General features: G+C 41.9%; 3 protein-coding genes across 9 annotated transcripts in view; 1 reads left to right on the plus strand and 2 right to left on the minus strand.

Annotated features, from left to right (window-relative positions):
• Positions 1–19,539: 19,539 nt before the first annotated feature.
• KIAA0586 (KIAA0586 ortholog) lies at positions 19,540–89,723 on the minus strand. Of its 6 annotated transcripts, XM_054286675.1 has the most exons (32): positions 88,818–88,908; positions 87,747–87,823; positions 87,104–87,173; positions 85,942–86,008; positions 85,500–85,677; positions 84,879–85,112; positions 84,118–84,286; positions 83,142–83,321; positions 82,237–82,357; positions 81,155–81,287; positions 79,753–79,794; positions 78,200–78,426; positions 77,219–77,291; positions 76,582–76,839; positions 76,234–76,408; positions 70,124–70,312; positions 69,061–69,248; positions 67,816–67,920; positions 66,627–66,713; positions 62,255–62,451; positions 61,932–62,053; positions 61,174–61,355; positions 58,251–58,410; positions 57,420–57,696; positions 56,618–56,859; positions 56,135–56,211; positions 54,398–54,532; positions 52,610–52,790; positions 49,090–49,229; positions 45,452–45,539; positions 20,095–20,284; positions 19,540–19,717 (listed from the first exon to the last, which is right to left on the minus strand). In XM_054286675.1, exons 2-31 carry the CDS (start codon positions 87,762–87,764, stop codon positions 20,142–20,144), a joined length of 4,458 nt encoding a protein of 1,485 aa, XP_054142650.1. In that variant the 5' UTR covers positions 87,765–87,823; positions 88,818–88,908; the 3' UTR covers positions 19,540–19,717; positions 20,095–20,141. The 6 variants fall into 6 exon arrangements, with proteins under 6 accessions (XP_054142650.1, XP_054142649.1, XP_054142651.1 ...); XM_054286674.1 differs by lacking the exons at positions 19,540–19,717; positions 88,818–88,908 and adding an exon at positions 89,705–89,723 and having other exon boundaries at positions 19,949–20,284; XM_054286676.1 differs by lacking the exon at positions 19,540–19,717 and having other exon boundaries at positions 19,949–20,284; positions 49,090–49,226.
• A 122-nt stretch (positions 89,724–89,845) lies between these two features.
• Positions 89,846–97,113, plus strand: TIMM9 (translocase of inner mitochondrial membrane 9). Of its 2 annotated transcripts, none has more exons than XM_054286763.1 (4): positions 89,846–89,909; positions 93,790–93,853; positions 94,173–94,268; positions 96,475–97,113. In XM_054286763.1, the coding sequence occupies exons 2-4, from the start codon at positions 93,815–93,817 to the stop codon at positions 96,607–96,609; spliced, it is 270 nt and encodes an 89-aa protein (XP_054142738.1). In that variant the 5' UTR covers positions 89,846–89,909; positions 93,790–93,814; the 3' UTR covers positions 96,610–97,113. The 2 variants fall into 2 exon arrangements, with proteins under 2 accessions (XP_054142738.1, XP_054142739.1); XM_054286764.1 differs by lacking the exon at positions 89,846–89,909 and adding an exon at positions 93,446–93,469.
• Positions 97,114–103,168: 6,055 nt separating this feature from the next.
• ARID4A (AT-rich interaction domain 4A) overlaps positions 103,169–144,179 on the minus strand; it is a 48,319-nt gene continuing 7,308 nt past the window's right edge. The window contains exons 6-25 of the mRNA XM_054286756.1: positions 136,690–136,769; positions 136,493–136,587; positions 135,797–135,929; positions 134,351–134,430; positions 132,592–132,668; positions 130,958–131,124; positions 121,478–121,550; positions 119,103–119,197; positions 118,687–118,784; positions 117,107–117,335; positions 115,259–115,509; positions 113,770–113,967; positions 112,613–112,697; positions 112,355–112,487; positions 111,739–111,801; positions 109,608–110,738; positions 108,591–108,695; positions 106,891–107,106; positions 106,520–106,666; positions 103,169–106,067 (exon numbers count right to left, since the gene is read on the minus strand). Of these exons, the coding sequence (XP_054142731.1) occupies positions 105,964–106,067; positions 106,520–106,666; positions 106,891–107,106; positions 108,591–108,695; positions 109,608–110,738; positions 111,739–111,801; positions 112,355–112,487; positions 112,613–112,697; positions 113,770–113,967; positions 115,259–115,509; positions 117,107–117,335; positions 118,687–118,784; positions 119,103–119,197; positions 121,478–121,550; positions 130,958–131,124; positions 132,592–132,668; positions 134,351–134,430; positions 135,797–135,929; positions 136,493–136,587; positions 136,690–136,769 (3,560 nt within the window). The 3' untranslated portion in view covers positions 103,169–105,963. The remainder of the gene's footprint in view (positions 106,068–106,519; positions 106,667–106,890; positions 107,107–108,590; positions 108,696–109,607; positions 110,739–111,738; positions 111,802–112,354; positions 112,488–112,612; positions 112,698–113,769; positions 113,968–115,258; positions 115,510–117,106; positions 117,336–118,686; positions 118,785–119,102; positions 119,198–121,477; positions 121,551–130,957; positions 131,125–132,591; positions 132,669–134,350; positions 134,431–135,796; positions 135,930–136,492; positions 136,588–136,689; positions 136,770–144,179) is intronic.

The following is a 144,179-nucleotide window of genomic DNA, read 5'->3' on the forward strand; positions in this document are numbered from 1 at the left end:
GCAGCAAGAGAAAGAAGAGGTGCCATGGACCAGGTGACAGCAGCTCTGCCACAAACCAGAGCCCCCCAGAGTGGCCCAGGGTGTCACAGCAAGCTGCAGCCATGCCTGGTCCCAGCTGGGGACACAGAGCCCAGCAGCAGCTGGGCTGGAGGAGGATCTGCACCCAGAGGAGCATCTGCACCCCCAAACCCAAGTGCAGCACCTGGCAGGGAGGGAGCAGGGCCTGGCCTCAGGGGATGGAGCAATGGTGGTGGGGCAGGAGCTGCTCACAGGGACAGACACACTGAGCAGGGTCTGGCCTCAGGGGATGGAGCAATGGTGGCCCAGGAGCTGCTCACAGGGACAAACATACAGATGGAGCAATGGTGGTGGGGCAGGAGCTGCTCACACACACCCTGAGTAGGGTCTGGCCTCAGAGGATGGAGAAATGGTGGCCCAGGAGCTGCTCACAGGCACACACACACAGATGGAGCAATGGTGGTGGGGAAGGAGCTGCTCACAGGGACACACACACAGAGAGCAGGTCCTGTCCTCAGGGGATGGAGCAATGGTGGTGACCCAGGAGCTGCCCACAGGGACACACACACTGAGCAGGGCCTCTGGGGAAAAGCAACCTTGGGGAGGGGGGGTTTAAGGAAAGCTTTCAGCAATTTGGGACCTGGAGAGGCCAGGGGTGCTGCAGAGGCACCAGCTCATCTGGGGATGGCTGAAGCTGAGCTGATTTTTGTCATTTTGGTGTGAAAGAACTGGGGGTGAGCACGGTCAGGGCCCAGCCCTCACCTCCAGGGTGTAAATCAGGACTGCACTCAGAGACTCCATGTGCAGGGCAGGGTTTGCCCAGAGATGATGGGAAGCAGGGAAGGTGCTGTTCTGTGTGTGCTGGTTTGACAAACACGGTGTTGTGGTTAAGGAGACATCCAGGAGGGGAAGGAGGGAACCCGCAGGATTTCCCGTTTATCAGCCACAGGCACCTCCTCCATCTCTGCTGTCAGACAAGAAAGGCTTTGCAGGAAGGCCCTGAGGTCTGGGCAGGAAGGGGATTTCGTCCCTATCACCCCACACCACGGCACATGTGATGCTTTCCCTGCATCAGAGGTGCTCTCCCCGGATCAGGTTTGCAGCTGTGTGCATTTATCCAGTGCTCACCAGCTGGAAATCAAACCTGGGGTCAAAACCAAAACCCCACAAACCCAGAGCCACGCTCCAGCCTGGCTCTGCTTCCCAGCTCAATTTGCTCCTCCAGAGGCAAAAGACAAACTCTTTGGCCATTTACTACCCAGAAATAAGATCAGGACCTAAAAGTAGCCATTAACCCCCCTCCAAAAAGTCCCCATGGATTCCTTTTTGTTGCTAGATATCCTCTCCCTGCTCCCCCTTCCTCCTGGTATCCTGTTGCATGGAGAGCTTGAGAACAAAAAAATGCACAGCTGAAAATAAAGCAACCCCCTGAGAAAACCAGGAAACCAACCCAGGAGTGAACCCTTCCCTGTTCCCTGTGCTAAACCCATTGGAGATGAGCAGCTCAGACCCAGATACCCCAGGACTTCCCATTCCCTCTCTCTTTTATGATTACCCCACTACAAGCAGGCAAAAAAATCCTGCAGCCACATCAACAAAATTAGATCAATTCCATGGCTTCACTTCCTCTTTAAACCTTATCAAATTACTCCTCATCCTGAGGATCCTGGGGAATAGCTCTTTACAGGGAGAGCACAAAAATCAAATTAAAGATTCATTCAAATTAAAAGGTTCAACTTTGAAAGAGGCAGGGCCAGGCCAGAAGGAGCTGAGGAAAGTATTTTTTAATGAGCGCAGTGGCAGGAGTATCTTTAATAATAGATCTGATGGGGAGACCCTGGAACCTGGCAGCACATGAGGCCTTTCCCTCCACACTGGGATAAATCAAAGGCACAGGTGTCCCCACACTCTGGTGTTAATGGTCTCTCTGAGCCCCAGATTAAATTTTGGTGGCCTGAAGAAGAATGTGGCATTGGTCTTGTGGATTGGCTGAGCACAAGGGAGAAAGCAACTGAGAGAAAAAGGCAAGGTAAGAGTTGTGAAAGAAAATTCATTCTCTGGTAGGATGAGACCTCTGGTAACTTGGCTGTGATCCTTCCTGGTTCTGGTGTGAAAAGAAACTCAGCAAGAAAACAGAGAATCACAGAATGGTTGGGGTTGGAAGGGACCTTAAATCCCATCTAGTTTCAATCCCCTGCAGGGACACCTTCCACCATCCCAGGTTGTTCCAAGCCCTGTCCAGACTGGTCTGGAACACTGCCAGGGATCGAGGGGCAGCCACAGCTTCTCTGGGCACCCTGTGCCAAGGCCTCACACCCTCACAGTCAAGAATTTCTTTCTAATACCCAATCTAAACCTACACTCTTTGAGTTTAAAATAATTTCTCCTTGTCCAGTCACTCCATGCCCTTGTTCAAAATCCCTCTCCAGCTCTCCTGGAGCCCCTTCAAGCACTGCAAGAGGCTCTGAGGTCTCCCCAGAACCTTCTGTTCTCCAGGCTGAACAACTCCAACCTTCAGCCTGTCTCTGAAGCAGAGGCTCCCCAGCCCTCTGGTCACATCTTTGCTCCATCAGGTCCTTCTGATGTTTGAGACCCCAGAGTTGGATGCAGCACTCAAAGCATTTTCTTATCTCAAATCACATCCATGGCAGAGCTTCCCCATTCCCAGGACAGAGATGGCTTCAATTTTCCTGCTGTTCAAAGGTAATGTTGAAACTCCACTGCTGCAGGTCAGGGCTCTTCCCAAATGCTGCCTGTCCATCCATGGGCTGTCACATTTTCCACTGTAAAATTCTTGGGCCAGAGTCTGGGTGAGCAGAGCTTGTGAATGCCAGGACTGCAGTGCTGGAATATCTATGGAGATAATAATCCATGATTCCAGCAGCAGGGAGGTTTTCCAAGGCAGTGCAGAAATTGAAGACCTTCAAGCCCACTTTGAAACACCTTCCAGTTTGGGGTGAGGGAGGGAGAAGTTTGGGGGGGGTTGGTGATGTGGGACTGTGCCCTTGGATGGGCTCAGAGAGTTACACCTATATATAGATGTGCATATAAATACACCTATAAATATGCATGTGTGGCACACTGCAATCAGTCTGGCTGCAGCTGCTGACAGGGGCAGCCCAGTCCTTCCCCAGGAGGGAAAAATCAGCTGGACTCTGCTGACAAAAGGGAGGAGGATGCAGAAGTCATCCCAGAAAATTAAAGTGAAAAACAAGGACTGACTGACTCTGCAGCTTGAGGTTTTGGGGCACAGTTTGCTTTTCTCTTTGTTTTTCTCCTCTTTCCCCACTTGCCTCTGTGCTGCCTGAGCTCTTGCCCCTTCCTGCAGCCAGTTTGCTTTCCTTTGCAATTGTCAGAGGCTCCTGGAAAGCCTCTGCATGGCTGGGGCTCTCTGGTGATGCCCACAAAGCAGCACCACCAGGGAGGGAGCCATGGATGGAAGAAAAACCATTTGCAGATTTTTCTTAAGCCCCGAATCCCTCCCTCTCCTCCCTCCCACAAGAGTTCCTGGCTCACAGAGAGTGCCTGTCTCCTCTGGCTGCCCCCTCCTCACTCCCCCACCAGCCCAGAAGATGGGATGAAGCTCATCCCTGTCAGGATGGAATATTGGATGGTAAATTTTGATGCAATTGACTGAAAAAAAAGCCTGGAGAGCTGGAAGAAAAGCCAGAAAAAAGCCTGGAGAGAAAGGCTCCAAAGTGCTTCCAAACCCCTGCTCCCTGCAGGGGTTAGAAACAGGTTTTTTTGATAATTTTCTTTTCCTCAGGGGCTGTTTCCCTGCCTTGCCTTGCCCTGGGGTGAGGTGTGGCTGCTGTCAGAGCTGAGGGGTTTGAGGGGGGCTCAGAGCTGGCAGAGGGGCTGTGAGGCTGCTGGGATGTTCACTCCTGACATGGGGCAGGGAGAGGAGTCACCCACCCAGCCCTGGCTGTCAGGAATTTAAACAAAATTCTTTATTCACAATTTGTGTTTTGCTTGCCATGGAAGCACTTCTACTTTAAAGAAAAAAAAATAAAGACAGAAGGGCATATAGTGATAGGACAACGGGTAATGGCTCTAAACTAATCCAGAATCCCTTGGGATTTCTGGGTCTCAGAAGTGCCAATATCTGACCAGAGCATCAAGGGAACAACTTTCCCTGCTGATGATTCAGTTTTTCAGCATGGCTATCCACTAAATCCTTGAGCTAAGGGGGATTTTTGTACTTGCTTAAGACATTTTTGTCCTCAGCAAAGCACTGCTCAGGGCCCTCAAATGGGGAATAGTCAAATCCCCTGAGCTGGAATAGCCTGTTCCCTTGTGCTGAAATTGCTGCACTCTAAAACACATTTTTAAATGTTTCTCCTGGCACATGGCAAATGCCCTCAATCCCCACTTGGAGTAGGTCCCTTGGAAAGCAATTTATGATGAGTTCTGTTTCTTAATTAGAATGTGGCTGCATGGAAAGTTATAAAGAGGCCGCTGAGGTTTTTTTTTTTTAACTTTTTACAGCAGCTCCTTGGGGAAAAAGGCATTGCTTTAAACCATGAGAAGGAATCCAGAGGGCTCTGTCACTCTCCTGATGAACTCAGGGAAGCTGATCCTGGGGGAAATGGCCAAACAGGCACCTCAGGTCCATCACTCTTGCCTTCACCCACCCCAAAATCCCCACCATCCCCCCTGCAAAGGACCAGCTGCAGGTTGACTTCCACTCAAGGATGGTTTCAAAAGGTTCAATTTAGTAACAGATGTAGGAGCACCATCAGTGGTGGCATCACCTCCAGTCACACCATCAACACTGCCCCTCTCTCTCTCCAGCTGCTTTGGCCAAGAGTAAATTGAAGAATTTGAATGAAAAAAAAAAACCAGAAATGGTTTGTTTCCATTTTACATGGGATCTGGAGGGGTTCAGGGATTTCCATGATGGTGCAGCACTGCCATTAAAACCGGGCTGGTTGAAGACAGGAGTCAAAAACAGCTCCAGGAGAGCAGCCCAGGTGCATTTCGCCATTGCTGCTCACAGAAGTGTCATTGAAGGGCCTGCAAAATTTCTCCCAGCATTTTGATTTTCTCTTTTTATAGCCTCATAACCACTTAAAAGCACTTCTTCTGGAGGAGCAGGGGGCCTCCAAAACAGGGAAGATAATAGTTATGAAAGGAAATAATAGTTATGAAAGGAAATAATTCTACAGTAGGATGGGACCCCCAGTACTCGGCTGTGCTCCTGCCTAGGCTGGATCTGAAAACAACCTCAGAAGGAGATTGATGGAATCACAGAATGGTTTGTGTTGGAAGGGACCTTCAAGAACATCCAGTTCCACCCCCTGCCATGGGCAGGGACACCTTTCACTATCCCAGGTTGCTCCAAGCCCCATCCAAGCTGGCCTTGGACACTGCCAGGGATGGAGCAGCCACAGCTTCTCTGGGCAATCTGTGCCAGGGCCTCTCCACCCTCACAGGGAAGGATTTCTTCCTTAAATCTAATCTGAACCCACCCTGTTTTATCTTAAGGCCATTCCCATTGTGAAAATGCCTGGATCTACAGATGATGGAGGCAGAAGTCTTTCCTTGCTGGAATTTCTTCCCTTTGCAGAAATGCACACAGCAAATACAATCTGCACAGCAGCTCCCATGCTAAACAAAAGGCAGGCACAGTTCAGCAGTTTCTCTGCTCCTGAAGGTGGGAAATCTGTTTGGCTGCACTCAGCCACTCCTCGAGTTGCTGGCATATCCCAAGGAGAGCATGATATCCCCGTGTTTCACAGGAGCAGCACAACAAACCAGACAGAGCAAGAAATCCAGGAGCAGCACAAAAGCCATAAATACCAACCACAGCGCTGAGCCAATTAGTGAAACAAGAGAAATCCAATTCAGCCTTGGGTTTTCACTCAGAGGCAGGAATGTCTCTGCTGCAGCCTGGGAAGTTCAATGTGCTGGCAGCTCTGAGAATTCACCTCGTGTAAACTCAGCAGAGATGAAAAATACTCTGCTGCTCCAGGCAAAGCTGCTGAGGAGCTGCAAAGTGGCTGAAAGGAAGTGGAAAGATTAATTTGGGGATCAATGGAGTAGCCAGAGCAGCCAAAGGAGCTCAGCTGGACTCGTGAGAGGGTCAGTGGGGCTCTGTGAGCAGTGGCCAGTTAATGAGAGCCAAGGGCTGCCTGGGCCCCTCTTGGGTTTCTGTGGTTGAGATGACTTTTGAGGTATTGGAAAGTCTTTTTATTCTCAGCTTCATGACTGAAGAAGAAGTTGAGATTAGCAGGTTTTGCTTTTCAAGGTTATTTTTTTTAATCTATTACATTCTTTCTCTGACCTGCTGAGATCTGTCCAGCAGGTCGGGTTGTGGCACAGTGACTGCCCTTGGGGTGGTGTTAGGTGTTAGGTTTTTATACTACAAACTATGTGTACATTATTTACAATAATTTTCCAATACCTATCACTTATATTAAACAGTTTGTCTCTACTCTAAACCAATCAAAAAGTGTCACCATCGCAGCAGAAGATGGAGGAGAAGGAGAAGGAGAAGGAGAAGGAGAAGGAGAAGGAGAAGGAGGACAGGAGACACCCAGATTCCTCCTTCTTACTTCTTGAACCCCCATTCTAAAACCCAAAATTCTACTTTTTCACCCTGTAACAAATTCACTATCATTCTACTCAAACTCTTGTGGCTTGTAAATCTTCACACAAAGTTGGTCATTGTTTCCATGGGCTAAAATGGAAGGCACAGGTGGTTTTGACTCTGTGCCAAGGTCTCTGAGCCCCCTGCCAGGGTCTCAAACCACCCAGGGCAGCCAGAGGAATGTCCTGGGTCCCCACAGGTCACGATCAGCACTTGGGAAATAAGGCTGGAACCAAGGGTGATCTCATCTCCTCTCTGAGTGAGGAGTAACCCCACACAAAAATTACAGCAACCACACTGCTGTGGTACTTGAATGGCAGAGAGCACAGGGAGCACCAAAATATCCTGGAAAAGACACACACAAAAGCAGGGGCAGAGTGATTTGTGGCAGTAGCCCTCACCCCTGATAGAGAGATGTCTTCCAAGCTGGGATTTAAATTCAGCTCCTACTGGTTTAAAGTCAATGTGTAAAGCCCCAAGCAGCAGAGCTGTTTTGCCTTTATTAACCTGTAACCAGATAAAAGGTTTAAATCAGCTCTTCCACAAAGTTCCTGTATCACTGTCACTGCTTTTTGGCTGCAGGAACCCTGGCTTTCTGAAATTCTCTTTACAAACAGAAGGCACCAGGAACAGGCTCTGCTATTTTAGTTCATACAGACATTTTGGCATCGCAGCCAGATGTAACACTGGTGACTTCAGTGCTGAAGAGCAGGCTTTGAAACTCCTCAAAACGCTGCTGTTTGAATGCTCATCACCCTCAAAAATGGGGATATTTGGGATTTAGAGGAGGTGAGATGTGAAGTGCAGTCTGCAGAGGACAGAGCAGCCCAGCCCAGCCCAGCCCAGCTGAGGGGATGCAGGAGCACAGACCTGAGGCAGGGTGGGGTCTGAGCCCCCCAAGGCTGGCTGAATCACCCAGGGAGCCCCAGCACAGGAGGGCAGGGGCAGTGGAAAGCAGCAGTGAAACAGGCTGAGCTGGGCACCTCACCCATGGCCTTGCAAGAGCCAAACCCACCACCAAACCGTGTCCCCAAGGGCCACATCTAGGGGAGGCCTTTTACACCCCTCCAGGGATGGTGATTCCCCCACATTCCTGGGCAGCCTGTTCCAGTGCTTGGCAAGCCATTCCATGAAGAAATTTCCCCTGATATCCAATCTAAACTTCCCCAGGTGCAGCTTGAGGTTGTTTCCTGTGGTCCTTTGCTTGTTACCTGGGAGAGGAGACCGACCCCATCACCCCAACCTCCTTTCAGGGAGCTGTAGATGGAGGGTTTGCTCCCTCCCTTAGCACAAACCCAGGGATTTTCAGTCAATTCCTGCTACCTATGGTGATGCCTGAAGGATGCAGGGAAGGGCTGGATGATGCTGGCAGGGAGACAGGAGCAGCAGGTCCTTCTGCAGCCCCATCTCAGCTCAGCTGGAGCAGAGGGTGGTGGGGTCTGGCACATTGATCCTGTGAGAGGTGCACAGGGGACAGAGCACACCTCCCTCCTCACCCACCACCCTCAACAAATCCCTCAGCAGGGACAGGAACAGAGGACAGGGAGCAGCAAGGGAAATTATTTTATTTAATCTTCACTGCAAGCATCAGGAACCTGTGTGTAAGCTGGCTTTGCAGCACCAGCGTCTCCAAAGCAGCATTTCCTGGATGAGTGAGAAAGCTCTCTGTTAAAGAATAAACTTAACAAAAGAGATTAAAAACTGTCTGTATCTTACTGAAAAACCCAGATTCCTAATTTCTGCATGCTCTGGCTGTCCTGAGGCACAGCATGTAAATCCACACACACCAGCACAGTCTGAGCTGAAATCCTACACCCACCAGTTTGCCTGAGGGAGGAAAAGTTATCAGATTAAAGATCAGCAAGATTTAAGGACTGCTAGAGCATTTATCACAGTGGTTTTTTGCACTCATCTGCTTTATGTACTCAAGCAAGATTTACTTGGAGTTGTCACTATTTGGGCTCTGAGGAGGAAACATGCTGACTCCTTCTCCTTTCTCATCCAATGAGACATCTGAGCCTGTGCCTAAATTTACCCAAGAGAAGGGGCTCATCGAAGCTGGTACAAATATTCTTATATTTAAATGTAGGGATGTGTTTTAAATATCTTGTGGAATTGAAGCTTGGGCACAGTAACCCAAAATACTTCCATGTTTCTAAGCTTGTCCCCAGCTCTGCTCCTTTCAGAGCTCCTTTCACATTACTAAAAATGTTTGCACACTTAAGTTTTCCATTGGGGGTGGATAAATTTTCCATTTGGTGTCAGTTTTACCAGCAGCAACAGCCACCCAAACAATTCAAATACTCTCAGGGACATGGAAAACCAGTATTTGATCAGGTGCTTGGGTTGCATCAGAAATTTATGTATTACTTTTATCTAACCTTAAACTATGCAATATCCAAGCACTGTTTTCTTCAGCTCATAGAACCTTGGAATATTCTGAGTTGGAAGGGACCCACAAGGATCATCCAGTCCAGCTCCTGGGTCTGCACAGGACAACCCCAATAATCCCACCCCATGTCTGTCAAATGTTCCTTGAGCTCTGTCAGGTTTGGTGCTGTGACACTGCCCTGGGGAGCCTGTTCAGTGCCCAAACACCCTCTGAGTGAGAAACTTTTTCCTCATATTCAATCCAAACCTTTCCCTAAAATCCAAAAATCTTTATCTTACTATGCAGATGTTTCATTTGCCATGTGAAAATTAATTATCACAACTCAATTCCCATTACATCAAACACCTGTTGGAAAAAAACATAATCCAAGATGGCCTTTCTCTTAACAAAGACACCCAGCAGGCTGCAGAAATAGCTGTAAAAATAACAGAAGCAGCACAACTATCCTGCATCCATCCAAGTTTGTGCCATGTTTCGGGTGGTGGCCACAGCACAGAGAAAATCCAACATGTGACAACTGCCTTGCATTTCCTGAAAACAACATGAATTCCCAGCTAACTTCTTCATGTGAGCACTGCCTTTCCAAGCCATCTCAGAGCATCTCAAAATGTTCTCACAGAGAAAAATGATCAAGGAACTTTTTAAAGGCTTTGCAAGAGGACCAGCCCTGGAAACCCAGATTGGTTCTTCTCTGCTTCTGTTTAGGAGCAGCATTCCCAGGCTGCATTTCCAAGAGGTTTTTGGTTTTACAGCTGTCATGACAGCAATTTTCTCAGCTTTGCAAGGTTCCCTCATATCCTGTTTGAGCTGGCTTATCTCTGTTTAGAAGCCATGTTCCTACATGGCGTTTTTCAGGAACAGATGTTCCAGCTGATCCCACATTGCAGCACTCAACGTATTTCACAGCCCCATTTTGAAACAATTAGCCTGTCACTGCTGAAAGAAACCTAATGCTTGGCTACTTGTTCACTCTGGAAATAAAAAATACTAAAAAAAATAAAAAGGAAAAAAATCAGGAGTAACCTATGATTTATACTTTTCCCAAATATGCCAAGATGCTCTAAATTTACAGCTCGTTAAAATGGCAGCGTGTCGTGGTTCAGCTGCTAGTCTCAAGATTTGTTATCTGGAGAAAAATATCTGTGGGCAGAGCAGCTGGCAGAGAGATCTCCCAGCCCCAAAAGTGACAAAAAAAAAAAAAAAAAAAAAAAGAAAGAAAGAAAAAAAGAAGTACGGAGAATCTTTATTTACACAAATTAAAAGCTAATGGTTAGTGAGGAGTGTTCAGAGCAGTGGCATCTGCAGGTTTTGGACCACAGGCTGTTGTCAACACATCCAATTTACTGTGCAATACAAGGCAGCCTAATTAATAAGTCCTTAATGGAATCGTAGAATCCTAGCATGGTGGGGTTGGAAGAGACCTTAAAGCTCATCCAGTTCCAACCCTCTGCCATGGGCAGGGACACCTTCCAGTGTCCCAGGGTGCTCCAAGCCCCATCCAACCTGGCCTTGGACACTGCCAGGGATCCAGGGGCAGCCACAGCTTCCCTGGGCAGATGCTCTCGATTGCAAACACCCAGCAGAGCACCTTGGACCCATGGCTGGGATTCCAGCCATCCTCAGGCCTGGGAATCATCCAGGCATAGACCCAGTGAATAAAAAGGTGCAGGAAATGCCTTTGGTGCCACAAAAGCCAAAGGAGCCACAGGCAGATTTACATCACGGAAGAATTTGATCCCCAACATTAATACCCAGAAAAAAAGGAACTTGCAGGCTGCTGTAATAAAATTATTTCCTTTTAATCTCATTGAGATTCCTCCAGCCTATTTCTACTTGGAGGAAGAGATCTCATGGTCATTCAGATCCAGACCCAAAGGAGGGAGCACGCAGCACAGAGCCCATCTGCCACCAACACACACCCCCTGCTTGTCCCTACCTGCTTGGCACCTTCTGGTGCCATTTCTAACCTTGTGTACCTCTGTAACCTGCTCTGGTCAACTCCTTTTCTTCCCTTGGAGCAACCTGGTCTAGTGGAAGGTGTCCCTGCCCCTGGCAGGGGGTTGGAATGAGATGATCTTTAGGGTCACTTCCAACCCAAGCCATTCCATGATTCCTTCTGTTCACCTTTCCCTTCAGAGGGATGAGGGGGGCTGAGCCAAGCCCGAGCTGGCAGCCCATGGCTGACATTTCCTGGCCAGCACAGGGTGCAGTAACAAGGAAAACGACAGCAACCGAGCTGCCAGCATGGAGCAGTTGCCAGGCCACGTGTCCCTGCTGACACACAGCCTGGCAGGGACAGGTCCAGCATGCCAGGAGCAGGCTGAGCAGGAAGAGCATCTCCAGGAGCAGGCTGAGAGCCCAGGCAGGAAGAGCATCTCCGGTGACAGCTCGCGAGCGGCAGACAGAGATAGGAGACCAGACAAGGGTCAGGAGAGGCACTGCTACAACCACCAGCTCCAATTAACTGAAAACAGCAGAGGCTGCCTGAAAAAAAAGCTCTTTCTCATATCAGCTGACACTCAAGGCAACTGCATTTTTGATCATCAAAGCAAAACCAAAAAGCTTTTGCTCTCTGCGATTGCTCCCAGACCTTGGCTGGGAAGGCCACTCACAAGTTTGGGGGAGAAATGCTTTCTCAGGCTCCTGGAAGGATCTCACAGCCCAGGCATGGCAGAGCCATTCCCTGGTATTATTTATGTGTATCAGATGCAAAACTCATTGCCTAAGTGTATTTTACTCTCAAGCAAGGAGTAGCTGAACTAAGGACAAGAGTGGAGCAGTAATTCTTGCATGGAGCCCTCTGGTCACTGCTAATTCCAAAACCAGATTTAGCAGCCAGCACTCCTCAAAGAAAGGTTGGAAGATGAGGTTTGCTCACGTAGAGGCTCTCAGAACAATGGTCCTAGTGGAAAATGACCATTGGGGTGGGCTCAGCCCTGATCCCAACCATCCAGGGATGTGGGGAATGAACAGAAAAACTCAGCCCAAAGGAGGAGTCTCCAAGAGCAGAGGGGCTCACATCCTAGATAGTCTGTTCCAAAAACCATTAGGAGGTGCAGAGGGATGGCAGAGGTGTGGACACCTTCACTGCCCACCAAACAGAATCCCACTCTCAGCAGAGTCACAGCAACAGGACCCTTGTCTGGCCTTACCTGTTACACACAGAAAAACAGTGGCTCTGCACTGAGAGGCAAAGCATGGATCCAATATTCCCCAAGGAATATTTCTACAGCATTCATCACTGATTAAAGTGAATTTGGGTGCCACCCACCACCCCCTCCAGACTGGCCTTTCTGCCTCTGGGTTCTTGCACATGGCTGGGGGTGCAGCAGGCAGGGACTGAATTACCAGGGTTATAATTCTTGGCTGGGTACTCCTAACTCTGGTGAGGCACTGGCAGAGCTCAGCTCACTAATTCACCTCCATGTAAACATGATTATTTTAAATGAACTCCAGACGAGGCTTAACTGTAAAAACATCTCCAGTTTTTGTAGCATTTTTAAGTGTTCAGCTCCGAGTTGTTTTCATTACAGCAAGAACTTACCCTTTCTTCAGCTTACAAAGAATATTTTCAGAATTAATGATGCCCAACACCCCCCAACTATAACCTGAAAAGTCACAAGTCTGAAAATTAAGCTGCAGCAGGATTTTCACGGTCAGGATTTTCCCTTTCTTAGCCAACCACTCCTTTCCTCACAAACAGGAATGCTTTCAGCTTTCAGAGCCAAGCTGAAGAGAAGTGAAAACAGTAAGAGGTATTCACTTGGCTGCATTTCTTTGAGTGTTTCTGGTGCAGGGTTCCCATTACAGCTTGTGAGGAGAAGTGGCAGGAAAACACTGTGTGTACATGGGGAGGGTTGTATTTTCTTTGAACAGACACGTTTCCAGGAGGCAGCAGATGAAAGAACTGCTGGTACTTCAGACAGGGGAAAATAACATCTTGCCAGTTGTGTTTATTTGTAGGGCCCTGTGATTTATGCCTTCCCATTTGTAGAGGGCTCGAGAGAGATGGATCACGTGGGCTCTGTTTAGATAATCCCCCAGGAAATTCGGAGTACATCAAGCAGGGAGAGAGATGGGGTTTGTTCTCCTACATGAGAGGGGCTGGGAAGTGGCAGGGAGATGTGAGATTTCCTCAAGATCCTGGAATGAAGTTCAAGGCTCTGATTTTCTGAGAAGATTGAGTGTGGGTTGTGAGAACGAAGCAATTAAGATAAGAACACAAGCAGTTCAGGGTAGGCAGGGATGAACACTTCTTTGCTGTTATTTACTGGCCCAGTGCAGAGAAAAACAAGGAGTTACTCCCTCAAAGAGCTTTACCTGTCAAACAGTACAAGGAGAAGATGCAGAAAGCAGAATCTGTCACACTCTGACTCACACTCCTGCTCTTTTTATTATCCATAAGAATGCCTCTTTGTGGTGTGGTCCCCATCTCAACCCTTTGGAGCCTCCTGGATTTAGGAGGACTTGCAGAAATCAGCCACCATTGTCTGTGTAAAGAACCTACACTGGCATTTCACACCCTGGAAAACATCCTTATCACAGTTAGAGAATGCAACTGCTTTTAAAAAGAAAACATTTATGGCAAAGATGAGTTTAGTTAATTGAGCTGGGGAAATAAAACAAAGCCAAAGGCCAGGCTGCATGGGGCTTGCAGCAATCTGGGCTTGTGCAAGGAGTCCCAAAATTGGAGCTGGATGGTCTTTAAGGTCCCTTTGAATTCTGTGACTCAAAATCAGCTGTACAAAGAGGCAACAGCTCAGCAGCCCAGCACAGGAAACCCCCCTCAGCCTTGAGCTGCAGAGCTTAAGGGCCAGAGGAATCCCTGAGTCTCCATCCCCTGGCACAGTGCTGGGAACTGCTCTGAACACCCAGCATGAGCAGCCCTGAGTGCTCCTGCAGCAGTTCCTGGGTGTCACTGAGCCCCATGGCTCAGTGCCTGCTGCTGTGCCAGAGGTGCTGATGAAGGAGCACAGCAGGAAGCAGAGAGGGAGGATGTGATTCTGGTGTTTGTGTGACATGCAGGATGCTGAATGCCCTTGGCCAAGGGCACATCACACTGCAGCAGTGATTTCCCAGACTGTCAGGATAAAAGGAAGGGAGGAAAAAAAGAAAATGACAGGATGCCACTCACCCAGCCAAATCCCCCATCACTGCAAGAAGCAACTCCCAGAACCCATTAAAAATAAGCTCTAAGTCCTCATTTCAGTGGCAAGATTTTTCCATGGTGATCAAACACTCAGCTCTCTAGGTGATAACAGGCTGCAGGAAAGTACAACTGCACCTGCTTTAAGGCACAGGCACCAACCAGGGGAGCTTTTTCATCTGACAGTGACAAATTAGAGTGCTGAGACCTCTAGAAGACCCCAGTGCATCCCTGCCTGCAGCCAGGTCAAGGCAATAGGAAGTGTTAGCAACCCTAATTTGCAGGGCTGGGCACCCCTGCCAGGAGAGAACAGAGCTGAGAGTGTTCTGAAGAGCCCAAGCTGCTGCCTTGTCTGCCCTGCCTGGCAGGATGAAGGCTGGCACTGCTGGGAGTTCACTGCCTTCCTCCCAAACCTCCCTGCTGGAGGCTGGTGATGATTCCAGCTCATCAGCAGAGTAGCAGCATTGCTGCTTCCCAGCTGGTTTTAGATTTCTGGGTTTTAGTAAAGTTCTTTGCTCAGTGCCTGCTCAGCTCTTCATGTGAGTGATTTTTGTATCTCTTCTTCCCAACTTTTTTTTTTAGGAGCTGCCCTAGACCATGGGCAAGAGCTCCACTGGCTTTTAGTTCAAGAACTTTCAGGGGCTTCACATCCCCCTTCAAGATCCTCCACAGCTTTGGTGCAGGATCTGCCAGCCTGGGCGCCTGGGGCCTTTGGGATGAAGTCTGACCAGAAGGACAATGATTCTCTGCCCCAAGGAAATCCTACAGAGAGGGTGAAAAAGCACCTTTTCCCCAAATGGCCCTTTCTTGCACTGGAAATATATGAGAATTACCTCCCCCATGATCAAGGCACCTCACAGGCTTCTGATTCCACTTCATACTTTTTCACACTTTTCTCTCGTTTCTTTATTTTAACCTAAATATGAAGTAATGTATAAAGAACAAAATGACCCCTGAACTTTAAGAATCCCCTTTCTGTACTCACCTCTCAAGGCAGAAAATGAGAGCAAAATACAAAACCAGACCTCCCCTTCTACCCAAAATACAACAAAAGCTGCAGACATGGCTACAGGACTGTGGGTTTGTGTTTTTGCCATCACAGGAACAAAGCCCAGCCCTTATTCTGGCCTCTGCTCAGCTGGCCACATCACCACACTGAGATTTCCATAATTTTATTTGGGATTTCTGGAAAAACCTTTTGTTGCAGTTCCCTGACCTGGCTCAAGGATGCCACAACATTGAGATTTGGATAAAGGATCTGGCCACATTCACAAGAGCAAAAATCCAAAATCCCATCCAAGTCCTGGAGGGTTGGGGGAGGCATCAACACACAAAATAACGAATATTTTGAGGTGACTTATGAAAGACATGCATCTAAATCAGGAGTGCAACAGAAAAAGGGGAATAAAAAAGACATCTCCATAGGAACAATCCTGCCAGGCAGGCAAATATCTCAATGCTTATGCAGAAGCTTTCAGTTCCACACACAAACCAGCACTGGGACACCTCTGGGAAGGATGGATGGATTTCCCCTGTTGTAACAATCCCACAGGATGCAATCCTGCCCCCAGTGCTTGTGCCAAGTGTTCACAGGGAGCTGTTAAACAGTTCCAGGGTTCCAGCTCTTCTGTGGCTGCATTTCAGACTGGAATCCAGCAGAATTTTTGCACATGTGTCATTTTACACATCTGAGTGCTTAATCCACTGGGAGGAGGTTGGCACACACATCTTTCCTCCATCAGGACAGAAATGTTATCCTGCAGCAATTCAGAAAGCACCTGGGAAGGGCAGCTCATGTTTTTAGCAGCTAATTTTGACAACTTCCATCTCTGAGCTATGAACAGGAAAAACAAAAACCTCACTTTTATCCAGTTTCCCACAATTCAGATAAGATGGAAGTGTGCACATGAAATTTTCTGCTTCTGATATTGAAAACCCTGATAAGCTGAGCAGGGAGGGGTGACACCAGCTGGAGTCCTGTCCCAGAGCCAGGGCTGGCTCCCCCTGTGCCAGCAATCTCATGTCCCACCACTGTCACCACACAGCACCTCCCTTTTATCTTCAGAAAGGGGAGAAAAGGGGGAAAAAGCCATGGATTCTTGAGCACCTCACTTCCAAAATGTCAGATTTTCCTCATCAAAGTCAGAAAAAGATTCTCTGCAAATATAAAAGCTTCTGACATTTCAGTTTCGTGCTTTCCCAGCACTGCCAGTCCAATCATGAGCAAACAGCCTCGTTCCAGAGCTTTCCCAATGTAAGGCATGAGCAAACTTCACCAGGAATTCAATCAAACCAAAAAAAAGCGCCAGGGTTTGGTTTCCACGCTACAACCCTGAAATCCAATAACACCCTTGCTACCCCCTCACCTCTCTGCTGCTGAGATTTAACTGAAAAATAGAGCTGTACAGAGGTGTTTTTTTAATACTTTTCCTGGATGGAATCCTATTTGATGCTGTTAAGCTTTGATGACATACCCCAATGAGTGGCTTGGAAGAAATCCATTTAGCAAGCTTGCAAATCACGCTGTTTCAGTTCCGTGAGTGCCCATGAGAAATGTGCATTTTCAATCATAAAAGCTGTAGAAACAAAATGGAACTTGGAGATGCAGACAGAAAAATTCCTTATCAAGGCTTGGCTGTGCTCACAGAACATGTGCTTACCATTTCCAACTCCGGAAAACTACTTACAGGAACCTGAAATACAAGATTGAGTCCAAAAGTAAGAAATAGATAAATTTCTAGAAGATACATTTAGGGTTTTTTTTTCCCATTTCAAAGTCAAAATGGAGACTCAGATAAAAACTAAAGCAACCCTCCCTTCTCCCCCTGACTTTTCCTAGGAATATAAATAATTGTAATATGATCCATGCATGGAGTGCCAGATTTACAGAGGTTCTCTTATGTTTATGTGGCAGGACACATTGTTTTGGGGAAGCCTGGAGGATGGAAAAGCCAAGAGTTTGCACTTTTTTCACCTCTCCAAAATGCTGTTTGAATAGGAACAGCAGAGGTTGCAGTGGGGATGAAGGATTAGCAGATCCCAGTGCCATCCATGGTGTAATCCCCAGCAGCAGCACATCTTTGAAGCTCAGTGCCAGGAACCCAGAAGCTTCCAAAAAGATCAGTCAGTCACGACAAGCTGGGAAAGAACACAGCCCTGTGGGGAATTTTAAAAACTGACTGAAAATGGTATTCACTGGGCATTTCCTGACATATTTTCCTCAATGTTTTTCCACAATTCTGTCAATGACAATGACAACACCTTTGATTAATTGCAAGAGAAGATAATTGGAACAAAATGTGAGATACTCAGCACTGCAGACAATAAAACCCCATGCAATAACTTTCCTGGGATTATGAGCTGATGGCCTCTCCCACTGGTTGGGCTGCCTCATCCTTTCCTAAACAGTCTCCTTGCCTGTGTATCCATCTGCTGCCTCCATCCCATCCCCATCCCTCATTGACAGCTCTCTGCATGCTCTCAATTCAGTTACTGCACTTTGTTTAGCAGAGCACAGTCCTGACCCAGCCTTGCAGCCCTGGGCACAGCAACAGCTCAGCTGCTCTTTACCTGCAACAAAGGGAACCTGAATTGCACATCAGCACCCTGAGCCATGCAGGGACTGACAGAGCCCCTGCAACACAGCTCCAGCAAGGATTGCTCTTGCAGGAAAGATTTAAGTTTAAGAAGCTCTTTTCCCTCTCTGTTATGGTGTTCACAAGGGTTTTAGGATGAGGGAAGAGACGAGGATCTGACTCCATGTTTCAGAAGGCTGATTTATTATTTTAGGATATATATTATATTAAAACTATACTAAAAGAATAGAAGAAAGGATTTCATCAGAAGGCTGGCTAAGAATAGAAAAGGAATGATATCAAAGGCTTGTGACTGACTAGACAGTCTGAGCCAGCTGACTGTGATTGGCCATTAATTAGAAACAACCAACATGAAACCAATCACAGATGTACCTGTTGCATTCCACAGCAGCAGATAATCATTGTTTGTATTTTGTTCCTGAGGCCTCCCAGCTTCTCAGGAGGAAAAGTCCTAAGGAAAGGATTTTTCATAAAACGTGTCTGTGACACCCTCTCCACTGCATTTCCTTATCCTCTCACCTGTTTTAGTGCAATCACTTCTCATAGCAACTTCTACTGCAGAGTAAAAGAACATTCCCATCCTCCCAGAGAAGCTGTTGTTTATAGAAAGCATTGATTGGGTCAATAGTGGGATTTAAAGTGCAGTTCCACAGAGAGCAGCAATGAGCAGAGCTGTGCAGATCCCCATCACAGCAGCAGAACTTTGGGAAGCAGCTCCCTGCTGGTGCCAGGGGTTGTGGCATCATGTGCTGGAAGCCAGCTCCCAGAGATGCCATCCCATAGACTGCATCTTAGGATTAAATTCTTGCTGTGAGGGTGGTGAGGCCCTGGCACAGGGTGCCCAGAGCAGCTGTGGCTGCCCCTGGATCCCTGGCAGTGCCCAAGGCCAGCCTGGATGGGGCTTGGAGCAGCCTGGGATAGTGAGAGGTGTCCCTGCCCATGGCAGGGGATGGAACCGGATGAGCTTTAAGGTTCCTTCCAGCCTAAACCATTCCATGGTTCTGTAGTTCTCATTTTTGCTTTTCCTTTTTTTTTAAAGTGGTTGCATTTTAAAGTGATGCTGCATTTTCCTTTTTTTTAAAGTGACACTCTTTTACCCCCACCCAAATCTGCTATTTATGTGTCTCTCACAGACAAGAGCACAACTCTGCAAGGTGCTTAAGAGACACCCTTGAAAGCTGAATCCTGGGGATGTCACTGACCTTGCAGGCTGAAGCTCTCTCTCCTTTTCCATTTAGCCTTGCAGATGCTGCAGCAAATTAACTGAACCTTGTGGTCAATGAGATCAACATAAAGCCAAAAGGAACTTCTGATATTTCTCTGTTAAGGAGAGAGGAAATCAGTGCAGGCTCCAGAAAATAAGAGTAATGGGAACTGCTCACAGTTATGAGTATCTGCAACAACTAAATGCCTCTCATAAGTGATGAGGAACAGAGCAAAAGCTTTGTTTGCCTTGCTTAGAAAACAGCCTCTTTCCCAGTTTTTCTACTGGAACACATTTGAATTCCTTTTTCATTGTGCTTGGACGCTGTTTGGGACAGGTGATCCCACCTTCCCCCTGGATCAACCCCCTTGTCCTGATCGAGTCTCCACAAGTTGGAGCAGTCCCTGGGAGGGTGGCACTGTGTCCATGCACTCTTGCTGTTCACCATTACTGTGGCATTCCCAACTGAGATTGCCATGGTTCTGAAGGGCTGAGACTGCAGGAATTAATTCTGTCCCATGAGAAGAGAAAAAAAAAAATACATTAAAAGTGTAAAGAAATAGCCTTACTTACACAGTCTCGCATTCACAGGCATCAAGATGGGAAAAAATCTTTAGGGAAATAAACATGAAATGTTGAGAAATTCTTGTAAGTCTAAAAAAATAAATTCTTCCTAATAATACAAATTCTAGAGGTCTTTTTCACACACAGTTTTGAATTACTGGCTTGCCACAGTGGTCTTCTAAGGATGAACAACCTCTGATGATACCTAGAAAGAGAAATTTCTCTTCCAGACTTTGGCTCCAAATATATTTCCCTGTGGCTCAACATTCTGACAGTACTGATGTGATATTGAGCCAAGAGGTTTTCCATAAGTGAGACACACTTTTGCAGTGGATTTTAATACCAACCACTTCCACATTCTCCCATAATAATAAATATTTAAAAGGTCTTTATTGACTTCAACTCACAACAATTCTGGAAAAAACTGAAATTTATTTGCTTAAAAATAATTGATATATTCACAGGCAGAATCATTTAAAATAATAACAAAATTGTAAGAAAAAATAGTAGAAAATAAGCAGTACTGAAAGGCTGTTATTTTGATGGAACAGCCAGACTATCACACTAGACAGACAAACGTACCAGTGACAACATCTTCAGACAGAGACTGCCAGAAACAGCCCTAAGCTTTAAAATGTGTCTGTGCCTGAAGAATCTGAATCTCCACGTGCACTGCTCAGACTCTGAGTTTCATTCTCTGTGCTCATGCCAGGCAGCTGCACTGACACCCCTGCTGCAGAAAGATGTGGATTCAGGTGAGGGGCAGCATCTCCTAAAAAAACAAAAGGAAAGAGTAAGTAAAAAGGAAAACTAAAGTCATTATTTGCTGTCTGTGAACTGTGCTGAAGTCATCCCAATTTTCCATGGGAATGCAGGTACACAGACAGCCCTGCTGCCCACAGTTCTGAGGCACTTCAGAGGGTGCTGCTGTGGCCAGCAGAACTCTCCTTACCAGGTAACAAAGGGATGGATTTCTGTGCACATCATTAAATCACAGAAGGGTCTTCAAGACCATCTCATTCCAAGCCCCTGCCATGGCAGGGACACCTTCCACTATCCCAGGTTGCTCCAAGCCCCATCCAAGATGGCCTGGAACACTGCCAGGGATCCAGGGGCAGCCAGAGCTCCTCTGTGCCAGGGCCTCACCACCCTCACAGAGAAGAATTTCTTCCTAATCTCCAATTTAACCTTACTCTCTGTTAGTTTCAAGCCATTCCCCTTTGTCCTGTCAGTCCATGCCCTTGTACAAAGTCCCTTTCCAGATTTATGGATGCCCTTTAAGTATTGGAAGCACCTGAGTTCTATAAATACACTGGGTTGTATTTACATACACCCACCACACACACACACACACACACACACATATCTATAACCTTCAGCAGGCCCAGAATAATTGAAAATATGCATACTGGTGATTCTGGTGTTTTCCACAGCATTGGAAAAGCCATGGGCAAAAATTAATGTATTTAGCCAAAGGAAGGAGACCAGATGAATCAATTCATGGAGCAGGGAAAGGAAGTCATGGATCAGGGTAGAAACAAAGAACAAAGGAACTCAGGAGAAATGGCACTGGCACTCAACTGCAGCAAGAGCATTTTGAGATTTCAGTTGTCCTGGGGGCATTTAAGTGCAGCAGCTACAAGCAAAACAAACATATCTGAGTCCATGTACAACAGCAAAGTCTTGGAGCTTGTTCTTATTCCAATAAGCTGTAACAATTCTCCCTTCCTCTGTGATAGACTAGGTAATTAAAACACTGCTTTCCCAATAAAACAAAAAAGTTAGGCTTTCTTTCAGCCCAGTTAATTATCTATTGTGTCACTGAAGCAGTCATCTGCATTCATCTGACTGGCAGCAAAGCACGCTTCAAATGGCTAATTAAAACAAAACCCCACTGCTAAAATAAAATTCCACTGCTGTTTTCCTGCTGGAACAGCAGCCAACAGCCTGGGAAATCAAATATCAGTGAGGCCCAAGACAGTAAAGGCAGGACAGGCAGTGACCTGAGCCAGCACAGCCTCTTGCTATTCAGGAAGGCAGCAGGAGCACCAAGAGCATTTTCTGTGTCCTCAGGGAATCAGCACATCACCTGGAGAGGAGAAGGATTTGGGGAGATGCCAGAGCAGCCTTCCCGTGGCCTAAGTGGAAGAGAGCTGGAAAGGGATTTTCCACAAGGGTGTGGAGTGATGGAACAAGGGGAATGGATTTAAACTAACAAAGAGCAGAGTTAGATGGGATATTGGGAAGAAGGTGTTGGTTATGAGGGTGGTGAGGCCCTGGCACAGGTGCCCAGAGAAGCTGTGGCTGCCCCTGGATCCCTGGAAATGTTCCAGGCCAGGTTGGATGGGGCTTGGAGCAACCTGGGATAGTGGAAGGTGTCCCTGCCATGGCAGGGATTTGGAATGAGATGAGCTTTAAGGTCCCTTCCAACCCAAACCATCCCGGGATTTTGGGATTGCAGTCTGTGGCTGTGTTTGTGTGATACAAAAAGGCTGCTGGGTTTGTTTGGTCAGGCATGAAAATGACACAGAGAAGACCTGACTGAGCAATGCCCAAGGAAACCTGGCAAATCATCCTCTACTAAAGCCCCTCTCCAACCCTAGATGTAGTTTGATGCTGTCAAAGCTTGACTTTCTTAATAATTTCCACAGTCATGTCACATTCCATGATGTCATTGTTTCAACAGCTGTTTTCAGGTTTGTTAAAAAAGGGGGGAAAAAATGAAAAAAGAAAAAATGAAAGGAAAAAAGAAAGTAATATTCCCTTCTCCCAAGGCTCTGTCAGAACCTCTCAAGTCTTTGATTCTGGGAGTGCTAAAAGAAAGTATCATATTAGTCTGCATTCCTCTAACACATACTCTAATATATTTTACAGATATACCGGAGCCCAATTTTACAATAGTTATAAAGTGCTAAAAGACAGAAAAAATAAAAATAGTACTTCCATCTACTTGCTCAAGAGAAAATTTACCAGTTCCTGAGCTATCAAAATATCTTTAATTTAAAAATACCCAAAGTCAACACTGCCCTTTTTTAAAGGCAGAAATCTGAAGTCTCTGACTTTGGTAAATGCACACAGAAAATACAGAACGTGGATTTTCAGCATTTTAACTGTGAAAAAACTGTGGATATCACATTTCAGCTAAATGGGAGATTCTGCTCCATGCCTGTAACTTCCCAGGATAAAAAGCTGCTAGTCCTGAAACTCTACATTGGCCCCAAAAATACAACTACCAAGTTACTCTCACATGTGTTTTCTCATTATTACCTTTTGCTGAGTGTAACCTCGTGCACACCCAGTGCATAAAACACTTTATACACACATCCAGGGAGGGGTTTGGGGATAAAGACACAAACAGAGGCAGACTCGTTTAAATCCTTGTATAGCCCCTGCTCTGCTCCTTCTTTAATAATGTGATATTCCATTTTATGTCTTCCCCTCATCAGAGAGCAGCTCATAACCAATATTAAGATGGTTTCCTCTTTAACACTGAGTTCCTTACCAGAACGGTTAAAATCTTTTGATATACCATAAAAATTGAAATGAATTTTTTTTCCTTTACAAAGCACAAAAGGGCAAGCAGTCAGGTAATCTTCATGGCTTCCCTCCTCCCTCCTTTTTTAGAGGCTCTGGGAGTACTCAGTACAATTTTGTAATCATGTAGTTAGGTGTATTTATAAAAATTTTCCTTGTTAAAATCCAATAAATGGAGCATGTGACCTTAAGTGACCTCCAGTTTTCCAAATTCATTATTCTAATAGAATAAATTCCTATGAGCTGTGAAAACTGACACTCTTGGTAAGAGAGTCCTTGGCTGCTAGAAACTCATCAGTGACTGAAAACATCTTGGTGACCTGCTGATGGAAAAGGTCACAATTCAGATCAGAGATTTTTCCTGTTCTTGGCACTCTCTAACAAATTCATGTACAGTATTTAATTTCCAGACCTTTGTTTAACAGAAGCATAAAAATTAATGGTGTGTCAACCATCCAGTGACCTGTGAAGGGAGTTTTTCTCTAAGAGGCACTGTCACACTCAGAATATGCCACATACAAAGGGTGTCATGAATGTGTGCCAAAGGAAAAAGGAATAAACCACACTGAAGGAAGTTTGGTTACTCACTCCATATAGCAACAGTAAGAACAAAGAAAAATGTTTAAAATCTTTCTTTTTGAATTTTCTATTTGGCAAAATAAAAAGACTAAACAAGTCTGACTCCTAAGCCAAATGAAAACCATGTGCTTTAACTCCTCTGACTGGGTGTCCATATATGAAATAAAACTATTTTAAATCTATCTGGGGATGAAAGAGAGCCATATCTTGTAAGTGAAACTGTAATCATGGAATCAGAAAATGGTTTGGGTTGGAAGAGACCCTACAGACAATCCAGTTCCAACCCCTGCCAAGAGCAGGGACACCTTCCACCATCCCAGGTTGCTCCAAACCTCAATGTCCAACCTGGCCTGGAGCACTCCCAGGGATCCTGGGGCAGCCACAGCTGCTCTGGGCACCTGTGCCAGTGTCCCACCACCCTCACAGTCCAGAATTTTTTTCCAATATCAAATCTAAACCTGCTTTCTTTCATTTTGAAGCCATTCTCCCTTGCCCTGTCAGTCCATGCTCTTGTAAATCACCCCTCCCCACCAAGACAATAAATAAGGAGGGTTTGAAGGATCAGGACCCAGGTTATTTTTCAGTATATAAAACCAGAACCATAATTATTGTAATTACCTACCTATTGCTTCCTAAAATTTCAAAACAATCCTCCCTCTATTCCCCAACTGAAGCAGCTCTCTTCAAGAGCAAGAATAAACTCCCAAGACTGTAAAAACAACTCCAGTGCAGAGCTCTCATTCCTTTAATAGCAGGGGCTGATAGGAATGACTTGTTTCTTCCTCTGCCAGATTCCAGCTGCTTTTTCTTTGTTTATTCCTGACTTCAAAGTTTCAAACACTGTCCTGTCCCAACAAATAACTTCCTCCAGATGGCATTAGCTCAAGTGCTCTGAGCACTGGGGTAGCACAGCACCTGCAGATCCAACTCAGCATCTTAAAATCTTCACTGAAGGTGCTTTTTTTTATCTCCTGTCATTTCCCCATTTTGCTTTTTCCCTACATAAAAAGATTTACATCTGGCATACAGTTGCAAAGACCATTAGAAGGGAGAGTTGTCAGAAGTTCTTTAGAGAAGTAAAGAAGTTCTAAAGCAAAGTAGAAGAACAAATGTCTACAGGCTCAAAGGTAACAGAACCACGGGCTGTAGGAACATTTTATAGAGCCACAGAATGGTTTGGGTTGGAAGGGACCTTCAAGATAATCCAGTCCCACCCCTGCCAGGGGCAGGGACACCTTCCACTATCCCAGGTTGCTCCAAGCTCCATTCAGCCTGGCCTGGAACATTTGCATGGATGGGGCAGCCACAGCTTCTCTGGGCAACCTGTGCCAGGGCTTCACAGGGAAGAATTTTTTTTTAAGATCTCACCTAACCCTGCCCTCTGTCAGTCTGAAGCCATTCCCCTTGTCCTGTCACTCCATCCCTTGTCCAAAGTCCCTCCCCAGCTCCCCTGGAGCCCCTTTAGACACTGGCAGGGCCTTTAAGGTGTCCCTGGAGCCTTCTCCAGGCTGAACATCCCCAGCTCTCAGCCGGGCAGCCTCTCTTATCTGCATCTCCATTCTCTTATCTGTTCCTCTCTTTTCTCCTCTCTTTTCTCCTCTCTGGAGGATAGGACAGCTTGGAGCAACCTGGGAGAGTGGGAGTTCCCTGCCCATGGCAGGGGTGGAACTGGATGCTCTTGAAGGTCTCCTTGTACCTGTAAGCAAACCTGTGAGTTCCATTTTGCACCAATATGTGTCCAGGCCATGTCTCCATGGGTTTGTGTGGGACCACACTGAAATTCACTCACTTTCATACATAATTGTACAGGTGAGTTACCAAGCACAGCAACCCAAGAAGTGGCATTTCTGGCAAAATCAAAATTATTCCAGGCTTGCTGGGCTAACACATTCTTGGATAAGAAACATCCATATTTTGATGTAAGTAATTCTGAAGGCTGAGCTGAAAAAAGAAATTACACTGCAATGTCAATCATGCTACTAATTATAATGATATTTAGCATTTCCAGTTCAGAATCACATTTAGCTGCATTGTGCACACTGGCTATTCAATGTTTCTGGATTCAATGGCTTATAAAATTGAAAGTGGATAGGTTATAGAACTAATGAATACAATCTTTTCAGGAATAAGCAGGACCATCAACAGGTACTCAAATAATCCAAAATTTTGGACAAATTATTCTCCATTTATTAGAAATGAGAGTTCCTCCTCCAGAGCTTTTCTTGCTTTTGTCACCTCGAATCCATGGGCTTGTTTAGGTTATTGTGGAGAACTTGGGCTTTTTCAGCTCTGCCAAAATGTGCTTTTTAGGGCAGGGGCTCTCTTGCTGTTGTGCGAATGCTTTGCCAAACATTCACCTGGCAGCAGGTGAGAGCTCTGCCTTCCAGTGGGACAGAAGCACAGAAAACAAGAACAAGGTGTCCTGCAAATGCCTGCAGCTCTTTTTTAACCCCAACCCACACTGCCCCAACTTGGCTGTTCCATGACAAACAGAAAAGACTTGAGGCAAAACAAGGCCAGATTTCTAGGCCTGAGCTCCATGCAAGGGGTGCATTTACAATTAAAACACTTGAGCTGTTTTACAGAAATGGACAGACATCTGGGGGAACTGAGCCAAAAATGTCTGGATTTAAAAGCACGAGTCTACTGCTGGAGCTGAAAAAGCATGGTTTCATTCTCAAAGGCTGCAGCCAACTCATAAACTTCCATAAGTGGGCCACAGACACCCGTGGAGACAGAAAACTATATAATGTGAGTTCAGTTCAAGTTCTGACCTAAACTTGGCAAATTCCACCTTCCCCTTGGTGTCATGTACTTACAGAAACCCTGCACACAAGCACACAGAAAATAAACACGTGTATACACACACACTGTGCTTTTGCTGTTTGTTTGTGTAACCCCCAATGTATAGCCCAGCTATAAATATTTCCAAAAAGAAAATAAATGCAGATCTCCAGCCAGTAAAGGAGGGTGGGGCCAGGCTCAGCAGCTAACAAGTATTTCAAAGCAGAATATTTGAAAATGGTTTTCTCCTCCTCTCAAGTTGGAGTTCAAGGTTCAGTGGTTTTTCCAAAACACTCTATATTCCCACCAACAGCAACACTAAACAGAACAAAAACTAGAAATACATTAAATAAACTAGAACCAGATTTTTCAAAATCCTAACACAGAGACCAGCAGGGAAGGGCAGACAGAAAGCAGCTCCAAAAACATCTAGAAACGAGATTGCAGAGTTTACTAAATAAATATTTCCTTTTGGTGCCTAAAATCTCCTCTGCTCCTTTAGATCTGGCATCTTTTGCTCTGTAGAACCTCTCACTGCTTGACAAATTTGTTCCCTGGCCACATCTTTTGCTGCTGTTTCCCACCAAATCCCTTCCAAAACATGTGTAATGATCTTTCCAAATAAATGCAACAATTATTAGTACTAAGAAGAAATATTAAAAGTGAATTTGATTTTTCCATACAGATGGCTGTGATTTCTGGATGTGCAATTGGCTCAGAACAAATAATTTAACATTCAAGCACTGCTCTCTCTAGGCTGCAACCAATTTTCCTGAGGAAAACTTAGCATAAATAAAAGCTGCAACTTTTATTTTAAAATAAGAAAAAGAGAAGGAGTTGGTTCCTTACTGGTCCAGAGTCTTTGAAAAACCACCAGGAAAATGTGTGTCTTGTGCAAGGGCCAGGGGGAGGAGTAATCCCTAAATCCACAAGAGATAACCTGGGTAAACAGCTGGGGGAATCAGGAGAATCTGACAAGTGATAATTAAAAATCTGCAGATCTAATGGTGTAATTAATATTTTACTTATTCAGTAAAACTAAATATCACCTATATATAATTAAAAAAAAAATGCAAAATTTAACCAGAAAGTGGACAGAAAGGTGATTTCAAAAGCATATTTCTAGAATATATCGGGCTCTGTTATTCATGTTTGGGGGTCCATACATTTTAATGCCTTATCTGAAACAAAATAAAGCAACAAACAAAAAAAAAAAAGGAACTTGAATGATCAATTATGGGAATTCACACTTAATTCTAAGATAAAGTTCTGCTGAATTCCCTTGGGATGTCAGTGCAAAGCCAGCAGTAGCGCTGGCTCCACTGAGACCTCACATCTTAATGATATTAATTGCAGCAATACTGCCTCCAGCTTATCTGCATCGTGCCACAGTGCCACACATAGCAGCATTCACAGCCTTCTTGGGGAGTGGCAAGGAAAAGAAATAAAAATCAAAGCATCTTTTCAATTCTTAGAAGTTGCATGGCCTCCCTTTATTGAACAACAATTTAAAAATATTTTTACAGGAATAATTAAAGTTGAGCGACCAAAGTCAAGTGATGTTTCACCATCAATTAAGATCTGAAAATTAATTAAAATCTTCCCAGTTCAGAGCTAAAATGCAGGTGGGGTGTCCCTGTGAGGCTGTGGATGCTCCATCCTCTGAAGTGCCCAAGGCCAGGTTGGATTTTGGGAGGACAGGGGAAGGTGTCCCTGCCCATGAAAAAGGGATAGAACTGGACAATTCCAGCCCTGCCAGATTCCAGACACCAAATATCCAAAATATCCTGAGGAATCTCAGAGGACAAGTTTCATTGAACCCCTGCAAGAAGTCACAAGTCACTTTTCACCATTAAAAAGTTCAGTGAGAGACCTCAATGAGCTCTCCCTCAAACAGGCAAGAGGTTTTATCCCATGGCTGCAATCTGCACCCAGATTTGACTGAAAGTCAGGGAATGGGTATCAGAAAGAAAAGAGAAAACTTTCTGCCTGAAGGGCAGTGCTGCAGGGCAGAATTTTCTCATTTCAAGTCACTCCTCACATATAATGGAGTCACTAAATTCATTCTTATAATAAAAAATTAAATAAGGTACACTCAGTGTAAAGAACTTCAAATAAAAAGTGTTTTTCTAGACGACCACAAGCAAACTAGCTTTATTTCTCTACTCTGAATACTTAAATATTCACATGATCCTGTGATTTGTTTTGATGATTTTCACTAACAAAGTCATGGGATTCCCCATCTGGAAACAGTTTGCCAAGACTCCCTTTACTGTACTACCATTACCAGGATCTGGAATATTAAAAATGCTTCTACCTACAGCACAATTACCCCAAATTTTTGTAATTACACCTTTTCAAAAGAAAATTATGAGCATTTTCCCCAGGAACAAAACAAAGCAAGACAGAACAAAAGCCCAAACATAGAGTTTGCATTTTCCAATGGTCAGTCTAATAAATTCCAGAACATCTCCATGCGCATTTCTAGCACATGAACAAACAAACTTATAAAAATTACATTTTTTCCAGCCTTTGGTTTAGCAGCAGAGGGTGGCCACTACAGGTTTTACCATTTGTGGATATCAATGACCTTTGAAAATGGGTAGGAATAAGCATTTCTAGGAAGCTTAGAGAGGCAAACAACTTTTCTGTTAGCTCAGAAAGAGGACTGAATAAATGAGCACATGTTCAAACAAGGAAAACATTAAATGTCTTTACTGGAAGATCTGGGAACTCACTGTTATAGAAACATGAAATTATTTAGGTTAGAAAACACTTCAAATATCATCAAGTCCAACCATTAAGCCTCACCACCATGTTCACCCCTAAACCATGGTCCCAAGTACCACATCCAACACATTTTTTCAACATTTTCAGGATGGTGATTCCAACTCTCCCAGGGCAGCCTGTTCCAATGTCTGGCCACCCTTTCAGTGCAGAAATTTTTCTTAATATCCAACCTAAACCTTCCTTGGTGCAACGTGAGACCATTTCCTCTGGTCCTGCCTGTGACCAGACCCTATTTTGACCTGTTCTTGAAATGAGCCCTCAGTGTGATGACAAGCAGCTCTGCCTTCACAATCCTGTGACCAGAAACTTGGAAAGGTCTGGGAGTAAATATATGATTTTATCTTGTGCTATTTTAAAGTTTGTTAAAATCTAAAATGATTAAACTTTGTGCAGTACAGATAAGCATTCCTCCTTATAAAAAACAAAACAAAAAAAAACCCCCAAAACAAAAAAAAAACCCTACAACAACCCCCCCAAACACAACAAAACAAAACAAAAATACCCCAAAAACCCAAAAAGACCCCACCAAACCAAAAAAAACCTCCCAAAACCAACAACAACAACAACAATAACAACAGCAACAACAACAAATCAAACAAATAAAAGAACCCAACCCAAACCAAATCAAACCAAAACAAAAAATCCCCCCTGGCTCGTTACATGGGAAAGAGTAAAACCAAAATTCCTTTGCAATACTTGGGTGAATCTGAGCTCTAAAGCAGTAGAATAAATGAGCTGCAGAAATGTATTTCTCTACATTAATGTTGCACATTAAGCACAGTGCAGCACCTTCTCTACTCTCTCTCAGACACATCAGTGATTTTAATATCATCCCCCTCCATCTGTGCTAAGTGGCACAAAACAACAAAACACAGGAGGAACTGCAGGCAGCTCCCAGCAGCACCTGAGAAACCAACAGCTCTTGTCAGGAGCTGCTCTGCACAAGCCTTGGAGCTGCTGTCAGGCAGGGCCTTGAACAGACCCTTTTCCATCAGGTTCTCATTTGGGCCGATGCTCTTTGCCTCTGAAGCTGCAGCCACACACACACAAATTGAAATGTGGGATGCTGGCTGCACCAATTGCCTTCAGGAAGTTCTGCAGCTCTGACTCTTCCAGCTCAAGGTGTTGGTGCCAAACCTGGAGAGCACCCAGATCATCCCTCAGTGCTTTGGGCCATTGTGGAAACCCAGGGAATATTTCCCTGTCTGCTCTGAGACCCTCATTCATGGAGAAAGTTTCCCAGACTTCAAGATAAACTAGAATCCACAGAAGTGTGAAATGGATTATAGAGAGCAGTGTACGTGTGTCACTTGGTGAGAAATTGAGGTTTTGGGATTTTTGGTGTGCTGTGGATGGAAGCAAGATGGAGGGCACAGGGCGTTGTCCTGGGTTTCTTCTTCATGCTGCTGCTTCTTTCTTCTCCATGGGTTTGGGTGGCATTGTGTAATTGGGCAGGAAAGTCCCCACTGGGGGCTCTTTGGGATCAGTTATTGGGTTAAAAGAGAAAATAATCTGGGTGTCAGTTCTTCATTGGACAGTTTAGTCTTAAAAGACCTTGTAACAAGAGATTGTTGCCCATTTTGTGCCTTCTAATGAAAAGCTACTGAACTCACAGCAGTGAGACTGTTTTACTGATAAGAAATAACAAACACCTGAGTCCAAACATGAATTACTGTCTCAAGAGCCTCCAATCCAGACCCAGAGAAACCAACAGGCCATGAGAAGGATTAACAGAGCTTGTTGGCATCTGAGGGAAAATAATTTATCAGTTCTCTGGGTTTAAATATGCCTGGCCAAAATACAGGGAGATCTGCACTGCAAAGGATCATGCATGCAAATCCAGTCTGAAGGTGTGAGAGCAGAGTTGGGCTCTGCCTGATGATGGACACAACTTGGAATTATCCAACCACTGAGGCTGGAAAAGTCCTCTGAGGTGAAGGGCACAGACACTGTGCATCATTCCAGAGCACACACCTGAATTCAGGAGCTGTTACAGGAACAGCAATTACACAAAGCTCCTCAGCAAAGTGGCTTTTGCAAACCCTCCACACAGCTGACAATGGCACAGACTCAATTATTCAGCACAATCCTGATGTGACATGATGACACCCAGTGTGTGCCAGCAGGAAAAGCACAATGGCAAAGGAAGCCTTATCTTGTGTGCCTCATGGAATTTAATGGCTCCCAATATGTCACCTGAAGCAAATTCACTCACATTATACACACAACAGACTCTGAAATTCAGCAATACTTTCTCTGCAAGTATCAGATAAAGCAATCTGTTTTCTGGCAATTTCCCTCACATGCTACAATAAGATCAGGATTTTAAGAAACATTATCCATTATTTTCTTTCTTTCTGCCTCTTAAATATCAGGGAAGAACTGAGTCTGGAATATACTTAAAATTCAATACATCTCCAAGTTGGGGAATATGTTTTCCCTTGTCATTACTCTGTCACTGAGCATTATGCTGCCTACACAAGAGCAGGAGAGAACAAAGGCTTAAAGATCATCTTTCTTTAAACACAACAGGTAAGTGTCACTGTTATTTAATGCAATATTGGGGTTTTTTCAAATCTTGTAGGCAGAGAAGACACGTGTTGCAAAATCTCTTGCAAGAGGACTGTCTCCTACATTGCTGGAAGCTGTAAAGGGTCTGGATCATGCCTGGAGCTTCTCTCACAAATTCTGCAATGCAAACTGCAATGCAGTTTTAACTCTGCTATTACAGGTTTACAATCATTCCCTGTTCCTTCAGATGAGAAGTAAACAGGTTAATGCAGACTCACTGTGCATTGCTCTGGATTTTTAGAGAGCCAATTGGAAAGGGAGCAGTGCAGTATCCAAGGTGCAGCTTTATTCACACAACCTACATTCATCATGCACAGAAAGTTTCCTGGAAACCTATTCTAAAATCTGATAAGAAAAAATCCTCATTAAGAATCATTTGCTTGTTTAATTTTCACTTATTGAGCTTTAATGTACCATAAAAGTAATAACAACAGTGCCTTAACTAAGTACTGCTTTTCTTGTGTTCATTAATTTCAGAAGAACACAAAACTGCCTGTAGATACAGGAAGCTGCTGGAAAATAAAAAGGAACTGATTGCATAAACTCAAAGCAGAAAAAAAAATAAAATAAAAAATTCTTTTTTTTTTTTTTTGTGGAACACTGAGTTCAACAAAAATGCATTCTGTTCACTGTACACACGACACCAATGGGAATAAGAGCCAGTTCAAGTTCTAAGTTACCATTACTTGGGTAATGGCTTCAAGCTGCAAGGCACAGCTGTATGGGCCCAGCCAGACAGGCTATCACAGCAATGCTTTGATAGCATGGGGCCCTTAAGTGTCAGGATATAGAAAAGGCAGCAGTTGTTGGCTGTGAAAACAGTCTGATACAAACCAGATGGGGACTCACTTCATGGGCAACACAAAGGAAAACAATTGGCTCATTCAACAAAGTCAGGCCACTGCCCCAGAGAATTAACAGAAGACAATAACAGTCAACCAGAGTTGATGCAAACAAGAAACAGCCATGTGGTTAGGGTTTAAGGAATTGTTTCTCCTCAGACTAAACATAAAGTTTTGATTTCTAATTCTCATATTCATTAATTTCAGTCTCGTTTACAAGCCCCTTCTTCCTCCAAAGTCTTCCGTGTAATTCATTTATGTAGCACCGGCCTTCACACACCTACTTAAACAAGAAAAAAATCTATGACAAAGGCAGCTATATTAATCTAATGTTTCCTGAGGAATGCCAAGACCACAGACAACTTTCTGAACCGTGGCAGAACAACATTACAGATACACAGAGGGCTATTAGACATATTTGCATGCATATGGCAATATATTTACTGATTCTTTTTGATTTGAAATGCATAAAGCCCAACAGGTCACATGCTGGGTTACCAGAGTACAGATGTCCTTCAGTTTTGTGAAGAGTTCTTCTGGTTTCTTACTTAGGTTTTTTTTTAGCAAACTTCAGATCAATTATGTTGCCACATAAGAGTTTTGTCAGGCAACAGTTAAAAAAAATCTATTGAAATAGCTATTACCAAACCTTTTTTGAAGCAATCAAAAATTTAAAAACTGCCTATTTCAGCCCTAACTCAAAAAATCCCCAGCCCACTCATTTTTAGAAGCTTGTAGAAGATTATGGTCCAAAATCTTAATTGCTCTTGCTGTTTTATTACAGGAAATATGAAAGTGACATGTGCAAAGGTATTTTGATTACAAATTACTTACAGAGATTGCACAATAACTCAGACCTCTAAGGGCCTTCTGCAATTTCACTCTCAGACTGAAAACATCTGAACTTTCTTTTCATGAGCTTCAGACTATTCCCTGTGGCAGACCCTGCACTGTGGAGCTCCACACGAGTGTGAGAGCCTGGATGGCACCAAGGAAACCAAACCTGGAAACCCAAGCAAGGACCTGGACATGGAGATGTCCTGGACTGGGAGATGTCCTGGATACCTTGTGAAATCAGTGTCCCACACATCATGAAATCACAGAATGGTTTGGGGTGGAAGAAACCTAAAAAAATCTTGTTCCAAGCCCCTGCCACGGGCAGGGACACCTTCCACTATCCCAGGTTGCTCCAAGCCCCATCCAGCCTGGCCTTGGACAGTTCCAGGGATGGAGCAGCCACAGCTTCTCTGGGCACCCTGTGCCAGGGCCTGAGCACCCTCAGAGTGAAGATTTTTTTCCTAATTTCTAATCTGAACCCACTCTGAATGTATGGCTCTCATTTAAGAGGGTGACTCTGAAATGAGAGAGAGAGAGAGAGAGAGAGAGATTTTGTCTCAGAGTGAAGATTTTTTCCCCTAATTTCTAATCTGAACCCACTCTGAATGCATGGCTCTCATTTAACAGGCTGACTCTGCAATGACAGAGGGAGTTTGTCTTTTAAGAAAGTGAAAAAAATAAAACCCTCCCTGAATTAATGAATCAGAGATTTAGAGGCCCTAATCATCCCTTTAAGTGGCTCTAGCCTTCAGCTGCTGTGGCTCCCCAGCCTTTGAGCATGGCTTCACTTCAAAAAAAGGCCAAAAAAACCAAACCACCACATATTACAGGTAGAAAAAACAGGTTTTACTTCAGTGTCCTGCCATAAGCACAGAGCCAACAAAGCCATTGTGTGCTGTGCTCTCTCTGAGCTAAAACATCTCCCCAGCAGAACCACAGGGCTCATTTCCAAAAGTGCAGCCAAATTCTTGAACCCTCTGCAGCGGGGTTGGGCTGTCACATCATAGCAAGAGAAGACTTTGCCTGCAGTGCTGCTATTATTCATTTTTCACATCATATATATCGAGGTCAGACCACATTTTCTACGTGCAGCTGAAATTTTGGGTTGAGTCCCTGTGTTAGGTCGTTACCAGAAAATGCTGAAGCTTAGGAACAGAACAGAACAGCCTTTATTTATCAAGCCTTAAAACCTCAGAGATACTGGCACTGGTAGTCCTGCATTAAAAGCAGATGAGAGGGGAGCAAAAAGCCCTTTAAACCCCAGGTCTGCCTGCAGAGGCAAACCCCAATTGCTGTTATAAAAAGGGGTTTGGACATGGTTTGTCAGAGAGCTCCTGCACACAAAGGGCAGCTGGAGCAGGGGGAGGCACGGCTCCCTCAAAGCGAGGATTCCAACAGGAAACTGCACCCCCCTTTCTCTATTTTTTTTTTCTTTTTAATCAGGAAGGAAGCTTCATCTTCAGCAACAAGCATTGCCTGTGTAATCTCCCTGCCTGCCTGGGTGTAGGACAGGGTCCAATTACTGAAAAAAGCAATGTGTGCTTCTGAGAAGTCACTCGTGCATTTCCACTGTAACTCCAACTTGTAAATATTTCCCATTTATAACTCTGATTTACGTAACAGGGCACAGTGGCAGCTGTTAAGTAAATTAAACAATTTTCTCAAGATCTGTAATTATGGTTTCAGGATAATAAAAACACACTAAAAGAAAAAAGTCAGAAATTAGGCAACTTGCAACAAATTCCGTGCTTTTTATTTCTCCTGAAGATACAATGGCCTGACAAGGACAGACTCTGCAGCTGTTTTAATGTCTTTAAACAAACACAGCTTTGCCTAACTCTTGCAATGTGCACAGTGCCTAAAACAAGGTCATGATATGCAACGCTGAGATTATTACTGTACTCTAACAACCTGAGGTAGGATGGAGAGCAGCAGATAACCCAATAAGTCTAAACCACCTTGACTGGCTAATTTTGAGCCAAAATATAAACACAACTCTACCAGACCTAGAAAAGGTGAGATCCGTTTTCATTGCTCACATCTGGCTGATGATTTATTAATTTGTATTAAAAATACATGCCTGTATGACATTAAAAAAGAAAGAGTTAACTGGAAGGCAAAGTCATGCTGTACACAAAGAGACACAGTTACTTCCCTGCAGCCAAAGCACTGGGGGGAAAAATGAATTTCACAGACCTGCTCCATATTTTGTGCCACGCTCAACAACTTTCACTCAGGTTGTTTAGAACTGTGCTCAAAACCAGCTCTTCCTTCTTTAAAAGCTAAACAGAAGTTTTGGATTAGAGCAGAACGACAGGACACACAAAGGTTCTAAATTTAAATTAAGTTTTTCTAGGTGTAGGGTGGTTTTTTTTCTCCTCTCAATGACAGCACTATGATAAAAACCAGAGCACAGTAGTCCACAGACAAAGTTAAACCCATCTCCATCATTTACTACTGTTCCTTGCAAAGGCAGTCACCAAAAGCACATTTGCAAGAGGTATTTCAGAGACGAGGATTTGCTGTACTTCACTTACAGAATCAGTTGCATGGACGATGAAGAGGGTTTCACTCCAGCTTTATGTTAGGAAATGTTATTCCACAGAGTTACAAAACACAGCCCCATGTGCAGCCTCAGCACTGAGCAACAGGTCATGCATGACAACTTTAATCTTCACTCACCAGCCCTTACCCCATTTTTTACCAAGAATGCTACTTTGGCAGCCTGCATTTCTCAAAATCAGCATGTTATCAAAGAGCAGCATTACCAGTATTTACACAGTGTTCTTCATTTGGAAGATATCCTAGATAACATTTACTCCATGCTGTTGCCTTATTTGAAAATTTCATGGGCTCCTATTCTTAAGAAATTAATCCTGTGGGCTTGGGAACCCTGTATTTATATTTAATTCTAAGCAGCCTTTGTAGCACTGTATTGAGAAGGTGGAGCTGGACAAACATGGCTTCTCTTTGGTGCATGAATTTGAAGCTCTGTTTACTCCCAAGCATGTAGAAAAACAAGAAATAAAATACCTAGAAACAACACTGGCCACAAGCATGAAAACTGCCTGTAATCAAGCCTTTCACAATCTAATAAGCAGTAGAATTTAAAAAATATTATTTGATTGTGAACACAAATTGTCTAAATATCCATCTTTATTGGCCACTTTGGTTCTCATCATAACTTTACAGCAGTGCCAAAAATTTACAAAGCATTAAAAAAGAAAAAGAAAAAGAAGTTTATTGTCTGAGAATGAAAGCTTCTGTCTGCTTTGTAGAAGAGGTCTGGGGGCAGCCAGTCAGAATTTGTGAGTTATTCATCACTCACCTCATACACACTCATGTCCCAGGGATTTCTCTCCTACTCACCCCCCACACTAACAGCTGGCTCCTTCCAGCTTTTATGTAGTGCTTCAAAAAGCTGAATTGAGAGCAATTTAAGAACAGGTAAAGCTGAAGGGAGTCCAGCTGCCTCTGCCCAGGGCTCAGCAAAGCCAGCACAGTGGGGAGAGCAGAAGCTGCTCCTTCTGTTGTGCTGCACCAGCCACTGAATTATAAAAGGCAACATCTGCCTTCCCTACCAAGCAGAAAAATGTAACCAACTCAGCACATGCTGAAGACATAAAGCCTGCATTTCTCCTATCACAGTGCTATAAATGTTTCTCCAAGTTGAAATATGTGTTTGTAATACTCCTTGTCTTCACCTGTCACCAAACAGTATCCAGGCAATGTGTTGCCAGCACCCAAAAGCATCAAGACTTCCTGCTCTGATACTGATGCCTTTTATAAAAATAAAAAAGGGAGATAAGAGACCTGCTTAAATGACTGTTAATCCAAGTAAGGATGGTCATCCTAGGAGATCCTGTGGTGTGTGTGCCAAGGCAGCCAGCAGCAGGTCTGCCTGAGACCTGGAATGGCTCCTGACTCAGCTTGGCTGGTGTGGATGCATCAGGCTGTACACAGAGAGTGACTGAGAAGTGGAAATGGATCTTATTCAGAAATCTGCCTTTGTAGGCTGGAGTCTGGGTGAGAAGCTGCAGCAGAATTCTGGATGCAGTAACTCCAACCAAGTGCCCTGCTGCAAAGGAAATGCTGTTTCCCTGAATTATGGAATCACAAAATGGTTTGGGTTGGAAGGGACTTTAAAGATCACCCAGTTCCAACCCCTGCCATAGGCAGGGGCACCATCCACCATCCCAGGTTGCTCCAAGCCCCATCCAAGCTGGCCTGGAACAGTTCCAGGGATGGGGCAGCCACAGCTCCTGTGGGCACCCTGTGCCAGGGCATCACCCTCACAGCAAAAAATTTATTCTTCATGTCAAATCTACACCTGACTCTTTCAAGTTTTAAACCATTGCCCCATATCTTGTCACTCTCTATCTATAAAAAGTCCATCTCCCTCTTTTTTATGAGCCCTTTAAGGTACTGGAAGGCCAAAGTGAGGTGTCCCTGGAGTTCTCCTCTCCAGGCTGAACAATCCCAGCTCTCCCAGCCTGTCTCCACAGCAGAGGTGCTCTGGTCACATCTTGTTGCAGTGACACACTGAGGCACATCCTTCAGAACAACCAGGAATTCCAATTTACATTCTTTTAACATCACTGCTAACAAATAGGCACGTGAATTAAACTAGTACAAGACCACAAAAATCAAATGCTCTTCACAACATTATGACAGCAGATGATTTGCAAAGGGACTTCAAACTCAATTATTTGTCCACAAATGAGCAACAGGTTCAGGAGAGACTGTTCTGATTCTCTTGCAGACCCACCACAACACACAGGCCACAGAACAGCTAAACATGCTTACTTTCTAGCTGCACATCAGTTCTTTCTTGTTAAACCATGGGCTCAGAGCTGTGGAACCACTAATTTGTGAGAAACTTCTCCCTCCAGAGAAGAACTAACTGGAAGCAGCCCTGGGGCTGATGTAAGCATTAAGTACATGGGGAGTCTCTGTCCTTAGGTGGCTTGCCCAAGCCCATTAATTTTTTGTGTGTGTCCCCCATTTATATAAGCAATGTTTGCATGAAAGGGGAAAGCAGGTCAGCCCAGCCAGCCTGCCACCATCTGCTTTTATTCAGAGTTGCTCAAGATCAGTGCCAGTGGGATCAGTGCCCATTAAAGGGGTTTATTGTGTGTGTTTATTTTTTGCTCTTTACAATGAAGGCAACAGCAATTACTGTAAGTTTGTAAAAGTGCATACAAATCATAATCCTCAATACAAAGCTGCCTCAGTCAGATCCCAGCATGTTTACAAATCCTAGACAGGCTGTGAGAAAAGCTGTCCTGGCACAACCATTTCCACAGGCTGGGGAGGAGTGTGCTAGTGTCCAGGAGATCAGAGACTTGTATTTAATAGTTGTTATCAATTCCATCCCCTGTTTGCAACTCCAGCTGATTCACCACCACCATGAGAGGCTCTGACAAAAGCAAAAGCCTCACATTGGAGCTTCACCCCCAGACAGGCTGACAAGAGATGGATTTATACAACTAAAACTGGAACTGGTGAGAGATCAAAGGTAGGCTGCCAAATGGAAATTGCAATTTAGAGCTTTCAGCTAGTACATTCCAACTCCTGAGAGTGGATATGCAGCAGCAAGAGGAACCCTTCCTTTAGGGAGAATTCTACCTAGGATATGCCTGGTCACTAGAGACACAAACTACTAAAACTTCTGAAATGAAATAAAATATCAAAAACCCCCAAACAATTAAACAATTGTAAAAAACCCCATCCTGAATGGCAAAAAGATGGGGGAAAAAAGGGAAAATACAGAGAATTGCAGTGATAGAACCGTGCTGCTTTGGTTCCAGGTCATCAAAGTGTTTGAAAAGTAAATGCAATTATGAATCTTTTGTTAAAAAATAAATTCCAATTAATTTGAATGTGAAATCCTTTACATTTTTACAATATACTTCAGAACAGAAGATCCTCTGAACCTTCTGGTGGTCTGGCTGATGTGATGTAAGCAGTTCAGCAAGCACTTGGACTGGGCACCACATGGTATTTTGAGGTAAAAAGGGGATAAAAAAGTGATAAGAAAAGGGTGAATGGCCTTAAGCTGAAGGAGGGGAGATTTAAGTTAGATATTGGGATGAAACTCTTTTTATTATATGGGTGGTGAGGCCCTGGCACAGATTTCCCAGAGGAGCTGGGGCGACCCCTGAATCCCTGGAATTGTCCAAGGATGGGGCTTGGAGCAGCCTGGGATGGTGGAGGTGTCCCTGCCATGGCAGGGACAGACCTGGATGAGCTTTGAGGTCCTTTCCAACCCAGACCTGGCTGTGATTCCATGAAAAAGTTCAAACTCCAAATGTCCATTGGGTGCTTTGAGCAGCAGTGCCAAAAGTTTTCAGCTTATCTGCATGAAAAAGAGACTGGAACCTCAATATTTTCACATTACAGTCCCTCATATATGACTGAAATAGCAATTTAACAGAAGTTTAATTTGTGATATATAAAACATACTGAGAGGGATGCCACAGGTCACTGGATTAGATCACCTGGAATCTTTCATCTTTAGATCACCTTTAAAATCCAGGCTTAAAGAGGGAATCAAATGAGTTTTTGCAATATTTACTTTTGAGCCCCAGAAAATCTGGATAAAGACAAGCAAAAAAATCTAAATATTTGACAGTCTCCATAGGAAGTAATGCTTTCAGTAGTGATTACATCACTTTGAAGAAGTTTTTCTTTCCCTTTCTGCACAAAAAATCCCATCTGGTGCTGGAATTTCACTGAAAATCCCTGCTGCTGTGTTCAGACCAGAGCAGGGGCTTGGTACAGGAACACACCCTGAAATTCAGCAAAATAAATGTATTTAAACACAAAGATCTTCTCAAAAGGGAGGATTTATTCTTTTTTACTGTATGAAAAGTGCAAAATAGTTCCCTCCAGAGATCACCCAGACACACACCCAGCAGGGTGGGATGGAGGAGGGAGGTGTGAGGACGCAGAAAAGCAGATGTCATGATGGATTCATAATACAGGATACAGAAAAGCTGTGCAGGTTTCATGATGGGTGTAAAGCACCATCTCACAGGCACCAAGGGAAGGCAGAAAGGGAAATTTCCTGCCTTTGCATGTGGCAAAAGCCTCAGCACAAGGTCACAGCAATGCCACTGCAGCAGGGAGAGCGGGGACACTGAAGGCTGCAGGAACACGAGAACAAACTCTCAGGGTTGTAGAAGCTGAAGGAAATTGCCAAGGAGGGAAAGATGGGCAATGCATGGTGTAGAGAATCCTCCTCCCTGAGCACAGCCCCCAGCAGCAAAGCCTCAGACTGCAGGGCAGTATGGCACTGCTGGTGCAGTTTTCTTCAAGTATAAACTGTGTTCTCTTGTGTTTTTTTAAATTCTCCATTTCAATTCATTTAGGTGCCTCAAAAAATCGAATTGCATTCTAGGAATCCAAAAATCAAACTAGAGTTGTGCTTCACCTGCTTGTAGTTACAATTCTTCACACCTTTAGGGCAAGTAAGTGAGGGGAAAAAATGACAACTGTGTGAGACCAGAGGAGCATTTCCCTGGAAGGATTTTTTGGGAATGGCTACAAAGGTGTGCACAGTCCCATGGAATTCCAGCAATTGCTGCTGTTTGGTTCCCCATGACTCAAAGCTGAAGCAGCAGAACATCATCATCCACAGTGACAAATTCACACAAGATTTTGCCTTAAGCTATGAAAATCCAACTTCTGGTTAAACATTTTGTCTGAAAAAGTACTGAATTAACTCAGTGGGAAAAGAAGCAGCCACGGATATAAATGACACTTGTTAATAGATAAATAATATTTACAAAAGCCAAGGAATTAAAAGCTGCTGTTCCAAATTTATTATAACACAGCTAAATATTTACTTAGAGGAGTTCACAGTAGAAACCCTCATGTGTGGCTACCGAGGATTTTATGTGGGATATTATTCAGAATGCACACTTTATCACTAACATACATGTTTTCTACTGCATGGGCTATTGTGCAGCTCCTATGGACACATGCAGAATAAACAAAACCTCCCTGAGAACTGGCATTCTAAACCACTTGGAGCACCTAAAAGCTAATGACTACTTACAGAAAAGCCAGAGCCTCTGTGGGAAATGCAGCCCTGCCTTTCCTGAGTTGCCCAAATGTAAAATACATTAAGTGAGTGATGTCAATGAGCCACCTGATAGCACAGAGAGGTAACTGGAGAGGAAAACCAGAGGAAAAATAGATCAGAAACATCCCTGGAAGAGTTCAAGGCCAGGCTGGAGCAACCTGGTCTGGTGGAAGTGTCCCTGCCCATGGCAAGGGGTGGAACTTAATGATCCTTGAGGTCCTTTACACCCCACACCATCCTGTGAGTCTGTGACAAAAATTCTGAAGAAACCCTGAAAAAAACTTCCATTAAACACTTGCCTGAAAAATGCCTTAATTACAGCCAAGTGATTTCATTCCTCTAATTTCCAAGATCTTCTCAGAAATTAAGCAAATTCAAGGAGCAGCACAGGCTGCACAAACTATTTCAGCCTCTCAGGCTGTGGTGGTTCTCCCTGCCCTGTGCAAGGAGAGCTCTGCTTTGCTTCACTGGCTGCTACATCCAGGCTGCTGTGGAGAATCTTCAGCAAAAGCCTTCAGTGAAATTCAGGCCAAAAAAAGAAACAGCAGGATGTGAAGGGAAAAGTAAGCTTTCAGTAGAATAGTCATTGAGTTTGACCAAAACAGTTCCAGTTCTAAGAAAAACAGAAAGACCTTTAGCCTTATCCTAATCTTCTTCCTTCCTTGAAGCATCTGTTACACATTTGCCTCACTCCACAATAGTTTGAAGAAAAAATAACCCAAAACCTAACTCAGAGCAATTCCTGGCTGCAGAAGAAAGACAAAGAAGTATTTAGTTATAGCCATATTTTCAGCATTACAGCTTTCAATGCAGCCTAATGTCAATGTTAACACAGAAGCAGCCCATTTTCAATACTCAGCAAGGACTATGGAATTTTTGTTTTTTATACAGATTGTTTTAAGGGCTTCTTGTCATCTTACTCATTTATTGCACAGATCATCTCCTCCCACAAGCAGTTGTGCAATTTCTCTGTGGCAACAAAGCCAATTGCTCAGTGTCCCAATATTCCTTCCCCATGTATTTACACTGCCTGAACATAATTCACTAGCTGGAGATAAAAAGGAATTACTAGCATCAAGTTGTGCTCTCTAGGTCACATTTTGAGAGTCTGTGCTGTAGGAAAATAATTAAGTGAAGATACAGCTACCTCTGAGCTGCTCATATTAAAGTTTAAAATTGCTCTGCACTCAAGCATTGCCACCTGGTCTTTCATTTTCATTTAAAAAATTCTGAATCCCTTTATTGTAAGCCTGAAAATGTTTAAATCCTGGAAATATGAGCATTCACCAACCACAACAATTACTCTCCTATTAAATTCATGAAGATATATGAAAGAATGGCACAAAGATTAAAGGGTATTATAAAGCCAAAAATATATATGCATGTATATTATGTACTACAACTCTGTGTTTTCAAACCACTGTCTCCACTGTGTCTAGAGAAGGCACACATTTCAATTAATAATACATCCAGCCTTGATTTTCAGTTGTAACTTTTCAGGAGACTTTTACCCTTTCAGGCATGATATTGTAGCAGTCCTAAAATTCAACTTTCATTAGAAGCCATCAATCAAGTTTCTTTCAGTAAAAACACATGTTCACTGCAGACCACAGACATTTTTAAACAACAAAAGAAAGCTCTAATGTGTATATATGTGTTTATGGCCACCAAAAGATGAATCAAATCTTGTCATGTACTTATCAATTATATCAAAATGGCTTTTCAACATCCAGCTTGAAGCCCAAAACAATTTTCCTTTTTTCCCAACACTGTGAATTCACACTTCATCTCAGGGCTTTGGATCTCCTAAACTCTAATACCAAGCCAACCACTTACCCTTTAAACTCTGAAAAAGCACCTAAATGCTCCTGCCTCCAGAATGCTTCTCCACTTCCAGGCATTCCCTGTCCCTTCTACCCCAGGGAAGGCAACCATCTGACATGAAGCTTTTATAAACAAGGTGCTTTGAACTTACACTAACAGATGTGCTTCATTTTAAAATGTTGTGTTTACTTAAACCCACGTACACTTATCATGTTGCAAGCTTTCCTTTTTCTTTCAAATGCTTCTTATTAATTTTTACCCTCAACTTTTGGCCTGATTAAGGTCTCTGTGGTGAAGCTTAGAGAGAGGAGACATTCTGGTTAAAAGTGACAGACAGTTGTTTCCATTCTCTAATCCTTGAGATTTTTATTGGCTTATTAAATATGTATACTTCGAATGAGATTTCAATTATCCTGGTATATAAATCATCCTTTTTTTTCTTTTTTTTTCCCCTCTCAAAGCAAATTGACTACTGCCATCTCCTGGTCACACATTTTCAGCTCAGACACAACTGGACCATGCCCAAATTCCTCGTGTTACAGCACAGATAAATGCAGAGGTAAAAACAGGTAAACACAGACCTGCACTAAGTTGAGCCACTTCAGCTCTGGAAGCTTTTCCACTAATTATCCATAGATAATTTTTACATTATTCATAACTTTCTTCATATGCAAACCACGGTTTTGAAATCAGGTTCCAAGTCCCACGACCAATAACAATGGCCTGGGGCTTTTCTTACCACTTATAAATATTTGAAGCAGAATAATTCCCTCAGAATTCGATGGGATGTTTTTAAAAAAATTAAATGGAAGAAGTTCAAAGAATTATTTTTTAAAAGGGCTTGAAGGAAGAATTTCTCAGTGCTAGGGTGGAGCAATTATAATTGCATATATTGTAGACAGGCAGGTTTTTAGATTCTTGTTCTTAGAATGTAAGATTAAAACTGCTACACATCTCACTGCAGCACCTCCACAAACTTCTTATCTGCTAAAACAATTACCCATGGCAGTCATGTGCACAGTTTATGCTATTCCCACACTGACTTGAACTACAGTAAACAAAAGATATTCTCTCCCTCTCTTTCATCATCCTGAACACCTTTACAAACACTGTTAAGCAACCTCCAAAAATAGCAGAGATAATACTTAGTGTCCTTCAGAACAGAAAATCTTTATCTGTTACACACCAGCTTGCAGTCCCTCTCAAACCAGGTCATTTTAACATTGAAAATATCTTTTTTTTCCACATTTACATGATCTTAACTTCACATTATCTTTCAGTTCTCCTGCAGCACTCCTGTGTTCTCTCAAGCATATGAGCCACTCCCTTTATCACAACATCATGAACATCTCCTTTGCTGAACAGCACTCTATAAAGCAATTAAGATTCAGTTGACTACAGAAAATGCACGTTGCAATGCTCTTGGCAAATCCAAATTTCAATAAATACTTAATTGCCAAGATTCTCATGACTTCCATACAGATACATTTCATAGAATCATAGAATGCATTGGGTTGGAAGGGAAATTAAAGCTCATCCAGTTCCACCCCTGCCATGGCAGGTACACTTCCCATTATCCCAGGTTGCTCCAAGCCCCATCCAGGCTGGCCTTGGACATTTCCAGGGATGGGGCAGACACAGCTGCTCTGGGCACCCTGTGCCAGGGCCTCAGCACCCTCACAGGGGAGAATTTCTTCCCAATATTTCACCTGACCCTGCCCTCTGTCAGTGTGAAGCCACTGCCCACTGTCCTGCCACTCCATCCCTTGTCCAAAGTCCCTCTCCAGATCTCCTGGAGCCCATTTAAGCACTGGAAGGGACCCTAAGGTCTCCCTGGAGCCTTCTTCAGGATGAATTTCCAATCCTTTCAGTGCACCCCAACAACATAACTGTGTACACACACAGCCATCACTTTGTATACACATTTATACACATAACGTGTATAACTCTGCATACAGAAATGTCTGGACATGTTGTAGAGCAATGAAAACCAAATTTTAAAAAAATCAGCACTGTTATGTCAGTATACAAAAATATTTAGAAGTGATGTGCTTAACTGAGAGAACTCTGCACATTGACACTGATTTACCTTCTTGCTGCATCTCCTCAGATTTCCTTCTCACAAAGATAACTCTGGGTCTCACAATCTGAACGTGTGCAGCTCCTTGGCTTTCCTCCTAGGTATCATGCATTAAAATCACATTACAAATCTCACTTTTGATGGCAAAGCACAGCAAGATTACATTCAGCTTCAAGAAACATCCAAAGAAGTTTTTAAAGATTCAGTAAACATGTGCACTTGTTCTCCCTACATCTGACTTCAAGAGAATTCAGCTCTGAATTAGCCTATTACAGCTATTCCCTCTAGACAAACATCCTGGGAGCAGCAGGAATGGATGCAAAAGTGCCATTTTAGACCTCAAGACACAAGAGACTCTCAATTTTTACTCAAAGCATGTAGTGGAAAGAACATAAAATTTCCCTGGCTTTCTTCAATACCCAGGATATCTCCCTAGGTATTACCCTCCTGATGAGTAAGAGAAAGATGAAACAGAAAAGAAATATAAAAATTTCAGCACACAGGTTGGAAAACCCAAGCCAAATCTATTTATTTATTTTCTTGGCCATGTTTTTAGAACTGGTTGCTCCAAGCCCCATCCTGGCTGATCTTGGACACTTCCAGGGATGGGACAGCCACAGCTTCTGTGGGCACCCTGTGCCAGGGCCTGCCCACCCTCACAGGGAAGAATTCCTTCCTTATCTGTTATCTAAGCCTGCCCTGGGCCGTTTAAAATCACTGCCCCTTGTCCTATCACTAGGTGCCTATCTGTAAGACTTAAACTTTCTCTTAAGACAGACAAATTTAAAGCAGACAAGATGAGAAAGAGTTGAGATTATTTTCTGAGAGCAAGAAAGTCTCATGGACACATGACAGAAGGACATCAATATATTAAATTAATATTAAATATCAGCAGCATAAGAGTTCTCATGGGTCCATCTGAAGTGGTTTTTTTCTATTGGATTTGTAATACAGCAAAACACAGTTTAAACTGAACCAAGCTGCAAACAGAAGTTTAGAGATAACACAGATTCATAACCTACAATTCTGCATTCCTGAAGATTAAAAAACCATGTCTTTTGAAATATAAAAAAATGAAAGCTAACGAGAATACCAAAGTGACAATCCCACTTGAAAAATGCAGATTGTATAAAAACATCCATACTTATAAAGGAATATTATGAAAATATTTTGCAACCAAGTGATTTTCTAAGATTTTAACAATGCATTTGGGACTTGAAATTATTTAGATTTACCATCTCTGGAATGTGTAGCCATGCAAATATGACTTCAATGTTCCTGTCCCTCCCATCATCAAAATGATTTATTTAGAATAGGAAGAGCTCAGCTTCCTCCAAGTCATTCTCTTGCTTCTTAGAGTAAGACCATGGGGGCAAAATGGCCACAAATAACAGTCAATTCCTGTATTGTTGCACCAGAATGGACAGGAGGGGTCAAAGTAAAGATGTATTTAGTCTGGCTTTCTGTCTAACAGTGGCTAAAAGCATATATAAATCTCAAAAAAAAAAAAAAAATCTAATGCCAGGAATGGAGGAGCAGCCAAGGAATTTGGGTAGATAAGAAAATTCCTGACTAAAATGACTTAAGCCATTTGTTTTGGACTGAGTGACCACACAGACTTCACTGTTCATGACTAAAAGGCATTTGCTCCTGCCCTGTGTGTGAAAACCCAGGGCTCTTTCTGTGACCTACACACCAGTGCCAGGGAGCAAACAAATCTGGCAGCTCCACATCCCTGCCAAGCCTCCCTGGCACGAGGATCCTGCTCACTCAGGCTGCAGAACCACCCAGGCTGTGCCATCACCTCCCAGGGCCAAGGACCAGCAGGACACCACCTGAAATCCCGCATTTTCTCAGCTCTCTCAGCAAACTTTGCTCCTGAATAGATTTGTCTTCTGCCTTTGTATGTAGGTGATACAGTTTGATTTCAGAGAAGGCAAGCACTGTCTGGAGATGAAGAACAAGATGTGAGAGTCAGTGACTAACTTGTGAGGAAATCCTTCAAGAAGTCTGAAGTGATTGTTGCCTTAAACATTGCACAGAATGAATGAATGAATCATCCTGAAAGGCTCAGCAGCTCCTGCTCTCTTTGCTGGTGTAATGTTACCAGAAATTCTGTTCCTGCAGGCAGGTGACAAGGCAGATCCAATGGCAGAGCTGAGCACAGATGCCAGCCTTAATTAAAGCAGGGGAAAGGTTCATCCTTGTCACAGGGTAGATAAATGCTGTCATAACAAGATTTCAAATCACCTGGTACAGGGGTTATTTTTTAATTTCACAGAAGGATGTAAAGATATAGCAGAGGATCTCACAGAATGCCTTAACCACAGTAAACATCTCTCCTGCATGGGGCAATCACTTATAGTATGATCACTTCATAAAAAGTTCTCCTGTGAGAAAGTGATGTACAGTTAAATCAGGAATAACCACACTCAGGAACAAACCCAACCCAACAAAACCACACCAAGTTCTGGGGTTTGGCTGTGTGGTTTGAAGGGAGGGTGAGTTTTACATGCCAGCAGGCAAAAAAAAAAAAGCCACACTAAGGGTTCAGATGCAAGAAGTTTCTAAAGATAAGATAATGTATAACTACCTAGAGATAAAGGATAAGATAATATATTATTATCTGTATATCTTCTGTGAAAGGCACATGTGTTACCCTCTCTGTCCCTATTACTTCTGGCCAGAATCCACTTTTGCCTGTGAACAGTAATTCCAAGAAAGTCTGTTCTGGTGAGCTCAAAGTAAAGGAGATGTAACATTAAAAATCTTCTTTGAAGATGCAACACATCACTTCAGGTGACAAATTTAAGAACTGCTCAGACACCAATGGCACACTACACATCAAGGCTCAAAAACATAAACCCAAAGGAAGTTTAATGCAAGATACTTTAGATTTTTAAAAATACAGATAAAACATCAAATATAAAAAAACTTCAGGGAAGGACAGAATTTATCCATGAATACAGCAAGTATATAATGCTCTCAAACACACTGTGCAGCCTCACATATTAGAGAGCAGTCTGCCACCTCATTTTTAGCTTTTGCCACTTGTTATTTGAATTAGTTAGCAAGTAAACCATCATCTCTAGGTAACAGCACATACTAATAAAGTAGCAAAAAATTAACTGTCTAGGCTTGAAGCAGAGATCAATAGGATGTTCCTCTACTTTAAGTGCTCTGGGGTTCATCATCCTCACTGCCTTTCCAGCCATGCCCCTACCTAGTAGGACAAATGAAGTTTCTGGAATGCTGAGGGGGTTACAACCCCTGAGGCCAAATTTCTGTATTTCTGTGCTCACCTCCTCAGGCACATATCCAGGATTTATCCTGCATTTGAAGGACTGTGCCCCTAAAACATGGGAATGCCCTAATGAATGCTGTATAGGAATGGATCCTGTGAGACCCCTGAAGATGTGAGGAAGTGCAGAAAAGCTAAAAAAAGGTCTGAGCTTTAAAGAAGGGATTTTGTAAGGATTTGTCACAGGAAACACAGTCACCTTTACAGCACACTCTTCTCAGCTGAATGTGTCATTTTATGCACCAGCTCTGTGATGTCAGGCATGATAGTGAAACAGGAAAATTTGCTTTCCCAGGTTTCAGTTTGCTCTTTCTGACTAGGCACAGGAAAAATGCTTTCAGCTCACCTGGGACAGATCCTCTGGGAGTGGTGTCATTCTGCAGCTTGGCTGGGCTGCTGGCAGAGCAGGGTTTGAACCTGGCTGTGACTCCAGTTCAACCAAAAGCATTGGAATAGGACTTGGATCTGCATCTCCAAGAATTTCTGCTGAGAGAGAAAATTTCCTTCATGAGCTGGAGCCACAATCTCCTGGTCAACTCATGTGACAGAATGTGCAGCCTTTGAAACTTCCAACAGGGGGACATGCAATGTTAAAGAGAATGATTTCCTCCTTACATGGCTCATTGTATACCCCTTAAATTGCTCTTGTGGGGATAAAAATGAAATAAGAAATACATGTCTGTGGAAATTGAAAGAATAAATCAGCTTTATCATCTGTAGTTTTGTAATGTGGCAGCATCTGAGAAAGCTTCAGAGCTGTACACTTCATCATACCATTATATGCTTAATGAGCTTTATCACACTTACTGCAAAGAAATTGGAAAAGCTTCTTCATTAAATGTTTCACTCCTGTATGAACTAAAAGAAACCTGTATATAGTCTCTCTTAAAGGGATAATTTGCTCTCTAATCCAACATTTATCATGGTTTTGCAGCCTGCAAGTGTGTAAAACATCTTTATGAAAAATGTACTGACAGCTCATGAACTAACTTTAGCCTTCTGCTATCATACAGAGCCAAAGAATGAATTTTAAGCCTAATTAACTATAATCATTGCTTAATTAACTGTAATTATTGTTCACTTTAAGACTGCATGTGCCACATTTCATTTGCATGTTAGTTTTTATATCCCTGACTTTTAGCATTGAAAACAAGGATTTATAAATGACTGATCATCAAGATGCTGTTATGAACCCACATGAGCAACACCTTCTCCATCCTACAAATGGACACTGTGTTCCCATCATACAAATAAAATCTGGTCACAAACCTGAAAACAACCCACAAGACACAGAATCCCCAAAATTCCTACAGACACCTCTGTGGGTGACTCATTCTGCCAGAGGAATTGAGGATCCACACAACACACAATCCCCAAAATTCCTACAGACACCTCTGTGGGAGACTCATTTTGCCAGAGGAAGTGAGTATCCACTGCAAGGTTTCATGTGAAAGATGCACACCCTGAAATATGTGATGTCTGACACCCATGGTTTAACTATTATTTAGTATTTGCCCTGGAAATAATTACCAAATAAAATGATGGCCCTGCATTGTAGCTGTTGTGGCTGTCAGGAAATGTTTGACTTGCACTGAAGGCCAGGCAATCACATCCCAGTGCAGAGAGAAAAACGGTTTGGAAGGAAAATGGAAACAATCACAGATCATCCTTTCCACCCTTGACCTGACCCTCCCTCCAAAACCAGATTGTTTTCTATTCAGTGTTGACTTCAGTAACAAAAGGACTTAGAAACAAGGATTTCTGTTTCTCCTTGATATGAAAACAACTCCTGTCTTGAAAGCAGATCCAAGCTTTTATACAATGTTGTTTCCTTAGCAATGCAACAAATGACTGTGCTGTGTTGGGAGGTGGGGAGGGAGGGAAGCTAAATTAAAAATCATCAGAATGCAACAGAACTCAGGCTGGGATTATAAAGATTATGTGAAAGCACAGGGCATTGCCCTGTGGTAGTTAGTACCTCCTCTCAAAAATATGCTGCAATAAAGACTAAAAACAACACTACAAGATTTAGAGATAAATATAAAAATCAGTAGAGAAATACACTGCTGGTGGATTATCATCACATGCAGAAGCTGGTCTGAAAAGTGTTAAGATATTTACAGGACAGACAAAGGGCACCCTAAATTGAATTAAATAAATTTAAAAAATTATTTTTAAAGACACAAAGAGATACAACCCTGTTGTGCCAGATACATCCATGGATAGTGTAGGTAAGGACAGACAGACATAGGGACAGGTTCTGCCATTAACAGACATCTTCCAACTCCATGATCCTGAGCACTACTACAGACTTACAGAACCAGAGAAATCCCAGAATCCCAGAATGGTTTGAGGTGGAAGGGACCTTAAACCCCATCCTGTTCACCCCCCTGCCATGGCAGGGACTGCTTCCACCATCCCAGGGTGCTCCAATCCCCATCCAGCCTGACCTGGAGCAGTTCCAGGGATCCAGGGGCAGCCACAGCTCCTCTGTGCCAGGGCCCCACCACCCTGAAACTCCTCACAGGGAAGAATTTCTTCACCACATTTAATCCAAATCTCTCCTCTTGAGTTAAAGCCATTCCCCCTTGTGCTGCACTATCTGCAGATGATCTGAGCACTGATTTATTGCTACATCAGTGTCCTTAGTGCTGACTGACCTCTACCAACACAGAGTCAAACAAGTGACTCAGAGAAATCTCTTATCTCAGAAAACTTCATGCAACCAATTTTCAAACAAACTACTTTAAAAGAAAAGTTTGATAATATATAAAGTACCAGAATATATTTTCAAGGCTGACATTGGTGTAGTTGGCCAAAATGTTAGGTCACAGCTGGTTTAAAAGGTTACTCTCTGTATGTCCAGTTCAAATGTTAATCGGTTCAAAACCAAGCAAATATTTTATTTTCTCAAAGGTTGTTTTTGCCACGTGTTAAACACATTTAATTTCAATCCACTTCCTACTGGTCAAGGGTTAATAATGTGAGATAAGCTTCTCTTGTCAAATTCATAAATGTGAAAATTAAAAGGACAGAAAAGCAGCTGTTTGATCACTTTAATTTACACAACTTTTGATGAATCAGTGCAACTACATTTGTGTTGCAACAGCTTAGTAATTATTTCAGTTTAGTTTAAACATATTTAAAACCACAGTCAACAAAATACTTTCTACATGCTTGCAGCAGCTACATTAAACAATTTTAGAAGCACATTTTCAGATAACAACAGAGAACCTGGGATAAAAAATAAGGAAGAGGAAGGATGGACCACTGCTTTCAGCATTACTTTCAATTGAAATAAAATAAATTTCCCTGCTTTACCAACAGCAACTCCCTGCTTTGTACAAGATGTGTGTGCCTCAGCTATCCATCTGGGAAAAAAATCCATTTCCATATCATTAGAGGAATATATGAAGCTAAAATATATTGCCATTTATGAGGCACTGCAGAATCAGCAGGATGGAGTGATAACAGCAAAGGGGAGCAGGGCTGAGCAAGGGGACAGAGAGAAGCAGCTTCAAGTGCTGGTGCTAACACCTGTCCATTGGAAACTGCCTCCATCTGTTACTCACAACTGAATTTGACTTAAAAGAATAAGAGACACACTTTACAAGTTAACTTTTGTATAGGCAAATGGGTATTTGCCATGATTTTTATTCCAATTATAGGAAATTGCTAAGAAGAGTGATGACAAGGCTTGAATTAAATCCAGGTCTTGAAAGAGGAACACTAATAGTTTCATTGTAGGAATTGCCTGTAAATATTGGATTTGGAATGTATGGTCTGAAATGATTTCAGATTCTGTTATGGAAAATCCTCAGAATCCACATGAATACCATAGAGAAGAAATAAGAATGGAACTGTACCTCCAATTTGGACAACCTGCCCTGGAGATGCAGAGCGGAGACCCTGGCGTGGTCTGTTCCCAAAGCTCTGGGCAGTTGGATGCTCCATGAAAATGGAATTTCCCATCAGGATTCTCTCCTGTGCTCTGGACAGCCTTGGCCTCTGACCTTCACTGAGCTCCCCAATGCTGCCATCAGAATCCTGCACAGAACACCAAAACCACAGCACACAGAAAAACCCAGTGTAAGTCTTCCAAAGCCAGGCATTGTTTTCTAATTACATTAACCCTGAAAGCTTTTATAAATTAAGTTTATTCTGTTTGCATTGGATGAAGAAAACAAGCCATGGAGATATCATCTGGGTTTGAAATGAAGATCTACATTTATCAGAAGGACAGAAAAGAAACACTTGCAGCCAAACATCATTTATTCTGTTAGTGGTATCTCTACATGATCAGAACCCAAGCTACATTTTTAGCACATGAAGCCTTTGATATTATAGATTTGGCCACTGTTGACTGCCTGACCTTGAAACATTGGCAGCATCTAAAAGCTATTGACTCTCTGCACTGCATGTCAGATAAAAGCTTCAACTTTCAAGTAGATTTGGAGGGCACTAAAAATAGGGATGGTTCCCTGGATCCTGACTTTTAAAGCTGCAGGTTAAACCCAGCTTGCTTCCATGTCAGAAAATAGGTGGAATAAACACACACACACATAAAGACACACACACATGTGCACAGTATCACTCTAAAATCATGCAGAAAGCATCCAGGAGAATTTTGATTTTCCCCTGAAGGAGAAGGGACACCTTGCCAGAATCTGGGGGGAAGTTTCTGAATGCCTTGGATGGACAGACTGAGTGGTCTGTGACTCTGGGAAAGGGAAAAAGCAAAGCAGAGCTGCATTTGTAACTGGCAGTGCTGATGAGAAAATGGCACTGCAATTACAGGCAGACTTGGGAGTTAACACTGGAGAAAGCTTTTCACAAAGTCCAGCCACCAGAGCTCATTAGCAAAATAAAGACAAAGAAACAGCCAAGGAGGTGAGTCAAGTTGGTAATTATTTAGACTAAACTGACCAAGACAGAAGGAAGAAACTGCATATGCATCAGTAGCATCACAAAAAAGCAAGATCTGCTGTAAATAAATGTGTTCATGAACCATTGCTGCAGCATTCAAAGTTCATTTCCTTCAAACATTCCTCCAGCTATGTCAGTTAGAATGAACACCCAGTCCAAACTGCTATTTTCCAACACAGAAATAACTCAGATGTGTGACAAAAAAAATTGTGCTGCAGATAATTTCAGTTTTCTGTGAGTCTCTTTTTTTTCTGCCAACTGAATAGGAATTTTTGAGGTTTTGTTCCAAGATCAGTATCAACAGCATGTGCAAAGTACATGTAAACACTTGCTGAGTTGTTCTTCATAGCTCCCTAAAACACTCCTGTGGCTGTTAAATGCAGTGTATTTGTACTGATAAACATTCCACCTTTATTGCTGAAGTGACAGAAAATTCCCCGGCACTCCAAGTGACAGGACAAACCTGGGACATGGGGACAGTCACACACCTGGAAAATTAGGTACACAGGATGTACAGTTTGTTTATAACACTGAGATTTCAGTGTTTTTTAAGGGTTTTACACAAGAATGAAGCCAACAGAAGTGGGATCACTTGCAGCAGGGAATGAAGTGTATGAAGTTGTTCTACAGCCAACAGCAAGGATAAATTTGGGATGTTTTATCTACTTTTGAGTAGGAAAGAATCACTTCAAAACTACTGTACTGGAAAGCCAAGGATTGTAAGTTACCTCTGAGTGCTCTATTCTTTCTTGTAAATAAACAGGTGCTTGATTTAATTTGGTTAAAAGAGCCAGGACAGGATCCCTGTGACAGCCTTTACCCATTCTCCTCACAACCTGCCCTTCACTTGGAGGATCATAATCCTAGAACAAAAAAACAAACAGAAAAATCCACATAATATATGCTCCAAAACTGGTTTTTGGTAGAATTTGAATCATTCTTACTTTAGTTCACAGCTAAGCTTTTTTTAACAGTAAGTTTCCACACTGAAAAATTATGTCATGAAAATTCAAGCCTTTAAAAATAAGCAAACAGATGACACACTGTTTCCTTTTACCCACAGACATGCACATTCTTTATTTGATACAAAAGACTGCAACACTTAAAGAGGAACAAAGCCCTTCAGATCAGGGAAACAGTGAAATCCTCACACATCCCTTGCTAGCAACAATCTGGCTGCAGAGCTGCTCTCACCAGCAAGGAATTACCTTCTTCAAACAGACTGGATTGACAACGGAGAAATACTAGAAGGAGGAGAAATACTAGAAGGAGAAGAAATAGTAGAAGGAGCTCCAATCCAGCTGACAAAGAAACGAAAGAACATCTAAGAAAGCAAATGTTCCTTTGATGAAGAGAACTTTAATTTAGGTGAATCTGTTATCAGAGCTTTAAGCCCAGAGTTTACAGAGAAATGTGGCAGACAGAGGAGGCACCTGAAGATCTGCCAGTCCAGGGCAGCCTCACAGCTGTGGTGGTTGTTTTGGGGGGGTTCTGTGCAGAGCCAGGAGTTGGGACTTGATCATTCTTGCGGGTCCCTTCCAGCTGAGGATGTTCTCTCATGCTGTGACGGGAATCATGGATGTTCATGGCAAGCTCTGGGTAGGAAGGAGAGGCCAGGAGAAAGGGACTCCTGCTCCAGAACATGAAACTTGCCTTGTGGAGCTTGGAAAAACCTCTGGAGGTTGTCTATCCCAACCCAGCTGCCCAAGGCAGCCCTTCTTCTAGTGTTTGGCCACTCCACAGTAAAAACATCTATGTTTAAACCAAATCTCCTGAATTCCATCCTGTGTCCACTCCCTCCCACATTTCACTGGCTCTTTCTTTGTTACTTCTTTCCACCACATATTTATCCATTGGTAAGGTCCCCCCAGAGCTTTCTCTTCTCCATCATGTCTCCCAGAATTTACGTCACAGCTACCTCTCACCAAGAGGCTTTACACAAAGTCAGAGAGGGAAAGTCCAGGCATTTGAGGAATACCAAAGAGAAAGGGAATGGAGAATATCTTGACTTGGGAGGCTTCCAGAACCATGGACTGCAGCAGACAATGGATAAGAAACTATTCTGATGTTTTAAGCAGCTTCAACTAACTCCAGCCTCAGCTAACCCACTTTAATAATTTAATCATGCAAGCAATTAAAAGATGGCTCAAAGCTGCAACAGCTCAGAGCATTGCAATGTTCTATTCTGTTTAAGATGCCTTAAAACTAGAAACAATAAAGAAATGAAAGTGCATAATAGCTATCTCTCACCTACAGAAGTATGTGAATTATCCAACTTTTTAAAACATAAATTAGTTTGTATAATGTGGTTTTTTTTTTTCCTTTGGTGTTCTGAAATTCTAACACTCTTTGTGAGTATGAATTAAAAAAGTTGGTGAGTGAAAATGTTTAAAGCACATCCAATCCAGCAGGATGGCCAAGGTGGAACCCACATTATCTCTGATTTTTATGAAAGAGTTCCTTACCATTTCATTGGCATCTCGGAGAGTACTGGATAAGCTCTCAGCCAGGTTTGGAAGAGATAATCCTCCTTCTGCTAAGGCTGAAAAATATTTTATGTTACAACTAATATAAACATTCAAATTACATGACAGAAAACCCAAGCCACATTCTTTAAGTGCAACACTGTGCTTTAGTAAATTTGGAAATTCCTACTGCTGGATGTCTATTATAAAGACATATTTTCATATTTCTTTTCCTATTTCTTACACAATAACAACTCAGCACCACATGGTACTTAAGCAAGACAAGTCCCAATTATTTTCCAAGTTGATCTCATGACAAAAGAGCAGATTGAATATTTTTTTTCTTTAATAAACAGCAGCATTTTGTTCAGTGACAGGAAAAAGAACAACAAAGCCTCGGTAATTTTCACAAACTGCAAGTTAATGCTTGCAGCTTTCTAAGAATAAGCAATAATTCCAATTCTGATTTCCACAGCTGGTTACCTGCAGCAGGCAGGGGCTGTCCATAGGGGAAGAGCACCTCCCCTTCTGAGAGGGGTCTGTCTGTGGTCTCAGTGCCCGTGGGGGTGAGGCTGCTCTCCTGGCTGGACACCCCAGAGCTCACTGTGGGCACTGGGGATGGCACCTGGGCAGGGCAGGGCAGGGGCTCCAAGGGCCTCTCTGGCAGCTGCTGGGATGGGAACACCAAAGCCTCTGGTTCCTCATCATTGGCCACTGACATCTCCCTGCAAGGACAGAACGGGCACTGTGAATACACCAGGACACGCCCAACAGTGCAGAACAACATCTGAATTCAATACTGAAAATAAACCAATCCTAGGTCTTTACTGAAAAGAACTAATTCTGAAAAAAAACCTAATTTTGAACTATTTTTTCCAATGTGAGATCACAGCATTTTACAGAATAGTTCGAGAGTTAACATAGTTAAATAATGTTATCTGTGAGTTTCTGGTTATAACTAAAAATTACCATGTGTATTCCCCAGGAGGTAACACAAAAATTTAAATGCTAATAACACAAGATTTCATTGTCACTCTATGTGTTACTGGCAGGTGTAGCAATCCAGCTTTACTAAGGGCAATGAATAAGGGCTGGTAAACCCTGAGAAAGGCCCTGATTTCATATTTTTCTCTAAACTGCCCTTCAAGCAATTAAAAAAAATGAAAACCCAATACTGCCTTATCTCAAATGCATTTCTTTCTGACTTTTTGAGCATATCTGTATAGAGAATATACATATTTCAGTTTTTAAGAAATGAGGAAATTGTGCAGCCTGTTGAACTCACACAGTCCCAGGACAGAATGGTTCTTCAGGGACAGGACTGGGGTTCTCTTCTTCCAGAGGAAGTTCTGCACCATCCCATGGGTTTGGAAGCTTCGGACTTTCCCCTTTTCCAGCCTGGGAGCCACATTCTGAGACAGGAGGGCTTGGTGTGGCCACTGGGGAAGGTGTGGTGACAGGGGTGACCACAGGAGTGACCACAGGGGTGACCACAGGAGTGACCACACGGCCCATGGCAGCTGCAATCTCAACTCCTGCACGTGGGAAGCCAAATTTCAGATCTGAAAGGAAAGCAGGAAATGTACATCAGACAGAGAGAGTCAGCTCTACCAAGCACTTGCAGTTTTTGTGATACCTTTTGATAGTTAGAAAGACTAAATTAAGAATTGCTGCTTTTAAGTACAGTGCTGGCACCTGAAGAAGTTGGAATAAAACCTCAATTTCTTCCTCAAGGGAGACTGCTCTGCATTTTAAAAAATCAAGCTGCTTTACTTGAAGAGTGTACATTTGATTAAATTAACATTACGAGCACAGGAAGGAGCAAAAGACAGCTATTTTTCTGATGTGAGAAATTGTGGAGGGGTTGGGAGGGGTGGAAATCACACAGACCATAGAAATGTGCATTAATTTTCAAAATAGAACTGTTACCAAATAAAAGATGTTTGCTTTCTATATAAAATTAGCCCATAAATTTTTGTAGAACATGAGTTTCCACTTGAATTATAGCCTCAAGAATATTTATCTTGAGAGATAACACTTCTTTGAAGAAGAAAATTAAAGGCAGTAGATTAAAGCATATTTGCTACTTCTAAACTTCAATTATTATTTTCAATACCTGTTTCTTTAATTTTTTCATGTTCATGAACATCCCCACTCATCTCTGGAGGAGATGGAGATGAATCTGGAGTTGTGACCTGAGGCAATTCTTTTTCTGAAGGTGGTGTTGGTGGTGGTGTGGCCTGGGGCGTTGGCACTGGAGTAGGCACAGGAGCCTCCTGAGGGGAAGAAAAATCATAACCACAATTATGATCTCAGTGCAGAATTCCTGCTTTCCCAGGAGCCCCAGAGAGAGCTGGGGAAGAGAGGGAAAGGCAGCTCATCACACAACAGCAACAGCTGCTGCTGCCATGGATCTGACTCCTCCAGGAAGCTGCACCAGCACAAAATTAATTAAAACCAGTGAATTAAGCATTAAAATGATTAAATTGGGAAATCGTGTACAGAACAGAACAGACTATTTAAGCTGGAACTACAATCATTATCCAGTTCAACTGCCTGACCAATTCAGGGATGACCAAAAGCTGGAATTTGTTGTTAAAGGAATTGTCCAAATGCCTCTGAAATACTGACAGGTTTGGGATACCCTGGATGCTGAGAATTTTAAACTTCCTGTGCTAAAAGGCACAGACCCACAAGAAAATACTATATTTGACCTGAAGCCATGGAGAAAACTTCCAAAATTGATTGATAGCACTGGGATTTAGTTTGAATAAAAGTGTGTAATATCACATGGTGGAAAACTTAAGAGTTTAAAGTTTTAGAATAGAGCAAAATATTAAAAAGCAAGATAGAAGTTTTAGGGCAGTGGCTAGATGTTCTTCTTCACCTTCTTCTTCATGGGTTTGGGTGGTATTTTGTAATTAGATTAGATAAATTAGAAAAGTCCACATTGCAGAGTTCAGGTGATAAGTTATTGAGTTAAAGGTAAAAATAATTGAGGTATCATTTCTTAATTAGACAGTTTAGCCTTAAAAGACCTTGTAAAAAAAGATAGTGAGCCATTTTGTAGCTTGTTAGTAGAATGCTGTAGAACTCACAACTTGTAAGACTGTAATATAAATAAGAAATAATAAACATTTGAGTCTGAACACAAAATATCATCTCAAGTGCTTTCAATCCCAAGCTTAACAGGGGAAAAAAAAAACCCCAAAAACCAACATTTAATGGTACCAACCACCTCTCCAGGAAGCCTATGCCATGTTTAACCATCCTCTGGATAAAGAAATGCTTCCTAATGTCCAGTCTATAAATTCTATTATTATATGGATTTTAATAAAGCATTTGAGACAATGTTAAGAAAATATTTCATTACAAGGACAAAATTGAGTCAGTATGATGATTTTATGGCAGAAGAACCAGCTAAAAGAAGATTACAAACAAAGCAATGACCAAGACAGCAAAGCACTAAAAGAAACACAAAGAGAATTGAGATGTTCCTTAAAAAGATGACAGCAATGGACAGAAATCTGACAAATTAGCAAATATGATGGCTCTTGTTTGGCCTGCTGTGGAGGAATATGCTGGACCTTTGCAGGTTTTTCCCAGCCTTGTTTTCTGACATTTCATAAAGAAAACAAGACAGTGAAGCTACAGGAAGACTTCCAGGCTAGTTTCTGAAGGGTATGTCCTCAGGCGGAGGATTTTTATTAAAATTTCTCATGGGAAGTGGAACCTGCAGGAACATTTGGCAGCTCACACCCAACTGTGTGACATCCTGAGCACCAAAGAACTCAGTAGCAGCTGAAATTCAGTTCTATATAGGAAAATTCACAGTGGGAAATGAGAAAACAAGAATGCATAAACTACATGTTCCAGAACTTCTGCTATAAGCTGAGTACAAATGGAAAAAGAAGAATTCAAAAACTTTGCTAGCTATCCTTTAACTTGTGCTATCATGCTAAAAAATGTGGAAAGGCTTTAAAAAACATAATTAGCTACCTGAGATTCCAATAAAGGCAGGAGAGAATCACTAGCACAGCTCAGGGCATTGAGGAAACCCCATCTTGGAGACCACATTATTATTAAAAATGTGAATTAGCATTTTAGTGTTACCTGTGCTTGAAATCTAAACTGGGAAACATCAAAGTGCTGCTCAACAGCAACAGTCAAAAAATGGATGATTGCTTTCTTCAGGCTAATCAAAAAAAGGCCAAAGAGGAGAAAACTCATCTCTTCAAGTGCACAAATATATATAGCAAGGAACACCCAACCACTTCAGCTGAAGGATGTTTCAGTTTAAGCTGATAGAGAAACCAAAGGGAGATCAGTAAATGAAGAATGGATCACAGAAGAGGTTTCTGAGCATCAGAAGAACAACCTGAGAGGAACACCAGGCCCTCCTCAATCTGTGATGGAGTGGAAGAGATGCCGGGGGGCTGAGGTTGAGCCCTCAGCAGTGAAACCTTTACTTTTTCCTATAAAATCACTTATTTAACCCTTGCAGCAGGCAGGAGGAGATGTTTCAGGCTAAGTGCACTGCAGCAGAACAGAATGACTGATCCCACTTTCAACAAAGCCTTCCATAGCTGGATTTCTAAGCACAGCAATTTCCACAAGCATCCCAAAGTCATTACACAACAGCAGATTGCAGCACAGTCATGTTGTTATCAAAGGAAGAGCCAGCTGTCATTTGATTATCAAAGGGAACACAGGAAATTATCCTGTATTACAGGAAGCTCTACTCATCAATTAAGCATTTATTCAAAACTACTGAAGTCAAAACTCAGAAAGAATTAATAGTCATTTTAACAGATCTTAAAGAATGGCTGCAAGCCCATAAGACCAAAAATAATATTGCTCTCAGCTTCCATTCCTTATTAGATGAGGAAATTAATTTTTTTTTCATCTCTCATTTATTTGCAAGAAAGCAGAATGACTATTTTTAGTCGAAAATAACATGAGCTATCATTCAACAACATGAAATTTAGCAGCAAATCCAGCAGAACTTCAGCAGAAAAGCCTGAATAAAACAGACTTACCATCATTGAGGTGGTGCAGGGAGGAAGAGGATCAGGAGCTGCTCTCTGAGCCTGGCTGTCACCCAGCATGGTTGCAATGGTTTCACTGAGAGCTTCCTTTACAAAGTTATTTATCATTTCTGAGTCCACAGGCACACCAGCATTGACAAAGAGCTGGAATCCTCCACCACCTGCAACTTCAGCTGAAAATGAAGGGATGTGAAGCACACAGCCAGGTCTCACTTCCTAAAATCCATGTACTGTACTGCAGCCACTCACTCTCTATGGAATTTTAAACATTCCTTTGCAAAAAGTGACTTTTTTTAACCTTCCAGATAAATAACAGCAGAGAAACAAATCAGGAGCATAAAAGAAGGCAACAGCAAAGGGCAGTGACATCACAGGAGAAATGCTTTTCTCTCCATTCTCACACATTCATAAGAGAAGGAATTTTTGACATATCTATTAAAAAAAGAAAGGCAAACAAACATTGCAGGCTCAGCAAAAAGCCAAATGTGATTTAGGTGGCCAATAACAGAAGGTGATTTGTACAGTGCTGTTATTCTAAGTATTCTTTTTATTTTCCATAATTTATTTCAGTGGCCTTGTAACACTGGCTGTGTCTCCACATGAATTCAGGTGTGCACTGCAGCTTTTCACACTTTCACAGGTTCAGGATTATCCACCTTTAGGCTGAGGCAACAGCCACCTCCACAGCTTGTTAAAATTAGCCAAAAATGGAGCTAATCCATCTGCTGAGAACAATAATTCCCACTTACCAATGCCAGGGGTCACAGGCTCACTGCCTTCACTCTTTCTGGAGCTGCTAACACTGGGCACTGCTTCTGTCTGAGCTGGGCACATCTCACTGATGATTTTTGCCATTATTTCTTGTTCCACCCTGGCGGAATAAAACCCATTTAAGTATCAGCAAACACCAAGACACCTAAAAGCACACAAAAGAGCATTCCTGACATAAAATGCAAGGCAGCTCAAAGGAAAATGGGTAAGGGAATGGAGGTGAGAAAAAGGGGAAGGTTAATTAGGGAATCATTCCTTCTTCCATATATATTCTTTGCCACTTTGTTAAAATGAAACTCACCAATTTACCAACTTGTTTTCTATAGTTTCTCTCTCTTGAATCAGTTCATCCAAAATATCAGCAGGCTGCTGAGGAGCAGAAGGCACAGGAGGAAACAAAGGACTATTGTGTGGTGGTGAGGCAGCTTTAAACTGGCCATTAAGCTCCACAACAGGCTCAAGGAATTCTGGAATTTCATCCTTCTCCTCTTCCTGATCCTAATAAATAAGCAGTAAATTAAGTTATGGTACATTTCTGGAAGGCAGTGTCATTGAGGTAGCTGTCAGGTTTTTTGCTTTAAGGAACATTTGTGGATGTAGGACAGCACACACACCACATTCTCCCTCCTCAGTGTGTTGCAGTTAATTGATACAACTCAAAGCTTAGCAAATCATAAATCTGTAGAGGTATAAAGCCATAGGAACTGCTCAGTAAAACATGATTTGGCTCATATTTCCTGCCTGTGCTGCATAGGGCAGGGAGCCAGTGGCAATGCTAACACTTGAAAAATTTACTTGTGACCCGTGTCAGGTTTCTTTAATGTCACACCAGAAATGTTCCTCCTCTAAACCAAAAACTTTAGGAAACATTCTACAGTAACTTGTTGGATTAGGGGTTTTTTGTTTGTTTGGGTTGGGTTTTGGTGTTTTGGTTGTTTTTCTTAAAATAAATCAAACTTGTTCTTTAAAGTCTCCAGACTGAAAAGTCAAATTCACAAAAGTTAATGAGCATGTAGTCAATTAAATCTCTAATGAACTTGCCAGCACTGCAAACTAGAAAATAGTTTACACATATGTCACATGTGTGTTTACACTTCCATTAACTCCAGCTGCTGAAAGGTAGAAGGTATTTCCGGGCAATAATTCAGACAACCCTCACAGACAACTTGATTTTAAAATAATATTCCTAAAAAGTTAGAGCAATGACTTAGTGAGTTAAAATATTTGGATTTTCCCAGAGATGCCTCCTTCCTTTTCCCCTTTTCCAAGTCCCAAAAAGCAGCCACTGAGCCATCACACAGAAATGCCTCCTGATGAATGAGAACCTGCAACCTCCACTTCTAAATATTAAAAACAAATGTCTCTAATAGTAACATGACTCTCTGAAAAGAAAATTTGGCATGCCAAATGAAAGAGATGAGGAGCTGAGCCTTGATTTACCAGTGAGAAATATGTGATGGTGCATAAAACTCACTGTAAATCTATATTTACTAAGATTAATCTCCAACACAGTGAAAGGAGAAAAAAGTCTCCTTTTCCCTTATATAAATTAAACTTACTTTCAACACATAAAATAAGAAGATCCCATGCTATATATTATTTATGAAAAAAAAAAGAAAAAAGTGAAAAAGTGTAAAGAAAAAAGAGAAAGAACAGAGAAAGGGGAGGAAAAAAGTAACATTTTCCTGTGTCCTTCCCACCTCAGCATTAACACTTTTCCTGCTTTAACACATTTTAAAACTGCAGAGTCAGAGAGGTCCCTGATGGGAATTACACAAAGAACTGCTGGGTCTTTCTGGATCTTTAAATAGTGATAATCTTCAAAGCAGGGAGAAAAGCAGAATATGTGTATTTGGGTGCTAAACAAAGATTTTTAAGGCATAGAAATGAGCAGAGAAGTTAAGTCAGAAGGCCCTGGGTGCCTTGCAAGCTGCTCAGCAGCTCATGCTGTTGGGATATGTGTGCTGAGAACAGTAATTCACTCTGACAGCAAATGTAAAGATGTCTTTGTCCAGCATTTCATTATGTATTTTCCTCTGCCTGCATTACTCCATAAATTTTCTTTGATGTTGCCTATTTAATACCTCGGAAAGTATGCAAAATACAAACATCTGGATTAAATAAAGCAAGTACATACAATACATCTTACATCTATTTAGTAACTCTGACAAACTTTTGCAGCTCTACTGCATTTCTAAAATATTTTATATTTTATAGCACACAAATCCATAATAATGCAGAAAATCACATTCATTTGGGGGTGATATATTATCTCTGCTGAAATAAAAAAATCATGTAATAGTCAGTATTTAATTATACAGATTGAACTTGAACATATATCAAAACTTGCAGACCAATCCTGAATACTCTGCACTCAATTCTGCATTTTGCTTCCCTGGGGACTGTTGAAAATATCTATCACAACACCCAATCAAAATATGGCATAAATTAGAAAGACTTTCAGATATGATTGGAATATTAATCACTGTATTTTATTATAAAGTATCAAGCCAAAATTCTATTTCCTAAATTATATTCAGATAATTAAAAAAAAAAGTTTGAAATTATTAGATGATATAGATTAGTTTTGTTCCATTACCAAACATGTACATGCAGAGTTTATTAAAGACTCCTGAAACTTAAGCCATGGATTTCCTCTTGATGGATTTCTACAGGAATTCTCAGGAGCAAGGTCAGGCTGCATTGCAGGTGTCACCTGTGAGCTTTTGTCTGAAGAGTGAAGTGTAAAAATATCAATGTCCTGCCCAAGAGCATCAATGGGAAATGAAGGTTGAGGAAAATACATTTATATTTATACCTGAGCTCTGTAGTTTCATATTTTGCTGTGGCATTCAAATTGGAAGCAAAAACTCTGAGAAAAAAAATCTCCTACCTTGCAATTAGGGCATTATCAGAGAGAGCAAAAAGTGCATTTAACCTGAAACCCCAGGGAGTTTGCTGAAGGAACTGCAGGATGTGGCTGCTGGTAAGAATTTGAGAGCAGACTCAATAAATCTGAGAGCTGAGCAAGTTTCTCACTCTGAAATAATCCCAGCATGGTTTGGGTGGGAAAGGACCTCCAGGACATTTTGTCCCAAACCCCTGCCATGGGCAGGGACATTTCCACCAGACCAGGCTGCCCCAAGCCTGCCCAACCTGGCCTGGAACACTGCCAGGGAAAACAAACACAGAAAAAGGAAGCAGAAACAAACAAAAAAGGAAGAGATTTCACACAAATACTTATCTTGCTCAGTCCTAACAGAATTAAGCTTTCATAATAAAAGGAGAGTGGGGGAAGATAATAAAAGCTATTTTTTTGTATAGCATTTTATGCACATACTTTCATGAATCTGAAGACTCTTTTATAACAATAACTTTGCTTTCTTTTGATGTCTTAAATGCCCCTGCCACTCCAGAGACTGATTTTATGCTCCCCCATTGTGTTTGCCTTGCACATTTTTAAGAACATTGTCTGTGTGGTCATAGGCCAAACATATGTTTCACTTGGAACAATTTTGGTATTGTGGTTAAAATATATCCCATTGCCAAAACTAAAAGATAAAAGCAATCCAGGGAAAAAAAAAAAAAGAAAAAATAAAAGATGAGTAACTATTATTCACATAATAAAAAATTTAACATTGCAGCATTTTTTGATGGTTCCTAAAATGATTTCTTTAAAGCTTTTTTCTTGTGCTAACAGAAGAACAATGTCCACAGAGATTTAACTCCTCCCCTCCAGTAACATAAGGTAATTTTGAAATTATAAATGAATAAAGCATTTACACACTTTTGATAGACAAACCATCAAATTAGGGCTGTTTTAATGAACTGATAATGTTAAATGATTAACTCATTTTAAAAATAAATCTATCTGCAAGCACTAGGGTTAATATTTGATGTACAGTCTAATCCTGGGATCAGGGAGATATAGAAGTAAAAAGAATAAATTTTTGGGGAAGTTTTGATTACACACAGTGAGTTTTGTTCAGTAAAGTGAAATACAGGCTGGTTCACCAACCTTTAGTTTCTCAGAACCCCCCAGACAAGAGGTCAGCTAACCAAGGAAAAAATTAAACTGTGAAAGAGGATCTCAAATAAACCTGTGTTACCATAAACCAGAAACAACAATACTGTCAAGAATTTCTTCTTAAGATCTAATGCTATCCCTGTCCTCTATCACTTTGAAGCCATTCCCCCTTCTCCTGTCACTCCAGGTCTTGGTCCCAAGTCCCTCTTCAGCTCTCCTGGAGCCCCTTTAGGTGCTCCAAGGTCTCCCCAGAACCTTTTCTTCTCCAGGATGAAGAACCCCAGCTCTCTCAGGCTGTCACCACATTCATTACATGCAGAGTTTTAAATTGTAAACTCTAAGTGCTATAATCACTGCTGGTTTTAGAGAAATATTTGTATTTCTAGTGGATTCTAACATATCCAAAGAAAAGCTAATTTTAGCTTTTTACTCTTATTTTTCAAAAGCTTCTCTACTCACCAACACACAGTAATTTCTAATATCCTCTATAACACTGTAAACAGTTCAGTATTGCTCACAAAGTGAACTTTTAAAGCTGCTAGGAAAGCAAAATAGTTTCTTTACATTGTGTTTCCAGTTTTGACAGAACAATATAAAACAACTATAAAAACAATAAAAGGAAAAGACAGATTTGCAATGGGGTTACCTGTGTGACATCAGTGACATCAATGAAGTTAGCTCCTGGAAGCTTTGTGTCCTCCTCCTCCTCCTCACTGTGTATTTCTTCTGGGGTCTTACAAAGACAGATTTGCAGTTGTTAGGTATTTCATCTTGGGGGGTGCAAATGCATGAGCAGAAAACCTTCATGACAAGAATCAATTAAATCACATCTTCCACTATCCCAGGGTGCTCCAAGCCCTGTCCAACCTGGCCTGGAACAATTCCAGGGATGGAGCAGCCACAGCTTCTGTGCCAGGGCCTCAGCAGCCTCACAATCAAAGATATTTTTCCCAATATCCAATCTAAACCTTCTCTCTGTCAGTTTGAAACCATTCCCCCTCATCCTTACTCCTGTAAATAGTCTCTCTCTTTTCTGTAGGGTCCCTTCAGGTACTGGAAGGCTGCAGTGAGGTCACCCCAAAGCCTTTTCCTCTCCAGGCTGAACAATCCCAATTCTCTCAGCCTTTCCTCATAGGAGAGGAGTTCCATCTCTCACTTGCTGGGATAGAGTGATAGAATTTTAAATACAAATCACTATTTTTGTCCACACTCTCTGTCTGATTCAGTGAATACCTGGATCTCAGGACTCTGGAGGACCTAACTCCTGAAGTCAGGGAAATGGAATGTACAATAACCACACAAAAATAATCACCAAGCCTTCACACACTCTGTCCTTTTCACTCAGCAGTTACCCTCAGAGCTGCACAAAACCTTCCTTGCTGTTCAGATCAAGATTAAAAACACTTCTGAAAAGTTGTAGGGAAAGAGAACAGAGTGGCCACTGCAACACCACAGGCTGCTGGGCTCAGTGCCCACACCACTGAGCACTCCAGCAGAGCCAAGCAGCCGAGGGAGGGATGAGGAACATCCTCAGAGCACTCAAGCCAGTGAAAACAAGCCAGGCATGGGCCAAGAGGGATTATAATTCTTTACAGGACACAGGAACACTGTTTTTCTTAGAGTTTTACCATGGTGATCATTTAATTTTGGCAGAAGAGTGTCTTTCTACAATTTTTCATTTTCTTAAACAAATACCTTGTACTATAAATTCTTTAGAGTAATTACTCCATTTTTCCTAGAACTGTCTCATTTCTCTAACTAAAGACAATGAGAACTTTGCAGCAATTTAACATATTTTCCTTTTGAGTAGGTTTGAATCCCCACACAATCAGTACCTGTATTACAGCAGTGACAGGAGGGAGCAGAGGCTCAGAGCTTGGAGGAACAGGACTTACATTCCTGGTACTTGAAACACTGTCAATATCAACATTTGGTAACACCTAGGGCAGAAAAAAAAAGCATCAATATAAAAATCTATATATTAACACAGAACTTTTTAAACTTTTTAGATTGTTTTTCTTCCACCTGCTTCTGAACAACTAAAATTCACTGTTCTCTTTTTCTCATGCCTGTATCTGATATCAACTTGGTTCTGAAAATCAAATTACTGTACTGACACAAACTAACACCAGAAACAGTCACCTCTTCTCTTGCAGTATCTGATTTCTCCTGCTCTCTAATCCACTCACACTTTGTCTTGCATGGAACAGAAGGGGAGTGTATCTGTAATTTTAATTACCTAAAATAGTCAGAGCAGAGGTGTGTTGGATGTGCAATTAGTTTAGAAGATTAAAATATAGTTTGTAATCAAGGCATGCCCATTACAGCATTAAAATGTGTTGTATTTCTGTTAAGAACAAAGATTTCAATGCTTCATTCCTTTGGGAAAAGAAAAATCACCTTAAATATTGAAGAACTGTGTGAAATAACAGCAAAATGCAGGTGGGTGGGATGAAGTGACACAGCAAAGGAACAAAGCACAGAACACCCAACCTGTGTTTAACTCTGAGCTCCATGAATCATTTGTGTCTGAAAGGTGTGTGGGGGAGTGGGTGCAGCTTCAACAATTGGAATCCAAAACAATGAACATGGAAGAAACATTCACTTCCTTGACAACACACTCATGTGAAAAATGAAAACAAACCCCAACCCACGAGGTAAAGACTGCAAGGGTGGATTAATCAGGAGTGAAATCCTGGGTTGACAATCATGCTTGAAACAGAAATCTTAAAGGCCAAAGCAATCATCCAAGAAAACTGACATTTATTTTTATATAAAGTTTGTTCTGGCTCAAAAATCTCATTTAAAAAAAAGAAAATGTGACAAAATTTTACAAATGCCCTGCATAGGTGACTTAGGGAAGAAACAGTTTTCTATTTTGGCCAAATAATAAAGATAATTATTAAAATATGAATAAATATATTACTATAGCATGAGAACTGCTTGGTTTCTCCATTCCATATTTTTCTAATTCTTACTGAAAACCATCTACTGATGTCCAAGTGTGTTACTGATGGTTCAGCCTATAGACAGCACTCATTCAAATAAACAAACAAATCATCATCACTGTTGACATGTACCTGCACAGAGAGCTGAGGTGGCTCCTTTTTCTCTGATTTCATCTCTATCACAGCTATATTTGGTTTTTTTACCTCTACAGGAGGCTTTGGTGACACTGGAGGAAGGGAGGTTGTAACTGTGACAGGGTGTGGTTTATCCATGATCACTCCAGCAGGCTGCACTGATGTGTTGCTGCTTTGGGTTTGACCTAAAGACAGTTGAAAAACAATTAAAACTTTATCTATCCATCTCCAAAGGCAGGAAATTAATAAATTAATTAAAATTATATTCTCTGTGTTTCTAGATTCTGTGTGCAATTACAGAGCAATTAAAAAGCTCCCTATTAACATTAACTAAACTACAGTAATTCACCAGCTAATTGTAAGCTTTCCCAGCAGAAATTTTCAACTCAACATTATCTGTTTTTAAAATTATTCATTTTTCTTGACTCTGGTGACACCTACTGCTGAAAACAAGAATTGTGTTTGCCATTCAAAAACTACAGAGCATCACACCCACAGTACACTTATTATAACAACCCACAAATTTTTGCCTGAAATAGCCTTTAAAAAAAAGCAATTACCTTATACAATACTAATCCTTCTCAAAACAAGCCCTATATAAAGGTTCTATTGAAAGTTTAAAAATCCAGAAGTCATGAGAAGGATTTAACTGTGCTTGGCACAGTCCTACTGAAATTGTTGGGCTGAAGTCATTGCAAAAGTTGAATCCAAGGGTGAGTGATTCAGTTCCTGCTTTGGATACCAAACTGAAAGCAAGAACATGAAGCCTAAAACCAAAATAAATCAAATCAGGTACAGCTAAACAAGTAATTGCTCTGTCAAGGTGTCACCAGACATGCAGCATGAAGGATGAGGAAAACCAGAACATTTTCAAGTGAATCCCTCAGATTTCCTGAGAAGGGCAGGTACAAATCTCATGGAATGGTTTGGGTTGGAAGAGACCTTAGAGATCATCTAATGCCAAGCCTCAAACCACTGATTTAAGAAGATAAAAGTTATATTTTCATGAAATAGCAGAGATTACCCTGCACAGAATCTGTTCCAGGTTATTTCCTCCTACCTAGAGGAATAGCCATGGGGATGAGGTGGCCTTCCAGGGGACCAGGGGCAGCAGGGACATCCTGGCTGGGGCTGAAGAGGAACTGGCTCTGCTGGGCAGGGGCCCACACAGGATTCTTCTTCTTGGGGCTGCTGATGACATTCTGTGCGTGAAAGTAGGTCTGGGTCCTTGCTGACCTCACCTTTGTGCCTGAAACAAGAGCACACAAACTGGAAAGGTCACAAAGCATGCACAAACCCAGTGACAGCACTCTGAATAAATATATATAATAATAAATATATTTTATATATATATTTATTTATCCCATTCAACACTCTATGAATAAATATATTTTTTCACTGAGCCAAGCCTTCCTACTGAACCCACTGCAAATTTCTGCTGTGGGATGGAGGGAATGAGGGAGGGAGTCCCAAAGGGCAGAACCTGAAAGTGCTACAGGTGGATGATAGATAGATAGATAGATAGATAGATAGATAGATAGATGGATAGATGGATAGATAGATAGATAGATAGATGGATGGATAGATGGATGGATAGATGGATGGATGGATGGATGGATGGATGGATGGATGGATAGATGGATGGATGGATGGATGGATGGATAGATAGATGGACAGATGGATAGATGGATAGATGGATAGATGGATGGATGATAGATAGATAGATAGACAGACAGATGGATGTCTTGGTATTGGCAGCAATGAAGGAGTTAAAATTGCAATTTTTAAGTTGTTTCTAGCAGATAAGGGCACAGAAACATGAAAAGGACCAAAGAACAGTAGTAAGTTGGAATGAAATGTGTGATTTAGCAGCTAAGAAGAAATCCATGATTTAAGTTTGAAATTTGGAGCTGAATGTGTGATTTAGCAGCTAAGAAGAAATCCAGAATTTAGGTTTGAAATGCAGCCACAAAACTGACAGGTACTCAGAGGAACAGGTATAATCTGTAAATTCCTGCTTTAACAACTCAGTGCTACTGCAAAATCAAGCCATAGCTAAAACCCAAAAGTCTTGACTTCTGTCAACATGGAAATGCTGATTTTTTTGTCCCAACTTTTCAAGTGTGCTGTAAATATCCAGCCAGAAGTCATTTATATGTAAAAATGTCTTAAGCAAAAAGCATTTATTGCAATGTGCATTTCTCACCATGCAGTCATGTAAGGTCTTAACTTACAGCGAAAATGGATATAATTAAGGAAATTATTAACTTTAATATAAATGGATAAAACTGCCTGAAAATTCCCCCCCAAAAGGTGTCAACAATTGTCAATCAGGCAGAAGTGCTTCTACTGTTATTTTGTAGGTGTTAGGATAATGAATTTGGAAAGAAACATGCTGATAACCATCTCCATGCCTTTATTACAGCCAAAAAAATGTCATTTTACTCCTCTGTTGTTTCTAATAACCACCTCCCTGAACCTGCAGCCAGTTAACACATGGCAACAAGCACTTTTTAACTCTGTTCACATTTAAGAGCCTCCTAATTAACTGAAGAATGAAAGTCAATGATTGTAAAATATAGGAAAAATAAAGATTGATAATGTGAATTTGTCAGATACAGATATGGCAGTTCACTCATAAAGTGATATTTTTGTACAAATTATGGTTGAAACAAGAAGAAGTCATAACTCCTGAGCGAGAAAGCACAAGTCAGAGAGAAGCATCTCTAGAAAAGGGTTTGTGGTCATGGTGGGTAAGCAATGGAATGAGAAATCACAACACAATGCTCTGGTCAAGAGGATAAATGTGACCCCCAGATGTGTCAGCAGAGTGGCTGAGATGGAGCAGGAGAAGGTTCCATAGATGATAACATCCACAGATGATAACACTGCATTCAGCACTCATTCTGTATCTCTGCAAATATTAAAATAGATTAGACATTAACAGGCACTGTTCACTTTTTAAGGAAAAGTCACCTGGAAAGTGAAGTAGCTGGAAACTGAAGCCAAAACCTCACTACAAATCAGATAATAAATCTGAAATGTCCCATTTGCTTTTGAAGCACAAGGTATTTTGCTATGGGAAGAAGCAGAATTTCTGCTGGTTTTAAATAATGAGCTTGTGCCTTTCTGCAAAGCCCAGGTTAGCCAAAAAAACTGTTCTGCAGTCAGACAAATGGCTGGGCTCTGTAACATAAACAGATCCAGTTCAGAGGCTTGTGATTTAGAAGAGGTCATACTACAGGATCTAACAGTCCCCCTTGGCCTTGAACTTTTGAGTAAAAGCAGGAATTGGCAGAGTATCTGTAATGCTGCCAACCTGTAAAAACAAGGTTTTCTCAGTGAGAATGATTAAGTACTGTATACACACAGCACCTCATTTTAATTGCTTGCAACTTCTCATTTTTCCCTGCAAAGTTTATTTGCACTAGGCAGAAACCAGACATTTAATTAAACTTAGCTTTAAAAAAACAGTGTTTTACATGTATTTATCAGTTCATATTATGCAAGAAAATAATTCCAGCTTTTTTTTAGAAATGATCTCTTACTCATAAAAGTGCTAGTTGAATTTTTTTCCTAACTTCCCATAAGAAACTAAGCATTAGTCACCATAGTTTATTTGCAAAGAAAATGGTTGAGAGTTATAAAATGACTGAAAAGAGACTCTCCAGATGGCCATTTCAGTCTTAAATAAACATCCTTATTCTAACACTAATTTAAAACAAGCTCAGTGGACTGCTCTAACGAAATAGAGTCATTTAATGAGTCTGGATTTTTCAGCCAATCACACCCAAGGCCAAAGATTTCCAACCTTTTGAAGCCTTTGTCACCTGGTACATCAAGGCCAGGAAGGGAATCTGTGGGTGCAGGTCTGTGAAGGGAAGAACTCACCATGCCTAATGTCAAAGAGATTTGTTTATTTCCTTCTTTGTTTGTTTTTTTCTGTGACCTCTTCTTTGTTTGTTTTTTTTAAGAACCTGGTGCTTTGAAGTGCTCATTCAACCTTGGTGCATTTTATTTACACTCCTCCCATAGAGGAGCACAGAACTGTTCCTGATTTTATTATTTATACTTTGCTTTGCCATCACAGCTTCTTCCAGAAGAGCAGCCCCCAAAACGATTGAAGTGTTTTGTCTTTGTGAGACCCACATGAAACACCAGGGATTATTTTTGCATTTTATTGGCATGGAAAGGACAAAAATGAAGCACATTGATCAATTGTCTTACCAAGAGGCAAAGGTAATTAATGCCAGTATCAAACAAACCTCAGTCTCAGCTAAAATCAGAAAGTTTGGAATAGGACACACTCATTGGAGTGCTGCTCCTTTACGCAACATGCAAAAAATTCCATTTTTCCCTCAGATAAGAACACCAGGAGGTGTCTTATTTTATTTACTGTCAGGATAGAGACAAAACCATAACTTCCCATAACTCCAGCGTGATATTAAATAGAGAAACAAATTTTATGGTGGCTTTGCTGTTGCAAACCCAGGTTTTTCTCTGCAGCATGACTTCATGGCTTGGAAGGGAAGCACTCTGGCAAAAGGCTATCCAGAGTTCACTCTGTGTTTTCCAGCAAAGAGCTTTGAAGCTGTTTGTCACACACAGGAGTTCTGCAAGACTGAAGGCAGCATTGATCCAGCTTTCCCTTTCATTTCTATTTGCACCCAACAGAAAAAAGCTGAAGCACAGGAGCAGCTCATTCCAAGTGCTCAGAACCTTTCATTTCACTGACACCACTGAATTCCAACTGGTGGTTTCAAATGATCAAATGATCTATTTGTTATAATTAGATTGGGGAGGGGGACACTCTTTTCTGCCACTTTACAAGATATTTTTTTCTGGAATGATGAAATTGGCCTTCCTGGAAAGGTTATGACCTTCTGTAAAAGACAAGAGCTCAATAAATAGAGAAGAAAATTCAATTAGGGCTCAGCAAAAGCAGAACTGCTGATTAAATATTTTTAAAGAAGTGTCTGTTCTCAATCCAAATCTTAGTGGTCACTGTGTCACTGTTATTACTGCCCTAAGTGCTTACTAGCACACATTTCACTCAAAAAGATCTATACAGAATAAATTAAATTATGGGTGTACAGCAGAGCCAATAGTCAAAACCAGTGTTATATCATGCTTCAAGTGAGTATAACAGAGGATACAATATTTTTCACCAAAGAAAAAACATTCAAGAGAAGGCAAACAAAATACCTAAGTCACAAGGCTGGCAGTTTTCATGTAACAAGGTCTCACCTTTTAAAAAATTGTGAGCTTTGAAAAGTTTTCTAGGTTTTTGCCAGGACTATAACCCACATTTTCCAGGAGAGTGAAAGAGAATTGTGAATATTTTCTACCAATAACATTTTCTCTTCACAGATCACAACTCCAGAGCACAGGTAAGGAAAGTGCCATAAAGACCAGATCAGATCAAAAAAGAGATTCTTGTACAATTTGAGGACTTGCCACTGTGGATGTACATCATAACCACAGAATCACAGAAGGGTTTGGGTTGGAAGGAACCTTCAGGATTAAGCAGCTCCAACCCCCTGCCATGGGCAAGGACAACTTCCACTAGACCAGGTTACTCAATAGTATTAAAATAAATTTTTAAAAAATTAAAATATTATAATAATAGTAATAATAGTAGTAATAATAATAATAAAACCTCCAGCCTCAAACCCCAGCACTGCCTGTCTTTAGAACCACAGATATGTTTTACACCATCCACTGCAATGGCCTAAAACCATGATTTCATCCAGTCACTGGCTGCCTTCTGATGCTAATCTCTCATATTTCACACAGAATGTAATGTTTTGACAGCTGTAATAAAAACCCAGGCAGCATTTTTAAACATGGCATTTAAGACTGCATCAAGTGTATTTTCTCTGTATGGGTAGCAACAGCCTAAGTGCAAGAAGCATGGAGGGAGCCAGTTAATATTTTTCCATGGGTGTACATTAACTCCTTTGTGCCCACCACCACCTTAACCCCCTCTTCCTTTTAAGCTTCTCTCCCATCTCCACACTTTCCCTTCATCTTCATCCTTTTCAATGTCTTTTCTCCCCAGTAAAATTATCCACACCGCTTTTTTTTTAATACCAGTTAAAGATTATTCTTGGTTTTTGCATTAAGACTCAGGTAAGTTTTGAAAAAGTAATTAAGAAATAAAACAGATCCAATTAAAACATTACTAACTCTAGATGAAGTTTATCCACACTGACCTATGTCAGATATCACATAATCTCCTTTTGTAATTATTCTTACACATTTTTAATAGGTTAGAAAATTAGGATCCTCTTATCCTAACACTTTGCCAACTAAACTAATGAATAGAATTCATTATTAATCAACTAAAAACCTTTGTCAATTAAATAACCTTAAGAAGCTATCACAGAAAGGATTTCTACTCTGCTTATAACTCTAACTGAATGAAGAAAAAGGAGTTACTTGCACTTAGTGAACTTAACCAATGATTCTGATTACAACTTTTACTATTTTAATCTTCACCCCCATATATTTAATTTTCATATTTCAATTGATGCATTAGAAACAGGAAATTAAATATCAGATTTTCTTCAGTTTTCAAGTCTCAATACCTTTCTGAACGAATTAAATATTAAATTAAATATTTAAATGAAAAATCACTGGATAAACATGACACAAAAAATACATCTCCCAGTGACATTTATCAAAAATTAAGTTCATTCATATCAAATTAAGTTTTTCAACACACTAACTTGTGACTAATTTTAGCAATTCAGCTCATTAAATCTAGGACAACAATAAATACATACTAATATATTTATCATATTTAGAAATAAGTATTTATTTGACAATCTAAAATAAGTGAGAGACACATTAAGCAAAGTTGAAAAACTTCTGATATTTTTTAGTTTTGAAAAGAGGATCTTAAACAGAAACTATTTTAAATGGACAAGACCTACAACAACCATCTAGTCCAACTGCCTGACCACTTCAGGGCTGACCAAAAATTAAATTAAAAGCATTTTCCAAATGCCTCTTAAGCCCTGACCAACCTTGAGGCAGTGACCACCTCTCTGAAAAGCCACTGCATAAGCTTTATATTGCATTAAAATTAACAGATTCATTTCCACAAGGAACTCCTGGTAGAAAAACAGGGAAGGAACACCTTGTTCCCATCAAAGAATCACTTACCTCTCACAGTCTCTATCAGCTTGGGTCTGGCAAGTTTAGATTTGGGAGAGGGAGAGTTGAATTTCAGGTAGGGCCCTTTCTTGAGGGTGCTCCGGCGCCCGTGGTAAATGGGTTTGCCATAAACATGAGACAGAAAATCTTCATTTTGCACCACTGCAGTTCCACCTACAGCTCCCTGATGGACACCAAAAGGGAAAAAAAAATTAGTTTACAACTCTACATTAATGTAAATTGGAGCAGGATAGAGCTATCACTTTCATTGTGAATTAGTAACCTGCACACGCCATTTTTCACGTCAATGCTGAACAGTTTTTTCCTAGAAAAGAAACCAACTACTTGGCAACTCACATCTGCCTTTTTTCCTTTGCTTTGCACATTTTCAGAAAAGTAAGTTTTAAACTTCTGTTTCTTTGTGTTATCTTCCACTTGCTTCTGCAATGGCTGAGCTGGAGGTGGAAGCTTTTTTGTCAAGCCTCCTTGGATGTTTTCAGTTTTCTCTTTAGTTTCCTTCTTGGTCTTCACAGCCCTGAGGTTTTGGGCTTTCTTGTTCCCTGGGGCTTTTTGTTCACGTTTCTCTTGTTCTGAATCACTTTTTGCCATTTCAGCCTAAATAGAAAACACAAATGTAATAAATGGAGATTTTTGTCTTCAAGGCTATCAGCAGAATGTGTGGATAACTTTAAAACTCTGAGAAAGGGCCTGTTTTTCATGTTAGCCAGCAGGTGAGACCAGAGATTTTCAATACACAACTACAGTTTTAAAACAGAGGAAAATATTTTATTATTTATGTATTTATTTTTATTATTGTTATTTATTTGTTATATTTATTTTACTATATATTTTGCATGCTAGTAATAATAGGCAGCTTGCTCATATTTTCAAGAGGTGAGTAAATCACTTTACTGTGGGCATGAAAGAACAAGGCAAGGTGGAAAAACACAAAATCTGGACTCATAAAAATCTGAGCTCATTTTCCCAGCCCTACCTGGATTTCCTCACTGATTGCCTTGATCCACTCATCCACAGTCCTTCGGATACGAATCTCTTCCAGGATATCTCTGAAACAAAAGAAAGGAACAATTTGGGTTAGAGCTTCTCAAATTGCACATATTTGTTCCTGGGAAAGTGGTGACTTTTAAATGGTCTAAAAACAGAAGTTGAGAGCACAGACAGTGAGGTTCTGCATCTCTACACTCCCCAAAAGGCACCAATCCCAACCCCAAATCTCTTCTTGCACGGTGCCACCTGCAAACCCCAGTCCCTGCTGGTAAATACTGACATTATTACAAATATTTTAGGAATAAGACGCAAGCATGAGTCACTTTCTACTTTGATCACAACTGAAAAAACAAGAAAACAAAAATATTCCAACTTAACAAAAAAGCAGGTGACAAATTACTACATCCTCTAAAAGATAATGAGGGCAGGTAACATGCCTCAAAAAAACCCCTTATACATAGAGAATATTTACCTTCCTCAGGAAAATGCAGGTTTAGATTGTATTTTAATAGAAAATTTCCACTATGATTTCAATAGAAAATTTCCATTATGTATGATACTCCAAGCAAGAATTATTTAACACAACTAACAAAGCAAAAGTTCAAAAGCCAAAGATCTGTTGTGTGAGGTGATAAATTCTGTAAATTTACAGGCTTGAGAAGTCTCTTCTGCTTTGAAGAATTAAATTAGGCTTCAATTTTCTTTTTCATGCAGGTTGGTATGGAAACAGTTAAATGCCCTGGCAGCAGAGCAGTTTGTCCAGCTGATAAATCCTCAGAAATCAGATTTAGGTACCTGACAAAAATCAGTTCACATCATAAGGGCTGAAAAACATCTGAATTTCAAGAATCATACAGTGATTGCTAGCAAGGGCCAATAAATGCTTTTTTCAGGGAAGAATACCACTTCTTCAATGCCCACATTTGCAAACATCCATCTCCCAAAACACTGAATTGCAGGGTCTGACCTGTCTGTAGTCAAGGAGTCACTGAAAGCATACATGGCATCTCCATCTTGTGCATGAGTAACAGCTTCCAGATTCTCCTCAAGGACTTTTTTACTGTTCTGCACTCCTCTCAAAATCCTTTCAGCATCTGTCAGGATAGACTTTGGCACTTGGACATTTTGAAGGATGGATGGTTTGCTGACTGGATGATGTTCAGGAGGATCAAGTGCAACAGGAAAAATTTTTGTCTAAAATTGAAACAGAACCACTAGTTTTTAATTAAAGATTGTAATTTCCTATTAATCTGTTATCACATCAATGGCATCATATGAAATGCTGCCCATGTGCACTATCAGCAACTTCAATTACTCATGGACCTTCATTATGTTGCAAATATATTTAGAGAAGTGAAAGACATCCAAAAGATCTCAAATGGAAAAGGATGGGAAGTATGAGAGGCAATGCTAATGAGGCTAATAAGCATGTGAAAAGATGGCAATTAGATACATGAAGTATCACAAGCAAATCTCTCCATGTAACAGCAATTAAATATAATTAAGAGCCTAATAAAAGCCCAAGTCCTCTAAATATATGCACTTGTTTGGCATCAATCTATCCCCAAGAAACACGGAGCAATAGTTGTAAGTTTTAACAAGATAAATCCCACAGCAGCCCCTTGATCCTCTTTCACTCATTTTCACTTTTCAGAAGGAACAATGAAGACTCTCACTTTGCAGAACCCTTTTCCAGAGATAAAAATCGAGCATAAATTAGCTGCTAAGTACAAAAGAAAGGGACACAAACACAGGAAACAGGTTCTCACATTCATTCTCACACTCCTGAGGAAAAACCCAGGGGCCCATGAAAACTTCATCAAACAGTAAAAATATTTCAAAGTGATAAATGTACATTAAAAAAACACCTCAAACCAAAACCAAAATGCCCAGACTGTGAAAACATCAACTGAATGCACAGAAAAATCTCACAGATCACAATTCAGTTTTGGCTTTAAGGCTACTTTTTGTCAAATCAGAATTAAACAAAAGTTTATGTTCAATACTGCCACAATGCCATAACAAAACAGGAATCTGCACTCTGATCCCATAACCTTGGTTTTGGCCTGGTGATTAAAAGACAATATACCAAATTATTTATTAGTTTTGTATAGGCTTTCATTTTTAAATGAAACGTTTGGACAAATACTAACTCAGTAAGACAGGTAAGAAATACAGATACATGGTAAATTGTAAAATGATGCAGTGAGACTCAGATCATGAAAGGGCGACTGGATCTGTTAAATCTGTAAAAAATGCTGGTAGCAGCAGCCCCCACAGTGCCAGGGTGACACAGCAGCTTCCTCCTGACATTATCCCCTCAAGGGATTTGCTAACACTGAGCCAGACAGGAGGAATGTGATCTGTGCAAGAGCAATCCTTTCACAAACATCCAGGTGTGCCACAGGCAGGCTGTGATGTTTCATTGCAAACACACTCAAAACTGCTTCAGCATTAGAGCATTTCATAGAAAAGCCAAAACCCACAGAAGAAGCACACGTAAAAATTTCAATTTCGTACTTTAATAAGATCAGTCATGTCAGTTTTCCATGAACTTGCTTCCTAAAAAGACAGAAGAAGAGCTGTTGAAACTTGAAGGTAAAATCCACAGGAGATACTGGATTAGTTTTTTCTCTGGCCACAATGAATTCCTTGGGTTAGAGCACCACCTTCTGTCCTCAGCTAACTCACACCTTTGCTTTATGACAGAGCTGGGTTCTCATTTACCCAAAAATGTAACATTTTATCACTCTACAAACCTCTCAGCCATGAAGAGTCAGCAGCTGTGTTTAACTGACCCAACTCTCCATCTGCTAAGTCATCACATCTCTTTCTATTGATCTTTTTCATAAGAAAGATTGCAAATAGTTTCTGTGACTGTGTCTTTCTCCCATCCCTTATCCCATCTCATCTTGTTCTGTTACCTGTATTAAAGTATGTTACTTGTTTAAGTTTTTAGCAACAGTGGTAAGAAAATATTTGCAACCTCAGTGACACCTTTTCCCATTCCTAGTAAGAATAGTTAAATGTAAAACCCACAAAGTGTTACAAAATCTATAAAAAATACATCAGCTCTACTGTATAACAAATTAAGCTGCCTTTTCTACAGTTATAGCAACAAAAACCAGCAGGTAATACAAAAGATTTATAAGGGAAATATGCAAGTTGAAACTTCCAACCACAGAAATGAACCAGCAAAATCAAAGCTATTACATTTCAAGCCAATTCACAGAGGTGAATTTTCACTTTTTTTTCCTCCTTTCTCACTGTGTATATTGAAAAGGACAGAAAGGATCACAAAATTACAGGTGGAGCCAGGAAAGGCACCAGGTTAAGAGATAAAAGCCTCAGTTGTGAAAAGCTCCATGTTGCCAGCACAGAAGCAGATCTTGCACCCCCAAAAGCACAAAATCATTAACACAAGAAACAGCACAAGGATTCTATGCCAGGCAATGCCTTGGAAAAAACACTCAATAAAAAAAAAAAAGTGGCAAAATGAGAAAGGAAATGCTTAAATCAGCCCTGAAGCTAACTGGAGATAAATGGAACATTGTTCTTTCCCAAATGGGAAAATTATATCAGCTCTGCAGAGAACAGGCACTGAAAACGTCCAAAACCTCTAAATAAACAAATAAACAAATTTCTTTTTTTCTCTTTCTGTCCCTCCCTCTCTCTCTCACCTATTTTATGTCTGGGACAATGGCAGTCAGAGTCCATTGCACACCCAGAGCATTATTCAGGCTCAAAGCTCTTCCCCACACAGAGACTCCAATATTTCAATTAATTGTAAACAGATGTGGCTCTTTTTACAGGTGTAGAAGCAAGAGCAACATTTTCACTGATATCAGACCTCCATGGTTTTCTCCACATTTTTTACTCCCCTTTTTCAAACCCCTGCTCACTGTGATTAGATTGACTTTACCTGCAGAATGTTGTGCATTTCTCTTCTCAACTTGCCAAGATCTTGAAGTAGATCATCTGCTTTTTGCACGGTTTTCTCAATTGAATTGTACCTTTCCAAAGTGGGAAATAAGATTGCAGGCAAAGCTTTGTATCTGAGGGGAGAAACACTCCTGGTTACACTTCTCATCACTCCTGAGGAGGCCCAAGAAAAGATTCAACTATGAAACTAAGCAGGAATTTACAGTGCAAGTACAAAACTTTCAGATAAACTGGAACTTGATTTGGCATCTGAAGTTACACAGAGGGTATTGGGTTTTTTCTGTTTACCCCTTAACACCTTCAGCACAATCCTTTTATTTTCAATAGTGAAATTACATCTAATAGAGCAACACTTAAATTTTGGATATCTTTCCATTTGAAGCATTTAACATTTTTGTGCACACTGTTCTTAATTAGACAGCACATATGAGAAGCTTCTCACTGTATTAGTGAAATTATAACTTTACATTATTGCCTGAGGAAAATATGCTTCGGACTGCATGGCTAAGAAGATTTTTTCACCCATTTTAAAGCTTGGGAATTGTTAGGTGGATGCTGCTCCTGCAAAACACTCCAAGAGCAACCTGCTGACCTCTGAGGAAGGAGTTGTGAGCAGATGAGCAACAGCCCTCATCTGCCTGCAGTTCAACAGGAACACAGAATTCTGGAATATTACAGCTGGAAGGGACCCACGAGGATCAGAGTCCAACTCCAGGCCCTGCACAGACACCCCAACAATGCCACCCTGTCCTGGGGGCATTGTCCAAACTCTGAACTCTGCCAAGCCTGGGGCTGTGCCCATTCCCTGGGCAGCCTGGGCAGTGCCAGCACCCTCTGGGGGAAGAACCTTTCCTGAAATCCAACCCAAACCCACCCTGGCACAGCTCCAGCCGTTCCCTCAGGTCCTGCCAAAAGTGATGCAAAACCAGAAATATTCCAGCACAGCTGTGCCAGCCTGCAGGAGCACACAGGGACTGTGACAGCATCAGTGTCTAATGCACCTCTCTCAATTTCACTGAAACAGAAACTCCCCCTCAGCTTTGGATTGTTGCGTTTATCCACCTGTCTTTCTCAGCATTCTTGTAGCTTTCATTGCTGTTTGATACTGCCTTCTTGGGAAATTCAGTTTGCTTTAGTGGTGTTTCTTGAGAATTCAAAACATGTTCCAGAGCTTTCCCTTCACCTACAATGAAGTGAAATGAAGCAGAAAAAAAAAGAAAGTTAAGTTAGTTCAATATATTTAATATTTTCTTTTCCTTTCCAGGTTTTTCACTATACTCACCAAGGAGAGTAAAATATTTTTAGATTTAAATATATAGATCTATTTCAGATAAGGCAAGTCACTTAAAACCACTCACACTAATCTGCCTTTCTGAGATTGCTTTAAATTAGCAAAGTTAGATGGAACTGGGATGGCAATGAGTCATTGAGAACAAATCTGTGACATTATAGACAGCATGCTTCTTCTTTTGTCTTGTTTCATTTATTCCTGGACCCACTGAACAATAGCAACACCTGACAGCTTTGTAACAGAGACAGAACCTGATCAAAAGCAGCAAAAGAAAATTACTTTCCATTTGCTTTACATCTGCTGCTTTCAATACAATAACCCAGAGACCTTGTGGACCCATGAAAAACTAAAATAAAAATTCAATTTAACCAATAATAATGATAAAGTTATTGAGCAGCTCTCAAGTTTTACATTATTCTGTCTAATCTTCCTGATACTTGACTTTGGAAAAATATTTCAGTGAGCAGTCCTGCTTAAATAGGACTGATTAAATCAGCACTGTCTTTAAGTCTTTAGTTACTTATGAGTGACTTATACACAAAACTAACCCTTCCAAAATGTAGATTCCAAAGATTCTCAATATATGCATTTAAGTGCCAGCAACTCAACAGAAAAGGTCAGAAAAGGTGAGGAATACACAAAGTAACCACCAGGTTAGGCCAGTGGAGGACAATACCTTCTCTTGGAGGTTTGGGAATGTTTTCTTTTTCTACTACAGGGTTTTCTTTCTCTGAGATTTTCCCATTTTTGGGTACAGGTTCTGGAGCATATCTTCGAGGAACTGGTGTCTTTAGAGGAGATTTTTGTGTATGAGCCCCTTGACTTGGAAAACTGCTTGAATATGCTTCAGGGAACACTAAAAATAAATAAAGTTATTTAAATATGTTGACAATTTTCTTTACAGGAAATTATATCATAGAATCACAGAGTGGTTTGGGTTGGAAGGGATTTTAAAGATCATCCAGTTCCAACCCCCTGCCATGGCAGGGACACCTTCCACTGTCCCAGGTTGCTCCAAGACCTGTCTAACCTGGCCTGGGGCACTGCCAGGGATCCAGGGGCAGCCACAGCTTCTCTGGGCACCCTGTGCCAGAGCCTGACCACCCTCACAAGAATTTCTTCCTGGCATCTAATCTAAACCTACATTCCTTCAGTTTGGAGCCATTCCCCCTTGTCCTATCACTACTTGCACTTGCAGTCTCTAAGAAAAAAAATATCTAGGAAAAAGAAATAGCTAGGAAAAAACCCCATGCCAGATCTATAAATTCTGCACAAAAATGCAAAGCATTGCTGCACTAGTTAAGTAAACAGGAAGAAAATTTCATACTTGTGACTGCTATCACAAGAGGATTAAAAAAAACCCAAAACCCCACTGTAGTTCGTCACAGGCTTCCACACAGATTATGTCTCAATAAGATTATTTTAAGTCCATGCCTGTCCTGGTGCAGACTTCAGTAAATCAAAAGTCTCACTTTAATTTAAACTGGAATATGCTGGAACATCTTCAGAATGTCACAAAAATTACAAAGAGCAATAAAACAAATTACACAGAAGAAATATTTACTACTCATTACTGATGTGATGCACAATCCAATATTAATGGACACCAAATTAATGCCAAACTAACAGTGAAAATAAGAATTTGTCTCCACCTTGGGCAGGTGCAGCGTTGGCAGGGAACAAACCCCTGTGAGCTGAAGGTGCTTCATTAGTGAGTGGTCTCTGCTCTGGCTTCTCCCAGTGCCCGGCCAGGGGCCCAGGGGCAGGCACAGGACCCTGCTGCAGGCCACGGGTGTTCACTGCAGAGCTGATGAGGTGGGACTGGGAGACAAAAGCACAGGGTGTTTCTGGCCAGTGAATCACACAATTGCAAAGGTTAAAAAGAGCTTTTAGATTACCAAGTTTCCCAGCACCACCATGTTCCCCACCAAACCAAGACCTCCAGGGCCACATCCATGATTTCTGAACAATTCCAGGGATGGTGACTCCACCACTGCCCTGTGCATGTTCCAATGTCTGACAACCCTTCAATGAAGCATTTCCCTGACACCCAACCCAAACCCACCCTGGTGCAGCTTGAGGCCATTTCCCCTTGTCCTGCCCCTGCTTCCCTGGGAGCAGAGCCCAACCTGCACCAGCCCCACCCTCCTGGCAGGGACTTCTGCAGAGCCACAAGGTCCCTCCTGAGCCTCCTTTTCTCCAGGCTGAGCCTCCCCAGCTCCCTCAGCCTCTCCTGGGGCTCCAGACCCTTCCCCAGCTCCTTTCCCTTCTCTGCACATGTTCCACCCCCTCAGTGTCTTCCTCACTGCTAACTGCTTTCACTTTGATCCACTTCCACTGAACTTTCTTTCTTTCTAATACTAAGAAACAATGCAAATTGTTACAATACTCAGACACAGAAGAAATTATTAACCTGAATATTCATTTGTTGCTCCTGTAGCTTTTCCAGGTGCTGAATCCTTTGCACCATGAAAGAATTAATTTCTTTTTCAAGCTCACTGACTCTCTGCTGGTAGTGGGGCTCCTCATGTTGAGCCTTTGTATTTTTTGGCTGTTCAGATGCTCGTTGCAGCTGCCTGTCTGTCTCCTGCAGTTTCTGAAGCAGTTCTGAAACTGAGTTCACTTTTGCTTCCAAATCATTTTGAATCTGCAAGAAATAATTAAAAAAAAGGGAAGGGGGGGGAAACCTCATTATTTTAGATGTGTGAGCATCAAAAGAACAAAACATCCTTCCCAGAATCCTGGATTTGCGTCCCAAAAGAAACAAAATTCTATTTGGCCTTAAACTTTTGGTGGTTTAGCAATATTGTGAATTTCTAAATAAAACAGATAAATTAAGTGGTCTCTGTCTTCTGCCCATTTAGTTGAAACCAAATTAGTTCCCTCTGGTATATTGGTCAGCAAGTGTGAGGTGACAAACACACAAAGCAGTGAGCAGACACATTCAGGCTCTCTGGAGCTACAATGAACAATTTCAGAATTGTTTGGAACATTTAGTATTTTAACAAGACAAAGAACTGCTGCTCCCACTGACCTTGAGGAGTGGAGCTGTGCTGGCAATGGCAGCAGCAGTGGCTGCTGCAATGGTTGTTGCAGACTCCACTTCCCTGGCTGCTGGCCTGGTGTCACTGCCAGCACCTTCCCTTTTCTCTGTGGGGGCACTTCCCAAGAGCTGCACCTTCACCTCCTTATGAACAGGAATAACCTGAGTTCTAGAAAAATAAAGATGTGCCTGTAAACAGCATTTTCTTCGTATCTCCTCCAAGCAAGTATTTCCCACACACAGCATTGATATCACTGTATAAGCATTTCTCCTGGGAGTTTTGGCACAAGATACTCCAGGGAATAAAATACTGAAAACACTTTCATACACAGAAAACTGACAGAGAACTGTAAATTCATTTTGGCAAAAAGCTGAAGGGGTGTAGTTGTACAGAAACAGAACAGCTCAGACACCAACAACAATTCACACTCACTTTTGCATTAATGCTGCTCTCAGAGCCTCCTTCTGGCCAGCAGCATACTGGGAAATAAAAACATCATCTGTGGGGAAGGACAAACATCCTTTGTTGAGATAATTGACACAAAATGTCTATTTCATAGGAAGAGACAAAATATTATTTCAATACATTTAATTTTGCTGTGGAGAATCTGTTGCCTGCAGGAACCACATCATCTACTGCAACAACAAATTGTTTCCTTTCAGTCAGCAGAAAATTTAAATAATGGTAAGAGTAAGAGCAGGCTTCATTTAACACAATTTTCATAGCATTGAATGCTGCTATCAATAAAGTCCAATAATGGTGAGTAAACCCTCAGTGGTAACTACAGCTCAGACAACCCAGTCAATAAAATGCTGCAAATTCTGACTTGAAAACAATTTAACTAAGAAAACCCCAGAAAGAATATTTCCCTACCACCATCATAAATTACAACAAATTTTCTTAATAGGTACAACTCATGCTAAAAGCATAGCAGGCTCTCCCTCACCCACTGTTTGCTGGGCAGAGGAAGCAAATGTTGGTAAGTCAGGCAGCTGCAGCCTGTGAGTGCAAAAGTTCTTATTTTTGGTCTTAACTAGGGTAATGATTTGTATTTTTTCTCCTTTACACAGCTCTAGATATCCAAGAAACCTGCATAAGAGTGTTTTCTTTAAAAAGCCTTCACTTCCCTAAGTCTGACTGAAATTGGCAGATTCAGCAATTAAAGGAAAAGACACTGACATTGTGATTTCTAGGATTCTTAAGGATTACAAATACACTTTTTTGGTACAGGTTGCTTGAAGAAAAATACACCTTTGTAGTACAATAATTCACAAGAGGAAAGTTGATCAAAACAAGCCCCTTCCCCAAACTGTCTATTCAGAAACATGAAGATTTGGTTAACAAAAGGAATCTCAACTCTGGCACACTGGCAGAAGTCCCACTCAGTTAATTAAAAAAATTAATGCCAGCAAGAATCAGATAAAATTTGCAAAATTAAAGAATGTTTGTTACAATCATCATCTTTTTATCAAAGCAACCTTTGAATATTTTCATTCAGAAGTTTCTATAATGAAAAAAAACCAAAAACTAAAAGCTCCCTTTTCCTTTAATTAATCAATCTCCTTACAAAAAAAAGGTGATTGGTGTGTTTTACCTTCAGGTCCTCTGCTATTTTCCAGAAGCACCAAAGGACCATTTTGTGCTGGAGCTTCTTTAGGAAGATCCTTCAGAACAAGAGCAGAAAAAGCTGAGATCAAAGCTTCTGTAACCAAAATTTTAGAGGGAGAGGGAATTGCTGAGCACACAAATGGAACCATTTGCACACAGCAGCACAAAGGTCTTGGCACAAAACATGACAAGACTTCTGCCACAGAAGGGTCTGGACATTGCTGGCAAGAACTCCCATGGCATTTTAGGGACTAAAACTCCACAAACACAAATAAAATCAAAACCATGTATTCTACATGCTAAATAAGTTTATTTTCCTCATTTATGGCTAAAGAAGCAGTAGTGAAACTGTACCTGCTGAAATTTAGAGAAGTTGCTAAACTTGGACAGGTTAGGATTGCTCACACACAGAGAATGAAGCACACAGAAAATTCAGTGTTAAATAAAGGCCTTCCAAAAGCACCAGCAACAACACCACAGCAGCATCTCAAAGAGAAAAAGCAGCTGCACAGCTGTGGTGCAGAGGCTGAGCCAAAATCTTGTGCTGCTTTTAGAGGAGCTACAGCTTTTTGAAGAAAGCAGTGTTCTCTTAGCTTAGGATTGCAGGAAGGAGCAGCAGCTTTTCTTACCTTTTGGGATAAAAACATGGGCTCAGAATTTTCAACTGGAAGCAGGTGTTCTGGATATGCTTTGGTGCTTAGGACTCCTAAAATAAAACCAGTTTTACTGTGGTCAGAATCACTTGTGGTGCATTTTCTGTACAGCTCCACATTTCCCTTATCTCTGAATGCCTAAACATCACAACCCTCATAACACAAATGAGCACAGAGATTGAGCTGAAGCTTAAAAACATCAAATGAATTCTGTGAGTCTGAATGAGAAATTCAATTAACAGCATGGGGAAACCTCTGAAAAACAGAACATTATAAAACAACTGATGCCCTGTGAAGGCTGACCTAGAACAGAGGCTGGATAGAGTTAAAGAATAAAGCAGGAATTTATTAAGAGGCCTCAAATAGATCCACCTTGGGCAGCACAAGAGCCCAGCCAGGGCTGCACCCCAGGTGAACCCAAAAAGGCCACAAAAATGGATCACAGGTCATGGGGTCTCTCACTTTTATAGTTCTGCTCCATTTGCACCTTGCAGTTCATTGTCCCATTCCAGCTTTAGCCCAGGCAGTCCCACCCTGCTTGTTTTTCTCTCTCCAGCCCACGGTGTTTGTGCTCTTGGGGCTGAGATTTGGATCATTTGTCCTTGGTGCCCAGCTGGAGCAGGAATTGTTTTGTCTCCCTGCTCTGTGCACAGAGCTCACCAGCCCCTCATATGAAACCTAGAACTACACACTAAAGCAGAATAGAATCTGAAAAATAGAAAAGCTAAAGCCTGAGACATCACATCCTTTAAACAGGGATGTTTAACAGTGATTAATCATCCCTGCCCCCATGGAGAGAGACACCTTCCACTGCCCCAGGCTGCTCCAGCTCCATCCAAGCTGGCCTGGAACACTTCCAGGGATCCAGGGGCAGCCACAGCTCCTGTGGGCACCTGTGCCAGGGCCCCCGTGCCCTCATGTGCAGAACAGCTCGGGAAAACAAACCCTGCTGCCAGCTGAGAATGCAGAGATCCCTCAATTACAGAACTTCTCCGTGGCTGCACTCGCTTCTCAACTCTGTGCTGAATCCGCCGCTTCCGGACGCACCTGAGGCGGCTCCGGGGGAGTCGCGGGTGGCGTCGGTGCCGCTCGGGGCCCGGGGAACGCGGGGAGCTCCGTCCGCAGCCGGCTCCGCGGGGCAGGGCGAGCCCCCGGCCCGGAGCTTCTGCACGGCCACCGGCCCCGGCCCCTTCCTGCGGGCCGCCGTGGAGCGCACCAGCACCTCGGCCGCCGTCAGGCTGCCCAGCGAGTCCCGGCTGCCGCCCGAGCCGCTCTCCGCCTCCATGGGGCCGGGAACGGGAACGGAGCCGGGACAGCGGGAAGGGCCCCGGGGCTCCGCTTCCCTCCCGCGGCTGCCGACCCTGAGAGAGCACCGCTCGCTCCCGCTGTGCCGGCCCTAATCCCGGCTCCGATCTCGCTGTCCCGGTCCCGATCCCGCTATCCCGGCCCCGTTCTCACTGTCCTGGTCTCGTTGCCGCTCCCGTTCCCTGGTCTCGTCCCGGTCCCGTTCCTGGTATCCCGGCTCCGATCCCGCTGTCCCAGCACCGATCCCACTAACCTGGCCCCGATCTCGCTATCCCGGGTTCCGTTCCCGCTGTCCCGGCCCTGATCTCCTATCCCAGCCCCGTTCCCCCTATCCTAGCCCTGATCTCGCTGTCCCGGCCCCGTTCCCCCTATCCCAGCCCTGATCCCGCTGTCCCGGCCCCCTTCCCGCTGTCCCGGCTCCGTTACCCCTATCCTAGCCCTGATCTCGCTGCCCCGTCCCCGTTTCCGCTATCTCGGCCCCGATCCCGCTGTCCTAGCCCAGTTCCCGCTATCCCGGCCCCGTTCCGCTATCTCGGCCCCGATCCCGCTGTCCTAGCCCTGTTCCCGCTGTCCCGGCCCGGCCGGCGGCACCGGAAGCGCGCGGTGCCATGGCCACGGCGTCCCCTTACCCGGCGTCCGGCGGGAAACGCGCGGGGTCCTCCCCTCAACGGCGTCCGGCGGGAAACGCGCGGGCCCGGGAGGGTAAATCGAGCGGCGGCTCCGCGCGCGGCCGATTCGCCCGGTTCTGTGGCGAATCTGCGGGGCCCGGCCCGGAACGGGCCCTCCCTCGTGCGCGCGCGCGCGTGGCGAATCTGCGGGGCCGGCGCGGGGGCGGTGAGTGCGCGCGGGCGCGGAGCGCGTGAGGGAACGGGCGCGGGAACGGGCGCGCGCTCCTGAGGGACCGGGAGTGTCCCTGAGGGACCCGGGGGGACCGGGAGGAACCAGGAGTGGTCCCGTGCCCGGGAGAACCTGGGAGACACCGGGAGCCTCCCCATGAGGGCCCGGGAGAGCCCTTGAACCTCTCCGTGAGGACCCTGGAGAGCCCGGGAGACACCGGGACCTTCCCCGTGAGGGCCCGGGAGACACCGGGAGCCTCCCTGTGAGGGTCCAGGAGCCTCCCCCTGAAGGGCCTGGGAGACACCGGGAGTCTCCCCGTGGCCCATGAAGGTCCGGGAGCGCCACCGAGGCCCCTCAGTGGGGAAATGCCCGCTCTGTGCCCGGTGTTGGGCCGGGGCTTGGCTGAGCGGGTGATTCCCGAGGGATAGGAACTCAATGTGACCTTGGAAGGGAGAGCTGGAGGATGGAGTAGAAGGAAAAGAGCAAAAATAAATAAAGCTCGAGCTGTTAGCCCCAGGTTTTGGTTTTATCAAGCGTCAGCCAGGTGTGATCTCACTTAAATAGGAGAGTGCTGGGGGGAAATGTGTATTTTTCCCCAGGCCTGATGCCCATACACGTGTTTGGTGTGCTCAGAGAGGTTCTCCTGGTGCCTCAGGCTGACGCCGGTCACTCACCTTTGGTGTTGGATTTCCACCTCTGATCCCTCCTCCTTCAGAGCAGGGCCCAGGCCAAATGCAGGAGGCAGTGAGTGATAACAAGCCGAGCACCAGCTACACCTGGTTATCCAGCTCCTGGCCCCTCATCTCACCCTGTCCTCACTTCATTAAATGCCTCTGGCTTCTGAAAATTCATTTGTTTGGGCTTCTTTTAAATCTGATGGCAGTCCAGTTGTAGCCTAGTAATCCCCCATGATAAAATAACTTTGTCTACAAGCTGTGGGGAGTTTACCTTGACACAATTCTTTGACTCGAGATTTTTATTCTTTGACACATTTCTTTGACTTGATGCTTTTACCCTTCGTTTTCCTTTTCAGAAACACTTTCATGGTGCTCTGTGTGCAGCTGGAAGCAAAGGCTTAAAGAGATATTTCAGCTTTCTTTTTATGGAGTAGGTGATAGTTATAGCTGATTTAGATGGTTAGTGGGATTTACAAGTGTGAGGGATTTATAGTGTCTGTCCATCACTCTTCTTCCCAGAAAAATGTTCTTGAAAAGATGAGGAAAACTCCCAAACACAGGGCTTGTTTATTTTGATCAGAGGGACTTGTGAAACTTCTGTATTTGGAAGAGCCCCAGGGCTTTTCAAGAAGGGAGGTTTCCCAGTTTTTGCTCCTTTCTGGTGACCCAGCACACCCAGGCTGTGTCCCTTGCAGCAGAGGTTTATTCTGCTTCCTGCAGTGTGAATGTCCTTGCTGAGAGGGGCGGTGCTGAATTTTAAATCGTGTTTAGCCCACGGGATTAAACCTGAGCCTGCCGGAGCCTGGTGGCTGGGCTGGGCTGGCTGAGGTGCTGAGCACTCTTTCATCACCCTTTAAAAGCTTTTTGCAGAGTTGGAGGGAAAGGGGAGAAGCAGCAGGAAATCTTGAGGGAATACATTTGGCATACTTTGGAACAAAGCAGGTTTGCGCATTCCTGGCAATGTTCAGTAGCTGCTTTTTAGATGTAAGGCTGATTTATGGCTGAAGGTGCAGCAGAGCTGTGTAATTCCCCTGTGGAATGTGTGAAATGCCTGTACAGGGACAAGAGCTTCAGGCGCTTCAGATCAGGCTGTGCTGATGTGAATCAGAGCCTTTCCCAGGTGCCAGAGCTCTGTGAAACTCCAGTCTCAATCTGCCACTTCCAATCTTGCCAGATCACAGGAGGACAGGGATCAGGTTTGCCATAAACACGGATCATGAGGCAACCTGAGTGTGGGAAAGTGGCGCTGTCAGGTGAAACTTTGAGCTTCCTGCCTTGGCCAGGGAACAGAAGTGCTCCCTGCAGTTTCTGTTGAATTATCCACATACCTGCCCTGGAGAATTGTCACTGCTCTTGTTTGCTCACAGGCTGAGAGAGGAGAGAGGAGTTGCCATCACTTCCCACTGGTTACTCCAGTGATGGGCAGGTCCATTCTCCTGAAATAAGTGAGGGGTTTAGGGGAGAGGACAGAGGCTGGAAAGGGATTTTGGATAAGGGCAAGGGGTGACAGGACAAGGGGTGGTGGCTCTGCACTGCCACAGGGCAGGGTTAGATACCAAAGTCCTTGACTGAGCATGGTGAGGCCCTGGCACAGGGTGCCCAGAGATGCTGTGGGTCCCATCCTTGGAAGTGTTCCAGGACTGGAGGGGGCTTGGAGCAGCCTGGGATGGTGGAAGGTGTCCCTGCCATGGCAGCAGGGTGGAAGGAGATGATCTTGAGGGTCCTTTCCATCCCAAACCAGTTTGTGATTCAGTGACCACCTGAACAGAACCTGGCTCCTTGTTACCACCATATCCTGCAGGTTCTCCTTTGAATGCCCTGTGTGAGCTGCCTGCCCATGAGGAGTTCTTGCATCTGACATCCCAGATGCAACTATCTGTGCCCTTTACAATTTACAATTAATCTTCTGTTATGCTTTGCCAATTTTTGAGCAAGACATTCATGTTTTAGAGGGCTTTAGCTGTTACAGTCCCTGTGCAGGGATCCAGTGTGGTGTCAGTGGCAGATGTCACCATCCCTGTGCTGCTGGCAGGGGCTGTAGGAACACTCCACTCTGTAGGGACACTCCACTCTGTAGGGACACTCCACTCTTGTGAGAGCTCCCTGATGCTGTTTTCAGTTGCTTCATTTTCTTTCTGTTGTAGAAATAATTGTTGCTGTTTCTCTGTTGATGTTCAGGCAGTTGTGTACCCCTTCCCTTCCCCCTGCTGGGAGACTGCAGTAGCTAAAGCTCTCTAAAACATCAATGTCTTGCCCAAAAATTGGCAAAGCATAATAGAACATTAATTGTAAATAGCCCTTGCTAAAGGACTAAAAGAACTTTTTTTTTTTTTTCCCAAGTGATTGCACTGCAGTGCTCATTTTTCTTCCCCAAGTTGAATTAAACTAAGGAGCTTGTTCTTGCTGACATATGATATTAGTTTGCATTATCATTGTGATAACAGGTCCTAGATAACATGGAAATGAAGGGAAAAAGAGACAAGGCTTCAGTCTTCTAGGAAACCTGCAGGGATGCTTTCAAGCCTTAACTTGTTCACTGTGTTGGATTAGGAATGTCTTACTTGAAGATGCTTGTTTAAATTCTTAGATCCATGGCTGTTAACCTCATCCCTTTTTCTTTGTCTATTTCATTCCATTTTCATTGTTCTCTGTTTTTTCTTGCATTTAATTCACTACAATAACCACAACATTTGCTGTAGTTCAGGTGTTTGGTGCAGCTGCACAGAAACCAGGCCTGCACCTTGTGCTGCATCTGTTCAGTGACTGCCAGTTTATATTTGCCTTTTTTCCTTTTACAGATCACATCTAAAGTCACTGAAACTCCAAGGCTGGAAAGTGTTTGACTTTCCCTCTTCCCCAGCTCCTGCCCTAGCTTATTTAGTAAATCTGACAGCACTTATAAAAATAAATAAGGCATTCTGTAAGTCACTTCAGCTGTATGAAACACCCAAAAAGTCTTTAAAGGACAACAGTTAGCAGTGGCTCTGCTAAGGTTTCATACCTGGAATTATCTTGGATGGTTTTTTTACTGAATACATTCCTAACAGGTAACTTCCCTTTGAGTGAATGGCTTGGGAGTTTGCTAGCAAAGTTGCATTTAAATGCACTTCAAGGATGCACAAAAGTCCATTCTGATGTAAAATGCTCCAGTTCATATTTATGTTTTTTATTTAGAACTCGACTTTTATCCTCACCTTTAGGTGACTGAGCCACAGGAGGTGGAACATGGCTGGACAAATATCAGAGGCTGATCAGATCAAGCAGGTGAGATGCTGCATTTGGGAGGGGGGGCTTTGAAAGTCTTGTGCTGCTCTGTCACAGGGAGTGGAAGGTGTAGTGCATAGGGAAGGACAGAAACTCTGAGTTATCTGAGTTAACCAAAATTTCAGCAGGTGACCATTGACAAACAGCATGTGTTGTGTATGAGCAGCTTTTGGTGCTGAAATCCTCTGCCTGAGAGTAAATTTTTCTAGGCACTTGCCCTTCAGATTTTCTTATATCATGCAGCTGTATGTAAGAAAAAGAAAAATTGATTTTTAAGGGTTTTTTTTTTAAATATTCATTGTCCAATTTTTATTTACAGTTCAAGGAGTTTCTTGGCACATACAATAAACTTACAGAAAATTGCTTTGTGGATTGCATAAAGGATTTCACTAGCAGAGATGTGAAACCAGAAGAGGTAGGTGATGGCTTCTGATGGTCCTTTGGTAGGATTGCTGTGCACCATTCCAATTTCAGAAACAACTCAGAGAGTTTTGATCTTTAAACCAAGGTACAAAGCCAGGCAGTGGAGTTTGGGTGTCCCATCCCAGACCAGCTTGGACAGGGCTTGGAGCAGCCAGGGACAGTGCAATGTGTCCCTGCCCATGGCAGGGGGTGGAGCTGATGCTCTTTAGGGTTCCTTCACCAAAACCATTCTAGAAGTGGTTGTGACACACAGAATCTGCCCAGTCCCCACTGACTATTGGCTGCTCACTGCAATTCCATGTGTTTCATTCCCTGAGCTGTCAGTGGAGGTTCCTGTGCTGTAACTGCTCATGGAGGTGACTCCATGGACAGGAAGCTGCCCACCTACAGCCTGCATCTCACCCTTTGAGGAATCCTGCTGAAATATTTGTTTACCTGCCCACGTTCCTGCCTTGTAGTGAGTCATGGGAACACAGCTCTGCTGTTCAATCCCCTTCCCTGCACTGCAGGGAGCTCCCTCACGCTGCCATCTGCACAAAGATTAAGCTCTCCATAAGATTACTGGCATGGTTTTGCTTCTCCTTGCCTGTTGAGAGGCTGTTTCAGAGCCTAATCATTTTGTTGGTTAAAAATCTAATAACTTTTGCTTGACTCTGCTGGCAGGAAAAAAAAAAGTCTAATATTTTAAACTAAACATTTTTTGGAGCCTTTTCTGCTTCCTTGGAGTACAATTCCTCACTCCAGGCAAAACTCATGTGTCCTTCCAGCTTTGGTGCTGCTGCCCTGAACAGAGCTCTCTTAGCTTCCCAAGACAGATTCCTTCTTTCCCTAATCTTCTCTGAATCTGCTTTAGTGGAATTCTATTACAGGTCATAATTATTTTGGGTTAAAGATTACTTAGGTCCAAAAACTATTCTTAGATTCTTGGAGCAGCCTGGACCAGTGGGAGGTGTCCCTGCCATGGCAGGGGGTTGGAATGAGGTGATAAATTTAAGGTCCATCCCAATCCAAACCATTTTCTGATTGTGAGCTGCCTATTTTTGCTTCTGTGGATTGCAGAGGTTCATGTCTGGTGGCACAGGAACCATCTGTTAACAAAGGAACTAGGAAAAATCTTTCTTATGGGAAATTCTGCCAGATTGTCCACTGTGGGATTTCCTGCAGAGCACCTGTCTGGAAGCAGGACACTTGTCTAGATGGACACTGCTGTGGAAATTCCCATGTTTCTCTTGAAAGTTGTAGTTCCTTATTAAATAATTGAGATTAATACCTCCACAGATCTCCTTTGGGGTCCTGCACTTGAAAAAACCCAACTTCTGAGCTCTTTCCTCCCGCAGGTGCCAGTGCAAGTCTGGACTCACACACACAGGCCTGGGGCAGCTCCAGTTGTTGTTTCCTAGGGAGACTCCACTCCTGCTCAGCAGGTTTGGCTGGAGCTGCTGCCAGGCTGAGGGGCTGGGTGCTGTGTGGAGCTTGCTGGGGTTTTGGCCACTTCATTTCACCCTTCTGCTTTTCACATCCCTCTGCACTGAGCAGAACCAAAGCAATGTCTGCTGTGTTCCCAGGCAAAGGGGTCACCTTTCCTTTCCACCCAAATCTGTTACCTGTGAGCCATGGCACAGAATATCCAATTAGAAGGACTGTAGCCCAGAAATAATCTCACAACTCTTTCTCTACACTCAAAGAAAGAAACCACTTTAAATTTGAAAAATACTGTGGATAGAATAGGCTCTGGTATTTATTTCCCAGTCCAGCTGACTGATGTACTCTGGTGGCAAGGCAGGTACCAGAGCCAATGGGAACAAGGGTAAAATGGGTTAAACTGAGTTAGCAAAGAGCAGATCATGTTTGGCTGTCACAGCCAGTATGTGTTTGTAAACAGAATTAAAATTTACTAATGTAATAGATTTATTATTAATTTCAAAATATGTAGTTCAATTCCACAAGAGGAGCCCAAGGACAAAAGGATGGTATCTCCTGAGTCCAGGGTGTTTTCCATGGAGACTTTAATATGAGAATGAATATTAGTAAATGTTTCAGGCATAGCAGAAAAACTCAACTTTACATTTTCTACTGCCCTCATCCTGACAGTGTGAGATGTACTCACCCAACTGTTTATCCCTGTCTGTGCTGGTATTTTGGGTCCTGGTTGGGGATGTGTTTGACTGTCTGAAGCCCTGTGTTCCCTCTTGCTGCAGATAACTTGCTCAGAAAACTGCCTGCAGAAGTATCTGAAGATGACACAGAGGATCTCCATGAGATTCCAGGAGTACCACATCCAGCAGAACGAGGCTCTGGCAGCCAAGGCAGGACTGCTCAGCCAACCTCGCTAGAGCAGAGCTCTGTGCTCAGACCTAAGCTGTGCCAAGAACACACTGGGGGCTTCCTGCTGTCAGGATGTGTGTCCAGCAGCTCAGAGCAGAGCTGTGGGTGCTGCTCAGGCAGTGGGAGCAGAAGGGTTAAACAGGAGCTCAGTCCTGGTGGCCTGGCAGTGGAGTTTGTTTCCACAAGGGAATGATGCACATACAACTTCTCCCAGGGCCCACAGACTGTGTCTGAATTTCAGGGGTGGTGGGAGGGCTCACCTGCCTTTTGCTGAGACTGGTTGAGATGAATCAATGTAACTTGGGGAATACTTTTTTATTTAATTCAAATAAAATCAGCTGGAGCCATATCCACCTGTGTGTTCTTTCCCCAGAGCCATTTCTGGGACATCTGAAAGCAGCATTTTGTTTGCTGGGGGCTCTTTGCTCAGCTGCTCCAGAGTTCTGTCCATTCACTGCTGCTGTAGGAGCTGACAGAGGCCAGAGGGAGCTCAGGCAGGGGTGCCCCAGGTTCTCTTTGGGTCACTGACAGGGGACAGGGGGACATGAGCAGCACTTGTGCCTGGGGCAGCTCCTGTGCACCCCTTGATTCCCTCAGGGAGCCCCACAGGGTCCTGCCAGCCCGGCCTCCTGGCCTGACACACTCCAGGCACTGAGCTTGCTGCAGTTTGCACACAATTCACAGAATCACTGGGTTGATTAAAGATCATCAAATCCAACCCATGCCCCAACACCTCAACTAAACCCTGGCACCCAGTGCCACATCCAGGCTTTGTTAAACACCTCCTTTCTCCTGTGAATGCCAGCAGGAAATCCAGGCTCTGCACAGCACAGGGTCTGTCCTGCTGTTGCAGGAGCCCACAGAGAGGTTTGGAAGGCAGCTGGACTGGGTTACAAACACAGCAGTGCTTTGGGAGGATCCTGACAGCTGCAATGCTGCAGTCAGGGCAATGGTGCAGTGGAATGACAGCAGGCACCTTGTGCTTCAGGTCTCATAAAATCCAGGGACAACGGGGACTGAACATCAGGAGCAGCAATTTTGAGACTCCAGGTGATGAGGAGTGAACCAAAGCTATTCCATGTCAGCTGCCAGGTTCTGTTATTGATAGAGGCAACAACAAGGAACAGAAAGAGCAGGAGGAGTTTTTTGTTGTTACCTTCTCTACCTTTCTATCTCCAGCAGAGCTTGAGTAACTCAGCTGTGGATTCCTGGCCCCTGAGGGCAGCACAGTGCCCTGCCACCTGCAGCAGCCACTGCTCTGTGCGCTGCAGCTCTGCCTGGAGCCCTGCTCCTGGGCTTGCCAAGGTGCAAGGAGCCAGTGGAGCCTCCAGCCCCACATCCCTGTGTTTGTACCCCTGCTCCTGGGCTTGCCAAGGTGCAAGGAGCCAGTGGAGCCTCCAGCCCCACATCCCTGTGTTTGTACCCCTGCTCCTGGGCTTGCCAAGGTGCAAGGAGCCAGTGGAGCCTCCAGCCCCACATCCCTGTGTTTGTACCACAGCCCCTTCCTCCTGTGCCTCATTACGCTGGAGATGGATGAGAGCTCACTGAAACAGTGAAGGCTGAAAACCAGCCCAAATAAGGCAGCAAGGCTGCATTGTCCTGTTTTTTCAAAGGAAGAACAAGCTAAAACTGTCCAGATTATTTGCTACAATCAGGTCACAAATGCTGCAGCTAAATTGAATCAATACATGTATAGTAAAGGCTTTCAAGGCTTTCCTTTGAATAGCTCTTTTTCTGTTAAACGTTTGAAAGTAATCCATGATTGAGATTTTCCACTGGATCTTCATGTGCAAAAAGGTGCTCAGAAAAGTGCCTGAAGAGTTTAACTGAGGGAAGTGGAGGATTTTCATGTCTTCTGAACAAAGCACCTTGGGGCTGAAGTGAAGTGAGTTAAAAAAATAATGGTTTTCTCTCAGTTCAGTATTTGGAGCTAGGAAAATATTTAAATATTAGGACAGATTTCTTTTAAAAAAGGTAAAGCAAGTTTTAGAGGGACTTAGTTAACAAATTACCCACTTTCAGGTTTGGATAATCAATTTTGTCAAAGCTCTTTCTCTACAAAAATCTTGTGGTCTTTCACATCCAGGTGGCAGGTTGCATACAGACAATACAAATATATTTGAGCTTGGAAATAAAATGCATCCATGTAACTAAAGCATCCAGGTGATACAAATAAATAATATAAAATAGGATAAAAATGGTTTTACTCTGGATCCTTACAAAGACAACAGCATTTTCTTAAATGCCATTAAGGGGTGTGAGGAGAAGGTGAATCACCTTGCTGAGGCACAGTAGTGCAGGAAGGGATCCCACTCTGATGGGAGAAGGAGCAAAGGGTGAAGAATGGGAAGCTGCTGAGGGAGGAGTACTGAGAAAGCTGTGGGAAAAGTGAGCCAAAGTGGAGGTGGGAGGGGAGGGCAGCCTGCCAAAAGCAGCTCAAGGAAACTGAGCTGGTAAACAGACACTCATTATGGGGAGATGCTCACTGCAGCAGCAGTGAGGGAACACAGATCCTTCCTGCTGCACACACACACACACAGCTCCTCCTGAGCCCACAGAAACCAGAACCTGTTCAGCAGCAAGGGTCAGATGAGAGCCTTGCTCCAGAGTGGCCTGGACAGCACAGTGCTGGCACTGCCACCAGATCAATCAGCTGGAAGATTATAATGGAGGCTCCTTGAATTCTCTCCAGGATAAAAGCAAAGCTCCAATTTATGTAATCCCCTGCTGAGAGCTTCAACTGCTGAGCTCTGTTGGAAGGCAAGAAAAGGAGTGACTGCAGAGCTGTCAGCAGTGTGGGTGAACACTGAGTGTGGCTGTGGCTGCAGAGCAGGGAGGCAAATCCTGTGTGCTCTGGCATTCCCCACTCTGGGAACTGGAGCTTAGCAACAGCTCCTGCTTCAGCATCTTCTCTCAGCTGGGTGGGAAGTCAGCACATGGCATCTGAGGAATCCAGTTCAAACCTTAGGAAGCCCATTAAGCTCAGCTCCAAAATTCCTTGAATGAGTCTGGCCCAAACTCTAAAACATGTAAAAGCAATTAAAGCCTCTGACACCTAAACCTTGGATTTCCAGAGGACAGCATTAAAAGAACTCCAAAAGTTACAATTCTGCCTCATATTGGAGGGTTTTAAAAATGATGTTTTACCTTAACTTCACACTCCTTTGTGTTTTGGTGTCAGGGAGCAGCAGGTTCTTCACAATAAACGTCAGGTACAATGCATGTGTTACAACATTTTACAGCAACAAATGGAATTGAATCAGGGGAAGTACATTAGTGACTTTCTGCAGATTAAAGTGTTGTTGGATTTCTGACTATATTGCACCAAAAGGCACTTGAAGGATGGATCCTGGGGCACCAGGAGAGGGGCAGTGTCACCCTTGGAGCACACAGAGACTGCTGGGGCACAAGCAGATACTCCTGGGGGGGATGGAAGTAGATGATCTGTGAGAGTCCTTTCCAATCCAAACTGGTTTTTATTCTCCAGAGACATAAGAAAATGTCTTATGGAAGGTCTGGAAGAAGAGACAACACATTTCACTGCAGGGGATGCAGGGAGCAGTGGCATCCCTGGGCACTGGGACAGCCCAACAGGAAAGGTTTTATAAAAAAAACAGCTCTGGGCTGAATGTAACATGAGCTGATCATTCAGAGGCACAGAGAGGTGTTACCCTGCATGGGGATGCTGCCCAGGGCCTCTGAGCCACAGCGAAATCACATTCCCATCAATTGTTCAGGGCTCTCCAAAGGAAAAGCAGGAAACAAGAACAGCAGCAGCCAAACCTCAGCCACAGAGATCAGCTCCTTCCTGCACTGCCTGTGGATAACATCATTCCATAATTATTCCCACAGCATTATGTGGGGCTGCTCTCACATTCTGAGTTAATCACATTCAAATACCTGCACAGACCAATATAAAATTTTACCTCTCACTGGTTCCAGTGCCAAAACATTTCCTCATCAGAGAGGGATTGTCCTGCCCACCTGAGGGAGCCACTGCCCCTGTCCATGCCCCTGGGATGGCACACAGGGGTCACCTGCAGAGTGGGAAGCAGAGCATGTGCAGAAGGAATCAAGGGCTGGGACTTTCCTTTTTTTTTCCTTTTAAAATAGCTTTATTTATTCATAAGGGAAATAAAGGAGCATCAAAAGATATGGTTTTAAGTTCCACATAAACAAGTTCCTTGTTAAAGCAGAAAGAAAACACACTCTTGTGCAATATAGCAAAGTATTTAATACAAATTCCACATCTTACCCCTCCTTATGAAACTGGCATAGCTGGCAGCAGCAGGGTAAATTAGGTCAGGCTGTACCCAGATGAGGGATTAGAGGAGGAGTTTAGGAACAGCTGAAGACACCAACAGTGCTGGAATGGAAACGTTGTTGGGTTACTCTGAACAGCAGGAAAGTGAGAAATGACCAAAGCCCAGCACCAAGGCAGGGCAGTGTCCCCCAGCAGCAGCTCAGGGTTAAACACAGTGACAACCCCTGCAGGCTGGCACAGCTCCAGCACAGCTTTCCTTGGCTGGCAAACACTGCCAGAGGGAAAGTGAAGCAAAGCTTCCGTGGTTAGTGCAGTGAGTGAGCTGTGCTGGGGCACTGAGGCCAAGGGGCATCAAACAAAGCCAATTCTCATCTCTGGAAACTCTTGGTGAGGGATGAGCAGCAGCACAAGGGTGTGAACCAATGTTAACCAATGCAAACAGCTGCAGAGCTGAAGCAGAACCAACCTGCTCTGAGCCAGAATTCAGAATCCAGCCAGAATCCCACTGCAGAATCTCTGCAATGGGAAGGAGCAAGAATAACACCATAAATAGCAAAGATAATTCAAAATCAAGAAGACACCAGACAAGTCCTATTCTTAGAAAAACTGCTTTCTCAATCAACAGTTTGATCCTTCCAGTTTTCTTTAAATGGCAGTATGGTGAGCATTTGTCATTGAGCTGTGGCTAATCATAAAATCCACCACTCACTGGCATTAAAACAAACACACCATCAGGCCAAAAACACTGGAATACAAAAAGTAAATTTACATATCCATCCAAAGCAATGGATGGGACCAATAAATAAATACTTCAATAAATAAATACTTGTGGAATCTGAGAAACTCACAGATATTCAGAGCAAACATAAGACCCCCAATAAATCCCAGCTCCTCAGGGGTAACTGATAAAGGTGAATAATTTTAAACACTGAGACCTCTTAAAATCCCATCCTGTTTGGTGTGAGGTAATATGGGAGAATGACAGACTCTCAAAATCTGAGAGCAATAGCTTAATAGTATGAGCTAATTACAAAATGTCATTTTCCTTAGCCCTGGAATTACAGTGAGTCAGCCTCTGGCAATATCCCCTTTGGTTCCACTGTTTTATTATGGCCCCCACATCTCCAGAGCCTCACATTGTAGCAAATAATAAAATCCCAAGACCAGAGAAGGAAAATAACCAAGATTTCAGAGCATCATTTTTGCAAAGGGCAGTGAAGTTTTTTTGCAGTGAAGTAAACAGCTCAACATACTTTTGTGAACACATTAATCTTTTATTTCAGCTGGTAAATCTGGCTCATGTCAGATTTCTTTCAAGCCATCAAACCAAACCTGCTTTTTTCTTAAAAAGAAAACTACAGCATTTCTTAGACTTACTGCTGTTAAAGAATTCCAGTAAATGCTGCCCAGAAAATCCATTTGGCTGCCTCAGCTATCCAAGAAGATTTTAATGGAAAAAAAAAAAAAACATGTTATAAAAGTAATAATTTTTTAATGCAATATTCCATCTGGCTGACAAACCTGTCTGCAGAGAGAAGGCTCTCTCAGCAGTGGATTTTCTGACTGAGGCACAGGAGTTGACAATCCTTAGATTCAGTTTCTCCTCCCAGCTCCACATCAAAGCCATCCTGAGTAATTCTGGTAGCCATTTCTGCAAGGCACCCTCTAAAAAAAAAAGACTATGTAACCATTTAAAAAATTTCTGTCTAATACTGCACCTTCTAAAAAATTAGACTGAAGCATGCATAAAAGCACAAACACTGATTTAATCACCTTTTCTGCTGCTCCCTGTGAAGGTCAGACACATCATCCTTCAGGAAGACAAACACTTCTTTGCCCTTGTTATGCTTTTCATTCACTGGTAATTACTACTGAAAATCTGTTTAACCTCTGTCAAAACAATGATTTGTTATTATTGTTCTGACAACTCTGCTTCTCTTGCCTGATTAAACTGGAGAAACTTTCCCAGCAACCTGATGGAGGAGCCAAAACCAAGCAGAGATTTAACTGGGGGTTCTGAACTTTGACATTAGAAAATAAAAACTCACCAGTACAAATGCAGCTGATACACTTGATGGAAAATGAATAAAACAAGGAAGGAAATGAATCTTACCTTATGTCCTTGCATGGAAACATTCTGAGGTTTTCCATCTTTCAGATTTTTGCTAATACAAAAATAAGTTATCTGCCAGCAATCTGGCAGTTCTTTGTATCAATTGCAGAAAATGAAGGAAGAGGCTGATTCTCTTACAACTTTGTTCTTTTTAACAGTGTTGGATCCCATATCTTAATTTTTTTTTTTTACCTCCTAAGGAAGCTTGAAATAGAAAATACCATTTTGAGGAAAACCTGTAGAAGATCAGAAGGCAAAAGAACAGCACAAAGACTGCCAAGAAGGTGCTTTATTTCTGCTTGGTCTCAGAAACACAATACCTAATCTCTTATTAAAAAAAAAAAATCCCAATTCTGTATAATTATAATTACTGTGTCTTCAACAGGACAAACTTCCAGCCAGTGAAAGACACTTTGGAATTTATATCAACAAGACTTCAATAAGGGGATTATTGTAAAGTTAGAAACCATAGATTTTATTAGGGTTTCATCTTGATTTCACCTTTAACCCAGGACAGTTCAATGATTCCAGCTACTTTTCCCTGTGCAATTTTCAAACATCACAGGAAACTACTGCAAACTTCTGCTGAATAATCTGATGTGCTCCTTCCCAGAAGGATACAAACCAGGGAATCAGTGACAGGCTGGAGGCTGTGCCTTGGCACAAAGTGCATCTTCTGCTGCAGGTTCAGTGCTCTGCCAGAGTAACCCCAGCTGGTTTTGGGGTGAGCACAGCGAGGGAAGCAGGTGGGAGAGGAAGCAGGGAGGAAATTCTCCCTGTCAGGGCTGCAATGGGGTTCCATGATCCATGGGAGCATACCTGGAGCCTTCCAGCAGGGTTTTAAACATTCCTAAGAGACAGGAGCAGCAGCCAGCTGAGAACACACGTGGGGAACATCCAGGCCAGGGCAGCAGCTCCTCCATCCTCTGTGCCTGTTTAAGATCTCACAGTGTGCACACAGGTTAGAGATCAGAGATCTGCACAAGATGGCATCAATCCTGTTATTTGCCTGGATTTTAGATTGCTTCTGTAAATATTAAACATTTGACCCATGTTACTTCCTTTTAAATGAGTATTGCTTTTTATTCGTAGCTGTTAGAAGATTAACAAGTAAAAGTTAGCTCTGAAAAAAGTCTTTACAGTAATTTATGGAGATTAACTTTCCTATTTAGGGTGAAGTCCAGACATTTACAAGAACAATCACTTAAATAAAAATAGAATATAAAGCCTATGTTTAAAACACGGCCTTTATTAGCACTGTCTAGTGAGCTCCATATTTATCTTACATTGAAATAGTTCTGCTTTGCTTAAGAAAAGACAGAAAAAGTGCATTTACAAGAGTACTTTTTCTTTAATTTTCTGCGAAAATGGAAGGAATTGGAATCACAAGTTGACAAATGCTGTAAAATGAAATTTCAAGAAACATCAATTTTAGTAATGCTACGCCATCACTAGTGTTTCCTCCTGACCTTCTGCTGTGTGGAACCAGAATATCCTGATATACAGTCTAGAGCATCTATGTTATTACTCTACAGCATATTAAACACAGAAAAAGGGGCTCAGGCCCCCTTTCAATGTACAAACATGAATAAAAAAATTGTTTAAAAAAATCACTTTTTATACATAATGTATATGCAAACTGCTTTAAATACATGGGTTTGGAAGAGTTATTTACAAGCTGCATCAGCCTGTGGGACAATCCACAGGCAGAGCACACACAGTTGCTTTTACTTTACTGGTGCATCTCAACTTTGGGAGATAGAAATTTATTCGGCAGTACAGCAAACACAAGAACTTGTGACAAAGCATCTTAAGGGCAACCCAAGAAATTTTGTTCCTCCAAACAAGGTTAAGTACTAGGACTGCCAAAGTTTCCAAATTAAGTTTTATTTTAACCCAGATGCCTGCTGGCAGATCTGTGAGGTGGAGGATATGTAGACAGACCCATTGCAAGTACAGGTTTGGCTACTGGATAACTCCTCCTGCAGAGCCAGAACTGAGAAGGATGTTTTGTCCAAAGAGTGAACTAACCTAGAATTTTTTTTTTCCAATTTTATTAATATTTTAAAAAATACATAAAAATACAACATCCAATGTCTGAATAAATATATTTAACAAGTTGCAAGATACCTTATTTTACACAAAAATTTCAGCTTTAGAAATCTTGTTAAATAACTTCATTGTTGTTATATATTTCATTTTTCGTCTTTTTGTAACAAAATAAAAACTCTGAAATTACATAGAAAAAAGACAAAATATTTTTGTCAAGGGATAAGATAGTCCACTGAAAACCTATTCACAATTCCACTGTAAACATTAATAAACATTAAAACATTTGCATAATTGTGTGCTCAAAAATCCTATAAAAAGTGGAAGACTTATTACAACTGTAGTTTTCAGTCAACTACACTTCCTTTCACAATTTATTTTGTCCCATTTACAGCTTTAAAACTGGGCACATTGCTGAACACATACTTTGGCAGTTCTGTATAGCAAGTGCTTCCACAAAGAGGAACTACTCACCAAGAGTTACCCACAGCTTGGTGAAAGTGCAGCAGTTGCTCAGTTCTTTTGGATAATACTCTGATGTCTGCTTGGTGCACTTGCTTTTTTTTTTTTTAAAGATCACCCTAGAACACCTGAATGCTTCACTGGACATTAACTTTGCAAATTTGATAAGTGCCCTTCCTCTGTGTTAGGAAAAAAAAAAACAAAAACAAAAGAAACAAACAAGAAACAAAAACAAACACAATTACAAGGATGCCACGTTGTGCCTACAAACCTTCAGTTACCAATGAGCTTAAGTTCTCTGAACAGTAAATTAAACAAAAGAAGAGGGTGGGAGGGGGGAACAGGTACAGTCCAGCAGTGGAAGTGTGTACAGGATATACTTGGCAATGTCCAACCAGTTGAGTGCTTTCTGTGGCAGAATTTCAGGGTTTATGTCCATGGCAGAGAGCTGCTGGCAAGGCAGAGAAATGTTTATCACCTGCACTCCACAGCCAGCACGTTCTGGGGAGGAGAGGATGATGAGGGGCTCATTCCAGTGTCTGAGGAAGCAGATGACATGGATGCTCCTGTGTGGGACACTGAACACACAGAACAGCAGATCAGCACCAGGTTATCAAGGTACAGCTCACAAGGAAGGTTTCCTTGCTTTTAGGTTGTGTAAAAGACATCAAAGAGCAGCACAGGCACAAAAAACTGATATAGAAGTTTTGCCAGTTGCTTTCCCTGCTGTATTCACACAGGATTAGCCTTACCCAGTTATTGAAAAGGTAACTCAGATGACTCTAATGGAAACACCTGCACTAGGAAATCCAAGTTTCTATCCCACAGTTACAAAAGACTCAGCAAATGTTTCTGTCAGGTTCAAGTTCCAAAACACCACAAATATTCTTTCTAAATACACACACGAACAGATGGCAACACTTTCCTTTCTTCTAAAATATCATCAATTCAACTCAAATTGCTGTGAGTTACACACATTTCCAAACAAATTAACTCCTCATGGGAATCATTAAGCAAATCTCAAGCTCACCTTCTCTGTCTTTCTTTTTCAACCTTTTCCTTCTCCTGTCTATGGTTGCTACCTCTGACTTCAAGGACATGTAGTATTTTCGGATCTCCTGGAGCTTTTCTTGGAGGAAGGAGATCCTTTCAGTGCTGCTCATGTTGTCCAGTTCATCTGAAAGTGGAAAGGAAAGAAAAAATAGCTTTGTCAAGGTGATTTTAAGCAAATGAATGCAGTTCTTAAGAGGATGTAAGACTCATCATGGAAGAAAACACATTTCCATAACTAGGTGTGGGCCTTTTCTGGCATAATCTAGAATCCCAAAATTTTCATGTTTTTCCTTCAGAACAAATTTTCTCCCCAGTTCCCTGTAATCAAGTCATTTCTAGAATCCTTACTGAGCTGGAAGCTCCATTTGTAGACTCTGGGTGAAGCATTCTGGTGGTGGTGCTTGTCCCTGTGCTTGTCCTTCTCTCCATCCTTAATGTGAGGAGAAACCACCCTGGCAGGGGAGCGGGAAATCTTCTGGGGTTTGGATGCATTGATGTGTTTGACAGGAGTACATTTACTGGAACTGTCCAGGACAGGGAGATCCTCACTGTCACTGCTTTGTCCTGCAGGAAAAAAAATTCATTTGGACTTAAAAACTCCACATTGACATTTTTAAAATTGTGGTTATAAAGAAAACAATGATTAAAAAAAACCCTGCTGCTTCTTGCTTAGAAAATCACAAAACACACCCATGGAATAATGATCTCAGATTCCATGGATAACCTGATCAGACACAACATGCACTGAACACTCAAGTGTAATAATAATTGATGCAGGACTAGCTAGGCCTAGTTAAAAAGTAATAGCCAAACTTCTGTACAGAAAGAATAAATAAACTTACCAAAATTAGAATATTAGAGCACTGATAAACTGTCTTACATCACCTATTTTAGCTTTCTAATATAAAACAGACACTAAAACCTCTTTCTTAAAGATTAAACCTAGATTACTCTAGGTAGGTAGCACTATGGGTGGATTACTATGGGTAGTATTTAGTTATTAAACTGCTTTACACATCTAAAGGAACAACTCTGAAATATGACTAAAACAACAGAAGTTCAACATGTAACAGAAAATTTTTAGCTCATATATTCAAATATTTTAGATTCCCACAATAACTGCCAAGTTCTCCACAGGCATGTTAAATATATCTGAATAGTGTATGTCAGATAATTATATTACCAAGTATTTTAGTTTGATATTTAAAAATATAACAGTGTTGCCACAAAGCCAAAATCACAGATTCAGTCATGCAGTGATTGTCAAAACTTTTGTGACAGGACAAGAGGGAATGTCCTTAAGCTGAGGGAGGGCAGGGACATCAGATGGGATATTAGACAGAAATTCTTTATTATAAAGATGGTGAGGCCCTGGCACAGGGTGCCCACAGGAGCTGTGGCTGCCCCATCCCTGGAACTGTTCCAGGCCAGCTTGGATGGGGCTTGGAGCAATCTGGGATTGTGAAAGGTGTCCCTGCCCTTGGTAGGGGATTGGAACAAGATGACTTTTAAGGTCCTTTCCAACCCAAATCATTCCATGATTCTCTGAAAAATGAGCTACAGAAACACAAAAATTCAGATTTCCATATCAAGTTATAAAATAGTCAGATGCTTGAGAGAAAAACTAGACAAGATCCCTTTGGATGAAAAGCTTTTCCTTAGCGTCCAACATTTTTCTGTAATTCAAAACCATTTATTTTTCCCCAGGAGAAACACCTGTTTTAAGACTTTAAATGTGCCCTCTGCCAAATTCATAACCAACCCAATATTTAAAAATCACCATAATGGTAAATATGTACTAGCTGCTAATATAAACAATAATTTAGACATTTTTCTTAAGTAAGTAATATAACACAGGCCAGAGATTTCCCAGTTACACTGGGAGAGAGCTCAGAACTTATCTCCAATAATCACAATGAATAAAAATAAAAAACCTTGAGAGGGAAGCCCCATCCACTGGAAACTGTTTGTAACATGAGAACAGTATGTTCTTACACATATTTACAGGCCAGGCCAACCTTCCCCCTCCCCTCCCTGCAGGAATATACCTGTTCCATTCTTTTCATTTTTGGCTGCAGCACTGGTTCGCTTTGGAGTTCGCTTTTGCTTTTTTGCCAGCGTTCCACTATTGCTGTCACTGGGTCTTTTTTGACCTGTGAGAGGAGGGAAAAAAATCAAAAATAAAATATATGACACTTGAAATACTACTGCTACTAAAAAGCTCTCTTTATAAGCAACAAAGAAATTTAAAACCAGACAGCCTGGAGAAGAGGAAGCTCTGGGGAGAGCTTAAAGCCCCTTCCAGGGTCTAAAGGAAGGGGAGCTGGAGGGGGACTTGGCACAATAGCCTGGAGCGACAGGACAAGGGGAAATGGCTTCCTTGTGAGGGTGCTGAGGCCCTAGCACAGGATGTCCAGCCCCATCCCCAGAAGTGCACAAGGACAGGCTGGATGGAGCTTGGAGCAACCTGGGATAGTGGAAAGTGTCTCCACCCATGGAAGGGGACTGGAACAAGATTGGCTTTGAGGTCCCTTCTAACCCAAAGCATTCTGTGAATCTATAACCAGCAGACAAAACACAGCAGCAATTTTTAGCCAAGTGACACCAGCCTTGAGCCACCTTCAGGAGGATCAGAGCTGGTCAACATCAGCTTACAGTATTAATTTTACACTTTAAAAATCCTGCATTACTCAACACACTTGCTACACTTCTTATTTTTACCTAAAATTTCTATGGAACTGCAGTAGTGATGGTGCTGCCAGGGCTCAGGAAGCATCTGGATGATGCTCTTAACTCAGGTGATTTAGCTGAAGTCTGTGATTCTCCTACTATTTCCCAAATAAGCCAATATAAATGAATTCGATTTTATTGCAGCAAAAATAGTTTTAGAGATTCCCCTGATCCCATGGATATCGCCTCTCCCACGTGACACTACAAAACCAAAAAACAACGCTTCTTCCCTCCATGCAGACAAAACAGAGCAGCAATTTTTAGCCCAGTGACAGCAGCCTCAAGGCACCTTCAGGAGGGTCAGAGCCGGAGTGGCTCCTCCAGGAATCGCTCACCTTTCTCTCCCGCCTCCCTCTCCTGCCCCGCCACGCTGCAATTGCTCAACGTGGTGCTGGCCTCGAATCCATTGGCAGACTCACTCTCACAGAGCCCCTCCTGAGACTCTTCTGCCACACTGTCCACCTCAATGGTCATGTCACTCTCGCTCTTGATGCTGCGGGACTCGTCCTGGCTGAGGGCCAGAGGAGAGGCCACCGGGAAGCTCGAGGGGACGCTGGGGGCTAAGGCAGACGGGGCAGAGTTGGAAGCATTGGGGTCTGGCTTTTCTGCTGTTGTGTCTTCAGTGCTGCTCTTCTCCTTCTCATCCAAGTCATCCAGGTCTACTTCATGGCACAGCAAGGTCTCAGGGCCAATCTGAGGCATTGTGTCATCCTCATCTTTCAAGGGCAGGCTCTCGTTGTTTTCAGCTGGCCGTTGGAAGCTGTCGCTCCTCAGCTCTGCCCCGTGCGGCGCCGATTCCGCCACCAGGGACGGCATCTCCTCGTTCTCAGTTCTGAGGGACTCCTCAGCACTCAGCCCTCTACATTCCTCTGCTCCACTACATTCATTGGTCCTCTCTTCAGATACAATATTTGGCACTTCCATCTCGCTCTCCCGCCGGTTTCTCTTCTCAGGGGATGCCTGTTCCAAAGTTTTCCTTTTTAAAAGTTTCTTATCTTTTGTGGAGGGCTCTGTTTCGCTTTCAGTAGTGCTGGAAATGTCTTTACAGTCCAAGGAAGACACATCTAACCTTTCAGGTTCTGTAAGAGATTCATTTGCCACCTCTTCCTGGCTTCCTGGTGCAATCTTTGCATTCTCCAATGAAGGATCTTTTGTCTTGCTCCTTCTCCCTTTCCCCTTAGGTGATTTTTCAACCTCTCTTTTGATTTCTTCCATTTGATCAGTTTTGTTTCCAAAAATTTGAACAATTTGTTCACTTTCCTCAACTTCCAGTTTCAGTGTTTCTAGCTGCTGTACTTGAGTCCTGTCGTTTTCCTTCAGCACGTGAGAAATCTTTGGGTTTTCCTCATCCAGCTTCTCATCACGGAGTTTTTCACTTTTTTCCAGTTCTGAAGTTTCTGGAGAAAATTCTTCATTCAAATTCTTTTCAGATGACTCATCTGCTTCACTGTCAGATGTGCCAGAGTCTAAAAAAAAATGTAAAAAGAAGCAAACAGCACCCTAAATAATGAATTGCAGCATGACTTTTTATTTGAACCTCACAAAAATCCTGCTTTCAGTAATCTATGGTGTTAACATCAGTTTGCAGTAATAACTTTACACTTTAAAAATCCTGCATTACTCAACACACTTGCTACACTTCTTATTTTTACCTAAAATTTCTATGAAACTGCAGTAGTGGTGGTGCTGTCAGGGCTCAGGAAGCATCTGGATGATGCTCTCTACTCAGGTGATTTAGCTGAAGTCTGTGATTCTCCTACTATTTCCCAAATAAGCCAATATAAATGAATTAGATTTTATTGCAGCAAAAATAGTTTTAGAGATTCCCCTGATCCCATGGATATTGCCTCTCCCATCTGACACTACAAAAAAAAATAAAAAAACCACTTCTCCCCTCCATGCAGAGAAAAAAACCCAACCCAAACCCAAAAATAAAAACCTTCTAAACCCCAGTATGGACATTTCATTGCTGAACTATTGTACAAATGCTGCACCACACAGAGAGCAAGCATTAGTACATTACCAGGAGATTACTCAGGGACCTGTACTAAAAGGAGACAGTGATTTCACTTCAGTTCTTGTTCAGAGAGGCTTAGAAACACCCAAGATGTGCTGCCATTTGTGTATAATTAACAGCTCTGCTGGATGATAGAGTATTGAGGTTGAGGACTTAATTAGCACAATAAAGACCATCATTATAGCCCTGGATTTGGCCTGTTCAGGACTGAAAGGCTCTGGCTGAAGAACATGGGATGACTTGTACAGTCACTGACTGCTCTTGTGTGAGCAAGCTGTGCTCCTCAGCAGTGTCAGCTCAACTGCTTACTCAACAAAATTTACAGGGAGAAAGGAAAAAAAATAACCAACCAAAAAAAGGTTAAAAAAAACCACCAAAAAAACCCCAAACTTCTTTTCAAAAGGTACTGAAAAAGCCTCCAAAGCATACACAGGGCTGAGATCACTCACCGTTTGATCCTCTATCAGAATCAAACATTCCTGAGCTACGTCTGGTCTGCCTGCGAGGTGTTGCTAAAATTAAAATCAAAAGAATTAATTTGTATCGATCGGAGGGAGCGCCCAGCCCCGGTGGCGTAGTCCCGAGGGGTGGAGCGGGAGCTCCGGGCTCTAGACGAGAGCACCGAGCCCGGCCCGGGCTCCCACTGAGGGCACCGGGCCCGGGCTCCCCGTGAGGGCACCGAGCCCCGGCCCGGGCTCCCCGTGAGGGCACCGAGCCCCGGCCCGGGCTCCCCGTGAGGGCACCGAGCCCGGCCCGGGCTCCCCCTGAGGGCACCGAGCCCCAGCCCGGGCTCCCCCGGAGGGCACCGAGCTCAGCCCGGACTCCCCGTGAGGGCACCGAGCCCGGCCCGGGCTCCCCCGGAGGGCACCGAGCTCAGCCCGGACTCCCCGTGAGGGCACCGAGCCCCGGCCCGGGCTCCCCCTGAGGGCACCGAGCCCGGCCCGGGCTCCCCGTGAGGGCACCGGGCCCGGCCCATGCTCCCCCTGAAGGCACTGAGCTCGGCCCCGGGCTCCCCCTGAAGGCACCGAGCCCGGCCGCTCCCTGCACCTCCGGAGCCGCATTTACCTTCGCTGTTGGGCGTTTTGGGGAGGCTGCAGGACGTGTTGGATGGGAGAGTGGATTTCAGAGGGGGCCGCCCACGCTTGGATTTTTGTTTCTCCTCATCCTTCTTCTCATCCTTTTCACCATCTTCTTTATTCTGCAAGGGAAACAGTGGATTTTTATTAATGTTTCATTGCTAATTATCAAACCTTTTGCCCTATGTGGCCTGAATAACTATTTTTTTTAAATACAGTACTACAACAGACTTATTGAAATCATTACTTTTGCTTTTTTCTTCTGTTTTCTCTTTGGTCCTCCTTTTTCCACTGGCCAGATAATGCGATCAGCTTTCACCCATTCATCATACCTGAAAGGGAATGAAACCATGCTGTTATGTTGTTTGAATATGAGGAGTAAAAGACATGAATTAACACAAAATATTTATTAATGAGGCAGGAAAAGGCCAACACCAGGTTGGAGAGGGTTCAGAGCATCCTGGGGTGGTGGAAGGTGTCCCTGCCCATGGCAGGAGGGTGGAATGAGGTGGGATTTCCTTTCCAACCCAAACCATTCCATGATAGCAGAGCCTGTATTTACAACTCATGCAGTAGTCTGGCCTTGGAAAGGTGAATGACATTTCCAGTCCATAAAAAAACATTATGGGATGAGGGAATTAAGGTACAAACTTCCCTGTCTCTCACTGGGGCTGAGTCAGCTCTAAAGAGTCAGTTGTTCCACATCAGACACATATGGTGTGTTTTCACCACACCATACCTCAGCAGGAAAATGTACCTTATTTTTTTTGTAAATTATGGCACCAAACTGGATGAGATGCTGAAAAGCACAATCACTGATGCTCCTCAAAATCTCCTAATTGTATTAGTAAAGGGAACCTGTAAATATTTAGGGAATATTGCCACTCTCAAATTTCATTTTGCCACATAAAGCAATTTGCTTATGGATTTGGAACACCACGTTATATACCAGAAGTAAATAAAGTGCTATAAAGACTGCCTGCCAGGAGAAGCATTTTTACAATCCCAGTTAACATTCAATACAAGAATAGTTTGGCAATTTTATTGCCAAAATTCCAGTGCTTAATACACTTAATTGTAAATATCTTCACCACTATCAATGGCTCCCTTAAAGGAAAGTTTGCTAATGTTAACACAGATAGACACAATAAATATCAGGGAGGGTGTGAGGATTACTAAGGCAGATGGACACTTAAAAAAACACAAGTATATTCTGACATTTCAATGCAACACCATGAACAAAATCACCACACTGAAAAGTGAAGAAGTCAGAGTCTGTGATGTTGATAATTCAATATGGAGCTACGTCATTGATCATCTCTCACTTTATTTCCTTTAAAACAAACATTTCTTTTCCAAATAAGCCTTTGAACAAAGAAAGGAAAGACAATTTCTTATCCTCACCTTACATTCCAACCGTAGTAATGAACTAAATACAAAACCTCTCCATCATCAATTTCTGTGCTTTTAATACTGGCTTCATAAATTTTTTGAGTCTTTCCACGTCCATATTTTACTTTCACTTTGGTTCCAGTCAGACAGGGTTCTGTGTCCTCCTCATCCTCTTCACCTTCTGATTCTCCTTTGTTCTCAATTTCTTCCCTGCAGTAAAATATATTTGAAATGCCCACTAATTAGTAACAATTATATTTTAAAATTTAGAGAGTAGTCAAGGTAGAAAAAGGGTGCATAAAGAAATTAATTTTCTGTACCCTGTTCTGTCTCTGAAGCTTGCCCAGAAACAGGTTTTTTAAATCAAGAGCAGAACTTAGGGAGAATAGAGCTAAGCGCCAAAAATATCCAGAAAGTTTAATTAAAATTTAAACACAATTTATAAAGTATACAACTACCTCAAAGCTTAAAGATTATTTTTAAATTGATATTTTGATAATACAAAAAGGAATAAAAGTTAACTCAGTGTGTGTCTCCTACACAGCATAGGAAGAACTAATTGCAGTTTCAGAAATATTTGATTTTGACACATTTATAAAAAAAAGGTACTTTTACAATTGGTTTAACATGCTACAGTTTATTAACGGCACACGAGTTTGAATTGCCATCACATCCTCTCATGACACAAACACCATTCCACTGGAAAAAAACTTGCTCACAAAAGTGTTCAGAAAAGCTTAAAAGTGTCTGCAGAGCTCTTTATTAGACACATCCACCTCTCATTACACCTTTAGCTACTGTTTAAATATTATACTCAAACATATTTTGAAGAACTACAATCAAACCTATTTTTAGCTATAATTCCTTCCCTACTTAAGGGACAATTTAGCATAACTTAGAAGTTACTCTACAAAAAAAGTCAGCAAGAGATAAAATACTAAAAGGACTATGAGTTTGCTTTTAATGAAATAGATTTGTTGGCCTTCAGTGAAAGATCAATTATCTTGTGGCAAGGAACTCAGAGGACAAGTAACACCCACACAGCTTAAAGAAAACTTTGCTGCCTTGATCATCTGACAGTAAAAACAAGGAGCCTGCAGCTTCACCAGCCATCAGCAAACCCTTCAAAGCACAGGAGAAGAGGGATTTGCCATATTTCTGTTTCCACTGCCCAGGGAAGTGTCCCCAAGCTGTTCCCACCCTCTCACAGCCTGGTCAGTTTGGTGTCTGGAGGTACTGGTGAGATAAAACACCAACACAGCCTTGGCAAGTGAAGTGACAGTGAAAAATACAGCCTGGCATCGAGCACAAAAAGATGCTTCCAGAAAATACAGCAGGCTCTACAAGCTTGAAATAAAATGTTCCCTTCCCTGCCTGTCTGAGTGAATAAGGCTGCTGATTTTCACACTTCAGTAAGATCAAGTCTGTGTCCTCCTGCCTGGAGAACAGCTCAGTCATGGCACAGAGAGATTCAAAGAAGGTGATACAAGTCAGTGCTTACCTGTCCCTCTGCCTCTCTTCCTCTTCATCTGACTCTTTATCAGAATCCTCCTGTTTTTTAATTTTCTTCTCTTTTTGCTTTGGTGTGCTTTTCTTCCCTAGAGGAGTTTCATTTTCTTTCTTTTCTGCATTCTCAGGTGTTTCCTCTACATCTTTGTTTTCTTTATTACTGTCTTTTAACTTGTCTTGGGTTTTATCCTCTTCACCATCTTTTTTAGCAGGGGCTGCATCACGGGCAAGTCGTCTTCGTCCCTGGAACAGAAATAAAATCACTTTAATGACTCCTGTCCCCTGCTTTCTTCATAACCTCTCCAAAACTCAGCAAAAAAGTGAGACATGCAACTCCTGTAGAGAAGAAAGGCTGGAGATGACAAAAAAGTGCAAAATATTCTAAAATAGTAAAATTAAAGCTTTAAGTTTTTCTATCTGCTTCATTTGGAATAATGAGGATGAGTTTCTGATTAACTGATGGAGGATTTCAGGACATTTGTTTGGACCTGTAATGTTTGTTACTCTGACAGAAAGGGCCAAAATGTCTTGTTCACCTACAGCAATATCATTATTTGAGCGTTTGTATAGGAATATTGAGGGGAGGCACCTTCAATCCTGACAGTCACCTGTGGACATCAAGGGCAGAAACAGAGTTTCAAAAAACTCTAAATATCCCATTTTTAAAAGGCACCTTGAGTACTCAAGGCAGTTGCTGCCTGGGACTATCTGCAACTGATTCTTAGAGTTTTAGCACAGGATTATAATTTGATTTATTAGAAGTCTCTTGATGGGATCATTGCTTTTTAGTCAGAACAAAGAGCCAATTATACAGACAAAAAATTCTTACATTTCTTTATCCTTCTTTTGAGCTTTCTCAAAAAGAAAAACAAACTCAAAAATAAATGAACAAACTAAGAACAAAGCGAATGTCATGTCATGAAGTTCACTGAGGCTGATGCAGCTTGGAACAACCATTTTCATTTAAACAGAAATATAACAGAAGTCTCAACCTGAGTTTACACCATGTCCTTTCATCTATTAATCTAAGGCCATATATTTGCTTGAAAAGCTGCTTTGCAAGAAGGACTTCAACAGAATAACATTTTAGTCAAACAGAATCTTTAGAACTTGAACAATTTAAAAGCAGCAATTGTTGTCCTTCAGTAGTCATACTCTATTGAAGAGCACAAAATGTTCTTTTAACATAATTAAATGAGTGCTGTAGTCATATTCCAACACCTTTAAAGTACTGTCTGTATTCTTCATGGTGTTTAGTACCCTCCAGCTGATGGGCCACTGATCTGATCTATGTAGCTACTAACACAACTCTCACTTCTACAGCATTTAAAGACAAATGAAGGCTAAACTTGATTGTTCCTCCCTCTACTTTTGTCTATATACTCTAAGATTTGAGTGTTTCTTCTATTAGAAGAGAAACTGTGATAAAAATCAAGCTCAGAGAAATGGGTCTTCCTTTGACTCTAAGATCCACAGCAGGTTTTTGATATTCCTGTTTCTTCTCCAGGTTCCATGTGCCTGTGGAAACCCTCACCCACAACCAGACTGTCCTGCTGTGTTTCACTGCTGTGATGAGAACAGCTCCAAGGCATCCCTGAACCACAGCACATCCAGCTGAGCCTGAGCAGATCCCAGGCATGGTGTGGAATATGAAGGAATAATCAAACCCTGTGTCCAGGTAGAACAAAATTAACATTTAACACTCACAGAACTCCACACTTGGACCAGTGCAACAATTCCAATGTGCAGCTGCTCCACAGGGAAAACTCACTATGGGAACTGTTCCCTACACAAAGGGGCTTTGTTAGGGACTAAACACAAATCAGTCCAGACCACTCACCCTCGGGGATCTTAGTTCAACTTCTTCTTTCTCACTTTCACTGCTGGAATAATTTTCTTCTGCTTCTTTTTTAACTTCTGTTGGGGGCATTTTTTGTTCCTCTTTCACACTTTCCTCCATTGGTTCCACGTGTTTCTGTGTCTCTTCTACCACTTTTGGTTCATTGTGATGGATGGTCCTAAACTGAATGTTTGCAGAACGGCAGTACTCTTCAAAACCATAAAGATACCTACAGACAAGCAAGGTCCCATTTATATTCCATGGTTTATTTTTCATTTATTGAAGTTCATAAAACCTATTTCCCTGCTCAGTAACTTCAGGAAAATAATAATAAAAAAAGCACACAACAACCAAATAAAAATATAAAAGCTAGAGAAGGTTTTGAAGTGAAACAATTTCATAACAAATGCTGAAAAAGAATACACAGAGGTGCTTTTCATATATTTAACTCCATTTCCATCCAGTTAAGAATTCATGACAGTAATGCCATGCATGAGCTTGCTCTCTGGAAACTGCCTGTGCACATTCTAATCCAGTTACAGGTGAGAGATATGAATTAGTTTATTCCTCAAAGAATTAATATGCAAGTTACAACACACTATCACTGTCACAACACATTTTCATGTGTCCAAACAACACCATCATTACTTCCGCTGTAACAGCAACCCTGTACACATTTACCAATTACTCTTTCCAGGATAAACACTCTTCTCTGTAAAATACAGACCTTAAACATGTGCCCAGTTCAAATCCCACTGAAGAGTGTCTCAACATTGTCTTCTTCATTGACATCAACATGAGTTGAGTCATTACTCATCCCTATTTGCAAATTTCCTTAGGTTTGAGTCAAGAGAATCTCATTCTTCTCTTTTTCTCAAAAAGCCCAATTGTTTCTTGTCAAACTTCCAGGAGGATAAACAATAAAACGGTTTTTATTTAGAAAACAAGCTTGGAAAATGTAATTCCTGAAAGGTTTCCAATTCAAAAATTAAAACACAGCTGAAAAGTGAGGGTGAGAAGAAAAAGATTTATGCATTTGGTCAATGTAAGTAATGATTTTACTATTTAATAACTCTCACATCCACCATAGCAATGCACACAGTTATTCTACAAATTCTGCAAAGATTTTATGTAAATGTACAATTTAAACATGCCTTTTTTCAGTCAAAACCTTTCACAAAGTTAAAGCAACTGGTATAAAATTCTCCTCAATGCATATGAGATCTAAAGATTAGGGAGTCTGTGACTGTTAATTGTCTAACTGGCAAAACTGAATCTACCAAAGCTTTTTTTATAATTTTCAGTGGTTTACTCTGAAACACCCTCAGCACAGGAGGAAAGTGAAAGTTTCTTGGTGAAAAATGAGCAGAATTCTGATGCATTGGAGCAACAGGAACTTCCAGCCCTGACTCCTTCCTCCTTTCCTCCACATCAGCACTGGAAAATGCTCAGAATTGTTCATTAACTGAAGAATATAAAATACTGTCTCTAACTACCAAAAACCTCTTGAATATTGTACAAGCTACAGCTAGGAAAAAGAAAGGAAAATGTTTTCACCACTATCCAATACAAGAACTTACTTTCTATAAGCAGTTTTTACGTTGTAGGAAGCAGCTGAGTTCAAAATAGGAATGCCAAGGTCCATATAAATTTGCTTCCATACAGCACCACTTTCAATCTTTGGGGAAAAAAAAAAGAGAAAAAATGAAGTTTATAGGTTTTGTTAAATAAGAATATTAAGGAATAATATCTAAAAGAATTAAAAGCCAAAGTCTTTTATAACCATTGAACAGTTTGGGTTGGAAGGGACCTTAAAAATCATCCAGTTCCAACCTCTTGCCATGGGCAGGGACACCTCCCACTATCCCAGGTTGTTCCAAGCCCCATCCAAGCTGGCCTGAACACTGCCAGGGATGGGGCAGCCACAGCTTCCCTGGACAACCATTTATAGAGATGAATGAACAGACATTTAATTCAGGGAACATCCAGCACTTACATTGTCACACCCACCCTGCTGATAAACCAGCCTAAAAAGTTTGAAGAGGTTAAGGTCCTTGTAGCCCAGAACTGGTGGTTTATTGATAGGAGTACCTGAATGAAATAAAACAGAAACAAGTTATCCCAAAGAACATCAAGGTGCCTCTTGAATTCCTTTAGCACACATTTGATTACAAGTTTTCTTCTGCATTTTAAAATCTGTATTTAATGGCTTAAGGTATGTTCCCAAGTCAGTAAATTCCAATGATCAGTCAAGGCTTCACCCTGTTTTGAATGCATCATTATCTCTGGGGGGTTTATCAGCCTCCCAGGTTTATTAACAACCCCCATCCACCTGGCTGCATCCCACTGCTCCTCTCCTGAGCAGGGAGCACAGGCAGAACTGCAGGAAGCTGCAGAGAACACCTGAGGAATGCTGGAATAGAGCAGTGTGAAGAGATTAACTAAAAGCACCGTGGGCTGAAAGGAACGAGGAAGAAGCAGAGAGGTTGGATTAGGAAGAGACACTCAGGCAAATTGTCAGAATGTGGAAAAGCACAAGGACCTGACAGGACATGAATATTTGGGGCAGTTCCAGGGAAAAGAAAGAACTCAGATCAGCTGAGTGGCAGTGACACACAGAACAGTAATTATCTGCAGAAGGAGAAACCAAAAGTGACTTCGGGCAAGTGGCTGCATACGTAGACAATAATCCTCCCAGCAAGGAAGAATGCCAAACCTCCTCCCTGCTGCTTTGTATCTTCCCTCATCTCCATGCAATTATATTTGGAATCATTAAAATAATTTTACAGGACTTTGGGAATACTGTCATGATTCCATGAATCAAAACATTTGTACTGAGAGAAGAGAATGTAGAACAAATCTGCTGGGAACAGAAATCTTGCTATAAGGACGGAGAAGGAAAATAAAAAGCAAACAGGCAAGGGGAAAGTCTCAGTCCTGAAGAAGTCCTGTGCATTGCTCAATCCACAGACTGGCTTGAAAAATATTTCATGGACTGAGTCTTCAAATTCATCATACAAATGCTTTCCTCTTCTGCCTTCACAAGGTCCTGACATCCCTACTGGTTTTGTAGTCTGTGAGTGTTTAGGAAAGAGACTGAGAAGGCAAGAAAACAGGAAAGTGGGAAGAATCAGGCTACATGAAAGGAAAACTCTGGATTAGCCCAGCAGCAGAATGATTTCTTTTCTTTCCCCCTAACTTAGCCTTTTATTCCCCTAAGGCAGCTTATTCTCCAGAAACACTGGTTATATACACAGGAGGCCTTCAAAATTATATTGGATGAACTCCAGAACACTTTGCTATAATACGTGCTCAATTTCTAAACCTGTGATAAGAACTGGTAATATTGAACAGCTTTTGGACTGTGCTTTTATGATTCTGTGGTCTAGAACACACCTCCTTAGAGCAGACCCTCTTTTACAAAGGCAGCTTGATTTCCCCAATAATTTCAACAACCTCCCACCCTCAAAAAAGAAAGGGGCAAATTTTCAGACTCTGCAAGTACTTCATGTTTCACCCTTAGCTCTGGTCATTTCAAATTCAAATACATCAACATTTGCTGCACTCTGTGCTGCTATGGAAATATCATTCAGGTAGCTGCTGTCAAGAGAAAAGAAAGCTGAAAAGGGAAAAGGGCAGCAGTTACACCTATAACCTACCTTCACATCAAGGCTACTGCAGGATGAAAACGGTATTGGAAATACAGGATGGAAATGGTGACTTCATGTGTAAAATTTACCAAACCAATACACTCTAAAAGACAAAATTCTGCAGGCTTGAGTATAGATTTTTAAAAAGGAGCATAAAAGCTTCCATTTTCATGTCAGTCCCATCACAACTGCACATATCTTATGCAACAGCAGCTCTCCCAAGCCAGCAGGTACATCCTGCTCCCTATGCAGAGCACGAGCACTTCTGATACAGCTCTGAAACCAAGACCTCAACTATTCTACTTTATTAAGCCTCACTTAATTCTGTAAAGACAGATGTTTAAAATACACTATTTTATTGTTGTGGCTACAGGATAAAATAGAATCTTTTAAGTTGTCTCTTCAGGTATCACTGCTCCATTTGAGCGCAGAGATTAGAGGATGGCACATCTCTGTTCTGTGCTGGTTGGATTTCACCATCCATTGACAGACTCCTCAGCTTCCAGCCTGGGATTAACGGCAGCAGAGCTCTCAGCCACGGCTGTCACAAGCAGAAATTAACCAAGGGCTTATTTAACAGGCGTTGGGAACATAAAAAAAGGTTTTGTGAAAGCAAAACAAAACCAAAACACCTCAGGGAGGATTTGAATTCCCTTTGAGTGCTGTGCCATTAAAGAAGTGGACTGGAGATAAAAGAAAAAAGAAGAAAATTCAGTGGTACCTCTGTCTTCCATAAACTTGTAAAGCTGTTGGAGGAAGTTGTCCCTCTCTTCAGGATCAAGCTCTTCCTCAGGCTGTGAAAATAAATGCAGTCATAAATGAAAACAGCAAATATGCAAAGTAACCATTTATTTGTACAAAAGCCTAAGAGCAAGAACTAAACCCAAACCACTTCCCATTTGGCCCTGAACCCATGTAATGGTGAAATATGCAGAAAACAAAATTTACTCAGGAAGACTGAAGTGGGACCTCAGGAGGAAAAGAAGAAAATGCAAGTCAGGGAAAGCATCAGTCCATGACAGAATGAATGAGTGACCCTCAAAATGAAAACTCTGATACACACAGCATACCTGCCTAGCACAGAAGAGGTCTGGTATTTACAAGACTGAAAGAATTCACAGGAATTCCAGTTTGTTTTTTGTTAGGTCCTTTCTGTTTGTTTGGGGCTTTTATGTTTAACTAATTTTTCTTATCCCAGATCAATTCTTTCTCCAACAGTACCTGTTGGAGATGCTCCAGACAGTATTTGTTTTGTAATTAAGTTCCAATGCTTGATTTCAGCTTATATTTGGAAACACCTTTAAAGTCACTTCTATAATTTATTATTATTATTATAAATTCCTTAGTTACACCTTTACAACTTAAAGCCTCAAAGAGATAAACACTATGAGATAAATTTATGGCAAGTAATCCTCAGCATGAAACAAAGATATTCCTTTTATTCCAGTGAAAATTATTTAAAATACAGTCAATTTATTGGAGTGGGTGGAAAGGGCAGGGAGAGGAAATAATGTCTACGTATCTTCATGGAATTTTGAGATTCTAGCAGAGACCAAAAAAAAAAAAAAAACCAAACCCTTTTCCCTGCACTGCTTTCTGCATGCCACTTTCTTCCTGCCAGCCTGGCAGTTTGCACAAGGCAGGCTGCAGCTGTCTCGAAGGAAAGACGTACAGTACGTGTCAAAAAATCTTATCATTACATTATTAAAAATAACAGGAAAGTGACAAGCAGTTCCAGAAGGAAACCAGAACAACAATTTAGATTTCAGTCATCTCTGCATTCTGTAAACTTTAAGCTTCAAGGCAAGGAGATAGGCAGGGAAATGGGGATGTACATGCTAATGCCTTGCTAACCAGCAATCTGCCCAGCATCAGAATGAATCCCAGCCCTGCCTGCTTCACTGAATTCTGAGCTTCTAAACCCAACAGAGCTCAGCTACAATCAGGCAGAGACAATATCTGTGTCTTACTTCACTAATTTTTCTTGTGGAATAATTGGAGGAAATTAAATGTGTAATCACAATGCTGTACAGCATCAGTTACCATTTGCTCCGCACATCACAGGGATTATATAAGGAGAAACAGTTATCTATAGAATTAGCATGCTCTTCCAGGTTATCAAGAAGTATTGCTATAGAAACCACAGCTTTTTTCTCTCCATCCAGACTGCAAAATAACTTCAAGATCGAGAAATTTCTACCATCTACTGTAATGTTTACTGGCTGAAGGCAATACAGCTCAAACTGTGCAAACTAAATACATCTAATAACAGTAAACATCCAGAAATACTTCTGAATAGTTGAATTAAAGCCATTTCTTCTGTGTGGGCACAAAGCCAAACCAGAAGTGTGGGTCAGAACAGCAGAAATGTAGGCTAGAAACAGCAATCTTGCAGCCAGAATTTAGCCATTCCACTGAGACTGAGTGGAAGAAATGCAGATGAAGAAAAGCAAAAAGGGAAGATGGAAAGTGTTATGGGGTGGGGGCATAAAACCTGGCTGCAATAACCATCCACCTGGGTGAGACATCCCAAAGTCTGCAGCTGCTTCTCTCTGTTGATGGTATTTGAGCCCCTTGGCAGAGGGAGGCTGAACTGTCCCTGGCACTGAGGGCACAACAGGCCCCAGATCCTTCTGAGAAGTCCCCTCAGTGAGCCCTGAGTGACTGTCACCACACAACACAGCCTGGATCAGCTGCTCTTCTGCTTCTGGCCAAAATGAGAAAGAACCAACCCCTCCTGGATATGCTTACTGCAAACATGAGGATAAAATGTCTTTTTTTTACCAGGGTTATCTGTTTGGAAGTGGACATTAAAGAATTCCACAGAGTGTTTGCTGTTCTGAGTGAGTTTGACTATAAATATATCAGCCATCATAAAATTATAGAATGGGTTTGGTGGAATGGACCTTAAAGACCACCCAGTCCCAACCTCCTGCCATGGGAGTTCATCTAAGCTGCTGTAAATCTGCACCAAATCAGGGAAATATCTGAAAAATGTTGGTGCCAGAACCTGTGATCACCATCAGAGAGCAAATGGAGAGCTGAAATTCCCAGCACTGCTTTGCAGCAGGAACAGGATGACAGTGCTGTTCTCCAAAAGTCACTGCTACTATACAGGCATTTGTGCCCATTTCAGACTGGGCATAAATAAGTTTACAATGACAATTATTTAAAACCTGTTACTGAAGAGAGTTCTGTCTCTCCATTTCATTTTTTCTTATAGAGATATAGCAAAAAGGGGGAGACTATAGCCAAAGGTAAGTCCAAGTGAGAGGCAAAACAATATGAAAATTTTAAGCTGCAAGAGTTCAAAACTGAGACCTTTCTGCTGCTCATCCAATACCCACAGCTAAATGCAACATGAGAAAAAACTTTATAGTTTCAGGATGAGAGGCTGAATTTCATTTAAATGAAAATAAATAAAAAAATCTCTAAGATGCCCCTTTTCTAATTTAAAGATTGAGATTTTTTTCCTTCTTTCTGACAAGCAGGCCACATGGAAATAGCAAAACAATAAAACTGACCATGAACATTATCTTTTTATCTCTGCATAATGGACACGTTCCCTTCCCAACTCCATTTCTTATGAACATTATCAGCATTCATGTATTTTCTAAACCTATCTGGTGAGCACCAGCACCATGAAGCACACAGAAATGTGTAGAATACTTGTGACTGGTTTTGCTTCATTTGGTTTTGAGTCACCTAATTCACCATGAGCTTTGCCTCTGTCCTTAGCATGATTTTCAACAAGAATGTGGCTCTGTTATCCTGACTCATCATTTACTCTCCAGAAAGATGTTCAAGCTTCTGTGGGTGCCAACCTTTAGAGCTGAGTGGGAGCACAAAGGATGAAATAGTTGCTTCTACAAAAGCAAGAATGAATCTCTACCTCCAAGCACGTACACCCTGCACTCAGGCAATCCAAGGTGGAGCTACCAGGGACAGATCTCTCTTTTATGTTATAAATAGACTGACAGGACCATAAATGCTTCTGTGAAAGAAATGCAGGTGAAGAGGAAGAGCAGCATCCACAGGATTTGGAGTTCAGAGGAAGAGATGATCAAGACAAGCTGCCAGAATTACAGTAAATGTAATTTTGTTGCTTCACAGTACACTTCAATGAGATTTCATCACTTGCACATTTGCTTTCTAAAGCTGAGCTTGAAAACTAATTAAGGAAATGACAAGAATTAAACTGATTGCAACAAGTTAACAGCTTTGAACCACGTGGAGATGAGCATGGTCTTAAAATGTTAATTTATACCAACAAGAAACCAGAAATTCCACAAACCAACAATGACTCACTCCAGAGCTGTGCCTCAGTTTGCAACTTCCCTTGCAGTGACATTCTGAGAATGCCTCTTTGCATAAAACTGTGAGCAAGGAAGGCTCTAAAGAACATTTGTGCATGGCACGGTGCAGGCTGTGCTCCACAGCAGCCACAACTCCTACAAATGCACACATGCATGAGAAGGAGGATTTGCTAATCAATGTTTAGCTATTTTTAAAGGCTATTCTGTGCATTACACATCACAGCTGCTTGGGGGGGGGGGGTTATATAAATCAATCACAGAATCTTAGGTTGGTTTGGATTGGAATGGACCTAAAAACCCATCTTGTTCCATCTCCTGCCATGGGCAGGGACACCTTCCACTATCCCAGGCTGCTCCAGCCTGGCCTTGGACAGTTCCAGGGATGGGGCAGCCACAGCTGCTCTGGGCACCCTGTGCCAGGGCCTCACCACCCTCACAGGAAATCATTTGTTCTTAGTATCTAATAAACCACTTCTTTCTGGATATCACCCTTCATTAACTTTGAAATGACTCTTTTCCTGTATTGAACTTTCAGAGTCAGCTATTTCAATGTTATTTTAAAATACAAATAGGCTGCAACAGACACGGCAATTTGGGAATGATTTTATGTGATCTCCCAGTTACTGAGAGCAGAACCTACACAGGAAACAAGAATTATTTTGAAGCAAAATGTAAATATTTTAATAGTCAACTACTGATTATTTGTAGGAATTTCAAGCCTCCTAAAACACATCATGGATTTCTCATCCTTCCATTATGGACTTAATGTTAATAAAATATATGGAAATAACTTATCATGAGAACTGAAATCCTTGCTTATTTGCAGAATAGGAACATTGGAAAATGCCTCTGGCACCTTCCCTCTTCAACAATGTAAAGCAACTGTGACTGATTTTTTTGATGCTGTTGTGATGCAAGAACCTTAAAAAGGTTAAATGAATGCACCCCATTAACCATGCCACACATCCATCCTCCAGGTGACTGTCAGAAACAAGCCTTGAAGAAAATCCCTCTTGGCAAACACCTGGAGGTGCCACAACTCTTCCCTCAATGAGCCATGAAGACCTGGAATTTTTTTCTGAAGAAATTCCTTGCCTTTAGTCTGGTCTTCAGTGGATGGATCTGTGGAGAACGTGTACTGAGAAGATATTTGAAATAACTGCACGTTAAGATCTTCATTTTAATGGAATCAGAATGGCTCACAGGGAGACACAGCCAAACCCAAATAGTGCTTACACATCCCCCTGTAAAACAGGGAGAATTTCAATATTTAAGCTTGAGAATCAAATGTGATGGATCTCAGTGGATTCCACAGCTTCTCCTACCAGCACATTTACCTGGCTGGAATCCTTTGCTTCACTGCTTTATGTTTAGATTAGGTTCTTCTTCCCTGACAGAACAGTGTCAAGACAAGCAAATACAGCAGGAGATACAACTTGTTTTGAATAAAAATCAGGTAATGTTCAAAATTCCAAAAGCTTTGTTTCCATGTGGAGATACTGGAGTTAAGATTTTCTCTCTCCTTTTAGCTGCAGTGCACAGGCTGCCAAATGTACCCTCCAAACACAGTTGACTATCTTCCTCTGACATGTTGAAAAATGGGTAAGAAGCAAAAGCAATATTCAGATTTTTATCTGGATTCAAATTAATTGAATTATTCTTTTCATTTTCATTCAATAACGATTTTTTTTTATAATACCTCTGGATTTTTTTCATTTTTTATGAAATGTGTTATTAAAATCTTAATTGCTAATGGAAAATAATCCTGAGTTGCACCATGTATCACCAAAATTCCAGCAATTTGAACATGCTGAGTAGCTCTGTGTAATGCAATCCTTGTTAGAGCCCATGACAAGCAATTTCCACATTGTCCTCCTTCCCAGTCTGGTCTGGACCACACAAGTCACTCACCAGGGGTGAGGAGGAGGAGCACCAAACCAACCCCATGTTTGTTCCCCCTCCTTAGCTTACTAAAGCCCTGTAAACCTGGTTTAAAATTCCACCACCTCTTAAAGATGTCACAAAAGGCAACACACTTAGAAAGAGAAGTTTCTGTCAAAATAAAGCTGCAGATTTTTAAGCCAGCTACTGGGAAAATGGCAGGATCTAATATCACCAGCTCCAGCAGATCTCTCTGCTCCATCATCATGATAAAAGATCCTACTTCAGAAAAAAAGGATCCTTTCCATTCCAGAATTAGACTTTTCTGACTGACTTTATCCTGTGATTATATATTAAGTAGGTCTGTGTCCATTTGATTATTTAATGATGGCCTATCATGCCTGGGCAGCAGCTGGACAGGCCTTGTCAGCAAAGCTGCTGTGCACACCAAAAGATGGGAATGGGGGGAAACAAAAAGGTATTTTTAATAATCTCACTCCTATCTCTAATAATATAACCAATTACAGTGCTAAAACAAAAAGCCCACTGAGAATATTCTGGGAGAAGATGGACAGAAGCATTTTTTGACCTTGATTAATAAAAGGAAGCACTCTATAAAATGTAAAATTTCAGTAATTCAACATCTGCATTCAAACACAGGCAAAAAAACCCCCAAACACTCACTTGTCAAATCTCTCTGCAGCCAGTATTACTGCTTTTCTAGGGAAAAAAAACCAGAAATTCCTTAAATTCCCTAAATGCTGTCTGTTGCAATATCTAGCACGGCCCACAATTAAAAATATGTATTTTAACAGCTGAACCAGGAATCTGACTTAATAGGCCATCATGTCAATTCTGCTGTGACATTATCTAAAAAGATTCATATCTACCCTCTGCTACACAGCTTCAGCATGAAGATGCTCACCTTACATTCCTACTTGTCACCTGGAAATAATGGATTCCACAGCTTCTCCTATCAGCACATCCACCTGTCTGGAATCCTTTGCTTCACTATTTTACATTAACATCCTTCTTTAAAAATAATCTCTATTTCTTTTACAGGAATGCCTTTTTTTTTTTTTTTAAATCACCAAGCTTCCCCCTCCCCCTTCTTTGTTTGAAACACACAGCATTTTATGCAATAGGCATGAAAAATGATAATAAAAATGGATACTAGAAAACTAGTACAGCAATCCTTGATTTTCAGTGATTGATACTCTGAAATTTTAACCAATGTTAATACAGACAGAGCAATAGAGCCCGCAACAGTTCACACCCTGCAAAATGTGGCCTATTCAGTCTTTTTCACTGCAAACAGAGGGGAAAAAACCCAGAGGATTTTACATTTCTGCACACATTCATCTCAGATTTATCTTATCATACCATTATTCTTACACAGCCATCTCCTCCATTTTCCAAAACACTGATACCCGAGCATAAAATCCCCATCTAAAAATAGATTTTTATTGTCTATTTCTTTTTATTTTTACCTGGAAAGATCTCCCCTGGCTGCAAGCTCCAGCAGACAGTTCCCAGCTCAGAAACCCAAGTCAAACCCCCATCCCCAGGCACCACGCTCACATCACAGACCCAAGCACCCGATCCTTACCTAGCAGCTGCATTCTTTCAAACGTAAAATGGTTTTACTTCCTTTCTATCTAATCTGCCCACTGCCTGCACATATTTTCAGCCTGACTTCCAAATATTCGCTCGCGTTCGCTCTCTCTCCCCGCGCGGCGGCCGCGGTTAACCGGCATTACTTACATTCTCTTCCGCACGGGGAGGGGGGGAAAAAAATAATAAAAAAATACTAATCAAAAGAACTAGGGAGACTAAGGAGAACGCGAGGCATTAGATGAAAGGCAGAGGAAGGGCCAGCCCATCTCCGAGCCCCCGGCCAGCCCCGGCTCCCGCGGCCGCTCCCCGCGCAGGCGCCGCGCCCGCTCCCGGTTGCCCTGGGAACGCCGAGGCCGCCGCCAAGCGCCATCGGCCATTCCGTGAGGGAAGGGGAAGGGAAGCGGCCTTTGACCTTCCTGCCCACATGCACAGGCCGCGCCGGGGCTCCGCGGGTCGTGGTTTTTGGGGGTATTGTGAGAACAAATAAATCCCGCAGTGCCTCCCCTCCCCGCCCCCCACCTCCGCCCATGCTTCTAAATCCAACATCCAGGTTACAAGCAGGGAGCAGAAATAGAAGAGAATCCTGTAAAAGCAGTTCTGATGGCATGAGGAAACTGGTTAACTTCATGGAAAAGGAGCAACTTTAAATATTCGAATGCAGAAAAAACTGTTATTATAAGAATCATGGAATCACATGGAATCCCTGGGTTGGAAAGGACCTTAAAATCATCCACTTCTAACTCCCTGCATGGGGACACCTTCCACCAGATCGGGCTCCTCCAAGCCCTGTCCAACCTGGCCTGGAACAATTCCAGGGATCCAGGAGCAGCCACAGCTTCTGAGGGCAGCCTCTGCCAGGGCCTGAGCACCCTCACAGCCAAGCATTCCTTGCTCATGTCTAACCTAAATCTCAGTCAGTATAAAGCCATTCCCCCTTGTCCTGTCACTCATGCTCTTGCTCCAAAGTGCCTCTCCAGCCCTCCTGGAGCCCCTTTATGCCCTGGAGGGGCTCCCAGGTCTCTCCCAGAGCCTCCCCCAGGTGAACACCCCCAGCTCTCAGGCTGGAGCAGCTCCATGGCCTCCTCTGGGGCAGCCCCCACAGATCCCTGCGAGCTGAGGACAAAGAGCTCCAGAGGGGTCTCACAGGGCAGAGGAAAGTGAGAATTCCCTTTTTGAGGCAGCCCAGGGCACGTTCAGCTTTCTGAGCCATGAGCACTCACTGCTGGCTCAAATCCAGCCTTTTACCCAGGAGAACCCCCAAGCTCTTCTCCACAGGCTGCTCTCCATGAATTCCTGTCCCAGTCTGGACAAGCCACAGCACGTCAGACAGAAAGTCCATCCTCCACATCATTGTGTGATTCCCAACCTAACAGGCACCAAGGTCTGTCCTCTGCTGCTCCTAAGCAGCATTTATTGCCCTGTGAATCAGCTCATGGTTTCAACCTCCTGCTTTTGCTTGAAATTTTTGTCTTTTTAAAATCACACTGCTGTTTTCTGAAACAAGTTACTTTTATATAACCTACATACACATGAGTACTACATTATTTTATTAATAAGCTAAAAAATGGTTTATTATTTTATAAGATTTTTAAAGGTTAAATTAATTAAGAAATTATATTTAAATATGATTTGAATTATTCTTATTTTTTAAAATTATTTTAATATTATTAAAAATTATTATTTTTAAAATTATTTTTATTTTTAGTTTAATAATTAATTATTTGAAGTCTGCAATGCAGACTTTTTTCTATAATTATAGAATATTACATAAATTTATGAAGAGGGTGAAGAAGAAGGATTAGTTTTTGTTGTATATATATTACTATAATTTAAAACCTTAAATTTTTTATTTTGTGATATTACAAGTTTCTTATTTAAATTATATACTCATAATTTCAGTGTTATTAATTAATTTTGGAAGCTTTTTCTATGACTTCAGGTTAAATGTAGTGTTCACTTGTGATTTTTAGTATAAAAATTTTTAAATTTTTAGTATCTAGAGTTCTAACACATACAAAGAAAAAACCAAAAGGAAATTACAAAAGAAAAATACAAAGATACTGTATTTAAAGTGGAATTAATACTATTAGGGTCAACAGAAGTTTTTAGGTTTTGCCTTTTCTTTTGACCTAGAACCTTTTACTCTTCTCTGCCTTGAATTTAGTTTCTGAGATGGGTAACAGGAGACAACTTGCCACTGCTCACAAATCCCAACAGAGACAACTGCAGCAGAGAGAAAATGAGCAGGAGTGAAAAGACACTGAAGCGAGCTGAGTCTGAGAACAGTATGTTGTAAAAGTGCAGGATTTTCAGGCAAGCAAGTAATGAAATTATCCCTGAAAAATGACTGAGATTGTCCAAAAATGGCTGAAATTGAGCAGACTCACCGCTACTTCTTCTGTTTTCTCTTCTCTTTTTGGCTCTTCCTCATCAGTTTCTGCAGCAGCTCCATCCTCCTCATCACTGCTGGAGGACTCCAGGATCTCACTGATGTCCATTTTCCAGTTCCTAGGCACAGCCCTGGTGCTGAGGAACGTGCTTGCCTCCTGTAGCCCTAGAGGGGAAAGGGCCCTGGCTTTACCTCAGCTGCAGCATTCACAGCCACAAAGCTTTTTTATTTTCCTTTTCACCTTCTTGTAAATCACAACACCAACTGAAATGCAATGAATCCATCGCAGATCATGCACCATGGCTTACTTTGCTCTTTCAAAATACCATGGTTTAGATTAAAAAAAAAAACAGCACTGCCCAAAGAGATTTGACATTAATGGTTGGAACAGATGTAAAACATGTTAGAGAGAAAAGGAGTGATGGGACAGGCACAAGTTACATTTGTAAAATGGAAATACCTCAAATTCTTTTTCTTTCAGAGGTGCTCCAAGGGTGGAAAACAACAAAGCAAAACAAACCCAGATAACCCCAAAATCTGCCCCTCAGTCACAAAAAAAGACTTTAATAAAGGAGCCAGAAAAACACCCAAAAGAAGAACATACTGCAATGAACTGCTCAGTGTTAGCAGAGAAGGCACCAGTTTTTAACACTGCTGACAGAAAAACCTCCAGACATTGGTCTCAACTCTCCTTTTTTTATTTTTTTTGAAACCATAAACCATTAGTACCTTTGGTTCTTTGGTTCCAAAATATTCCCTTGTAGCAAGGAATGTCACAACCCAATTATGTTCTCCACAGGAAAAAAAAGTCCCTTTCTTCAATTTATCTCAAACCTGGCATCTGTTCTTTTTTTTGGCTGTTCTAAAGTTCTTGTGCTGTGAAACAGCTATTAAGAACAAAGTAGAAGAGAAATCATATAGTATTAGACAAATCAATCAAAACCACCTCAACCTTTTATTTGAAGCATTTTAAATTTTGACTTGTTAAGCAGTTGCTGCACACCTTTAGTCACACCAGATACTGTTGTTGAGTGGGGATTTTCTTGTTGCTGGGTGGCATTTTTAATTATAATTTTTAATAAATACAATCAAAAAATTTCTCCTTAACACATTTTGTGTTTTGATGGATTCTGGTATCCATGTCATCTATCCATTCATCCAATTCTGTAATTATATTTTTAAATTAAACATTAATCACAGACTTGTTATGAAGTGTACACCCTGCTGTCTGGGTATCTTTAAAGTAAACATGTGTTTTGAGTGTTTTGAGCAATAGCAAAAAATTTTAGTATTAGGAGAGGTAAGTTTATATTCCATTGCTCACTGGCAACTTCAAATAGACTACACTGAAAATATTCTATTCATTTTCCACAAATTTGGACTGGATCAAAATAATGAACTAAAAATCAAATAAAGAAAAAAATCAAATAAAAAATCAAATTTAAAAAAAATCACATTTCTACTAGACAAAAGCTATATCCACATTTCTCCAATTTCTCCCATTTAAAATTGCTTAGAAAATATCCAAGAGCAATTATCAGAAATCAACAGTTCATCATTTATCAGCAAATGTTAAAAGAACCTTTGTATGAAATTACTTTTTTTAAACACCTAGCATTTATTCTAAATTACCTTTTTTAGGAGAGGCCTCTGATTTTGGTAAGTTTTGAAGATCTAGCTCCTTAATGTCTTTTCTTGCTATTGAGTAACTGTAACAAAATAAGGCTTTGTGATTACATCACAGAAAAGCAAGCGTTTGATTTAGAAAAACAGCAATTTCTAAAATTTTCAAGAGTTATCATTCACTTGCAAGGTCCTTGCTAACAACTAACTGCCTAAGGCACTTGTTGTATGATCCAAATACAAGAGTAAGTTACCCAGGGTAAGTTTCCAATCTTTGAAATCCAGGCATTAAGTAATTAAGAAACCTTTGTAAATGTGCAGGCTAAGCAATTAAAATAAAGGACAAATTTGCAAAGGTTAAACATGCAGGCACAAAAAAATATTTCTGAACTGAAAATATGCACAAGAATCAACAGCTGCTCTCCAGAACAAGGATCTAGCTAAGAGGACAGAAAAGTCCTCTATTTTCAAAATGCCTTTTTACTAGCACAGAACAACAGTGAAGCCAATTCACAGATTTGCATTGATAGACAGTTGATTTTAATTTTTAAATTACAAAAGTGTTCTCAGAGCAAAACATATGGAGGTTGCTCTGTTCCAAAGTCATACTGGATATCCAGTCACTGAGTTACAAGAGAAATCCCAACCAAAATGCAGGGAGAGCCTTACAAGTGAGTTAGTCTAACACATTTTTTTCCCTTCTTTCATTATTTCAGAAAATCTGGAGTAAAACTTCACGAATCAGAGGCTGCCATTTTCTGAAGTTAAAGCTATGAGGCTAAGGAGAGAAAAAATAAATCAGAGCAGATCAAGATGTTTTACCAGTAACATTCAACCTTCATCACAGAACCAGGCTTATCCAGAAGGTTGATGATACATCCAAATGAAGAGGCCAAAATGAACCCAATCTTCAGGTATTTGAAGTACATTTCAGTAATCAGCTAAATAACCTACTCAAAATCATGGCTATCAAAAACCAAAAACTGCTCCCTTTGAAAGAGGGTGACAGGTGGCCTTTGGCAAGGAAGTTTTAGTTACAATGTGTTACCACAGATGCAATGCAATAACAATGAAGAGAAATAAAGGGGAGCAGCCTTTAAAAAACCCCAAAGCAGCCTTCATGCTTTTATGAATACATGATTCATTATGTAAAACACATCTCTGTCCCTCTCTCCTCCCTCTTCCCTTTGGAGTGGAGGATGGACTAACAGGACTTTTCTTTCTTTTTGAAGGAATGCGATTCAGATTCTGTAAACATTTTGATTAGCAATTCTTTTAAAATTCTCTTTCCTATTTTAAAAAAGTAGATTAAACCCTTATGAAGCATCTAAACAGCTATGGACATCTGGGCACTGGAGGTAATGAAACAGATACCCAAACTACTACAACTGACACCCATAAAGAAGTTAATTTAAAGCAGTAAGGGAAAAAATGAAAATCAAAATTAACTTTTAAGGATAAAAATTATGAAAAAAAAAAAGTAAAAACATCCAGGTGTTTACACTTTAAGCTGTTGATATTTTTACATGAAGATGCACCAGAAACTTTCTTGATTCAGTGAATTCTTGTTGTTACACACAATGGAAAGAAGGGTGAGGAAGCACAGAGGGAGTCAGCTGGAAATAGATTGTGAATGCCAAATGTGTCCATCCAGCATTACAGAAACTGCACCCTCTCCTTTTGGAAGAAACAACATTTCCAGGAGCAATATGTGCTGAGTTTCCCAGTTCCCCCCACAGGTATCTCACCAAAGTGAGCTGCCACTTACAATTTGGAATCTGCAAAGGATCGAACCAAACACTGGTCCTTCTTCACGGTGACATCGTCATTGCAGCTCGGTGACACCACCTGAGGAGCCAAATAAAACATTCCTTTGTTAAAAAAACAAACTACACACCAAAAACAAACAAACACACACCTGATCTTGAAAGGAAAGAAATATAAAGTGCTGTTTGCTGTTTCTTCTATTATATTTCCAGTATTGGATAAACAAACCTACTTCCATTTATACTACTAAGGCCAACAACAACACATTTCAAGAAGCAATTTACCCCAAGCTATTGACTTGTTCTGTACAAGCCAAAAAAGTCTAAAATTTCATTTGGAAACTAATCTGCTGAGGTCACATCACAGGATCCTGTTCATTCACTCTGCTTTTTTAGTTCTTGTTCACACAAAATTTTTTTAAAGCATCTATTTAAAAAGTCACAAACTCACTTATTTAATACTAGCTTCTGATTTTTGGCATTTAAACTGAGACTGAAGTTGGTTTTTTGGTTTGTTTTGTTTATTGAGGTGTGGATAATATAAACCACTGTGAATCCACCACATCCTTCCACAGCAGTATCATCTCTAGGTCTAAAGCAAGTGATAAAAATACATTTGCAGTATTTGTATTACCACAAACAGAACAAGTTTATTTTGCTCTAGAACATATAAAAGCAGAAAATGTTAAATGCAAATATATGACCTCCAAGTACTTAACCCACCAGTTCAGAACCATGTTAAATAAAAATCTGTCATTACTAAAAGGAGCTACAGCCAGATCATGTAAAATACCACTTTTTAAATTGAGGTACAGGTGGATAAGGCAGTGTCAGCTGTTTACTCTACATTACATCATTTCTGAAAACAGCAAAAAGTTTTCTACAGAAAGCAGCTTTTAATATGCACATGTAAACTTTTTGTGTGTATCAATAAGATGCAAAGTCTCTGCCTTTACAATACAGGTCTACTTGAACTTGGATTTATTTAATGTATATTTATTATCAGCAGTGGCAATGAACAGCTCTATCATTTATTGATAGTCAAATAAAAATAAGCACCAACATCTGCTCTTGGAGTAACTGACCAGTGAAATGCAAGCATCAAAGAAATCAGTATTTCATAAAACTGAAAGTCTAGGCAAAAAGACAATTACATTAAAAAAATTCAAATCCCACTACAATTAAAATTCACAAATCTAGATCCTCTTAAATTGCCTGGGAGTGCAAGTCCTAACATATTTTATTTTTAGAAGAAAAGTATCATTACACACTGATCATTTCGTATGCAGTTCTAAAACACTTGAATGCCACGAAACTAACTCACACATAAATGTTCATCTCTGCTTTCCTACTCTTCAGAGATGCTGCAAACCACTTGTATTTTTAGCCAACATGGGAGTAGAGCTTAGCCTGACTGCATTCACAGCTTTGCTGCAGAAGGAACTCACCAAAGCTGGGTACCAGTCTGCCTTCTCTGAATTACAAGTCACACTCACAACCTTGCCAAGCAATTCATCATTGAGGCGCCTCTTATCTTCATCCTCTTCTTCACTACTTTCTTCTTCCTTTTCATCTTCAGTACTGAATTATCAAAATGTATAATATTTTAAAGTTTGTCTGAAGTTACTACTTGAAAACCAAAAGAGCTTACAAAAAGATTTTTCTTCCTATTTCGCATAGCTTCAAAAACAAGTTATGATTTTAAGAGCTGGAATTGCTTGAAATACAGTTAAATATTAAGTGCACTTATTCAGCAAGAGGAATTTTATAGGATTTCTTTCTAAGTGGCAGTATTTTACAACAGCATCAGGTTAGAAATGGAGACATGACTCAGGTTATGATTGTGCACAGACATGAAACAGAGAAAAATGCTCTCCACCCCAAAAATTAAAAAGTACCTTTTTTTTTTACTGTGTTCAATATCAAGAAGCTTAAAAAATCCTACATTTCCTATTAGATGAAAGAAGCAGAAATGTTCTTAAGGATACTACAGAAAAAAACCCTTCAATTTCACAGTATTGCCAGCATATGATCATGTCTATCAGCTGTGCACAAAATTCACAGGACAGAGCATTCACCCAATGGGACTGCTTCAGTTTTAGCAAAGAACACTAAAGGAAAAGCAGAACACTCCCAAAACTCACACAGGAAGAGAAGATCTTCTCCCTCTATTCGATTTCTTCCCAATAACTGGAGTTCCAAAGTGCTCTGGATTGGTTAGTGGCAGTTGATCAAGTGTCTGCACAGAAAAGGGGGAAACAACAATGGTTTGCAATATCTTGTTTTAAAAAAAATATGAATTAACTGTTTCTTTTTAATTCCATGCCCACCACTGCCTTACCTCACTTTCTGCAAAGTGCCTTTCTCCCTTCAAGCATAATGAAGTTCGTCTCAAGGTCCTTTCATCACCGTCATCAAAAACTAGGGGGGAGCCAAGAAAACCATCAGCACAAGCTGATCAGATCTCAATCCCAATCTACTGCTTATCCCACAATCAAGAACATCCTCTAAAACATCACTTTCAAGCCTAATTTACTTCTTTAGTCCACAAGCAAAAGGAAAGTCAGTATTCAGGATTCAGTCTTGGAATAGATTTTCACAGAGATTCAAGCCAGGACCAAGCAAGGCTTTGGATGCAAGTCTCAGTGTAATTCAGACATTCCCCTTATCAATACAACTGCACATTTCAAACCACAGGCCTGGCTGCACCCCAGTTACTATCATCTAGCAATCTCTGGGGTTTGTTTGGTTTTGTGGATTTTTTTCCACCCTATACATTTCTTCCTTACTTATCATCATTTAATAGATATGGTACTTTTTACTTCTCCTCTTGCTATGAGCAATCCCATAGAAAGATCAATGGAAAGAAAAACAAGTTTCTGCTACACTATCAATGCCATCTTACAAACAGATCAAGATACTGGAAAGCTGCAATTCCAGGTCTGACACTTGATAAGGAATATTTAGGACACATCCTGTTGTGTGAATACATAGCAGAAGAAGGACAGAACACCATGAGGCAACTGCAAGCTTTGCTGAGAAAGATTAACTCTTCATTTTAGATAAAACCTCTTCAGGAAAATTTCCCTGAAGAGAAGAAAAGCAAAGTTCCCAATTCCCCCTGACTGCAAAGAGCAGAGCCCAGGTGGCTGCAGGCTGGAATCCCAGCAAGGTCCCAGTTTATTTGTATGGGGTCAAAGTGCAGAACAGAACAATTCTCTATATTTAAACTACTTGAAACAGGCTTTGTGTACTAGTGAAAGAAGGTTTCAAGTGCTGTGCATAGCAGTATGGTAATTTTGGCATACTTATAAAATTAATTAAGCTGGATAAGATAAGCTTTAAGGTTCCTCCATCTTCAGAGTAAATACTGCTGTGGTATGCTCCATATGCTCCACACTGAATTATCTTAATGGCTCAGAACACTTCTACACACAAACCAATTCACTTTTCCCCCTCCAAAAATATCAAACTACTAAATTTTCAAGAATAATCATTTTAGGGGACAAATGGCTGGTGACTGGCAACAAGTAACTTGATTGAATAAAGCAAATAGAACCTAATACTTGACAATAAAACAAAACTGCTTCTTTTTATTTATTAACTCCAAAATTGGAAGCTCTACCTCTTTATTTAAAGCTAGTCCAGTAGAGGGATAAAGCAAATAAACTGTTCATAAAGCAGATGACATATTCAGTTTTTCCTCCTTAAAAGATTAAATGTTATAAACACTGAAGGTTAAGTAAAATACCCTCAGTAAAATACACTTAAATTAAGACACAAAGGAAATTATGACAATCAAGAGTAACAATTTATGCTGTGGACATGTACAAAGCACCTGCAAGTGCCAGCATGGCTGCAGAACTTAGAGCAAAACATCCTTGCAGAAAAACAAAGTGTAAAAGAACAGCATAAACAAAGATTTCCTTATCTACATAAGTGATCACTTTAATAAATTTCAAGAGAGAAAGGATAGCACCATTTGTCATACAAAAATATCAATTATTTGAGTTACTAAGGTGGAGCCAAGTAAGGAGTCTCTCCAATTAATCATGATGCTTGAAGTATTTCATAATTGTAGCTACTTCAAACTTGCTTCTCCTCTAGGGAAAACACTTGACTGTGCCTGACTGAAAGGGCAACCAGAAACTCACCCTGATAAACTCAGCACCTTTAAAAATACAAGCATTTCTTCAACTAAATAGGCCTTGTGGTTTCCATCTCACTCTTCAGAAAAATCTGCTACACCAAAGTACTGCTCATATCCATGTCACCCTGTGAGTGACTCTTTAATGCCAGCCCCAGAGGATTTAGGGAATGTCTGTCCAAGGCACAGTATCAAACATGAAGGATTCTGTAAATACAAGCAGTAAGGCAGATGGCACAGTTTTTGGCTATGAGATATTTTGAAGCTGTGATAACAGTCGTGTCAGAAGAACTTAATACACTCTAAGCTGCAAATTCATTCCTCCTTTTAATCTCATCCAGAAGCAAAGTTGTTTGACTCTAGCTAAAATGCCTACAACCAACAAACTAAAAACTTTTAAATTAATGTTGAATAACTTGTATCAATTACTTAATTCTTTTAACAGGTTATTGCTCCAACTCCAAATTCTTCAAAAGCAAAAATCCTAAAGGTTGTGTTTTATAAGGAAGATTCACTGGGCAGGGAGAGGGCAGGAAACAGGAACAGAAGACAAGGAGACATCTCCCCATCCACACAGACAGAGTGAAGTCACCAAAGGATGTGTTCACAGTGTCACCATTCTCATCTCTAAAGAGGAAATTACTGTCCTGTCTTTCCAAAAAACAGGGGTGAAAAAGCAGAAGCCCTTGAGGTCCTCCCATTGCCTCATCTCCCAGTGGGCAGGGGAAACAGGGAGCAGGAGCAGAGTTCTGGGAAGGGAAGGGAAGGATACAAACTAGCCAGGAACTGCTGAACAGCCAAGGGAGCATCCTGGGAAGGAAGGGAGGAAAGTGACATTTCTGCCGGGCAGAGCCCTTTCCTCCAAACACGCTCCTTAATGAGGAACACTGACAGAAGGGGGAAAGAGATGAGTAAGCAGCACAACCTGGAGGAACAGTCTCTGCCATAATGCTTGGTCTAGTCCCAAGAGCTGAGTCCAATATGTTCCATACAGAGCATATTGAAACAGTGACAATAAAATGGAAAATTTCTGAGTTTTGCTGCATCTCGACCTTGTCTGCGATAACAGGAAAGAAACAGAATTGGGTTTTTTCTGTTTGTGGAAATCTACACAACCCTCATCTAGGACAGAAAAATAAAAACAAACTTCCCACTGGTGATCAATACAACACTTTGCAAGAATTAAAACAAAAAAATTTACTGCAAGTTCAGTGCCTCAAAATGCAACTTTAAACTCACTATTGATGAGCTGCTGTCTTCCATTTCCTGTCTATAACAGACTTATACACACCATCAGCAAAGATCCACTGACTCTGTCTTTACAATAGGGTTGTCTCAAGTTTTTTTGCTCCTGTCTCAAGTTTTCATGTATTTAAATACATAATATTAACCAGTCAACTAATCAAAATCATTTTTAGGAACTGTGAAGAAGCTTGTCACAAAATACTACAGAACAGTTTGACTACATCTTGGTTAGAAGTATATATATAGCTACATTATAAATAGATTTAAGGGAAAAAAAAAAAAAAAAAAAAAAACAAGACAGAAAAAAGAGAAGAGAGCAGAACTCCAGAGAGAACACCCTCATGGTAGTTATGAGATGACTTCCACAGAGCCACCAGTGTCACCAGGACAAGGCAGTGTCTGTGACAGTTCTGTCCCACATACAAGGGAAAACAACCCTCAAGGCTGCATCTTCAAATCCAACAAGTTGTGTTAGTGCTGCTGCCCAAGCCAAGAGAGATTAGATTCTACACTGCAAGGAAACAATTTGGTCTCATTTCCCAACCCATTGAGAAACTTTTAAGTCACCAAGACAATGAAATGAAAGTACATACCACAAATTAAAGCTGCTCAGTGTCACTGTGCACACTGAATTATTCTCACTGGCTGCCTGGCAAAGCAGCAATTTATGAACTACAAGAGATGCTGTCTAGGAATGTCTTGACTAAGTGTGCAGATTTTGCAGATATTTGGGGTTCAGCTGTGGAAAAATACAGAAAGTACCAGGAGCTGTGCAGGGCCTGTTAAATGTCCTTTTAGACAAGGGCTGTACTACTAATTCATCACTGTAAAAGGATTTAAGAGCAAGTACTGCATTGTACTGTGTTACTAAGACACCACACAACTCACATTTCATATTTTTAAATTCTTTTAAGTGAGCCCAAGTTCCTCTTAGATATTTGAGATATCCCAGAAGACAGGGAAGTTTGAGTGACCTTTGAGGCTACTCATAGAAAACCATCACCTCACAAACAAAAGCCTGCTGCCTGAACTGCTTTTTCTGAAATGTTGATCTTACTATTGTTACACATAAAGAGATTAGAGAAAAAATCTACCTCCTTCCTTTCCCTAGAGTATTGTTTGTACACAATTTTAAGGTATTTTTAACACTCAGTTCACGTAGTAACAAAGGTGATTTCAAAAGCAAAGCTTAGATCCAGCTGATTTGTAACAAGGTTCTACTGTTAAAATACTAATTTTTTCACTACAAAATCTTGCTTCTCTACACACCTGTTCCCTGAACATGAGTAAACACAACACGAAGTGCTGCCCCTTTTTTCTAGATTCTCCAGAGAGCAACCAACAGAGTTACTGCAGCATTTTCATGAGCCACAGGTGCACCTGAAAACACATCCCGTGGAAGGGCTCTGGACAATACAGGGTTTCCTCAAAATCCACACAATTTTAAAGAGAAAAAGAATAATTTGTGGTGGGTCATGGTGGTGGAGAACACCAGCCCAGTGGAGGCAACCACCTGTGGTTCTGGATTCCTGGTGACACATGCACACCAGAGATGATGCTGGTGCCACGTGGACCTCAGCAGGATGCTGGGAACTGGTCAGACCAGCCCTGCAGCCACGGCCAGGGCCTGGCACAAGCGCAGGACAGGACAAACCAACAGCTCTGTGCCATGGATGGACCCAGCTGTGGGGGCACTGAGAGCTCCCAGCACCCCTGGAGTAACAGCTTACAGCTGTAGTACACCCAGGACCAAGCTTATTCTTCTTAGCATAAATATCTCCACAAAGCATCAGAAGAAAACTTCTTTAAAAATAGGAGAATGTGACTATAAATAGCTCCTGTTAGCAACCCTGCCCCTAAAGTCCTGGGACATCAGTGTTGGCTCATTTGCTGATAAATATCCCCAGCATTATGAACTGGGATTCTCAAAATCCATGGAACATGCAAGGTGACTAAAACCAAATCTTCATTATCTTTAATTTCCATGACCTCACCACCACAGTACTGTGAAGTGATGCACTTGGTGGCTCAGACTCCACTTCATACCCAGAACAAGCACCCAGGTCTCCAACTCTGCTCACAGACACTTAACTCAGCATTTCCTGGAAACTGCCACCAGCAGAGCTGTGGGCTCACTGAGGTGCCTCAGGAGTGTCTGAAAGGCAAAAGTCTCAAAAAGTAAGGGATCACATTCCTTTCACTCTAAGCAGTACATAAAATCCTAAAATCTGACAGCAAAAAACTGCCAAGACTTCTCACTGTTTCCCTCTCCTATTTCCCACTCATTTCACAGGAAACATTATTGGAAGTTCATAAATGTTTTTTATTTCTTTCTTCAGAAACACATTTCCATTAGTCTACCTAGCAAAATGTATTTGATCTGTTTTGGTTTAAACTTGTTTAAAGTTGTGGAAATTATGTTACATAATACAAAGAGACCTAAGCACACCCAGATCACTGACCTGAGCTTTTTCAAAGGAGAGATGACATGGGGCAAACCAGGCCACTCCAACAGCAACTCCTGGATGCTTGCTCAAATGAAATCCTGTTTCTTACTCATATATATGTATTACATCACTTCTAGGTCTGTGCAGAAGTAATACAAAAGTGTTTCCTCAAAGAACATCTACATAAGGATTTGTTTTCTGAAATTCTGGTAATGCTTGTAAGACTCCAGGCAGAGTGTGAGAGAAGGAAAATACAACAATGCACTTTGTAAGGTGTGGTCCAGGTTGTGGTTTCTTTGTCAGTCATTTCAGACATTATTTCAGTATTCACCTGAAGCATTTTACAAGTTAACAGAGAATCAGGTACACTCAGTAAACTGTAATTCAAACCTTGTTCAGCTAAAGCAGATCTGACAGACCATTCTAGTTCTATGCAATTATCACCTAACAATATATTCAGCACTTCAAAAGCATCAATGCAGCACTTTGTAATTTGTAAATTAAAGAAGTTCAGTTTAGATAACTGCATTCTAAAGAAAAACATCATCAAATCATTGAATCACTTAGTAAAATCACCAGGTCCAACTGAGCCATTTGTTAACCAAAGAACTTAAACCCCTATTAGTGTCACATCACTTTGGATTTGAGGAGTGCCTTGTGCAGTGACATTTCCCAGACACTTTTAAACTTCCACTCCAAGCAGCTTTTGCCTCTCTACCTGCTTATACTGAAAAGCTGAATTTCAAAGGTAATTTCAGAAGTATTTCCAAATCACAGCTGAACTGTCCAACAGGACTACATGGCTAGATTAACATCATTGTCATATAAAAAGAGGTCAAAAAGTGATTCTGTCGAAGCTACAATAAAAAGAAAGCCTTGTTTATTCTGGGTACATGAGCACCATTAATAGCCAGGAGACAATGTTGAAATACACAAACTGAGCATCACTGTGGCTCCTGCATTACAGGGGTGGCAAAGCAGCCCATTATAGCAAGCTCAGCACTGCCACTGGCTCCATTTATTGACCAAAGCAAAGTTGTTTCAGGTGGCTTTTCTCCTTTACATCCCTACATGAAACAGAGAAACTGATATGCAAAAGTGAACATCATCACTTCTCACTAGACATGCAGGCAGTTTGTTTTGGCATTTTTTACACATCTGTACTGAATACTCTGAAAATGTTTGCCTGTGTGTATTCCTGGTTTCACTAGCCAGAGATCAGTTTGCTTTCACATCACTGAGAAAGAGATGTTAGATAACAGAGAATAAATAGTAAGGGAAATGCACAAACTACTGAAATACAAGCTTTCCCTTGTGCTTTCCATCTCAAAATGTTCAGGGAGGCACCCTGTAAACCTGGAGTCTGGTTAATCCACTTCCCTCTCAGCTCCGCATCAGTCAGGGAGGCTGTGGAGCAGCACAGCCACCAGCAACCAACTCAACTGTTTGCTTTAGCACCATAAATATCCACCTCGTGTCTATCCAAAACTTTCTGCAGGCACAATGGAAGCAGCAGGCTGAAGATAAAGCTTATTTTTCACGTGTCAATATTCCTGGAACACTTTCCCAGTTTTAACTGCATTTAACCACAATGCAGAATTACTGATCTGCTTACTCTGGTCAGTGTTACCTGTGCTTCCAACTCCAGCAGCAACTCTGCACACAGAACTAACAAAAATGGTCCTAAGATCTAAACCCAACAATTACAATTGTATTCTCACAGTTAAAGCACCATGTAACAGCTCTGCATGTTCATTTACCATAAAATTACTTCAATCTCCCCTGAGCTCTAAACTTTTACAAAATCCTAGCAGCCATAACATATTTGCATATGGAAAATGTATTTTATTTTCTCCATTCTGTCTGTCTAAAATATTATCTGGGGAAAGAAATTACAGAAGTTAATTAATCCGTTGGTTCAAATTTCTGAGGAACAGCACTTAAATAAATGTGTGAAGTAAAAATCATGGCATGCATGATTTCTCTCTTACA

Source organism: Melozone crissalis, unplaced genomic scaffold, assembly GCF_028551555.1.
Source record: "Melozone crissalis strain CALT ecotype California unplaced genomic scaffold, PUWL_Pcris_2 ptg000056l_1, whole genome shotgun sequence".
In the NCBI taxonomy this organism is placed as follows: Eukaryota; Metazoa; Chordata; class Aves; order Passeriformes; family Passerellidae; genus Melozone; species Melozone crissalis.

Excerpts from the sequence above, each read along its gene's own strand:
- TIMM9 (XM_054286763.1), top strand. The coding sequence starts at position 93,815 with ATGGCTGGACAAATATCAGAGGCTGATCAGATCAAGCAG. Across the intron at positions 93,854-94,172 it reads AGGCTGATCAGATCAAGCAG|TTCAAGGAGTTTCTTGGCAC; the intron begins GTGAGATGCTGC and ends TTTTATTTACAG. Across the intron at positions 94,269-96,474 it reads GAGATGTGAAACCAGAAGAG|ATAACTTGCTCAGAAAACTG; the intron begins GTAGGTGATGGC and ends CTCTTGCTGCAG.
- KIAA0586 (XM_054286675.1), bottom strand. Across the intron at positions 82,358-83,141 it reads TCCCAAACCTCCAAGAGAAG|GTGAAGGGAAAGCTCTGGAA; the intron begins GTATTGTCCTCC and ends ACTTCATTGTAG. Across the intron at positions 81,288-82,236 it reads AAGAATGCTGAGAAAGACAG|ATACAAAGCTTTGCCTGCAA; the intron begins GTGGATAAACGC and ends TTCTCCCCTCAG.